Raw genomic sequence first — 134,853 nt, 5'->3', positions numbered from 1 at the left:
AAGGAGGGGAAGGAAAAGACCCAGGAGGCCTCTGTGTGTGTGTGTGACTGTTAAGAGAAACAGGATTCATGGTAATTTCCTGCCAGATGCTTGAGCTCCTCCAGCACGCAGACGTTTCACATGCGAAATATCAAAGCGTTCCCAGTAACAAATGTACTTCCTGCAGCTCCTCAGATCTGCCTCCGTGCCAGCCGGGGAGCGCGGGGAGGCTGGGAAGAGCCGCGCTGTGGGGCTGCAGGGGGCACGCGGGCATCGCCCCCCGCTCAGGCTGGCACGCAGGCGCTTCCCAGCTCGCTGCACGGTGTTGGCAAAGTGTTCAGCTCCGCTTTTGGGAAGCGCTGCCTGTGCCTCCCTGAGCACTTGTACGTGGATTGGCCCTGACAGCTTGAATTAATACGTTAGGGTGTATGATCCGCGCTGGCGATGGGCCCTTGACCCTATCAGCACGGTGTTTCTCTGGCCGCGCGTCTCCCGGCTTCAAATTGATTCGGAGTTTTATAAACAACCTGACGGCAGGGCTGGCAAGGGGGAAAAAAAAAGCCCTCACCACCAAGAAGTGGCTGGGCTGCACTCTGAGTGGTAATGGGATGGTGATGGGCTCTTGAAGACTCCCTCAGCCCCTCCGCATCCCAGCAAAGCCACCCTGGGCGCTTCTCACTGGTCCCCAGGAGCCCAGCCTCAAATCATCATCTCTGTCCCTACTCTTTGGGGTTTCCTTCCAGAAAACGCAGTGCCTCTCATCTGATTTTGGTATTTTCTTTGCAGTTCTTATAATGCCATACAAAGTTGGTTCAAAAAGTTGGTTTTAAGCTGGAAGAGTGGAGATTGAGATGATATCTTGAGAAGAAATGTTCTCCTGTAAGGGCCAGAGCAGGGGTGGCTGCCCCATCCCTGGAGGGGTTCAAGGCCAGGCTGAATGGGGCTTGGAGCCCCTGATCCAGTGGGAGGTGTCCCTGCCCATAGCAGGAGATGGAACTGGATGGGCTTTGAGGTCCCTTCCAACCCCAAACATTCCATGATTCTATGAAATCCCAGTGCCTATAAAATCTGCTGCCCCCAAACTTGATTCAGTGCTGGATTTCCAGCTCTTTCTAAATGCTGTATTTGTAAGAAAGAGGTGAATTTAATTTAATTTCACTTTTTTAGCATGTTTTCAGAGCTACAAGCTGATCCCAGCACTCTCCAAGTGGTTGGAGGGCCCTGCCAGGTACCACTGTAACATGCTCCTCACCTTCCTCACCTTTTCCAAGGCATTTTGAACCTTGCAGCAAATCTCTCATTCCTGCTTGTGTCTCTTGGTGCTAACGAACGCCTGAGCCTTGTGGGAGCAGAGCTGCTTTGCCTCTGAGAAACTCATGCAAAAGAGCCAAATAATCACAAATCAATATTACCTGTGCATTGCTTATTATTTTCTGTTTATTGTCTGTTAGCCTGAGAAGTTAATATTGACTCAGTCAGAACAAAATGTCAATACCTGCAGGCCTTGAAGGTCAGGGAAGGTTGATACTGATCCAAACTCCGGCTGCCGGCGGGTGGGCTGGGGCAGAGCGATGCTGCCGGCGGCTCCCGATGGGAGAGGGTGCTGGCAGGGAGATGCAGGGCAGCCAGAGCCTGGGGATGCTCCTTGGCTGTAGGAAAATACTGCGCTTGCCCCTCTTTGCCTGTATTGGAGGAAGCAGAAGACCTTCCCCAAGTGATACAGGAGCTGTTTCAGCCCCATCCCTCCTCCAGCCCTGAGTGGAGCCAGGTGGGATAGGACCATTGCCCATCGCTCCCTACCCTGGAAGGGTGTCCCCAAGCTGTCTGGTGGAGACTTTGGCACACAATGGACCATCAAACTGATGGGATTGAGGCTGAAAACTTCACTTCTCCCCTCCAGCCTGTGGGTCTGCTCCCTGCCCGCTCCCTCCTCCTCCTCGCTCTGCTTTGGGGGGGGTGTGTGTCCTCGCTGCCCCAGCACCGATTCTCCCCCTGCCACGTTTCCACCAGCTCTCGCGGGGATGGGATCACAACAAAGCAACGTGACTTCAAACACGTCCCAGCCTGTTTCCTATTCAGCCCGTCAAGTACAACTCAATACGGGAGCTGGCAGGGCGGCATCACCACGCTCCCCATCATACCCTGCTTGCTGCAGTGGTTCAGGGGCAAAGCAATCCAGGGACGAGCAAACCCCTGGGTCTTTACAGACCCCAGGGAAGGTGTTTGAGCCAAGTCTGGCTGCTTGGTGCTGTCCGCTCACTGTGCTTTTATTTTAGCCCTTCACAGGGCTCAGTGGCACAGAGGAAGGCTGGGTTTTCTCAGCTGTTCTCACCCATTTTGTGTCCCTTTGAGGTCCCTTTGCCATGCTGGGAAGTCTTGGCTCAGCCACAGGTGGGTTTTCTTCTTTCAGCCCCTGTTTGAAGCCCTGACAAGAAAAGCAGGCAGCTCCCTATGGGTCCGTTGCCCCCAGCTGTGGCTGTGGAACCCCAGTCCCAGGGCTGGTCCCATCACCTCAGCACAGAGCAGAGGCTGAGAAGTGGCCTCAGCCAGCACTGAGCTGCCCTGGGAAGGGAGAGACCCGTCCTTGGGGACCGCGGTGCTGCTCCTGGAGCCTCCCCGCTCCCCGTCACGTCTGTCACTTCTCATTAGTGCCCGTCAGCCGGGTAACGCGACTTGACTGATGTAATCGGGGCCGACACACCGGCAGAGAGGATCTCTGGAAACTTTACACCATGCGGTTTCCCAGCTCCGGCGCTTTCCTGGAAGCGCGTCTGGAGGTGATGCTCTGCCTGGCACACGGGAAAGCGGGGGTCAAGGTGCTGCGATGCTGGGTGCTGCTCAGCAAGCCCTGGCCTCCTCTCCAAAAATGGGGGTCTTAGACCAAACTAGATCTTAGACCTAGACTGGGCTCGGCTCAACTGAATCTCCTGCTGACTTGGAGGGGAAGCAAGGTGCAGGCAGAGCCCTGAGGATGCCCGTCTGGCAGTGCCAACCCCGTTGGCACGGGGGTACTGGCAAAGCCCCTGGCTGCCAGGTACCCGTCTCCTGTGGCTCATTCCACGCTCGCGGCTCTTTGGCCCCGACGGTGCCTGACGCAGCGTCTGCACCGCCCCAGCCCCGCAGCGGGTTCACGGGGCTGCCAGAGCCTCTTGGGTGTTCCCAGCTGGGTGGTGAAACCTCCAACCCATACACCCCTTCTGCGACCCCGCGCTGTGCCGCGGCGCAGGGTGGGATCCTCGCCACTCTGGGATGCCTGCAGCAGGAGTTTGCTGGAATGAGGAATAAAGGGGCTGGGGGCTGGGCTGGGTTTCGTGTGTATGGAAAAAAAGAGGTGGGAGAAACCCTCCTCTAGCTGTGCTGGACACCACGGCCATCCCAGTGCCAGCAGGGAGCTCCCAGCCAGCCGTGCACAGGAGTGGAGAGAGACGGACTGGGGGGCAGAAGGAGATAAAAAAAAAAAGGGGGGGGTTGAGCCACCTGAGAATTTCTGCAGTGCAGGGAGTGCAGTGCTGAGGTGTCTCCTCCCTGCTATGGGGTCTGGCAGTGGGTGTAAAGGTCCAAAACCCCAACAGTGGCGAGGACGGGGCGGTGATGACGGTGCTGTTGCTGATCCCAGCTTTCCTGCATCAATTTATGTGGCAGCTTTCAGTGGTTTTATTCACCGAAAATGCTCTCTCAGTGCAGGTGTCACAGGGAACGGGCGAGTACATCCGGCACTTTGGGAAGATCAATATCTCTGCGGCTGTAAATATCCCAGGAAATCGATGGGGGGTGTGAAATGTATTTCATACATTTTCACTTCTAACATCTCTTTGTAGTAAAAATGCTATTTTCATAAATGAAAATGGGGAGATTCACTGCCGGTCCATGGGTTGTTTCTGCAGAGCTGAGTTCTTGTCCCACGCTGCCGCCTCCGGGGCAGTTCCCAACGCGGAGCTGTGGGCGCAAAGCCTCTGCGTTACCAAACTGCCTCCTAATCCCTTGGAACAGGTATTTAGCGCCGTGCACAGACGTGTAGGTGTTGGGCCCGTGGTGCAGGGTGGGGTTCATTCTCTGTATGTGCCGCCGGCTTTTCCCTTCCTTTCCATGTGGGACTTGACCCTTGTGGACAAGGCGCACGAAGCAGGATGGTCCTAAGGAAAATCTCACTGACCAGAGCCCCTCGCTGTCCCTTGGGCAGCTCTGGAGACCGAATCTCAACCTATCTGTAATTACTGTGCAATAGCCTCGTGTTAATTATGATATAAGACCTCTCACCATAGGAGAGAGGTATTTATGGATGAAATTCCCTGATCAACATTCACGGCTGCACCAGGAAGAATGTGGGGTAGCAGGGAATATGGTTTATTATTATTATTATGTCTCCCTGATTCAATCTTGGCTGACCTTGGATTATGCTAAGGAAGACTTAACACTTGTTTGCAGAGGCGTTTTCCCCAGGGCACTGGCTGCTGGAACCTGTCAGCTGGGACACCAGTTGCCCACACGGGAGCAAGCCACTGAAATTCCCTTGCAGCAGTAAAATCTCCTCATATTTCCCCAGAAATAAGAGGTGGGAGAGCAGCTGGTGCGGGCAGCTCCTGGCTTCAGCCAGCATTGCCTGTTCCTTCTGCTGCAGAAGTGAGGCCAGGTTAGGAGAAGAGATTGGGAAGAAACAATCCCTGCGGGGCTGCCAGCCTGCTGGCCTTTGCCACAATGGATTTTGAGTCTTGCCTTGAAAACACCCTGGCATTTTGCTCCAGGGCTTGGGAGCAGATGCCAGTCTGAGCAATTCCTGCAGTGCGGCTGCTGTTTGCCCAGATAATAGTTGTTGGGTGGTTTCTAATGTTTAACCTCTTCTAAAACGTTTGCTGACCAGATTTATCCCGGTAGCTCAGTGTTAGCAGAGACTGTTTGGATGGGAGGAAAGGAGGGAGCGAGGCTGGAGCTTCCCTGCTTTGCCTGGGAACACGGCGCTGCCGTCCTGCGTGGTGCCCACAGAGCCTCACCCTCTCCGGGCGAGGGCACGGATGTGTCCAGGCAGGGGCCCAGACATTCCTGGGAGACTTGCGCCTGAGTTCTGGGAGTTCCCAAGGCAATTAGCATCTCCTCTGTCTAGGCAACTCCTTCATCAAGGTGTGGATCTGCTTCTGTCTCGGTGCTAGCACTGCATCCCGGGGAGTTTTAATTAGAAGCTTGGCTTGGTGTGCACAGTTACAACAGAAACGCTTTGTACAGGCAATCACCACCAGCTTGGTCAGTAACCCTGTCTTGCCCCAGGCGCTTCCTCCCCTGGAGAGAAAGATCGTGCTCTTGGGGTACCTTCAGCATGTGGATTTTCCCCTGCTTTTCATGGAATCATGGGATGGTTTGGGTTGAAAGGGACCTCAAAGCCCATCCAGTCCCACCCCTGCCCTGGGCAGGGACACCTCCCACTGGATCAGGGGCTCCAAGCCCCATCCAGCCTGGCCTTGAACCCCTCCAGGGATGGGGCAGCCACCCCTGCTCTGGGCAACCTGGGCCAGGGTCTCCTCACCTTCGTAGGAAAACATTTCCTTCTAAGATCTCATCTCAATCTCCCCTCTTGCAGCTGAAAAAAGCATTTGTGCTGGCACCAGAGCCACATTCAGGGCACTCGGTGCCAGCACACACCTCCCAGCGCCGTCCCAGCCGCTCTCCAGCACTGGCCGAGTGGAGCAGCCACAAGTCCCCGTGCGCTGGCAGAACCGCCTCTCGTGTCTCTCTCCGAGCTCCGTGGAAGCCAGCGGGCTGGTAATTACAAGGCAGCGCATCTCCATGCCCTGTGACTAAGGCGGAATGTGGAGCAAAGGTAGGAACAAACCACCAGAAAAGCAAATAAATAAAGAAGGCAGCTTTAATAATGGGGTAATTACCCAGCTTAAGTACACAATCATCTAGCATTTTGCTAAACTTTATGACACATGATGACAAGTTAATAAATGAGATGTCTTACCAGCAGTAAAACAGCTGTTACCAGCCACCTCGTACGTCTGGGTAGCCCAGAGCAAAGAAACCCACCAAGCCAAATGAAAAGAAACTGGTTATTTCTGTTTGTCGAAATAGCCCGGGTAATAAATCACCATTAATGATGCTGTCATTTATCAAAGGGAAAGCTCTTGTTGCAAAAGCCTTTGAAGTCATGGCACCTATAATTTCCTACCTATAAAAAGGTACCTTTGTTGGATGTGTCATACCTGGAACTGGCGGCAGCCAGGAGTACCGGGAGTTCATCGCTGCCCCACGCCCCGTCTGACGAGCGCGGCGCTAACGAAGGGGAGGCTGCCCCGGGGTGCAGGCTGCGCCGGACGGGCCATCGCGGGGCCTGATGGGATCAATTTGTGAGGGTTTAAAGGTGGTTTTTCTCTCCTCTCTGTACCTCATAGCTTGTTTACCCAGGAATATTTAGGTGGTTAATTCATGTTAATTAACAGGGATCTAATGCGGTTAAAGTAATCAACGTGACATTTGCAGTGGTAGGAGCAGCCAGGAGCAGGACTCTGGATTATCAGCATAGCGAAACCCGTTTCCAGGCTCTGTCTGAGCAGGCAAGCGTGTGCATCTCCCACATAACAAGTGATGAGATGAAACGGCTTCAAGTTGCACCAGGAGAGGTTTAGATTGGATATTAGGAAAAATTTCTTTGCTGAAAGAGTGGTGAAGCCCTGGACCAGGCTGCCCAGGGCAGGGGGGGAGTCTCCATCCCTGGAGGGGTTCAAAGAACATGTGACCGTGGCACTTGGAGACATGATTTAGCAGGCACGGTGGGGTTGGACTGATGGTTGGACTGGATGAGCTTGGAGATCTTTTCTAATCTTAATGTTTCCATGACTATTAATGCGTTATTTGAGGTGCTAAGGGGCATGGGTTAGTGTTTGATAGGAATGGTTGGACTTGATGATCTGGTGGGTCTCTTCCAACCTGGTTATTCTATGATTCTATGAATCCCCATCTACCGTCGCATCCTGAAGAAACAGGCAGCAGCACCTGCCAGGCTTTTTCCTGCCCTGCTCCCTTGCTACGCAATCGTGGCGCAACGGGAATGCGTCAGCACGGTGGTTACAAATGCTGGCCCTGAAGATGAGCAGTCTGGCTGTCGTCAGGGATTAAGTCCTCTGTCACCAGGGAGCAGGAGGTACCGGGCGTTTGAGCTAAAGGAACATCTCCCTTTAGCTGTGAGAAAGCAGCCAGCTCATGTAGCCACTGGGGAAGGGATAACAGGAGACATGATCCTGTGCGTTAAACACATGTGGGTGCTTGGAACCCGACGGATCTGATGCCCTTGCAGAAGGGGGTGTACATTTCATGGAAGAGATCTAACCCATCCTCAAAGCATGCATAAGCGGGCCTGGAGACTGGGAAGGGCAACTCTCCATGGGGACAACTGTCCATGAGGAGCCGTTCAGGTTAGGGTTAGTGGTGTTCCAGAGGCTTTTCTGGTTTTGGATGCTTTGGTGGTTTTTGGTGTTGCCGATGCCAGCCGAGGGCAGGGATCTGGCTCACAGCTCTGCCCTGGCCTAGATACCCCCACCGTGTCCCCAAAATGAAGGGCTCCACACACAAACGAGAGGCATCTGCTCCCCAGAGCATCCCTATGTTTAGAAGGAATGTGTTTCTTTTCTGGAGACCTAAGGAGGGTTGTTTTTTTTTTTACTCCTTGACTATTAAATGAGGCAGCTCCTATGTAGCTTTGTCATTTTTCTCCTGCTGAAGACACTTTCTCTTTTCTTCTCATCTGAGCGGCAGGCACCTCACCCGCCTCATAAGCATCTGCTATGAGAAGTCTTCACCTGTCACCTCTTCCCAACTGACTTGAGAAAACAGGATAGGAAAGCTATAAATAATTAAGAGCCATCCAACACAGGTGCAGTGACTAAATATCAAACCTGCCTGAGCATCACCGACGCTCCCCTGATAGCCAAGGGGAGCTAACCTAGTTTGGAAGGAGGAGGAGAAGAGAGACAGGGATAGGAACCACTAAAATTGTGGCCAAACTGGTTTCAGCTCCCATGGAGGACTCCGACCAGGGATAACCCACTCCTGCCAGTGTGCCACACTAGGCAAAAGGTTCACATCATCCCAAAAAACCTGGACAAGGCATCCAGAGAGAGCGGCTCTAGCGCCCAGGACACGCAGCTGGCACTTGGCCCCTTGTATTTCAGGGGAGAGAAGAACCTCTTGCATTTCTCTTGCTTCTCCCTATTAACATGCATGATTTGCTGATCAAATCCTACAGCCGTCTCGGAGCTTGTAAGAAGTTAACATCAAAGCTGTGGAAGGGAGGGAATGGCAAGTGCTGGAGAGAGATGTCACATTAGTGTCTGGCACTCTGAGAGCTGCTGCATTTTAAACCTTGTTCGTCAAGGCTTCAACTTCGTTGCTCTGCTTCAAGGGGAGGGAAAAGATGCCACATGCAAAGAACTTGCCTCCTTCCCACATGGGAGAGGCTGGGGCAGCAGGGATGGGTCTGCAGCCCAGGGCAAGTCTGCTCTGGCCGGGGCACCCGGCCGCGTCGAAGGACGTAAATCCTGCTGTCGTCAGGGCGTAGCGAGGCTGATGAGGGTGAGATAGAAACTTCCCCTTTGGGCACTTCTGTAATTGTTCGTAAGGGCATCAGTTCAGCAGAGCGTGATTGAATTCCCAAGTGAGCAACCAGGGAGATAATTAAACTTTTGGAACAACTTACCTGTGATATGGAGTATTCATCACTCAAGGTCTTTACGGAGCAAGCGATACCCCGCTGAAAGCTCCTGGAGGTGACCCTGCAGCCCAACTGGTGGGAAACATCCTCCTGGGAGTGGAAAACGCTGATTTACCTGAATCTAAATGATCTGCAGGAATACTTCTGGCTCCAGCTTGCAACAAAAGATAGGCAAGCTGCATAATGTGCTGTCAACCTGCCCAGGCCTGGGGACGGCAGGGTCACTCTGAGCCACGCAGGCTGCTGGGAAGTGACGCCGTTTAAACTTCCTCTAGTGTTTTCTCCATCCACGCACGTGCGATTCTGGTTTTAAAGATTGATTTTGCTCCATTTGGGGATGAAGTAATGAGCACTTTTGCAAGCCTGGTTGCTGGGACAGGGACTATTAGGACAAGCTGGGATGTCTCTCTGAATGCTGGGAGCTCAGAGGCAGGCAGGATCTGTCACACCAAGCAAAGAAACAAAAAAAAGCTTTGCTCTGGGATATACTGTGTGTGTTCATTGTGGCTGCCCCATCCCTGGAGGTGTCCCAGGCCAGGCTGGATGGGGCTTTGAGCAACCTGCTCCAGTGGGGGGTGTCCCTGCCCATGGCTTTGATGGGCTTTGAGGTCCCTTCTCACCCAAACCATTCTAGGATTCTATGATTTGTCAGTGTCTCGGTGCAGGAGGATGCAGAGCACTCGGAAAGCGTTTCCAGGGTTCACTGCAAACCTTGCACCAAGGGATGAGCTCAAGGCGCCTCCAGCACGGAGCAGAGCGAAAGCCTTTGCCCCCGTGCAGGTCTCAGCCCGACCTCCTGCCCTTCCCTCAGCGACTCGGACCCTCTCTGGACACCCATTAGCCCAGGGAGCTGCTTTTATTTGGGCTCCATGGCCCAGTCCTTGGGAGATTTATGGCCTGAGCCCCTTTGATGTGGGCCCCTGATAAGCATCAGGAATATTTTCGCTTCATGACAATGTCAGCCGGTGCCTCTGACTGAGGGGTTTATGGGCAGTGAGGTTTCCTGCAGCTATTGAGCCCGCTGCCACATTCCTAGGGAAGGCCAGCCATTAAAATACAATCGTAAAACCCCCTCTGGAAGGCTTTATAAACAGAGGGAAGCTTCTCCTTTAAGGGAGAGGGTAGGGGAGTATTTCCATTTCAATCAGGGACATCTCTGGAACAGGACCACAGCCAGGGCTGGGCAGAATTTGTCAGGGGATTAGCTCTGGAAAAAGAGGGAGTGCAGGATTTTTCCCCTTCACACTCACTGGGCTGTTATTCCAAATTAGGCTGTTCTGTTCAGCTTGGAGGAGGGGAGCGAGAAGCAGAAGGGAGGCACAGCGAGAGCCTGGCTGGGGTTGGGGTGCTGGGACACCCAGCTGCTCGAGCAGAGGCTGAGCAGAACCAGTGGTTTGGTTTGGCACACGAGAGGGACCAGCATGGTGCGTTGTGGTGCTTCATGGTGTTGTAGGGCATCGCACAGCTCTGCGTGGCATGTTGTGATGCTTCGTGATGCTGCATGGCACTGCGTCTCTCCTCCCTTCAGTGCTGCGCTGGGAGCATCCCAACAGCAGGAGAACCCCCACCTCAGCCCCCCACAACCCCTCCTGCACCACCCTGGGGCTGGGGGCCCTCACATCGCCCCAGCCGATCAGGGTCCCGGCTGCAGCCTCTGCTCACTGTCAACTGCCTCTCGTCTGATTTATTTGAGGTTTATGCTCCAATCTGTAGCACAAAACCACTGAGCGCGTTTCTTCCTCCCTGTAATTACAGCCCCCGCTGCTGCAGCCCACACCTGGTATAAACAACTATAAAAAAATGCACACGTGCAGCGCCAGCACCGGTTTTAGGGAACTGGACACAACCCAGCACCGGGTGCCTATCCAAAATTCATCCTCCAAGGCTGAGTTGCAATTTTCTCAGGTGTTTTGGGATGCAGTTTTGGTTAGGAGTAGGGATCCCTTTCTCATCACTCCTGGACATCCCAGGGAGCTTTTGCCCTTGAAGGGTGTAATTCTAGGGCTGAGTTCTGGGCTTTAAAAGCAAATGATTAATGCCCGACAGGTCTGAGCTGTCCGGTGGTTGGGAGATTTATACCACAATGGTTCTCCTGAACTTTGCTGAAATACCTGGGGATGAAGGCAGTGAGAATACTAAAGCTCAGCGTTGTTTGGGGGCAGCGGAGCCCTTTGGTGGGGTGGAGGGAACCCCCCAGGACTAGTGAAGGCCCTTTGGTCAGGCAGGCAGAGATGGAGCACAGCAGCTCGGGGGTGGATGTCACCCTCATTTCGTGTCCCAGCTGGGAAAGGAAAGGGGTTTCTGTGTATGGACCAAAGAGCATTTGTTGGTGCCAGTGAAGGCATAGGAAGCAAAACCAAAACTTCTGACTTTGAGCAATGCGCCCAGCTGAAAAGCAGAGCATCTAGTGAAGGCTCAGCACTGCTGGAAGAGCTGTGCCACCTCTCTTCAGGGGAGATATCTCCCCGAGGTGTGACCCAGGCGCAGCCCCACCAAGGGAGCAGCACCACCACATCCCATCCCGGGACGCGCCAGGCTCCATCCTGGAAGCACTGGTGGCTCCATCCCTCCATCCCCCTGCTCAGGAAGCTCTTCCAGAACCTCACTCCCCTGATGGTTTTAAGCTTTCTTCTCATTTCCAGCCTAAAACTTTTTCAAGGCTAATTTATTCCCTTTGTCCCGGTGCCAACATTGTCCTTTAGCTTAAACAGATCGTTCCCCTGGCTGGTGTTCGCCCCTGTGTGTTTATAAAGAGCGATCGTTTCCCTGTGCAGCCTCTGTGCTCACAGATAAACAAGTTGAACTCAGGAGGTGATGAGACCTCGTCCCTCTGGCTGTGGCAGCGAGGAGGGAGCGGTTTGGGGTGGGAAGGATGCCCGGGAGGGCTGGGTGCCGATTCCTATCGGTGCAAAAACTGAAACCAGGTGGGGATGGGATGCATGGAAAGTTTTCTGTCCCCACTGGCAGGGAAAACTGGTTCGGTGCGTGGTATGGACAGGAAAAAGGGCAGGTTGGCCCCAGGGACTGTGCATGTGGAAGTCCCAACCCTGCAGCTCCTGCAAAAAGCAGGCTCTGGGGAGATGGCCAACTGTCCCTTTGCTGTCTTCCCCAGTGATGTCCCAACCAACATCACTTTCTGTAGGAAGGTTTTGCAGGTTTTGCCCTGGCCGTGGGATTGGGATGAGCAGGAAGCAGAGCTCCCAGTCCCCCTCCCTCTGCCTTGGTCCGTATTTCACAGGAGAGCAGGTGCCCATTGGCCATGGCACGGCAGAAAACCAAGAACTCAAAGCAATTTGAAATGAACTTTCAAAATGATGAACAAAGAGCCCTTGTCCGTGTTATGCAGCAAATAAATCACACCAAAATGATAGTTGTAATTCCCAAAAGTACACAGAGAATTGATTTTCTGATGGCATTTATCATGATAAACCGGTGCAACAGCATACAGGCACATCTTAAGTTGCAGCTGGGTGAGTCCCTCCCATTTATCTGCCATCCCATCTCAGCTGGCCACATTTGAACAGTTGCACAAGTGATTATTGCTACTAAGGACAACAGTCCTGGAGCCGGTTTCAACTCACCCTGCACCAGAGCTCAGGCTGGGTTTGCCTCTCGCCCCGTGCTGACTCAAGGCTTGGCCGCGTGCAGGTGCAGGTACAGGTCGAAGAGGCATTTTAATGGCTCGCCAAGCACAGACAGGCTCCCAAGCTGTGGAAACTGTGTCTGGGTGGACACAAAGCGCCTCTGGATTGCACATAAAAAGACCGGTTGAATCTAGGTTGGTTTAAGCCGCCCTCCAGCCCCGGGCTCTGGGGAAACCTCCCAGGATGAAGCTGCCTGGAGCAGCTGAACTGGAACCAGGATGAGGGGAAAGGAGCAGGGATGTTCCAGGTCCTTTGCTGGGAGGAAGGAGCAGGGATGCCAGGCTGCTTGTGTTGCAGCAGGCAGCAGGCTGGCTGTGCTCTGCCCTCCAGAAATCCCTCCGTCCACAGCAGCTGGGCTGGTACCACCGTGAAACAGCCTTGGTTTGGCTTTGGCTCTCACCCAGGAACTCCCCCTAATTCCTGCACTGCTGGGGCAGGACAGACAGGGAGGATCCTTGGCTGTGCCAAGCCTTAAGCATCCAAGCTCCCAAAACAGAGCCCTAGGCTCTCTGTTAGGGAAAACCAACCCCCTTCCCAAAACCTAAGAGCTCCCAAAACGTACGTACAGCTCTGTTAGGATAACGTTGCCCTCCATCCCCAATCAGATTTGTAAACGATGGGTGGCTGTGCGGGTGCATACATCTCCCTTTGTCAGAGCCTCTCCCGCTCGCCTTTATTTGTATTGCTGCTGTTGCAGCGAAAATGTATTGGCTTTGCAGTTAGTGATTACACGTCATCACATACCCAATTTATAACACCATACCCCAAAGAACAGATGCAATAAAGCCAGGCCAGGAAACAGCGATGTTATAAACCAGAGCAGGCGGCTCAGAGGTCCTTGCATGTGTGCAGGAAAGAAAATAAAGGCACTGGTTTGGGGAGGGAGGGGACTCGTGCGCTGCTGTGCCTGCGTCTCAGAGGGATGCGGATGGAGGATTAGGGGTGTCCAGTCCTGAAGCCACAGCTCAGGCAGGAGGTTTGAGGTGGGTTTGGGGCCTGGGGCAGCTGCTTCTGGATGGGCAGAGCCAGGACACGGTTTTGCTTCCAGCCGTGCAGGATTTTCTCCGTCTTTGTCCTGTTGAGCCCTCAGCCCCTTTCTCCCCGAGGGGAGGAAAGGCAAGGGGAGCTGTTATCGCCAAAAATTTCAATTCCCCTCCCCACTTTCCCATGAAACCCCCAAAGCCCCAAGTTATTGCACCAGGAGATGCTCTCCAAGAAGACTTACGCAAAGCAAGAATTTATCTTCTATTATTCATGGGCCAGGCAGACACAAATCTCGCAGCAGGACGGGCTAATCACGGCAGAGATAGAGGCAGCCCCATCCCGATAGCAGCGAGGCAGCAAGGGGCTGATAAACCAGAGCAGGTCTCCGGTGCCCTGGCTCCCTCTTTGTGAGCAACAACGGAGATCCCGGTGCCTCATTATCAGAAAGTTTTTGTTTAATAACCCAGGGTAATAAAATGCACCTCTGGAGGGCTTTGCCCAGATAAAGGAATGTAAATTTGCGATAAAGAGTTTTGAATTTAGCTACCACAAAGCACGTGTTGAAGCCCTTTGTTCCCCAAGCCTCCGCCGGTGACCTTGGCTGCGTCCAAGCCTGGGGTCGCCTGGAAGGGGGGATCCGTTTCCAAGTTGGAAGGACCTTTGGTGTTGCTGCGTTTTTGGGGGGAGGCAAGGAATTGGGGTGGGCGTGCGTTGGTGGTGGCAGCAGGACTTCTCATGGACACCCTCCAGACCAATTGTCCAGCGACGGCAGAGCCAGAGCTTTGGGAAAGCCCTAAATTTGGGTGCCCCCAATCCCCGAAGTGCTGGAGATCTGTCCATCTGAGTGCAAAGGCTGGAGCAGGGCCTCATGGAGGGATGGAAATAGGGAGCCAGGAGCTCCCTGTAGGCTGTGGCTGGGAAAAAAAGGGAAAAAGGAGTGAAAAACAGCAAGTCTGGTTCTTGACTGTATAAGTAGTTCAGAAACTGATGTTATGCAAATCAGTTAGCTTCAAAAGCTAATCAGTCTGAAAGGTCAAAACTCACATTCATAATCGGACTAAACAAAAAGCTAATTAGAGGCCTTTTGTGTGCCTAAATGAGGCCAGAGAATTCCCCCTGCTCCCAGGGGTGGGTGATGCTCAGGAGGGCTCTTGGCAGGATTATTCCTGCCGCCAGGTATTTACCAGTAAAACCCTTGCTGAGTGAATGGAAATAATGATACAGAAATGGCTCCAGACCTGTATGAGAGCAGCGTTAAACTGCCAGTGCGGGATGAAGCATAAATCCGAGAGAGGCCAGGGCTGGATGCTCGGAGCCAGCCTGCCCTCGGGATGCAGGCACGTGGCAGGGGATGACGATGCTCCAGCCCCACTTCCCCAGGTCTCCGCATAGCTGGGGGAGCTGAGCTCTGCCAGCAGGACCCAGCGGTGAGCTGGACTCCACCAGCCTGCGCCCAGTGGTTCTTCTGGTCCCATTTCCCAGCGGGACCCCCAGCTGGAGCCCCCAGCCTGTGTTTTAATCCCCCCCGGGCTCGCCCCGGCTGTCAGCGGCACCGTCACTCCAGCTGGTCCGGAGCGCTGGGTTCCTGTTGCCAAGATATGGATTTGGTTTTAATAACAGTTAGTGCAAACATTGTAAATTTACTGCTGCTAGAGAGAGTTTTTGAAAACGTCCAACTCTGGCCATAATTTTTCAATCGCCCCAGCTGTTTGTGCTCTGCTCATACCTGACACGCTGCTTTGAAATAGCAATCACTGTATTTATAAGAAGGCAAGGACTCATAAATATGTCAGGAGTGGAATATACAACACCATATTTCAACATTTTCTATTTTAAAATTGTGAGTTATGGCTACAGAAATGTGGTCCCATTAAAGGTGATATGATGTATTTTGTGTCTTGTTCGGGAGCCCATCCATCATTGAGACAATAAAGAAAACCGCACTTACTTTTTTTCCCTGTCGTCTGTAATTTATGATGCCCAAAAAGCTGTAACCTTTTGGCAGGCTTTGCAGAAACTGCTGCACTGTTAGCAACTAAATAACCTTTTATAAGGTTTTAAATGTGTTGCTACGGCCTGAATGCACTTGCTGTATCGATCCAGAAGATCCTGCAAAAAAGGGGAAAGGAACATGATCTATAACAGGATCGATACCAGCGTATAGATTGTTGAAAGATGCTTCTAATGATTTTTGCCAGCCATCATCTTTCAATGTGCTGCTCCCCATCTTTTAGGCTTCAGTCTTGGCTCAAATTAATTAACCTTGCTCAGCCTCTTAGCTTGCCAAACAGAGAACAGGAGCACCGCAAGGTGTTCTCACCCTGCGGGTTAATCAGAAAGGGTGGTAATAATAGCACTGGATGGGGAGATGCTGGCAGGGAGCAGCACCCCAAAAGCAGCTTTAAGCCCTGGTCCAGTTTAACGTGAGCAGCCGGGAAGGATGGGATGTGCAGAAGAAGCTCTCTTCTCCCTGTTCTATGGCCTCGTCACCCTCATCGTGAAGACGATTCCATGATCCATCCTCCTTTGGGGACGGGAACCCATGCAGGGCACCCCAAAGCCACCCCAGACCCGGCTGCTGATGCTCTGGCTGGTGGGCGCGATGGGTCCACGCTGCGGGATTTAATCATTAACCCTCAGCCCAGGTTTTAAAAGTGCCGAGTGGAAAGCAATTACAAGGCAGAAGCCTCCGTGTTCCCAGGGCTATTTAATCAGGAATAAAAGAGAATGAAGCTGGAGCGGGGAGGTGTGTGGCTGGGCACTGACAGTGCACGGTGCCCATAAACTCAGCTCCACTTACCCTCCCCACCTGCCTTCCGCACTTTGTCATTTATGTTTTCTCCCCAAAGCAGCAACCAAATCATTATTAACGTTATAAATAAAATGAGAGGGCAAGTTATTAAATGTAAAATATGTGGAGTCTTCCTCGAACTCACTGCGTAGTTCATAAATATGATGGCTTAATTTCATCTGTAATCCAAACGGCTGATGAAGCATTAAACAGCTCTCTGTTAATTGAAGTTGTTAACAAAGCTGAAGAGAGAGATTATTATGTATAGACTTTTATCCTTCAGGGGTATCATCATAACAGATCATAAATGGAAATGAATTTGCCTCTCCCACACGCCGTCGCGGGATCTTGGCGCGCGGTTCTGTGCCAGGCGGGTGGCCAGCGCGGCCACGGGGAGGGGATGCGGGATGGATCCCACCTGCGAGGGACCCCGTCCCCTCCCCTTTGGGATGAGCTTCCCGGAGTTTGGCTGTCAGTTTGCAAAGCCCCTTGGATTCTTAGCTGTGATGTGCGATCGTTGCCATCATCTGGGGCACCCAGTATATCAGGGAAGATGGAAAATCCATTCCTTAGCTGAACTACCCTGGCCGAAGCGCTCACGTGCGGGAGGATCCTCAGAGTTCAGGCCATTTCATTTACTGTGGGGCACCCAGGGCTCCAGAGATTTCCCGGCTCGGTGGACGCAGACTGGAGCATCCGTGCTTCCAGCACGTTGCTTAAAGGAATATTCGTTTGGCTTCTAGTGAGTGATGGGTTGTGTGTTTTATGGAGAAGTGGCTCCCTGGTGTTAAAAGTTGTATGGGAGGAGGATCCCCCTTCCCTTGTGTTCCTGTGGTCGCTGCTTGCATCCCGCTGAGCCCGGGGAGATGCTCTGCGAGGCAGCAGGTGCCAGTGGCCCCCTCAGCCCCCCAGTTTGCCCTCCCCGCGGCGAGGCCAGCCCAGCCGAGCCCCGCAGCACTGCTGCCTGCGATTCTGGGCTGCGCTGCTTCCAGGTGGAGTTATGAAAACACACAATGCCGTTTCCTTCGCCTGGATCCCATCAGCTTTTTCCATCCAGCACATTATCCAGGAAATTCTCCTCTATACCTTTGAGGGGTTACTGTGATTATCTGGAACGCGTTACTTGCACACAGCAAATGCAAATTAATGTAGTCTTCACGTCGCGCTGTGGCAATAAAGGGGAATGTTGACATCAGCCTGAAAGTAGAATTAACTTTTGCATTATGTGGTGTGAGAGCGAGGTGTTGAAACCCGCGGCTGAGACTTTCCAAGTTACAGTAAAGAACTGTTCTGGCAGCGCTGCCAAAACACGGCAGTGTTTCCAGGAGGCAGAGGTGAGCTGAGTGGGTTCTCTGTTCCCGGCTGGATTATTCCTTCAGCTGAGCTTTCCAAGCCCTGCCATTTTGTCTCGTTACCTCTAACGCGCTCCTCGCTTTATTGCGAGCCCATCTCCTTAAGAAGAGAGAGTTGCAGCACTGTCAGGCTCTGCTACTCTCCGATAAAGAGCCCGCTCCATTCCCTGCCTCCCCTCCTCGCTGTAATCCCTCCAACAACCCTCCTTTCATCGCAGCCACCAGAACCCTTTGAACCGGAGCAGACAAGGGCTGGAGGGACGGATCCTGCTGGCCCTGCCAGCTCCTCTGCAGCCATAACTCCAGCAGCTCGGTGTTAACACCTTGTTCGCGGCGGCGACACGGACGTTACCGGAGCCCCTTAAATCACGCTCTGAGGCTCAATAGGAAGGGACAAGGCTAAGAGCTGTATTGATCCCTTCTGCAGCGCCCAGGCGTCCACTGGATTCCCAAATCCCACGTTGAGCACAAAACCTGGTGTGGAGCATCCGCCACCACCCCAGCAGGGGCATCCCTGGACTCTGCATCCCCCTGGTCCCCGTCTCCCTCGGGAGGCTTGGTCCCACCACGGATGCTTCAGGTCCTGGCATGGGTGGGGAGCCCAGGCACAGAGATTTTCTTGTAAAAATGGGTCAGTTCCAATTTTCTGCGAGGGCCAGCAAGTGGGCAAAGGGCTGCGTGAGGCTGGAATGGACGAGAGCAGGGGCTGCCGAGAGCAGTGCTGGGTGGGAGCGGAGGGCGAGAGCGAGATACACGTGGGGACAGGCTCATTGGGTCAAGTGGGCTTTGCTCCTCCAGCAATTATATCCCATCCTTCTCTCCTCATAGAGCCAAACAGAAGGGTGTGTGATCTGAATTAACTCTGGGTCTGCCTCCAGCCTTGGTACCTACGAGGCGTTAGGCTGCTTGCCCAGCAGCATCCCACCTCCATCCAGCCCCGTCCCACCCTGTCCCAGCAGTGGATGATCCAGCACATCCATCGCGTCTCCACGCTTTGCAGTGAGGCCTGGGTCTGTCCTGGTGCTGAGCTGCAGCAGCTGCAGGCAGGAGCTTTGCTCTCAGAGACCACCTGCCCGGAGCTTGGGGATGGAGCGGAGAGTTTGGAAGAGGATCCCTGGACGCACCTGCCTGCATGGGGCCAGACACGGGCTGCAGGCTGGGCTCGGAAACCCCTTTCTTAATAAAGTGCGAGTTTATTTCATAGCCGTGAAGGCGTCTGTGTTGTGGTTCAGCATGAGGCATATGAAACAGGTCGTTCCACCGCGAGGCTCTGCAAGAGCAAAGGGCAACAGCAGCTGGAGAGGCTCAGCCGCAGGACTTGGACCACCAGGACCAGGGCGAGCACCGAGAGAGCAGGGCGAGGGGCGCCCAGAGCATCCCATCGCCTTTGCACGGGATCAGGGAGATGGGGGAGCAGCTCCGGCTGCCCGGGGGGGGCTCAGAGGGGCCCTTTGGGTAGGCAGCGCTCCAGGGTGATTTGGGCTGGGAAGGCTGTAAGCGAGGAAGAAGGGAAAACAAATGATGCCAGCAGCAAGTGAAGGAAGTGTAGGAGCATTATGTAAAATATTAAATTTAATGCTATTCCATTTTCCATCTCAGTTATTAAATTAACTGAGAACTATGCTTGCACTTAAAAGATTCCTGTCATATTTTATGCACAGGATGATCTCAGAGTAATTCGTGTTAGAAATATGTCATGTTAAATTACAGATACCAATAAACCTTACTTAAACTCGGCATTGATCATGTGTGGGAGAAAAGCTCTGTGGGGCCAGATCCCCCGGGGTCGGTCACCCCGGCCCTTCTCCCTCGCGAAATGGGAGCAGGGGGGATTTTCTTTCCCACCTCCCACCAGCCACGGGGACGCAGGCGCGGTGCCACGTCTCTGGCGGGGCGAGCGGGTGTTGCTTGACGTGCGTGGGAGAGCGGAGGGAGCGCCGCAGGGTGAGGGGTGATGGCCGTCCGCCCGGCGGCGATACCGCTTATCGGCAAAAGATTTGGTGTCGCCGTATCAAACGTGGCACGGCAAGAGTCTGGCTCCTATTTGGTGTCACCTCTGCTTGCACCGGCCTCCTCTTTCCATCTTTCCGTGGATGGATGCGTGGATCTTTCTCCACGTGCTTTGCTGAGCCACGCAAAACCTGCTCCTTCTCCAGCGCTAAACGTGCCACTTGTTGGAGCGCAGAGGGTGCACGCACACCCTGGTCTCGGCACGGTGGGGCTGCAGCAGCCCCCAGGAGCTGGGGACAGTGAGAAGCACCGCGCCCCTGCTGCAAGCAGGGAAACTGAGGCAGGGAGGTGGCACCGCGTGTGTCTACCCGCCCAGGAGTGCCCCCCGAGCCCCAACCCATCGCCGCGGGGCGAGCGGCTGCCCAAGAGCTGCTGGGAAAGCGAGCAGCAGCGTGCGGGCAGGCTGCCCCGACTGCAGCGCCGTGCGCGGCGGCTCCCTGAGCCCTCGGAGCCAGCGTCCGGCCTTGGCACACGCAGGGCAGCCCCGGCTGGCAGCTCCACGCCGTGAGAGCGAGCCAGAGCTGCATTACGAGGCGCCAGGCTCGGCGGGAGAGAGAAGGTGCTAAGAATAGGCCTAGGCAGAAAGGGGAGCAAGATCCCTCCCGGCTCAGCATCCTGCTGCCAGCTCAGGATGTGACCTCTCGTTTCCAGCCGCCCGAGGGATGCTCTGTGCTCCAGCTCCCCATGCGTGGAGCAGACCCCTCCACCGGGGCACGAGGCTGAGCCAGCTGCCGCCTCGAGGATCGCCAGGCTCGCACGTGGCGGGGCGCAGGCCCTGGTTTGCAGACGACAGCGATGTGGACGTGCTCGGTCTGGAGATCTGTGGTTGTGCCGCTGTGGTGCGCGCAGCCAGACAGACGCCCTGGGGCTCTGCCCCCCAGCACACAGTGACCACAGAGCCCTCAGCAGGACAAGGGCACAGAGCCCCTTCCCAAAAACCCGACCTGCAGCCTCCCTGGGGCTCACCCGGCTCCGTGACGCCACCCTCATGTGGTCCAAGATTCATCTTTCCCTTTATTAAAACAGCCTCTGCCTCTGTGCGCAGGAATCACAAGCTCCGGCTGCCCCGGGGCTGCTCCCACCGCAGCACAGAAGCTTCTAAAGAAACTTTGGCTTCTGCCTTTCCTTGAATAGAGCCGCTTGTTCTCCGGAGCCGATGGCCCTGGCTGCCTTCCACCCGCTGCTGGGGACCAGCCCCCTTCTCCGAAGCCCCTGGGCTGGGGATGGACGAGGGTGGGAGCCCCGGGCACCTTCGCCTTGAGCCCAGCTGATTGCAGCCTAAAGAGCAGCAGAAAGCTCAACCCACTGGTTCCATCCACCGTGTCCCCAAGGTCGGTCCCTGCCAATGCTCACAGGCTTAAACCGAGCGCACGGCGAGGTCTGGAGGTTGCTGAGGCTCTGGAGTGAGTCCAGAGGAGAGCAACGAAGCTGGGGAAGGGGCTGGAGAACAAGAGGAGCGGCTGAGAGAGCTGGGGGTGTTCAGCCTGGAGAAGAGGAGGCTGAGGGGAGACCTCATTGCTCTCTGCAACTCCCTGAGAGGAGGTTGTGGAGAGGAGGGAGCTGGGCTCTTCTCCCAAGGGACAGGGGACAGGACGAGAGGGAATGGCCTCAAGCTCCACCAGGGGAGGTTCAGGCTGGATATTAGGAAAACTAATTTCACAGAAAGGGTCATTGGGCAGTGGCAGAGGCTGCCCAGGGAGGGGGTTGAGTCCCCTTCCCTGGAGGGGTTTAAGGGACGGGTGGACGAGGTGCTGAGGGACATGGGTTAGTGATTGATGGGGATGGTTGGACTCGATGATCCGGTGGGTCTCTTCCAACCTGGTGATTCTATGAATCCACCCACGAAGGCCTCCGCTGTCACCACCCTCAACGCGTGAACCCGGGGCCGCGGTGCAACCATCCCTGTCGACACCAACCCCCCAGAGCTGCCGCGAGCCGCCCGGGGAGCTGCTCCCCTCTTTCCTCGGCCGCCCCATCGCAGCGCCAGGCGCTGAGCTCCCCGCGCCACGCGGCCGAGCCACCCTGGCAACACCACGAAGCCGCGTTAGCCGCACGGCACCGCCAACCCGCCCGCTCCGGCAGCCGTGACCGGGCACAGCTCAGCTCCGGCAGGGCCCCAGCGCCACGCTGGCTGCGGGGGACGCGGGGACCCCTCGGCGCTGCTGCCGGGGAGTAATCGGGTGCAGCAGCGCATGCTGCAGGGCTGCTTTAATCCTGCTCCAGGTGGCTGCAATCCAGTGCAGGATTTACAGGGCCCTGACCCTGAGCTGTCAAGAAGGAACAGCCAGATTAATGGGGTGGGCGGGTTCGTGCAATAATCGTTTGTTTGATGTGACAAGCCTGATAGGCGTTGATTTACTTACAGACTGATAGGCTTTTAATTGAGCACCTCTGTCCCAGTCACATCAAAGGCAGAGGTTGACAAGGGGCCCCTTTTACCAAAAGCTCCCAGTGACTGACAGATCCTGGATGCTAATTCTCCTGGAGAGAGGGTTCCCTCTTTTTCTCTTCTTGTTTTGTTTTGTTTTTTCCCTCAGGATTGGCCGGGTCTGGCACGGAGAGAGCCCAGTTCTTGCAGGAGGGGTTGTCCCTCTGCCCTCTCCCCATCCTGGTTACCCAGAGCCCCCCCTGCACAATCCACCCAGGCTTTGTGGGGTGTTTTGGGGTCCCCCTGCCTCACGCCGTGATGCCCAGGGTGCTGCGGGCAGGAGGGTGCCCGCTTCCCATCGTGGGCACGGGCACAGCCCAGCTCATCCCTGGGGATGCCCTTCTCCGCACGGCAGTCCCCCCAAAACTCAGCTCGTGGGGCTTTGGGGTGTCTCTGCCTCTCCAAAGAAGAGGAAGAAGGTTACCCTGTGGGTTGCCACAGGCTCCGTGTTGGCTCAGCGCCGTGCTCCACGCTGGCACCGGCAGGTTTGGGGGTTAGGGTGACCCGCGGGTACCAGCATCGCGCCGTACACCCCTCCCCAGAGCCAGCGGGGTGGCCCAGCGCCCTTGTCCCCGTCTCAGCTCGCTGTGGATGCCACCGCCACGCGCTGGCAAGAGCATCCCAGGAGGGTCCTGGTGCCCAGTGAGTATCTGCCATCGCTCCCATCCTGCACCGGCCACTGCGGCTCGGGGTGTGCGGCACGTGCCCAGCAGCGAAGCCGCCTCCGTGCCAGGGAACGGAGAGAAGGTGAGGAAATGAGTGGAAAACAGGAGGCAGAAGCCAATCCGTGGTTGGTTTATCAGTGATGTTCTGTGTGTGTGCAGGTGGCTGTCCTGCCTCACCTGTACGAGAGCTCGTGGCTCCCTGTTTCCCACCAAGAGGGAGATTTTGTGGGTCAGCCAGAAAGCAGCTCTGGCTCACCCACCTGCCAGAGGGATCGTGGAACGGTTTGGGTTGGAAAGGGCGTCAGACCCCATCCAGTCCCACCCCTGCCATGGGCAGGGACACCTCCCACTGGACCAGGGGCTCCAAGCCCCATCCAACCTGGCCTTGAACCCCTCCAGGGATGGGGCAGCCACCCCTGCTCTGGGATCTGGGAAAGCAAAAGGAAAAACACCTCAAGTTGCTGCGACACTTTGTGAGAGACTTATGGGAGCTTATGCTCTTAATAGGAAATTTAAGGAAGCGGGGATAAATCACAGCTCTTTCCTCTAACCTGTGGTGCAGCACTCGCCTGAGCCTTTGGGCTGGATTAACGCTGTGTATTTATGTTTTAAAGCCTGAAGTGTTTTTCAGTATCTAAATATAAATTATTTTTACCGTATCAATGATTAAATATTTTTTCTTTGAGATCATAGAGTCCAAAAAAATAAATGTTTCTGAAAAGGCATTCAAAAAATTTAAAAGAAGGGGGAAAAAAAAATCCCTCTGAGAACCCCTTTTGTCATTTGCAACCAATAAAAATGCCTATTGTTATGAAGGGCTCATAAATAATCTGATTTTGGCATGCTTTCATACCATACAGAAAATGCATAAATTAAACTTGATTTACAGCCTTTTTCATTTTTATTAGAGCCGCTCCAAACACTTTATGTAATGTACGTGCCAGATGAGCTGCACCAAATGGTTTGAGGCTCCGGTCCTGATATTATAGAAATTAAGTTGTTTTAATTTGCATAGTTTAATTAACTAATACTGGCAAAGACAAAAAGAAAAACAGAAGTAAAAGTGATTTTTTTCTGGGTGTCTGAGCACTAAATGAGCCCCTGAGATGGATTCCCCAAAGGGCTTGGGTCGTCGCCAGCACAGGGAACACCCGCATCCCTGTGATCCTTCTGGGGGGCCGTGGGGCAGCCCGGGGACCCTTCCCTCTGCTCCCACGGGGCGGGGTGTCGGGGGTCACAGTCATGCACCCATTTCACAGATGGGGAAACTGAGGCACACAAGCCAGACCGCTTCATATGCCTCTCTGCAGCACAACCAGGGGCGAATAGAATCCTGGTTTGGGTTGGAAGGGACCTCCAAGCCCATCCAGTGCCACCCCTGCCATGGGCAGGGACACCTCCCACTGGACCAGGGGCTCCAAGCCCCATCCAACCTGGCCTTGAACCCCTCCAGGGATGGGGCAACCTGGGCCAGGGCCTCCCCACCCTCACAGGAGAATATTTCTTCCCAAGATCTCCTCTTTTCCAGCTGAAAACCCTTCCCCCTCGTCCTGTCCCTGCACTCCCTGACCGGGAGCCCCTCCCCAGCGTTCCTGGAGCCCCTTTCCACACTGGAAGCTCCAAGGTCTCCCTAGAGCTACGCCCCAAACTGTCCTTGCGCACAACCCTGCGCCCCCCAGCCCATCGCCCGCTCGAGCAGCAGAGAACTTGGAGATAAACAGGCCAAAAAATCATCTTGAAGGCAAGTGGCGTTGACCTGAGCCCAGCCCCGCTGGGGTCCCTGCCAGGAGGGCGCAGCTTTTGTCCCCTCCAGCCCTGGGATCAAGTGGGGGACGTTCTCCTCCCCATCCTGCCATTTATCCCAGCGAATTTCACACCAGGAAACAGCTTCATTACCTCAACAACAGGAAGACCCCACTGATTCGTCACACAGAAAACCAGCTGTTAGTCACACATCAAGGGAATAGAGGAGGGGGAGAAAAAACCCTCACCTCTTTTTTCCTTTAATGTTCACACCGTTCTTTAATGTTAATGGCTCTGCAGAGGCAGCGAGCCCGGCTATTCCATAAGTAACCATCACCCAGCGAGTATCGGGTAATATCCAAGTGTCTTCCTGCCTCTCCTGCTACATGATTGCTTTGGAAAGAAAGATTAATTCCAACTTTAAAAAAGAAAACACTATTTTTATCATTGCCAGGAGTCTATAAGGGTTTAAAAAAGAAAAAGCGCTTGCTTGTCGTTTTACATCTTGCAATTTTGTCAGTTGTTTTAAAACATGTCTCCTGTAATAAATAAGATCATTTTTATGCACTTGTTCTGCAGCTCACAGCGAGGCCTCGGCTCGCGCAGCACTCGGAGAGGTGGGACACGGAGATGGGAGTGGGGCAGGGAAACTGCTGACTCCCAAGGTTTTGCTTCCAGCTGGAGGGGCCGGGAATGCCGTGGCCCCTTTGCCAGGGTGGCTCAGGGAAGGGGACTTACCTATAAAATAGCAGGGACATGGCAAGCAGCCACATGCGGAGAAAAAGTCGGCTTTTAAGAAGCATCTTGGATCCAGCGATGGCTGGAGCCAGCTCTGGGGGCAGGACCCCCACGGGACCTGATCCCAGACCCACCGGAGCAGGGGCTGGAGTGGGAGACGGTTCCACCCTCTGCGGGGCTGGGGACGCTGCTCCCCGCACACCCGGGCAGATCCACTGCTGCCTATTCCCAGTTTCCCTTCAGCCACATCCAATGGCGATGAACTGGGAAAGGCTTTCGTTCCAGAGCAAGAGATGCTGGAAGGGTTACAGTGATTGAAATTAATATCTTATCTTATCCCACCCCGATTTTCCATGCGGGCTGCTGTGCATGGATGCCTGGACGTCGCTCCCTGCCCGCTCGGCACCTGCTGGGACTGGGGATGCCCGTGCCCGGAGCCAGCATCTGTCTGTAAAACACGACACCAAGAGCAACTCTCTGCAGATCGGCAGCACAAGAACACATTGCAAAACCAGAGAGGATTTCTCTGCCAAAGGGCAGAGCAAAACTAAGGAATAAAAGAGTGGAGGGCCAGACAACGTGTGTTCGCGGGTACGTCCTGTGGTGTCACTGGCACGTGAAGGAACAAGGGAGCTGGGGAAGGGTCTGGAGAGCAACTCTTAGGAGGAGGTCTTAAAGACAAACACGATTATCTCTGCCATGGCCACAATTCACAGGCAGCAAACCCAGCAGAGTCACCAACACTGCGAGAGGACACGTCCTTGGCAAGAGAAAACTGCTCTAATAGCAGCCCAGGTGGGGCAAGCCCTGATTAGGGAGCAAAAATATCATTAGTCATTCCTGACAGCGCTCACCGAGGCTTTTTGTCTTCTTTGGCTTTACTTTTATTCCAAATATTTTGCTTTGCATTTGGTGCCTGGGTCATTTGTATTTGGCAAGTGGCCTCGCGTATTTTATTTGAAGATTCTTTGTGGCGGGCAGGGTGACTTGTCCTGGGCCAGAACGGCACGTGAAACGGGGAGTTGTTGCTTTCTCCCCCTCTGGTCACTGCTCCTCTGAATGAAAACAGACCAACATGGATTTTAGAATGAATATAACCAGAGGCCATGAGGGCACCAACACCAGGCAGGATTCATCACTACCCTTGACAATCCTTTGATGAAGTCTTAGTCCAGATGAATCCAGAAGTGCCCTCTGGTGCTTCAGGGCAGCATCAGACCTTTGCAACAGCCCAAGCCCTGGAGGGATCACCTCTCTGTGCCCTCCAGCACCCGCTGTTGCATCCCCGCTCCTCCAACGCACTTGTCCCACCTTACTTTGTGTTATTTTAAGGCCGTGTTGTTGTTGGCTTACAGCTCGAGGGGCTTCGAGGAAAGATTTTTTCCTAATTCCTCCTTCCGTGAATGGCTCCTTTGAAAGGCAGCACCTCTCCGTTTACATCCCCGCTGCCCGGATTGAATCAAACCTGCGGTCAGCTTCGGGAGGGGCAATAAAAGGAGAAAAAAGCTTCACCGAGAGGGAAAATTGACAGGTCGGACTATTGACGTGATTGATAGCGGTTGGAGAAGGAGGACTCGACATCGGACTGTGCCGGGGTGATGCTGGTGCTCGCTGGGGAAATCCAGCAAAGCCTTTTTCCCAGAACCCAGAGCAGAGGGGCTTGGCGAGGGGCGGCCACATGAACTTAATAATAGCAACATTGCTGGAACATAAAGCATCTGTCAGGAGTTAATATGATTAATTTGAGGTGTCTGTGTCTCTCCCTTTTTCCCCTCTCCCTCTCAGAGTAGGCAGTAGGGACTGGAACCCAAACCCAGGGAGGGCAGGGGTGGTTCTGTGCTGTGGCATGGTGATGTCTGCACCCCAGCACACCAAATCCCTCAGCTTTTCAGTGCCCAAGCTGGCAGACGGGTTCAGCATGCGCAGAGCCTGGCATTCCGGCTGGACCCCATTCAGCTCCTCATCTTCCTCTCCTAAAGACACCCCATCGCCTTCCTCCGGGCCAGAGGCTGCCCCAGTCTGGCCCCACGGCTTGCTCCCATCACCCCAGGTCCCTAAGCCTTTGCACGGCCCTTGTGCTCCCACCAGCTCCCAGTTGAAGCCCAGGAGCACCAGAGATGCAGCCCAGGAGGAGCAAGCTGTGCCAGCCGTGCCATTCTCTGCCAGCAGAGATGAGCCCTGAGATGCCATGCCATGCCATGCTTTTGCCAGCTGATCCATCCCAAGCTGTGCCAGGCTTTCCCCCCTGAGATGATCCATCCCAACCCCTTCCCAATCTTTCCCACCGGAGCCGATCCATCCCAAGCCATGCCAGTTGATCCATCCCCACCCATGCCAGGCTTTCCCTCCGGAGCTGATCCATCCTCACCCATGCCATGCTGACCCATACTTATCCATCCCCACACTTTCCCCCTGAGCTGATCCACCCCACCCGTGCCATGCATTCCCCCCCAGCCAATCTATCTCCATCGGTGCCGTGCTCTCCCTCTTGAGCTGATCCATCCCAACCCCTTTCCAATGTTTCCCCCCGAACTGATCCATCCCAACCCCTTCCCACTCTCCCCTCCAGCCCAACCATCCCCTCCATTCCACTCTCTCTCCCCCCACCCCGTTCCATTCCTTCCTCCCCAGCTGATCCATCCCCCCCTTTCCTCCCCCTCTCCCCGTTCCCCCTCCCCCCGTTCCCCCTCCTCCCGTTCCCCTCTCCCCCGTTCACCCCCCTCCCGTTCCCCCCTCCCCCCGTTCCCCTCTCTCCCCCCGTTCCCCTCTCCCTCCGTCCCCCCTCCCCCCGTTCCCCTCTCCCCCCGTTCCTCTCTCTCCCGTTCCCCCTCCCCCCGCTCCCCTCTCTCCCTCGTTCCCCTCTCCCCCGTTCCCCCCCCGTTCCCCCCCCGTTCCCCTCTCCCCCCGTTCCCCCTTCTCCCCGTTCCCCTCTCCCCCATTACCCTCTCCCCCCCGTCCCCCTCTCCCCTCGCTCCCCTCTCTCCCCTGTTCCCCTCTCTCCCCCGTTCCCCCTTCTCCCCGTCCCCTCTCTCCCCCCGTTCCCCCCTCTCCCCCTCTCCCCCCCGTCCCCCTCTCCCCCCGCTCCCCGCTCTCCCCCCCGGTTCCTCCCGGCCCCTCCCCGGCCCCGCCCCGGTGCCGCCCCTCCCGCGGGGTATTAGACGCGCGGGGCCGGGGGCCGCGGGCTCGTCTCGCCGGGGCCGCCGCTGCCGCCGCTCCGCCGCCCGGCCCGGCCCGGCCGCCCCCCCCCCCCCACCCCGGCTCCCCCCGCCCCAAATGAGCGCGGCCCCCGGCGGGCCCCGGCCGAGGACCCCGCCGAGCCGCGGAGCGGCCCCCTCGCCCCGGCCGCCCCCCGCCGACCCGCAGCGACAGGCCGGCCGGCTGCCCATCCGCGTCCTGAAGATGCTCAGCGCGCACGGCGGGCACCTCCTGCACCCCGAGTACCTGCAGCCGCTCTCCTCCACGCCCGTCAGCCCCATCGAGGTCAGTCGCGGCTCTTCCCCGCTCCTCGCGGCTCCTCTCCCGGCTGAGCCCATCCCGCTTCTCCCCTACCCGGATCCTCCCGGCTTAGCCGTGTCGAGCGCTCCCGGTTTCCTCCGTGGCTCCCGAGTCTCCTCCCGGTTGAGCTCGTCCCGGTCTAGCGATCCCGGCTCTTCCCACCCCGGCTGCTCCCCGTCCTCCTCCCGGCCGGGCTGTTCCCAACCCGGGGCTGCAGGCTCCTCCCGAGCCCTGATCCCGGCTCTTCCCGAGGCTCCCGGCAGGGCTCAGCCCGGTCTGCGATCCTGGCTCTTCCCGGACGGGCTCATCCCCGCCTGGGGCTCCCCCAAAAACCCGTCCCGGTTCTCCTCCCTGCTTCCCCTCCAAACCCATCCCGGTTCTCCTCCCTGCTTCCCCTCCAAACCCATCCCGGTTCTCCTCCCTGCTTCCCCTCCAAACCCATCCCGGTTCTCCTCCCTGCTCCCCCTCATCCCGGCTCTCCTCCCTGGTTCAGCGCGTCCCCCATCCCCTCTCCCTGGCTCTTCTCCGAGCGCTGCCCCGCTGGCCCGGGGGGTCCTGGGGGTGGCATTGGGGGGCTGCGTGGGCGCTGTTGGGGTCCCCCCAGCCCTGACCGGCTCCGCTCCCCCCGCAGCTGGACGCCAAGAAGAGCCCGCTGGCCCTGCTGGCCCAGACCTGCTCGCAGATTGGCAAACCCGACCCGCCGCCCTCGTCCAAGCTGAACGCCGTGGCCTCCGCCGGGCTGCCCGCCGCTGACAAGGAGCCCACCGCCCGCCCCACCGCCCTGAAGCCCCCCGGCAGCGGGGACGCCCCGACCGAGGACAAGTCCAGCTTCAAACCCTACTCGAAAGGCGGCGGGGAGCCCCGCAAGGAGGGTGGCACGGACAAAGCCGGCTTTCGGGTGCCCAGCGCCGCGTGCCCGCCGTTCCCCCCGCATGCCGCCGCCTCGCCCGGCAGCTCTCGGGGGGCCTCGCCGCAGCACGCGGACCCCAAGGGTGCCGAGGAGAAGAAGGAGCCTGAGGGGAGCAAACCGAGCCCCGAGGGCACGGGCGTGGGGCTGGGGCGCGGGGCGGCGGAGCCTGGGGCGCACGGCGAGCCCCCCTCGGGGCGCAAATCGGAGCCCCCCGCCTTGCCACCGGCCGGCCATGTGGCCCCAGTGTCGCCCTACAAGCCCGGTCACTCCGTCTTTCCGCTGCCTCCCTCCAGCATCGGCTACCACGGCTCCATCGTGGGCGCCTACGCCGGCTACCCGTCGCAGTTCGTGCCCGGGCTGGATCCCACCAAGCCGGGGCTGGTGGGCAGCCAGCTGCCGGGGGCGCTGGGGCTGCCAGGGAAGCCGCCCAGCTCCAGCCCGCTGACCGGGGCCTCGCCGCCCTCCTTCATGCAGGGATTATGCCGAGACCCCTATTGCCTGAGCTACCACAGCGCCTCGCACCTGGGCTCCAGCAACTGCTCCAGCTGCGTGCACGACCCCGGCAGCCTGAAGAGCGGATACCCCCTGGTGTACCCCACGCACCCCCTGCACTCGGTGCACACCACGCTCTCCTCCAGCGGCACCCCCAGCCTGCCGGGCCACCCCCTCTACACCTACGGCTTCATGCTGCAGAACGACCCCCTGCCCCACATATGCAACTGGGTGTCTGCCAGCGGACCCTGCGACAAGAGGTTTGCCACCTCGGAGGAGCTGCTCACCCACCTACGGACCCACACGGCTTTACCGGGGGCCGAGAAACTCTTGGCGGGTTACCCTACCTCCTCCGGGCTGGGCTCCGCAGCCTCCTGCCACCTCCACCTCCCACCCGCCGCCCCCGGGAGCCCCAACACGTTACCGGCCTCCCTTTCCTTGAGGAGCCCACACACTTTGGGACTAAACAGGTACCATCCCTACGGGAAGAGCCATTTGCCCACGGCTGGCGCCCTGCCCGTGCCCTCCTTGCCGGCCGCCGGACCTTACTACTCTCCGTACGCGCTCTACGGCCAAAGACTAACGTCAGCTTCTGCACTGGGATATCAGTAACCACCGCAGCCCCTGCCCCTGCTCCGGCCTCTCCGCACCCCTCGCTCCCTCCTTGGACTCTGTATTTATTTACTGTATGTTAGCTTAAAGCTGGGAATATAAGTGCATTAATCCACCACTGAAGCGATGGTATGCAAAAAGTCTGTGTCCAAAAAAAAAAAAAAAAAAACCCAGAAAAAAACAGAAAAAAAAAAGGAAAAAAACCCCTCTTTCCTTTGCAGGTGCGGGGCTTTGATTTTTCCCTTCTGTTTCTTTTGCATTTTTTTTTCCCCCTCCTCCTTCTTAATTTACCCCGTGAGAAATTCTTGCATGACTCCTGACACACAAGGATTTAAAACAAAAAGGCGTTTTTCCTCCTCCCCCTCCGCCTTTATCGTTCTGGGATTCTGTTCTGCATTTGTAAACTTAACAGATGTATTTTTTTTAATTTTCGATTTTTTTTTTTAATTTTGTTTTTTTGATTTTTTTTTTTTTTGCCGCGTTTGGGGGCGGCCGGAGGGGGCGAAGCCTTGGCCGCTCCGTGCCTCCAGCGCAGCCCCATCCCCTGGGATGCAGGAGCGGGGGCTCCGGCGTGGTCCCCATCCCTTGGGGATGCAGGGGGGGACCCCGAAGAGCGGCGGGCGCACCCCGGACCCCCCCGGCCGGAGCAGCGGGAGGGCGGCGAGCGTGGCGGGTGGATGAACTCCGGCTTGGTAAGTCTTATTTTGTTAATAAATGACTCTTGGTTATATCCACCCTGTGGTGTCTTCTCTCATCCCTGGGTCCCCCCCTTTATGCTCTGGGCCCCCCCTTCTCTGCTTTGGGGGCTCCACGGGCTCCTGGCGCCACCTCGTGGTGGCCGCGGGCACCCCCGGAGCCTTTGGGGGGGCCCCCAGCCCTGCACCTCTCCCAGGGCATCACTGCCCCCCACACACACTGCTTTGGGGGTGTTAGGAGGAAAAGGGGGGTCCTGACTCTCTGCATCGCGGTGGGTCGCTGCGTGTGGCAGCCGAGGGAAGGTTCGAGAAGGCGGTTGAGCTGGGATGGACGCGGGGAGCCCCCGGTGTCCCCCACCCCGGGATGCTGTGGGGAGCAGCGGGAGATCCTGCTCCCGGCTGCAGCCAGGCAGGAATTGAGGTTTAGGGTGGAATTGCGATGTAAATGGGCGTCCAGACCCCCTCCTTTGTGGAGGTGTGGGCAGCAGAGAGTGGGTGCTGAGCTGGTATTCCTCTTCCCATTCGTTCTTTTCCAAGTCTGTCCTCCCATTCCATCTTTTCCGAATCTGCCCTTTCCCCCCCACATTCCATCTCTTTGCTCCCAGTTTTGTGTGTCTCCCCCAATTCCATCTCTTTGCTCCCAGTTTTGTGTGTCCCCCCATTCCATCTCTTTGCTCCCAGTTTTGTGTGTCCCCCCATTCCATCTCTTTGCTCCCAGTTTTGTGTGTCCCCCCCATTCCATCTCTTTGCTCCCAGCTCTGTGTCTCCCCCATTCCATCTCTTTGCTACCAGTTCTGTGTCTCCCCCGACTCCCTCTCTCTGGCTGTACAAGCAGCGTGCTGGGTGTTCATAACTGGCCCTGCCGTGGGTATCGCTCCCGTCCCTCCTGGCAGCCAGGGAAGGGCAGGCAGGGGGGTTCCATCCTGCTGCCCCTCTGCCCGCCTTGCTCCCCAAGGAATGGGCTTTTATCCCAGCAGCATCCCAGCAGAACCCCCAGCTGTGCCCCCGTGAAATCCCGCGGGCTCCTATTGCCCCACATCACTTTTATTTTCCCTGCTGTCGAGTGCTTTGCTCCTGTTGCGTTTTTGGGTGAGTCATGCAATTAATCCCAGTTAATTGCCTTCTCTATATTGCCTTATGCCCTGTGTTTAAATTCCTTTGTGTCCTTTGAGCTGAAAAATAATGTGCTTAAACCAAGGGCTTGTTTTGCCGATGGGATCTGGATTTTCCTGCCTGTCCCTGCCAGTGTGGCTGGCAGGGAGGGCCCTGCTCGAGGTCTCCTGCTGCAAACCCACATCTGATGTCTGGGAAATGGAGAGCCTGGGGGCTTGGATTCCCTTTGGCTGGTGGAGCACTGTCCCCGAGCCCCCCTGGGGCTGGGAACGGGAGAATCTGTGGGTCCGTGGCTGCCCCTCATCTTGCTGTGAAGGTGGCTCGTGTCCTGTGAAGGTGGCTCATGGCCGGCTTTGCCCATGGTGGTCCCACTCTTTTGGGATGAGGGCCTGGGATTTGAAGGACTGGGTTTGGAGAGGGCTTTGCTGTGGTTTTTTGCTCTGCTCAGTGGGCAGCGGCAGGACAGGGATGCCCAGCCCGGGCTGCACGGCCGTGCCCGTGTCTCCTGTCCCTGCACCCCAGCTGGATGCTGAGGGCTTTAGCTCTGGGTGGTGCAGCTGATCCTCCCCAGAGAACAGTGGTGGGCAGAGCATCAGCGAGGCGGCTCCTGGGCTGCCGTCCCCTCTGCCATGGAGTTGCATGGCGGCATATAAAGGCTCACCGGGTCGCCTGGCCCTCAGGAGCATCGCTGCTCCCTGGATGTGGCCCCCACCCCTGCTGCTCCATGTCGGCCTCGCTTGGCACCGTCGTTCCCTGGCGCAAATCGCAGCTCTGAAACGCTGCACCTATTGTGGGTCCCTGACTATTTGTTCTACCGTGCTTCTCCCTGGTGTTTTCCAGGCGGCTCTGCTGCCAGCGCCTCTTCTAGAGCCTCGTGCTGTGGGGCGAGAGGGCGATGCCGTGATGCCCACGAGGCACATCAGCCTGATGCAACTGATACCGGGTCTGGGGGCTGCCCAGAGTCCTCCTGCCGGAGAGAGCCAAGCTGCTGGCTGCATCCCTTACAGCAAAGGTCCATCTCCCCTCTCCCCAGCTCCAAATCTGAGCCCCTTCCTCTTCCACCCGTTGATGGTGGGAGCTGGATGCTGCTCGGATACATCCCGCTGTGCACAAGCTTCCCTGAGGAATACATTTTCCCCTCCCTAAAGACTGCAGCACCAGGGCCAGGCTGTGTAAACACTGCAAAGTATCATCTGATCGCAGCCGGCGCTTGGGGGCTTTATCTGCTGGGGAGTGATTGTGTTGCCAACATATTAAATAACTCCCTATCTAATGCATGCCCAGGTTACTGCGGAATTCATTTTATAATAAGAGTGCTGGGATGCACTTTATTAATCATTCTGTCTAACAACCTGCACTCCACAGTTTCGGTTTGATTTGATTCAATCCTGTCTTTCTACAAAATATATGGCTGAGTGGGTCGGATAATGTATGGCTTAATTTAGAGTTGTATGGGTTTGAATTACCATTTTCATAATGTGCTGTGCATTAATGTGTTGCATCATTTATACAGAAAAATGTGCGAGGTTTCAAACCTCTCTGGAAGGCAAAAGTCACCTAAAGGGAACGTGGAGTGACAGAAAAAAAAGGCTCTTTCATAGCCAGCCGGCAGGAGGTGGGTTTGGGCAGGGGCTGGGGTGACCCAGGTGGGTGTCGGATGCGGGGCTGTTGGATTTGGGGTTGAGTAGGTGGTTCCCTTCCCTATCGCACAACAAAAACTCCTCCAGCTCGCCCCGAGCTGCCGGGGACCTCCGGCGCTTGACTCGCGGGTGACCCCAGCGATGGCGCTGGCCACAATCGCGCCCGCCGTCACTCACCCCGCGCCGCGAGGAAAAAGCTCCGATTATCCAAATACAGTCATTAAAGGGGAAATGTGTTTTTAGGACTGTCAGGGTGATTAATGAGGGTTAGCAATCCTTGCAAATGCACTTGTTTAGTCTAACTGGCAGCCTCTATTTTCCCATTGATTTATGGCGGCAGTTGCCGGGGCCGCGGTGGGGATGGAGGGAGCGGGACTGTGCGCTATTGAAAGGGCGAGCGGGCAGGGCCGCGTGGTGCGCGGCGGAGGGGCCCAGCCAGGCAGCACGGAACGCTTCCCCGCGCTGGGCCGGCCCGTCGCAGGCAGCCGAACAAAGGCAACATTATCCCTTGTGCTGGGGAAGGAGCGACTTGGACGCACACGCAGAGCCGCTCTGCCGCGCTGCGGGCCTTATAAATATCCTCGTTTGTAAAGCCCCAAGCCCAGCCGACCACAGATGAGGTGTCCACCTAATAAATATGTGAACGAGCGAGCGAGGCCATATATTTCTTTTTTTTGTTGTTTTGTTTTCCTTCCTCTCCGGCACGCAAATCCCCAGTGTCTTTTAGGTGATGCAGAGGTGTCTGCCCGCAGACGTACAAGGCGTTTCAGAGCCCAGACCGGAGCACGGAGCCTTCGAGGGCTGCTGCGCGCCCGCCAAGAGAAGGTCAGGTCAGGCTGCAGAGGCAAGGGCCGGAGCAGAAGCCGTGGTGGGCGGATGAGAGGTTTCTCAGCCGCATAAAGCAGCTTTTCTTTCAAAACGAGCCCTGGTGGAAGCCCCGGAGAATACGGGCCCTGTGTTTGTCCTCTCAGCTGGAGCGGTGTGGACTTCTCCCATCTCCTCACCCGCGTCCAGCCCACAGGCCAGAGTTGGCTTTGGGGGACGCTGGGTGCTGCGTGTGCTGAGAGCAGACCCGGAGGGACAGACCCATGCTTGGAGACAGAGGTGCTGTTGCCCAGAGCTGCGTGTCACAGCCGGGAAGGGAGCAGCCAGCAGCGGCGACACGGAGCGCACGGGGCAGCCTGCGTGTACTGGGGTGCGAAGCTGCCCCCCTGGATTGCTGCCGCGAGCCCTGCGCTGCCCTGGCTGGGGCTTTGCCTCCAGCCTCTTCGAGCAGCAGGACAGCACAAACGATGGAAGAGGCGCTGGGAGAAGAGCAAAGAACTCGAGGTGACCAGGGAGACCCCCAGCGTGAAGAGCACTTGGGGTCATGCGGTGACCAGGAGCGCCGCAGGTGGGAGAGTGCTTTCATGTGGCTTTGAACAACATCTGAAGAGCTGCTGCTGTCATTTCCCTGGCCATAGATCGGTGTGCAGAGTGAATCCTTCCAGCGACATCGTTGTCAGCTTGTGGCAGCAGCGCATCAGCACCTTTCCTGTTGTACCAGGACACCCGGTTCTGGCTGGACACCAGTTACCCCTTGAAGTGCCCAGCATGACCCATGGCCATGGCTCCTCCGTTTTCTGCAGTGCCTGATCCTGGCTGCCAAGGCTGACCCACAAATCCTGGGCAACCCGGCACGGAGCTGCTGGCAGGCTGCAAAACCCCCAGGTCCTGCGGCTGAGCCCGTGCCAGTGCTGGGCTGCAGCCATTCCCTGCAGAACACGGGCTCTGCGCGCGCAGATTTACACCGGTGTGCGTGTAAGCGATACTGTTCATTACTGTGATGCATGGTTAATAGTTATCTCTGTTTATTATCATGGTGAATAACTGAAGAGTCATAATTCTGTATACACAAATGTCTCAGCTAAACGCTCACTGGAGAACGCTGGGGGAGACGCTCGGCTGACAGCTCGCTTTACAGAGTGTGTTCCTTTAGCTCAGTTCACAATAACAAAAAGATTTCCACAGGCCATAATGTTTTCTAATGCAGTGCTTATGGAAACCTCCTGGAGCAGCTTTACTGTGCCTTCATCCCACCTTCCAGCACGGTGCAGGAGATGGAACGGGGGGTGTGACCCCTGCAAGGATGGACCCACGCAGAAGCTGCCTTTGCAAGAAGAGGTCAGTGGGACGTGCAGCAGAGCTGACCCCGACGGGCTGAGCAGAGCTGGGTGGCATGCTCGATGCTGTGCGGGGTGCAACGCAACCTACACCAGTGCCTCAACACTGGGGATCATCCTTGCCAGCACCAAGAGCCGCAGCATTCCTGGCCTGGCAAAACCTGGAGGCAGCTGAAGGACATGCAGCATCCTGGGCATCTGTAGGGCTTTATCATCACCTGTAAACCCAGCCTGCAGGCATCCTGCCTGAGCAGAGAACTGGAAGGATCTTTTTCTTGTCTGCAAAAGGACAACTCCCTGGTGGCACAGGGGGTCACACTGGTGTCGGTGTCCACACCTGTGGCTGTGCCCATCACAGCAGCTTGTGCATCCCTGCCAGCCACCAGCGCTTTGCTGTGAGGGGGAGATGCATCTTGTCTGAAGAAAAAGGGCCTGGTGGCAGCCTGTGGGTACCAGTGCTGCATCTGCGAGCAGCTCCCACAGGAGGGGCAGTTGGGGGCCTGTGAGAGGAGAAGTGGGCCTGAAGTGTTTGAGGATGCACTGGATCTTACTGAGCCCCCACCGTTTTCTCCATGCTCCTCTCCAGCTGGGGAGGGGAGGCTGAAGCACCCAAAAGATTTGCTGCATTATTGTCTCCTGGCTTGTTTGCTCGCTACTACCCAGACCCAGGTGTTGCTGTGCTCCTCTCCCACTTTCTCTCGTGGGAACAGGGAGCAACTGGCCCTTTCACCATCAAGGCTCGAGGCCAGCACCTGCCCAAGGATGGGGCTGCTCCTTCCTCCCTCGGCGGAGACTGGGAGCGCCTGTAGAAGTGACAAATTGTTTCTGCTGGAGCAATGGTTACCTTCACAGGGTTTCATTCCTATTCCCTGCACAGGCTCGGTGACATCTGAGGAGCTGGAGCAGGACGGCGGCCAGGTCCTCCCTCCAGGATGGGAAGAGCCACATTCTGTGGGAAATGACACGAAGCAAAGGGGGAGCTGGGCGCAGAGGGAGTCACTAATTTGTCACAGGGAGCAAGCAACCCAAGCTCTGCAAGAAGATGATTTCTCAACCTGGCCCAGATAACATCTCCATGCAGGGCAAGGCTGGGAAAGGGAATTTGCCATCTGGGCTGCTGGGAAATGGAGCCAAAAAGACCTTTGTTCCTTCTGGGGTTCCTGCGTGTCTCCCAGGCTCTGGATGAATATTGTATTAGGAGCAACTGCTTGGGAAGAGCTCACTGGGTGCACATCTCGCCTGCTCCTCCAGCTGCAGAGATGTGCTCTGCCTTGACTGCAGCATTGATAATTCCCAGACTTTCGTGGCTTGTGTGCACTGGTGTGGCACCAGCCAGGGAATCCTGCAGCATGCACCAGCAGATCCTGCATCTGTGGCCCTCACACAGACTCTGCTCCACCGCTGGCTGATGAATCTGCCCGGCTTCTCCAGGGATGAAAACCAGGAGAGGTCCTGGCATAGGATCAGCAGGTTTTTTTCCCTAGGGAGCACCAGGCAGCTGGTTTCCTGGAATCCTGGCTTCCTGAGGAAGCTCTCAGGGCATTGGGGTCTGTCCTCTCATCTTGAAGATCTGGCTCATACTGCTGGGGTTTGCGTCCAGCACACTTGCAGATGACTTTGGAGGGAGATGGAGGCCAGCGCAGGGCTGGTGGCTCTGGGACCTTGGCAGGGGATGCTCCATGCAGCCCCTCTGCCTCCTGGGCTTTTGCTCCAGGGTGCACACCACGTTGTATGCTGACGCCCGCCTGCTCGCACTCCAGCACGGTGCAGGGATGAGGTTTTGGGGGGCTGGTTATCTCCCTGGGGCAGAGTGGGGTACCAGGGATGCTACTGGCATCCCGCATCCCACCACTGCCCCTGGGTACCCCCGTGCATCCCTCGCCTCCACCGCTGTGAAGGGCCATTTTATCTCTTGGGTAGGTACAAATGGAGCTGTCAGATGCGATCAGCCCCGCGATATGACAGGTTGCGGGAGCCGAGGCCCCTCGAACAGAGCAGCCTTGTCTGTCAGAGCCGCCTGACACTCCCTATAATGGCCAGATGGATGAGACTCTGAAAGTAGAGCCCGGCGCGTTTTCAACTCTATTTTGGGTGAAAACACTTCTTGAAAGATCTTGAAAGGAGCTGGCAGTTTAGTAGTTCAAATGATTAATGAGCACTGGCTCTGCCGGGTGGATTTCTCGCGCCGTGCCAGCAGCCGGGCTGCTCCAGCGGGCCAAGACACGCTGCACCCCCCTCCGGCTCCCCCCGATCCCCCCAAACCCCCCTGGTTTTCCCGGAAATGACACCAACGCGACAGGCTCCGCATATGGAAAAAGTTAAATATAAATTACTGCTGAAAGAGGCCTCGCTGAGCGGAGTTAGTTAAAGATGTTTATGGATTCAGAAACACGGGCCTGCATATGTATTTAGGGATGACAAATGTGATTCAATAAGTAAGGAATTTCTCCGTGGGCTGAGGCGGGACCTGCGCGGCGCGGGTGCTGCTCTGGGCTCTCTGGCTTGGCCGCGCCAGCGCCATAAATCCTGCAGACAGGCTCTTTTCTCTTTCCCAGGCAGCTCAGGGGTTATTTCCATTTTTTTTATTTTTCTTTTTTTCCCCCAGATCAGACCGTGTCGCTGCATCTCCTGCACCTGGGAATGTGACAGCACCGTGCCTGCACCCTCAGCCTGCGTTCCCCAGGGGAACTCGGGGAAAATCTGATGGATGCTCGGTGTGGGGCGCTGGGGACTGTGTCATCTTACATCAACACCAGTGCCAGGCATGTCCCCATCCCCCTCGAGACCCTGCAGGACTGTCAGTGGATGATTAATGACCGACAACCCTGAAACTGCCCCAGCTGTCAACAGAGTGATGTTTGACCCCGTGTTTTATGAGTTTAGACATAGTCCTGCCAGCCTCTTCCCATGGGCAGCTTCATGGAACCTGGTGGGATAGGGACACGTGTGTGTCCCCCATCCAAACCACCCTGTGCTGCTCTCAAGCATCTCGCTTGGGGTGGACAACATCAGGGGCCACAACAAACTTAATGCGAGAACCTCCTAAACTAAATTCCAGCTGCTGGGTTGTGGGGCAGGCAGGGATGTTGGATCCTTGTGTGGGATTCTGGGGCTGTGGCAGGGATGCTGGATCCATGGCAGGGATTCTGGGTCCCAGGAAGGGATGCTGGATCCATGGCAGGGATTCTGGGTCCCAGGAAGGGATGCTGGATCCATGGATTTGATCAAACCTGCAGCAATGGGCAGTGCAGGAGCTGGCCCCTTGGCTCCTTTGCATCCTGATGCCTCTGTGGGGCTCGCAGGGAAGCGCCTTTCGGGGGTCAGCGCCTGGCCGAGCCTTTGACTGACAGCCACATTCCTTTATCCTGCTTTTATTCATTAGCAGTGTTTGGCCAGGACACAGAGACAGCTAATGAGGGACTGAGTTTATTGCAGTTTGATTTTTCTGTTAAAACAATACAATAAAATAAATGCCCTTGGAAATCTGGTATGTGTTTGTACATAGGAGATTTATGGCTCGGGAGGCTTCCAGTGAGACGCAGCCTTTCATTCCCTTCCTTATTGGAACAGATCAGATTGCAGAGTTTAAAGGGCTCTGGAGTTGTGATTTATTTGAAGGGAGAAACTAGGGAAATCCAACTATCTGTTCCCTGGCTCAGTTCTTGCCGTAACTCTCGGCCAAGGGGATGAAGCTGCACCTCCTCCATGGATTTTTGGGTTTTTTTTCCCTCCTGTCACTTACATTATCCCACACTGAATAAATCACCGGGACAGGGCTGACTCCTGACCTGGGCTCAGCACCTTGCAGAGTCTTCCCCAGCCCTTCCCGCAATCCCACAAATCAATCACCTTTTTGGAGTCCTTTCAAAGCTCCTGGAGTCCTTTCGGAGCAACTCTGTGCTGCTCACAGGACAGGTCCTGCATGGGTCTGGGCGCTGCTGTGATCCAGGGCAGAGATCGTGCTTTTATCTCTGAAATCAGGTAATAAATCCATGCCACGGGTCCCTGGTTCGTTCCAAGGGAGACCCTTCCCCTCCCAGCCATCCTGGTAGTTCCCATTGGCAGGAACAGGGTGGGACTCATCCTCCAGCCCAAAGCTGGGATTTTTCTGAAGTATTCAGTATTTGCAGGTAGGAATTCTCTGTTTCCCATCCCTGGAGGGGTTCAATGCCAGGCTGGATGTGGCTTGGAGCCCCTGATCCAGTGGGAGGTGTCCCTGCCCAGGGCAGAGGTGGAAAGGGATGGACGTCGAGGTCCCTTCCAACCCAAACTATTCTATGATTCTGTGATTCTCCCTGGTCCCATGTACCTCTGGGACACTTGGAAAGGACCATTTTGGATCCCACAGCAACATTCTTCCTTCCCTGTGCTGCACTGGAAGGCCCATGGGAGGAGTTTTTCCTTCTCCTCCACTGTGACCATCCCGGCTTCAGGAGTGACAAAGAAAGGGAAGGAGCAACCAAGGTTTCCAGCCCTGGGGAGACCCAGGTCTGGTGACTGCTCCCCTCCTCTCACCCCTATTCCATCCCAGCTCCTCCAGCCCATGTTTTCTGAGGGTGTTTGCTCACAGACAGGCTCTGTTTGCCATTAGTTTCCCCTCCTCTGTTCTAGGACCTGTTCCGAGTGCTAATTCTCACGCATGTTTCGGGTAAATCTACTTTCTTTCCTGGGATGAATTGTGGTTTCCAAGCACCATTAATCATTTCCTTTTAGAAAACAGCGTCGGGGGGCTGGAAACATAGCTCCTTTATTTACTGGGAGGATGACCTGGCATGCTGGCTCCCGGCCACGGGGCTGGCGTCTGCGGGATGGCTTGGAGTGTGGAGCAAAACTTTGGGGTGAGCTCCTCTCCAGTGTGCTGGGACAACGGTGTTGGAGCCCACTGGGACCATCTCCTCCAAGGATGAACCCCCCGGCTCTCAGGGTAGAGGTGAGTGGATCCAGCATCCTTTGCCTGTGGACCAAGAGGATGGAGAAGAAAACGCTGCTAAGATTCCATGTGTTTTAACTCTTTCCCAAGAGTTTCTTGCTGGGAGCTTCTTTGCACCACAAAATATGTTGTGGCAATGGCAGGAACAACAACCCTGTGCTGTCCATGCCCCTCAAAAAACCTTGGGATATGGCATATGGGCCTTTATTGCCCGCCGGTGGTGTTCAGGTGAGCAGAGAGTCAAAGGAAACTTCTCCTGCCCCGACTGCAGGGGGGCAGGGGTGCAGCAAGCACACGTGAACACTTTTCTCCTCTCCTGCTTGGTTCTGTCAGCGGATGATTAATGGCCAACGCCACACAACTGCCTTGATTGCCAAGTGCTGTATTGTTAGCGCTGACATGTAACGAGCCCGGACATACTTTAACACAATTCTGCACCATAATCTGCAAATAACGTTCGATAGACTTAATTTGTTAAGTATTTCCCCCTCGCAGCCCCTCTCCCCACCTTCTTTCCCTTTCAAAGCCGTGTCAGAGCGCTCCGCAGCCCCCAGCCCCAGATTCCTCTTGCCAATCTCGGCTGCTCCTTTAGGTTTTGGCTTTGGAGCAGCTCTCCCTCCTCTCCCAGATGAGCTAAATAATCAACTTTTTATGTACATTCATCCCTGTCCATATTCAGCCCCTGCTGCTGTTGCGCTCCAGTGGGAGCTGCAATAGTTGCTGACCACTTTGGGGTCAGGATGGAGATGGAGATGGGGATGGGAGTGGGGATGGGATGGGATGGGATGGGATGGAAATGGGGATGGGAATGGAGACAGGAATGGGGATGGGATGGAAATGGGAATGGAGACCAGAGTGAGGATTGGGATGGAAATGGGGATTAAGATGGGATGAAAATGTGGATGGAGATGGGGTGGGACTGGTGAGCCAGAGCTTTCCACCCCACCGCGCCGGCGGCACACAGAGGTAACCTTAAACGCCGAAGCGGGAGCTGTGGGGACAGAGTTTTTCCACCCCTATTCACAACTGTCAGGCAGTGATTAATGGCCAACAGGCTCAAAATTGCCTTTATTGCCAGCCCGGCATTGTTCCTTGTGACAGCTAATGAGGTCAGACAGACTTTTACACAGCACTCCACGTCAGTCCCAGCGGAGCAGCCTGGGGGTCCGGGACCCTCCCTGCTCTCCGTGACCAATCCCGGGCACATCCCAGGGTTCTGTGCCCCCGCCAGCCCCGCTCCGAGCCCCGCAGGACGAGGGGAGGCAGCGGGCAGGCAAGACCGGCGGCGCTAACGAGCCCTTCCAACTTGTCTCAATTAATTTGGCAGTAAAACCCGCAAGATATTTTTTTACACGGGCTCCGCTGTGAGGAGGAACGGGGCCGGGATGAAAAAGTTTTCAAGTGCTGGAGAGAAGTGGGTGCAATAAACCATTTGTTCCTATAAAAACGCTCGTGCTGTTAAAAACCAGAGCACCTCGGCTCAGCCACCGCGCAACAGCCTGGCCTAGGGGCCAGAACTAATGATATTTTTGGCTTTTTTTTTTTTATCCCCCTCTTTTTTTTTGCGGGGGGGTGTGGGATTATTACAAATAATATTTACCTCTGCGCTTGTTCACATCTTGATGCTGTTAAACACGCGGCCACAGCTGGTTTCCCGCTCAGGGTAATGACACAGCGCCCAGGTTATGGAGCAAAACCTCGCCTGCGAGCCAGAACTCCCTGCATTTAAAAATCTATTACTTTTCAATATTACAGGGATGTATTTTGCTTCAGCTCAGAGCAATTTCCTAGTTTACCCTTATTAAACTGCGAGGGGGCCAAGCAGAGGTTCTTGATTTATGAAACACATACCAGATTCATTAAAACCTTTAAAGATTTAATACATTTTATCAAGGCTTTAAATCTGGGCAAGGGTTTTAAAAAAAAACCCTCGTGCCGGGTGCATTTCATCTCTGGCGCCTGTTTGCGAGTATTTAAGAGCTGTAAAATGCAGATTGACAAATATCATGGATATTTTGTTCCTTATTCCTAACCGGCACTGGCTCCTCCTGACAGGCTGGTTATATAGATCCCTCGGAGATCTATCAAGTGTAAGGATCAAATTATTCTCCGTTATTGATATTTTATCCATCTCACCCACAGGTTTTAAGTCCCCTTCAACAAGCAGAGAGGTGGAAGTTTAATATCTCTTCATCCAGCCTGTCACACCGCTCGTTATTGCCCGTCTGCCTGCCCAAACGGGGGCTCGACGGGGAGTCGGGGGTCTCTGTCGGGGCGTGGAGGGGGGTGCAGGATCAATTTGGACTTGACCTCATGGCATTTCAAGGGTGGATCTCCAACCTGGGTCCCAGCAGGTGGGTCTTGAGCTGGGGTCTCTGTGGGGTGAAGCTTGAACCAGGGTTCCACCGGGGCAGGTCTCAAACAGGGGTCCCAGCAAGGCGGGTCTTGAACCCAATACAAAAAGTAGATACTGTCACACAAAATGGCATATGTTGGTTTAAGCTAAAGTAGGGTTAAATTCACCTAAGTAGTTGTATTTTTGAAAGTTGGATAGACCTCATTGTTCTCTCCAACTCCCCGAAAGGAGGTTGTGGAGAGGAGGGAGCTGGGCTCTTCTCCCAAGGGACAGGGGACAGGACGAGAGGGAATGGCCTCAAGCTCCACCAGGGGAGGGTCAGGCTGGACATTAGGAAAAATAATTCCACAGAAAGGGTGATTGGTCCCTGTCAGAGGCTGCCCAGGGAGGGGGTTGATTCACCTTCCCTGGAGGGGTTTAAGGGCCGGGTGGACGAGGTGCTGAGGGTCATGGGTTAGTGATTGATGGGAATGGTTGGACTCGATGATCCGGTGGGTCTCTTCCAACCTGGTGATTCTGGGATTCTGTGATTCTCTGATCCTGTGACCATCCCTCTGCTACCATCCCTCTTTGCAGTCTTTCCCCGTGTCAAACACAAAGTCAGAGAGCTCCAAAGCTCCACATTAGCAAAAGATTTGGCCATCGTGAAGATCTTAATCACACTGAAATTAGTTCTTGGAAAGGAACAGATTATGCATAAGATTTGGGGAAAATTTATACACGTGTACGTAAGTGGGAAAAAGATTCTGCCCCAGCTCTTGCCTCACTGCACATGCACATCACTCCCTCGTGTTGTGCAGGCATGATCACAGGCTTAAAAGGCTGATTTAATTGCTTTCTAAACTCCAAAATGAGTCTTAGAAAGCGCGTTTACCGGCATTTTCAGTATCACCCCCCACCTTGCAGGGGCGGGTCTGGGCGCAGGCGGGTCTCGAACCCGCGTGTCCCCCGCGCCTCCCGCGCCCCCTGGCGGCCCGCGCGCGGGAGGGCGGGCGGTCGCGGGTTGATGACGTCACGCAGCGCCGGTGGAGCCGGCGGGAGCGGGCATGGCCCAGCTGGGCGCCATCGCGGCGCTCGCCTTCAGCTTCCTCGCCGCCGCCTTCCTCTCGGCCATCCACAAGATCGAGGAGGGGCACATTGGCGTCTACTACCGGTGAGGCGAGCGCCGCGGGCTCCCCTCCCTCCTCCCCCCCGCGCGGTAGCGGGCCCCGAGCGGGCCGGGCCCGGGCCGCCCCTGACGGCCGCGTTTCCTTCCCTCCGCAGCGGCGGGGCCTTGCTGACCTCCACCAGCGGGCCCGGCTTCCACCTCATGCTGCCCTTCATCACGTCCTACAAGTCAGTGCAGGTGCTGCTGGGCTCCCGCCGCCCCCGGAGCCGCGGGGAGGGGGCGGGTTGGGACCCGCGGCGGTGAGCGCCGCTGTGCTCGGGACCGGGGGTGGGTGCCGTGCTTAACGCCGCCGGCGGGGTGGGGGCTGCCCTGCCTGGTACCAGGGGAAGGAGCAGGGTGGGTGCTGTGCCCGGTGCTGGGGGAGCAGCGGGGCTGCCCTTCCACACCGGAGGGGCGGGATGTCATCCAGAGGGACCTGGCCAGGCTGGAGAAGTGGGGCTGGGAGAACCTCGTGAGGTTCAACAAGGGCAAGGTCCTACCCCTGGGTCGGGGCAGGTATTGGCAGGTGTGGAGGGGCAGGGGGCACCATGCGTAGTTCCAGGGGCACAGAGCAGTTTGGGCTCCTGCTCTCCGAGGCGTGGGCAGTGGTTTTGTGTCACTACTAGAGGGATTTGTGTCGGGAACTGCTTGTCACTAAAGCCTCTTTCCCTAATTCCCTCTCAGACCACGCTGCAGACAGATGAGGTGAAGAATGTTCCCTGTGGCACCAGGTGAGACTCTCGGTATTCCCTCAGCTTGGCTGGAAACCTTTTGATCTTTCCCCTCTCTCCTCTGCTCCTGTGTCCTTTAAACCACATGGATTTGTTCTCATGGACTGAATTGCCCACCCACTGCCCCCAAAATTGGGGAAAGGCTCCGTAAGGCCGTGCCAAGCCAGGGTGGTTGATGTGCAGCCACCCTCAGGGTCTGTACTCTCTTTTCCAAGCCTGGGTCCCCATTTGATGATCTGGTTTCTGCAGATGGGTATGATTGAAGCCAGGCACCTGGTCCAGTGGTGCTGGAGCAGATGCAGAGCTCAGCCCTCTAGAGGGGAGCATGCTCCACTTGAAGCCTCCAAAGTGGAGCTCTTGGTCTCCAGTGAACGTAATTTCTCTTTCCCTTTTCTTCCTTTTGCAGTGGTGGAGTGATGATTTATTTTGACAGAATTGAGGTGGTGAATTTCCTGATCCAGAGCGCAGGTGAGTTCTGCCCCTGGGATCCTGCAAAACTCCCGCTGGTGTGGGATGAGGTGTAGAAGTTCCATGCAGCTTTGGTTTGGAGCTGGGCTGCACCACAGGGGTTTTCCTGTGCTTCTCCTAAGGCCTCATGCTTCCCAGGTAGAGGCTTTAAACCAGCCCTGCTGGATTCCATGTGTCTCATTCCTTGTTTTGTGCTCAGTGGCTTTGCCGATACCTGAACACAGTCCTTTGCTGTTATTGTTTGTGTTATGGCTCTGATGGGCCTTCAGCTTCAGTGAAGAACTGATTAAACAGTGAGGTGCTGGAGGTAGAGCAGGCAGGGTGTCGGGGAGCAGGAGGCCCAAGGGAAATGATCCATGCAGCCTCTTTTTCAAAATATTCTGTGTTTTAATGTCCTGTTGGTTGCAAACGATAGTTCCCCTTCCTCTCCCTTCCTCCCAGCTACTAATGCTGGGTTCCTCTTTTGCAGTGTACGACATCGTGAAGAACTACACTGCTGACTATGACAAAGCTCTGATCTTCAACAAAATCCACCATGAGCTGAACCAGTTCTGCAGCGTTCACACACTGCAGGAGGTCTACATCGAGCTGTTTGGTGAGCTGCCCCTTCCCTGTCAGATCGAGTGCCATTTCCAGTGGCTGTTTGCATGGTCTGTGAGTGCAGAAGTAGCTTTCCCCAGCTGAGGGAGCCTTTTACTCATTAATCCAGTGCCTGCTTTGTTTGGAATTGGGGTGGTTAACCAGCTATCAACACCTAATCCTTATCTCTTGGTGCTTCAGTATGTTGTAACCAGAAATAATCCAAACCCAAGCCTGCTGGCAGTAATAGAGGTTTTAGGCAAGAAGGGAGGGGCGATTCCAAAGTGTTCCTTGTGTGTTTAGCAACTGACTTGTTAAATCAGTCGCAGTTTGCTAATCCAGATAGAAAAGCTGCTCTTCTACTCTTTGCTGTTACAAAAACTATGAGGAATCCCTCCCTGGCTCATGGGTGTGATTCCCTTTGCACCTCGGCACAGCGGAGCAGGAGTGCGAGGCATGGGCTTGCCGACCTTCCCACCCTCGCTCCAGGCCGCAGGGAAACCAGGCAGCACAGATGCTGGGAGAGCACAGTGCAGGAGAGTGAAGGGAAGTGGTGGTTTTTCTGGTAGAAACGGACTGGTTACTGGCAGGGCTGAGTGTTTTATTTATAGCTTTGGAGTGAAGAGAAATCCCTTCCGGTGCCTGGGTGGTACAGCAGTGCTGGCTGTGGGCAAAAAGCATTGGCATGAACAGTTTTGGGCCCCAGATATGTGCCCAAAAGAATGCAGGGTCTTTGCAGATTCCTGTTCTCTGTCCGTCCTGGGCTTTCCCAGAATCCTGGCTGTGGGCTTTCCAACAGGCCTCTGTGCAAGGCAGAACTGTGTGTGGGGCTGCTGGTGGGTTCTTTGCCAATCTCCATATGCTGGCAGCTGCTGCTGCTGACTGCTTGACATGGACTCAGAGGCACCAACTTGCACAGAAGGATCTTGTCTGAACTCTGCAGAACTCTGTGAGCAGATGTTCTCTGGCTCCAGAGTTCTGCAGTGGGGCACGGCCCTGGCCAGTGCCAGGGACTGATAATGGCTGCTTCCAAATTCCTGACTGAACTGCAGAGTGAGTGTGTGTTCCAGATAGCCAAACCAGGACTAAAGCAAATAGTCGGGGCGTGCGATGTGATGGCTTTCAAGGGCATTGCAGTTTTATTTTCCCTTCCCAGCAGCCCCTGACAGAAGCACTGACATCCTTGGAGGTTTTGGGTGAAGCAGGGGTTTGATTCGTGTCTCCTTTTGAAATTTCTCGACTGTGCCAGGGTTAACTGTTCTGACTTTTCATTGTCTTTGTCTCCTGCTGGTACGGATGATCTGTTTGGGAAGATATTACTGGGGAAGTGGGTTAGAGCATGGATTCTTTATCGTAAAAGTGCTGCCTCTGGCTCAGAAAGATCCCAAACTGCAGGTTATGGGAAATTGGGAAGAATTTCATTGTATGCCTGCCCTTTCCTATCATCAGTTCTAAGCATTTGCAACTGTCTTCGCGTGCTGAGGGAGATGGGAACCAGCCTTAGGCTTAGGGATGGATTTCCTCAGCCCAACACTTCTCCATCAAACTCAATTTGCACTTACTTTCAAGAAATAAGAAATTGGAGCTGTTCCAGCCAATTCTGCATGTGCTGACAGCGAGCTGCCTGGCAGGGTTCTTAGTTACCTTTCTTTCCCCCCTCAAATCAGATCAGATTGATGAAAACCTTAAACTGGCCTTGCAGCAAGACCTGACGACGATGGCCCCTGGGTTAATTATACAGGTAAGCAGGATTCCACTTGGAGATGTCCAAAGTGCAGATCGTAAGGCGGGGGGAGGGCTAAAAGGAAACAGGAAGGTGTGACACTTGGTTTTAGAGAATTGCCTCGCAACACAGACCTTGTCTAACTAGAGGGATGAAAGCAGTGTCCTTGCAGTCCTCTCTTTATCTTTGATGTGTTGGGTTTCTCTTCGAGTTATTCTGGAGACCAGTTTACCTGGGTGATCACCTCCTGTTGTACCAGGAGATGACTCGGCCCTGCATTTGCTGGTCACAAACTCTGCAGTGTGTGGACATTCTGTGCAGCAGAGCCAACCTGCAGTATCAGCTCCCCTGTCCTCTGCACCCTCAGGGCCTTTCGGCTTTTGATTGCTGGCTGCTTGCCTATATTTTCTTTGGTCTCTCTTTCCAGGCAGTTCGAGTTACAAAGCCAAACATCCCTGAAACAATCCGGAGGAATTATGAGCTCATGTAAGTGCCCGAGACCCGCACCTTTGTCTCACCGAAAGGAAGCAGTCACCCAGACTAATGTGCTTTCACAGCGTGTGGTGATCGGAGAGTCCTCTGCCAGGCTGCTCCCAGCCTCGTGCTGTCATTCAGGAAGGCTCTGGCACAGCTGTATGGGATGAGTGTTTGTCTGTCAGTGCACGTGACTGGAGGAAGGAATTTTTTTCTTAGTTCAAAGGAATTTCTCTGTTTTGAGCACCTGAGCACATAAATTATTTGCACAGGGGCTCCTTCCCCATAACACTGGTACTGTTTCAAAGAGGCCTCCCAGAGCAGGTGGGTAGATCCCACCACAAATCCTGTTGTTTGGGATGGAGAAACTGTTGATTCAACAGGCTGAAGCCTTGAAATAACTTTCTTTCATAGCACTTGACATCCTGATCCCTTTTCAGTGCTCTGAGCCAGCTGCCTTCCCCTGCACTTGATCATTCAGAAAAGCATGTGTGCTCTGAGTCCTCTGCCAGCAGAGACTGTGCAGGCTGGAACAAGATCCTCCTCCTCAGTTTTGCTTCTCTGGCATTTCTTGTGACTTTTGTTGTTGTGGTGAGCTGTGTGTCCTGAAGTCATGATAGGCAGGACCCCAATTCACCCTGTTAGCCCTTACCATAAATACAGCAGGGTATGTGTCAAGAGAGGCTTCTTCTTGACTCCAGTCTCTCTTCCATGATGAGGGTGGAGGAGCAGAGTATTTTATTTACGTACCCACTTCTAAAACTTATTGTGTATGTATGAACTAGTGAAATAGAAAAGGCTTTAGCGTGCAAAATGCACAGAGCCTCCAGGAAAGCTGGGGAGGGGCTTGTTATCACGGCGTGCAGGGTAGGATGAGATGGAACATTTTTCAGCTGGAAGAAGGGAGATTGAGATGAGATCTTAGGCAGAAATGTTTTGCTGTGAGGGTGGGGAGGCCCTGGCCCAGGTTGCCCAGAGCAGGGGTGGCTGCCCCATCCCTGGAGGGGTTCAAGGCCAGGCTGGATGGGGCTTGGAGCCCCTGATCCAGTGGGAAGTGTTGGAACTGGATGGGCTTTGAGGTCCGTTTTGGCCCAAACCATTGTATTATTTTATGATTTGATTGAATAAAGGGTGGTTGCAGAGCTGTTTACTTGAAAATGAAGAAGGAAAGCCATCTGTGAGGGCAAGTCATTTCAGGATTTTCATTTCTTGCCTTGTTTAAATGATTTCCTCATTAAGCATAGCCTCAAACCTTATGGATGTGCATGCTCTGTGCCCTGTCTCTGGTAGAAGGCACCGTGGCTGCCTGCAGGGAGCAGCAGGGAGCTTTTTAGCGCTGACTTGAGTGGAAAGTCTTTCTGCAGTGGAGGGGAGGAAAGGCTTTGGTTTGCAAAAAGCTCTGTGCAGGTGCACGTGTTCGCTTTCCTGGCTGCTGCCTGCCCTGAACGTGTTTTGAGCCAGCAGCTCATTCTGGAGAGGCAACAGGCTGTGCCACTTTGGAAAGCTCGTGCTTTGTAACTGGCTTCTTGTGATTCCCCAGGGAGAGCGAGAAGACAAAGCTGCTGATTGCAGCACAGAAGCAGAAGGTGGTGGAGAAGGAAGCAGAGACAGAGAGGAAGAAAGCCCTCATCGGTCTGTCTGTCTTTGCTTGGAGGCGGTAACTGTGGTGGGGTGTGGTGGGTCAGGCAGAAAAAGTAATACTGGGACTGGGGAGGGATGTGCCTGGCTCACAGTCGGGCATCTCTGCTGTATCTGCTGGCCTGAAACTCTCCCAGAGAAACTCAGGTGGGTTATTTGGTTTTGACAAACTCAGTTTGTCTGCTGGCTTCCAGCTTTGTCCACAAATGTAGGCTGGTGCCATCCAGGACAGATGGTGAAGGCTTCCATGGATGAAGTTGCTTCTGGCATTAGGAAGCCTGCGTAAGAACAATGCGGATGTGTCCTTTTTCATTTCAGAGGCAGAAAAAATTGCACAAGTTGCTGAAATAACTTACGGACAGAAAGTGATGGAAAAGGAAACAGAGAAGCGGATTTCAGAGATTGAAGGTGAGTGACAAGCTTCCCAATATGTACTTGTTCTGCAGTGAATTGTATCTAAAGTTGCTGAACTGATTCACCCTGGAGTTAAGAAGTTCTTGAAGTGCCTGCATTGACCATGTTCTACACAGGGTTGAGGCTACCAGGGTCTTTCATTTCAGCCTGTGTACGTGGCACTTTCTGTGATCCATCACCGTGCTGAATAAATGTCTGAACTCGGATTCCTCCGATGTTTTCACAGCCTATTTTGCAGTGGAGTTGGGGGCGGGGGGGGGGCATTTGGGATACTTGGGTAATAGTAAAGTTAGGGAAGTTAATTCTTCTAGGGTTTGTACTGTTAAGGTGATGTCCCCCTGACGTCTGATCCAGGGCTTTGTCAAGCAAATTCCAGGGTGTGAAAAGGAGTCTGCATTTCCAGTGCAGAGTGGCAGGGTCTTGTTTCCAGTTACATTCATTATAAGCCCTGTCAGGCTTTGCAGAAGGCCACTGAGGAGCCAATTAAGAGTTTTACAGATCAGCAGCTCCTCATTAAAAAGCTCTTCAGAGGAATACAATGGGTTTTATTTCTTATAAATGCATGTCACTGGCTGTCAGGCTTCCAGTTCAACTCTGTTGGCAGAGGATTCCTGTCTCCCTCATTCTTTCCTGTGGCTCTGGCTGGGACCACTCTCGTTAGCCCAAAGCAAGGAAGTCTCGGGCCAAACCATCGAACTGCTTACGTGATTAAGTGTAGCAGCTCCCAGGAACCCTGCCAGTGTAGGTAAACAAATGGTTTATCCAGCTGTGCAGCTCTCGGATCCAAACTGGCACGTATTCCAAGTGGGTCTCTCCATCACAGATGGAAAGTCAAGAGATCACATTGAACCAGCCAGATTAAACTTATCTTGGTCTTAATGTAATGGCCTGATAGCGTTACTGTTGGAGAGATAAAAAGTCAGAAGGACAAAAAGAGCACAGTACAGAAAGGGGAAGTGTTTCTTTCCTTAAATGTCTCTGTTTTGAGTCGGAGAATTTCAGTATCTGCAGGATCAGAGCATTTATGTGGTTGTTGATAATGCAGGGAAAGCAGCTCTCCAACATTTGTCAAGGGGGCAGGGCCTCAAAGGGTTAAAATCGCCTGCCTCTGCATGCCAGAATTTTAACTTCAGTATCCCAGACAAGATCCCATCTGGGAATTGAGTTCACAGTCATGGGACTCATCTGCAGCACAGTCTGCTCTGCTGTCCTTGGAGCCCAGTGCAAACATCGTGTGTGAATACTGCTTTGCAGTGGAGCAGTTGCTGTGTCTTCAGCGCAAGAGTCAGTGCCTGGCTAGAGAAGAAAGAACATTCTCGTCCCGCGTGACAGGGCCAGGAATGAAAACCGTATGTTCATTAAATGCTTTGAGGTCTTCAGCTGCAGATGCAATTTACTTACTTAATGCTATCGTCTTGCAGGGTTTTAGATGTAAATTGAGATCCCGTTTCTGGGTTTCACGTTCTCTTCCCTCTTCACCTCGTTGCAACCTGTACAGCTTCAGTGTGCTACCTGGCCACTTTAAAATGTTTCCAGCTGCAAATGGTGCTAATGTAGCTGGAAGTAAAAACCTGAGTGTGTGTTTTCTTCCAGATGCTGCGTTTCTTGCAAGAGAGAAGGCGAGAGCTGACGCTGAATGTTACACTGCTATGAAAGTAGCCGAGGCTAACAAGGTATCCGTATTTCCCTAAGCTGTGCTGTGAAACAGGGTTCCTTCCTCTGGGCTGTGTAGAAATAATCATCAAAAGAGCGGTCTGTGTTTGTTTACTACTTGTCTCATCACTTCGGTCAAAAGGCAAAACAAAACCATCTCTCAGGGAAGTTTTCATTGAGACTCAAACAATTAGATCCTTGTTTGCAAATTCATTTTCTTCTCAGGATAGATAAGTTTATGTCAGGACATGTGACACCTGGAGACAGCACTGCTGGGTACTAGCGGGGCCGTGACTCCCTCTGGAGATGGAATATCCATTCGGTTGCCCTTTGATGCTGTTATAATCAGAAATGATGATTCATTCCCATCTGCAAGCAGGGAGGTCTCCAGAGTGAGAGGCAGACTTAGAGTAAGTGAGCGTTTAGGTAGGGAACAAATGGAGCTGATCTTTTACACCAAGCTAACAGGCCTGGCAAAGCCTGGGTCCTGCAAAAGGAGAACCACCACAAACCTGAAAATGGAGAAATTATTCAGATAGGGCTGCCAGACTTGTCACTGCCTGCAAGTTCCCAGAGCATCCCAGCAGGAAGACTTTGTTTTGTAAGGGTCAGTGAGAATGGGCAGAGGTCTGTGGTGTTTGTGCACAAGTTTTGTCCGAGTTATTCTATCCTCTCCGTTATAATGTTGTTATCCTGAACGAATGAGCTCTGCTCTCCCAAACGGACTCATCAGTCTCCTCTCTGGGAAAAAGCCAGCTGTATTTTTCTTTCCAGTAGCTTGCATGGCAAGGGCTTTCAGTGAGTTATGCACTTTCGAGCATCTCTGTCTCTGGTATGTTTGGATTGAACGTTTCCCCAGCTGCTTCCATCACTTTCTCACGTTGCCATTTAGTCACTGGGATTTAGAGCTTCACTTAGACACGCTGAAACAGAGCCTTCTTCCGGGCACTCCATCTCCTCAGCGGAAGGGAGGGTGAGCGTGCCTGCTAGAGCTGTGGAAAAGTAGATACTTTGTATGGTCATGACAGGAATTTGCTTTTGGCTGAAACCAAGCTGTTGGTGACCTGTGTTCTCTTTGTGCAGCTGAAGCTGACTCCTGAGTACTTGCAGCTGATGAAATATAAGGCCATTGCTGCAAACAGCAAGATATATTTTGGCAAAGATATTCCCAACATGTTCATGGACTATGCGGGAAGCCAGACCAAATTTTCAGAGGGACTGGCAGAAGGAATCCTGGAAGAGGATGGGGCAGGAACCAGTGAGGACACAAAACTACTTCATAATGTCAACTGAAAAGAACAATTTCTATTCGTTTTATATCAAAACATGAACTGGGAAATTCCTTTTTGTTTTCCCCCTTTCCACTACTGAGAGAGACAAATCAGACTTAATCCTTTTGATCTTTTGTATGACCAATAGGTACAAAGACTTTGGTATTTATGGAGTGTTTTTCCTGATAACTTCCAAGCAGCCAGCTCCAGGTATGTCCTCCAGGTGCACCTCTCCCTCTTGGACATGCAGGCCAAATGACTCTGGAGAGGCTTGCTCGCCTGTCTGTCCTGCAGCCAGCTTAGGTGGGGACTTGATTTTTGGGCTGGGGTGGTTTGTAGCGGTTGGAAATAAGTGACATTTAGGCATTTGGGTGGGAGGGGAATTGCTGCTACAACTCCTTTTAGTTTTTGTTGGAGCTTTTGAGTACTTTATTCCAAACCCCCTTTTAAAAGAGGTGCTAGACTTCTGTACACTACGCGTGTCTGTGTGAGGGCACAGACCTTGTCCGAGTGGCAGGGTAGTGCTGGTGTGGGGGATGCCAGCATGATCCAACAGCCCGTATCCGGGCTCCAGGTCCTTCCTGAGCGCAGGGTGTTGCAAATGCACAAAACCCCCTTTCACTGAGCTCCGAGCTGCTGTGTTTTGCCTTGGTAGGGCAGCTGAGACAGAGTTCCAGAAGTTTGGCTGCAATCCTGAAGATTACCTGGTTTCCGTGGGGGGGAATCGAAGCCTTAGACCATGTGTCGCACAGGTAGTGGCTCATTTTCCTGCATCTTAATGCTGATTTGTGTTGCAGACAAAAGCAGAGTCTGTTGGCAGGCTTTTGCCAGCAGTTTTGCTGCTGGGTGAGGCACGAGGGAGGCAGCGTCCTGCCAGTGGGTAACTGGACTATGTTTTCAGTGATCCAGACTGCAGTAAAAAATGAGGGAGAAAGGAATTTTTGTCTCAGGGACCCTGACTTTGCAAAAAGCCTTGCTGGCAAGGAAGAGCTTGTGTGACTGGTCCACTGGTCACTACAGCACATTCTCTGCCTCTGCAAGAGCAGCTGGCCTTCAATTTTGGTGTTTACATCATCGTCTCAGAAAAAGGACATTGAGGCAAACAGGAGTGGAACAGAGTTTATGTTGCGTTTGGGTCTTTTTCTGGACAGGCCTTGTGAAAGTAAAATTTCCTGGTAGCAAAGGACAGAAAGGATCATCCTGAAAAGCCACAGGGCAAGGAAAAGCATCTCTGGGCTGTCCAAAGGTGAATTTTCCTTCCTTTTTGCTCAGATTGATGCTATAGAATGTACCTTCCACTTCAGGGACCCGATTAATCCTTCACCAGAGAGGTGATAGGGCTTTGTTTTACACAGATGTAAAACCTGAGGGGTGTTAAAGACAAAAGTTCAGGCCTAGAGAGAACACTTGTTTCCTCTCCCTAATCCATCTGCTGCTTGGCAGCAGAGCCTGTTTATTAATTGCTGTTATAATTTGCAGCCAGCATACTAATAAGAGGTGGTGCGAGTTGGTTGTTGGAGTGCAGCTCATTGCATTTATGACCCTGTGCCCCAAGTGCTGGCTACCTGCTACGTGTGGCTTCACTCTTCAGTGTTTTAAATAAGCATTAGCCTTTTTGGTGAGGCGGTCACACTAAGGTGGAAATGTGATGAGTTTCAGCTGCTGATTCCAGTATTTGTACTTCATTTTCCCTTTCCCTGTTAGAGTGACTTTTGAGACTTGAAAATGCAAAATGAAAGATAAAACATCGATGCCTGCTGGAGAAATCTCTTATGTGTCTTTGTTGGAAAATAGGAGCTGAGGGAATTGCTGTCTCCAGACCTGTGCGCTCTGTTAGGCAGCATGGCAGTCAAATAATCGCGTTGATTATAGCCTGTGATATTCCTGACTTATTTATAAATGAGTCTTCGCAGGAAAACTATGAACAGGGAAGAGTGGAAGCTTAGGAATGAGGTAATAGTACCTAAAGCTTTGGGGACGATCTCATTCGGGATTGTTCTGTGTCCGTATTAGGCATTTCCACTAGTCACTAAAACCTCCTTTTTATGTGAGTATTTTTCACTAATAAGAAAAAAACAAATAAGCCAAAGTGGTATTAGAGAATGTGGGTTTTGTATGGCTTCATGGTGAGACAATAGGTTGGAATGAGTAGGTCGTAATGCATTTTTTTTAATTGAAAACGTTACTGCTGAAGTATTCTTGTAATTAACTTAAATTATAAGAGTGAAAAATGCAAAAACAGAGTTGAAATCGTAGCAGGTTTTACAAGCCCAAATCCGTTGCATTTTCATTTAGGTTCCTTCATTGTGTGTATAACTTCTTTAATTTTCCTGAGTAGATCTGTCGCTATGTGTAAATCTTTATTCCATCTATCTCGTTAACTGATGTTTTGTCCTAATTTCCGTGATCTGAAGTCTCAAAATTAAAATCTGCATTTTAAAACCACTCTGTATAGCAAGGAAAATACAGGGTTGTGGCACTGTTGATACCTGGGAATCGCTGGCGGGAGCATGGGAATGCTTTACCAGTACAGTCTTTGACCTTCTTACGCGTTGAATTAAAAGCCTTTTTATTTTGGTATTTGCTACGACAATAAAATGGCCTTCGATTTTAATATGTCTTTTTTTCCATGGCTAACCTTTTAACACAGCGTGTAGATGGATTTGCAGGAGAAGGTTTGCCAGGGGTAACGTGCAGGCAGCTGCTGCCGCTCCAGCGGGAAGCACGGAGCTGCGGATTGGAGCCTGCCTGGTGCCAGCTCTCCCTTTCCAGGGATGGGGAGAGAGGAAAGTGGAGCTCCGGCAGCAGGAGAGAGGAAAGCGGAGGCGTCTGTGCCAGCCGAGGAGTGCCGCAAGCATCTGCCAGTCCCGCTGTGCCAAACCAGATGGGTGTCAAGCACAGTGACACGACTTCAGCGGCAAACACCGAGGATTTGGTGAAATTTGCTGCGAATCGTTGCTGTCTTGTAGCAGAAGAAGGGCAGGAACCTTCTGGGTGTTTCCAGACAGCTGCGTATCTGCTGTCACAGCTCAGAGTATGGGGAGAGCAGAGCAAGTTCTGTACACAAAGGCAAATATGTGAGTTAATGGGTTCCAGCTGGCCGTTGGGATTCTTTCCATGCTGCTGCCGCGATCAAGGCTGGTGTTGTCTGGAGACTCTATGCCCGCACTCCAGGTGCTCCCAGAACAAGGCGACTTGTGTAGTGGATGTGGGAAAGGCTGTGGATGGGGGGACATTGAGGGGCTGGAGCACAGCTGGAGATGGGAATGGAGCTGGGGAAGGGGCTGGAGCCCAGGGGTTCTGGGAGCAGCTGAGGGACCCAGGGCTGTTCAGCCTGGAGAAGGCTGAGAGGAGACTCATCACTCTCTGCGGCTCCTGGAAAGGAGGTGGTGGTGAGGTGGTTGCTGGGCTCTGCTCCCGAGTCACAAGGGATGGGATGAGAGGAAATGGCCTCAGGTTGTGCCATGAGATTGGATTTTGGGAGCAATCCTCACTGGAAGGGTTCTCGGCACATGGGAGGTGGTGGCATCCCCATCCCTGCAAGGGTTCAAAAGATGGGTAGGTATTTAAAAGATCTTTAAAAGAGGGCTAGATGAGGAGCTCGGGGGTGATTTAGCAGTGCACAGGGACTCTGGCCTCGATAATCTCAAAACTTTCTTTCCTACCAAAAACTCGGGGTCCTTCCCGGTAGAAATCAAGAGCTGACCTTACCAAGATGGTGGGAGAACGTGCGACGCTGACCTCACCAAGGTGGGCGCTGGCCTCACTATATGGAGGCGGATTGACCTCAGCACGATGGTGGCGGGAGAAGGGCGGCACCTTACCTCACCAAGATGGCGCCCGCCTCGGCCATTGGCCGCCGGGCGGTGTGGGGGGCGGGGATACCCGTGCGTGGGGCGGAAGCGGGGCGTGCGTGAGGCGGAAGCCCCGCCCCGGGCGGGGATGTGGAGAGCGGGCATGGCCGCCGGGGAAGGGCTGGGCCCGGCGCTGCGGGCCGTCACCGAGCAGCTGCAGCAGGCGGCGGCGAGGAGGCCGCAGGTGAGTCCCGGGGAGGGGGCAGGGACCCCGGGCAGCGCCCTGCGACGCCGAGACCCCGGGGCGGGAGCGTCTGCCGCACGAGGACACGCTGGGAGAGCTGGGGTTGTTCAGCCTGGAGAAGAGAAGGCTGCGGAGAGACCTTAGAGCAGCTTCCAGTGCTGAAAGGGGCTCCAGGAGAGCTGAGGAGGGCGGGGAGAGTATGCCGAAGGAATGATTTAAAGGGGTCTTTTTGCATTTTTATATAGAATCATAGAATAGTTTGGGTTGGAAGGGTCCCCAAAGCCCACCTAGTCCCACCCCTGCCATGGGCAGGGACACCTCCCACTGGATCAGAGGCTCCAAGCCCCATCCAGCCTGGCCTTGAACCCCTCCAGGGATGGGGCAGCCACAGCTTCCCTGGGCAACCTGTTCCAGGGCCTCCCCACTCTCATAGTGAAGAAATTAATTCTTATGTCTAGTCTAACTCTGCTCCTCTCCCGTTTATACCCATTCTCCCTCATCCTGTAACCACAAGCCTTTGTGAGCAGTTCATCTCCAGCTCTCTTGTAGCCCCTTCACTGGAAGGTTGCTATAAGGTCTCCCTGGAGTCCTTTCCCACCCAAACCATTCCGTGGCTCCTATGATTTTGCAGGGACTCCCGGCCGTGCAGCCGCGCCTGGTGGCTGTCAGCAAGACAAAGCCGGCAGAGATGGTGATTGACGCCTACAGCCACGGGCAGCGCAGCTTCGGGGAGAACTACGTGAGTTGGAGGGCAGGGCAGCCCTGGGAGTGGGCTCAGCATTGGCCCCTGGCACTGGGCATCCAGCCCCGAGAGGCCATTCTTGCTGCGCAGCCGTGTCTGGAGCGGTTTTAACAAGAGATTGTCTTGGGTTCTCCTAGGTTCAGGAGCTGTTAGAAAAGGCATCGGACTCCAGAGTAAGTACGCAGTTCCTTACACGTTCTCTGCTTTGTGTAGCTGTGTTCTGAGAGCTGTTCACTAAATGCCCTGGTTTTTGTTAGGGAATTGGCATGGAGGCTGTGTGAGCCCTGTCTTTTCAGATAACTGGTGGGATTATTCTTATCTCTTTGCCTCTGTGCCGCTCCTCCTCCTCGCCTGGCTGCTCCGGAGGATCCAGTGAATATGTGTGCATTAGTCATAAAGGATTTGTCTGAATTGTGCTTTTCCTTTTGTGCTTTCTGCTGTAGGAAAACACGTAGGAGACATGTGCAGTCCTTATTTAAACAAGTAGTAACACTCAGCTTGGGGAAAACATGTCATTTTATGGCTGCTCAGTTACAAAAGAGCTTGGCCTTCCCTGCTCACTGTGTAACTTTGCAGCCACGGCCTGGATCCTCTTCAGACTGTGGAGCAACCTCGGTGTGCAGACACCACCAGCACTGCTTAGGCTGGTTAAACAAAAACAGGAGATTGGTTATCTGGTATTTTGTTTGTGAGCAAACTAAGAGTCAGGTACTGTGTGGGGAAGAGAGAATTGTCATTTAAGCCTGCCTGTTCCCTTCTGCTTTCAGATTTTGTCATCTTGTCCAGAGATCAAGTGGCATTTTATTGGCCACCTGCAGAAAAATAACGTCAGCAAGTTAATTGGTAAGCTGCATTTAACTTTACAGTCTTCTGATGTTCAAATAATAACAGCCTGGTATACATTAGCTCGCTGATGCCCGGCCCTGTGAGCGAGCCAAGGGGTAGCTACAAACATTTCTGTGCCAGCAGCATTGCCCTCAGCCTGCGTTTCCTCCCCAGCCGTCCCTAACCTGTTCATGTTGGAAACGCTGGATTCTGTGAAGCTGGCAGACAGAGTCAACAGCTCCTGGCAGAAGAAGGGATCATCTCAGAAGCTGAAGGTCATGGTTCAAGTTAATACGAGTGGAGAAGACAGTAAGTGGCTTTTTCTGGTGATGCCCAGGTTTGTTGTGGTGACAGGATAGGGAAGAACTAAACGGGATGGGTTGGTTTGTGTTTTTAATGAGTTTCTGTAAGCCAGGATGGAATGTGCTCATCTGTCGGCCTCTGCCTGACCGTGGGGAGTGCGGGAATGTTGTGTCTCTGGCAGAGCTGGGCACAAGTCTCCCTGTTTCTGGCCAGGCAAGCACGGCCTTCCTCCCGGAGACACCGCAGCTGCTGTGGAGCACATCATCAACAAGTGTCCCAGCCTGGAGTTTGTGGGGCTGATGACAATCGGCAGCATCGGGCATGACCTTAGCAAGGGGCCCAATCCTGACTTCCAGGTAGGATTTTCTGAAAGAAAACATGAGCATTTGCCTGGCTTCTCATAACAGTCCCATGTCTGTCCCAGCTGAACCAGTACGCAGCCCAGCTGTAACTCTGACTGTAGATTCAGTAGAAACACCTCGTTCAGACCAGTGCAAACTTCTGACGTCTCAGTATTAATGCAGGCGTCAGGTGCCTGTGTATTCAGTCCTGTTCCCTCTCCAAAGCTGTAGCCAGGGTGTTGTCAGGGGCACCTGGCGCAGCAATTCCTGTCCTGGATCCACTGGTCCTGCTCACAGGTGAGGTTTCAGTCAGCACTGAATGGTCCCTGTTCGTCTGTGACCCTGGTGTGGTAATTGGGTGTCTTCAAGATGATGCATAGACCTGTAAGTGCTTGTGTTGTCCATAATGAGCCTGTGACGGGAAACCTCCAAGCACCGTTATGGTGCTGCAGAGCAATCTTTAGTGGGAAATGAGGGAATCACACATCCTGTGCGGAGGAGACTTGAAAGAAAGGCAGGAATCGTGATCTGTGATGCCCTGAACCTGAGCTGATGTGGCTGTCAAACGTGTGCTCCTCTCTTTTTCCCTCCTCCCTCCTAGATGCTCCTCTCTTTGCGGCAGGAAGTGTGTGAGAAGCTGAATCTCCCCGTTGAGAAGGTGGAGCTGAGCATGGGAATGTCTACAGACTTCCAGCACGCAGTAAGTCTGGTTTCCTTCTGCTACCCCTTCTCTGGGAAACCGAACACCCCAGCAGCAGCCGCCCTGAAGTCCAGCTCAGGTGTCTTCCTCTTGGGTCTCCCCTTGGATGGAGGTGCCGTGGTTGCTGTTCCATGAAAAGCAGCTCTCGCAGTCCTCCTTTCCAGGGATCGAGTCCTGGGGATCAAAGCAGACCCTGGCTGTAGGGCGAGCCGATGGGGAACCATTCTGTGCGACGGCAAGCATCGTGAGGTGGCAGCCCTGAACTTCTCTTTCTCTCTCTCTGTAGATAGAGGTTGGATCCACAAACGTCAGGATTGGAAGCACTATTTTTGGAGAGCGAGACTATTCCAACAAAGCAGCCGGTGGCAAGGCGGCTGCCGAAACTAAAGGTGAAATGGAGACCTTGACAGCGCAGGGTCATTAGGTGGAAGAGAAACCCAGTGGCCTCGACAGAGGACGGATGATGGGAGACCTCACTATGCATTCTCACCTCCCTCCGTGTCGGCAGCCGGTCGTGACGGTGAGAGGGAATTCCTCCTAACAGAACAGAGGCCAGAAATGCCTCCTAATTTATTGTGATTATAGAACATCCGTAGAAACTGGAAAATTTTATGACTGACAAATGATAAGAGAATTTATAGTTGAAAGCAACTGTAGTGTCTCGGTTCCCTTGGAGTCATTGTAACAGTCGGATAACTGGGTTGAATGAGGTAAATGTTTGTCAGATGGATCCGCTAATAAGCGGGATGTATCTGCAACGGTGTCAGTGATCGTGTGTTCACGAGGGACAAAATTCTTCACTAAATGAATTCTAATCTCACCAGAGCCCGGTCAGTGTTCCCCCAATAGAAGCTTTGCATGTGGTTGCTGTTGAGGGTGCTCACACAGGAGCTGTGACAGGCATGCTGTGACACTGGAGAGACTCTATCCCTTTAAACAGAGGACAGGAGGATGGATGAGGAGCACAGCTGCCTACAAGAGCTCATGGTGTGGTGTTTTGGATGCAGATCCCAACTGTGGGAGTGTCTTTTCACCTGCAGTTTGTTCTTTTCAGGCTGACGCTGCTAACTTTTCCCATCAATTCCTTGCCTGCTCAGATCTTCTGGGATGCTTTCAACCTTCCTCTCCTGTGAAGTGGTTTTGCCAGTTTGTGTTCATTCTGCATAGTAGTTGTTGACGCTGCAAGTTCTTTTGGGGCAGAACAGGCCTTTTCTGCAAGGTCCTTGGTGTCCCCTCAGCTCGCCGTGCTTCCTGGGGCAAATCCTTTAACCGTTGGGTGCCTCCACCATCCCCTCTACATCTGTGTGAGGATAGTGATGCTTGCTTGTCTCTCAGAGCAGCAGGGAGGGTTGCTAGAGGGCCTTCAGAATGTAAAGTACTATTGTTCTGCTGTGTTCTAGTCCCTGACAGAGCTTCTGGGCAGTGTCTTAATTCCTTAAGCGCTGGTCAGGCTTTCACTGCTCCTGGGAGAGGGAAATGGGGCTCCCTCGCTGCAGTAACTTTCATTCAGGTGTGAGCAGAAGCTTCCACATTGTCACCTGCTGTTTGGCCAATGCGTCTTGCTCTTAACCTGTGTCACAGCTTTATTTTGGGGCTTCAGCGTCCTGCTAGGAGGAGGAGATATGGGTTGCCAGCAGAAACCTCCTTCCCAGGCTTTTCTTTGTGTGTGTATGGTTTGGTCTTGCTGTGGGTTTTACTCTGACTGTAAATGCTGAATGTAAATGAAAAGAGTCTGCTCCAACGCCAACCTGTCGTAGCTACGTGGTGCAGAAGCAGCGCACGCGCAGGCTGAGCCGCCCTCCTCGGCACCGCACCGTCTGTTGTTTCCTAGTCTGTTAATAAAGAGTGGTGAATTTTAATACCATCTGTGCCAACTATAAAACTAATTATTAAAGATGTTATTTTTATGTTCCAGTGTTGTGGTTAAATGCTCTAAACAGTTGCTGAAGCACTTTCCCTAGCCTGGAGCTGCTGTTGAGTGAGACTCGCCTGTCTGAGGATGGATGGAGGAGTGAGGTTTGGTTTGAAGGATGTCTGAAACAGCGAGGGCACAGAGAATGAAGGTTTCTTTTTGATCTAGAGGGAAATAAACCTAGTTGCGAGCTGAGTGCTATGTCTGGAGGCAGGAGGTGTTATGGAAGTGCCCTCTGGGTGGCACCGCTCCCCTCTTCTGGAGGGACACAGCTCCTGGGCTCAAAGATAACTCCACATGATGGTTAGTGTGAGTCCTTCCTCTTCCACCTCTCTCTTCCCAGAGTCTCAGCACCACGCTCCGGCCGCAGGTCCTTGTGTTTGCAAGTCCCACAGCATCTAAAGCATTTCGTTTATTCTATGGAACAAAGCCAGGACAGCCGGTCTCTGATCTGAGTTTGATTACAACACACAAAGACTGCTGGTGTCCCTGTGGTGTCTGTTTGCCATCTGTAAAACGTCTGCTAGAGCTCTCCAGAGCAAGCGAGGAACGGAAGGGATCCACTCCCAGCGCTTATAGAGCTGCCCCAGCCCCAGAGCTGCTGGTTCTGGGTCCCAGGAGTGATTGGGGACCCCCTACTCTGCTCACCCCTCGATAACAGGAGCGTCTGAGACAGACTTGGCTGCTCCTGAGAGGAATACACTGGGTTGTGCCGGATGGGGTGATGTCCTGCTCCCTTCCTGGCTCTCGTGGAGATGAGCAGCCCCTCCTGCTCGAGACACTGAGCTCTGCTGGCTCTGGTTACCAATTAGGTGGGACTCCAGGCACCCTTCACTCCCCTTCCTCTGCAAAGCCAGCCATGATTCATTATTTATCAGATACTGTCTGTTGGGTTGCAGTGGAGCCGAGCTTGGCCTCCCTGCCAAACCTCAGCACAGGCTGGGTGTGCGATGGATGCAGATGATGTGCAGGGAGGCAGCGGGGCCCGACCCGGCTCTAAAAGGGCTGGGAGGGACAGGAACGTGTGACCAGCACGATCAGAGAGGGGACTGTCTTGCTCTACTTTGCTCTGGTGAGACCTCAACCAGAGCCCTGTGTTCGTCTCTGGAGTCTTCAGCCCAGAGCAGGGGTGGCTGCCCCATCCCTGGAGGAGTTCAAGGCCAGGTTGGACGGGGCTTGGAGCCCCTGATCCAGTGGGAGTTGTCCTTGCCCATGGCAGGGGGAGTGGAATTAGATGATCTTTAACGTCTCTTCCAACCCAAACCGTTCCATGATTCTTGGAAGCGCCTGCTCCCCGGTGTGTGGCACGTGGTGCCGTAGCCGGGCTTGGTCGGGCGCTGGGTGCTCAGCTTCCATCAGAAGATCCAGAGATCTGGGTCTGTTCCCTGCGGCCGGGAATTCTGTGAGAGACCAGGGGTGGCTGGGAGCCGCTCGGCCCCACGGCTGAGCCCTCTGCCCGCAGCGTTTCAAAGTGGAGCGTGTGTTTATTTCTGGGATATCGGGTTTCCGGCAGGAAGGGCAGCAACTGCCAAGGTTTTTATTGGATCCCAGTGAAAGGAATTTAGAGAGTCCCGTGCTTGTTGTCTTTCCCCATGCCTGCAGTGGTTAGGGAGCGTTTCTACCTTTGAATTGGGAGTGAGGGGTGTGGGGATTTGGCATCCGGCACTGGAACAACCCTGGTGATGGAGTTTCAAGCAGGTTACCTTGTTGTCCCACAGGCAGGAGGCATCAGGAGGGGTCAAGGCTGGGGGAGCACAGAGAGGGGCTTGGAAGTAGTTGAAAGAACATAAACTCCGTTGGGCTCAAAGCATGTGGGAAGTGTTGCTTGAGCTCTCCTCCTCGTAGCGGGGCCGGGTATTTCACATTTGTTACAGTTTGGACAAGAGTTTGACTGTTCTTGGAGGTGATTTCATAGGAGACTGGAATTCTGAAGACCACGTCCAGTGGCTGATTGCTTCAATATGTGGTGGAGGCAGCTCCAGAGCTCTGATTGCCCTTGGATGCTGCCAGCATGGACCAACATCCTCGAGGTCCGCAGATCCCTGCCAAGTCCCGTTCCTGTCCTCGGACACTTGGCTCAATGCTGGGGTTTCCTTCCAGCCCCGCTGCAGAGCTGCTGCCCCCGGGCAGGGCAAGGAGAGGGGCAGCAGCTGCGGTTTGGACCAGGGTCAGAGCTGCACTTGGTAGGAACGGGAGAGCGAGCAGATCCCGGGCTCTCTGTGCACTGGAGAAACAGAACATGGAATAACGCAGGGGTGGGAGCGCTCTGGAGGAGCAGGGCTGCCCATGGGCTCGTTGGGATGAGCTGCTGAAATCCGGTGTCTCCTAGGGCCCTTGGGAGAGCTGGAGTTCCTGGAGGTTTGGATTTCTTCACTTAGGACTCAATCCAGCGAAGGATGGTGGCTGAACTCTGTGCATTGTGGCGTTTCGGGATTGCACCCGTGTTTGTTTGTAGCCGGTGCTGGGTTTGCTGGGCTGTGAGTGCCTGCTGAATGAACCGGCTTTGGACAAGCAGCCTGGAAGAAGCAAGGGGCTCCAGTCTGTGGGCTCACCCTCTCTGGAACAAGGAGGGAAAACCACTCTTTCTGCAGTGTTTATAGTGGCAGGCACAGCTCGGCACGATGGGTTTTGGGAGGGGTTTCATGCTGTGCATACGCTTGCAGGATCTCCGAGCGGATGCTGGACACGAATGGTTTCCTGTTGCTCTTTCAGCTTCAGCTGCAGGATCTGGGACCAGCATCCTGCTGAGCACCGGAGAGGAATTCCTGTACTGGAAATTCTGCTCAGTGGAAAAAAAAGGGGGCAAAAGAAAACAAGGGTAGATGTGGGGACCCTGTTGTTTGTGGGTGTTTTACTCACAAGACAATGCCAGTCTGCGGGGCACTGGGGACCATCCCCACTCTCCATCCCCATCCCTCTCCCTCCCCACCCTGGTCTCCCCACCCCGGTCTCCTCCTCACTCCTGGTCCCATCCTGGTCTCTCCATCCCCATCCCTGGTCTCCCTACTGTGGTCCCCGCTCCCTCCCGGTCCCATCCTGGTCTTTCCATCCCCATCCTTCCTCCCTCCCAGTTCCATCCTGGTTTCTCCCTCCAGATCCCATCCCTGCTCCCTCCCGGTCCCATCTCAGTCCCATCCCGGTCTCTCCATCCCTATTCCCAGTCTCTCTCCATCCCCATCTCCTCTCTCTCCTTTCCCATCCCAGTCTCTCTCCATCTCATCCTGGTATCTCCATCCGCATCTCCCTCCCCAGCCCGGTCCCTCCATCCTCATCCCGGTCCTTCTCCCGGTCCCTCCGGGCCGGTCCCTTCCCGGTCTCTCCCCATCCCTTCCCGGTCCCCTCCCGGTCCCTCCATCCCCTCCCGGTCCCGGTCCCCCCGTCCCCATCCCGGTCCCCCCATCCGCTCCCCCCCATCCCTATCCCGGTCCCCCCATCCCGCTCCCCCCGTTCCCATCCCGTTCCCCCCGTCCCCATCCCCTCCCGGTCCCCCCATCCCCGTCCCCCCATCCCGCTCTCTCCCCCTCCCGTTCCCCCCGTCCCCATCCCCTCCCGGTCCGGGCGGCTCGGGGCGGTCCGCGGCGGGCGGGGGGCGGTCCCATCCCGGCGGGGCCGCAGCGCTGGGGGAGGCGGCGCCGCGGGGCTCGGGGCGGGGGTCGTGCCGGCGGTGCCGGAGCCCCCCGGAGCCCCCCGGAGCCCCCCGGGCGGCGGCGATGCGGCGGGCGGCGCTGCTGCTGCTGCTGTCGGCGGCGCTGAGCGGCGGGCGGGCGGCGCGGGGCTGCCCCGGGCTCGGCCCCGGCTGCCACTGCGGCTCCGAGCGGCCCAGGGCGCCCCCCGCGCCCCGCAGGAGGGTGCTGTGCGCCGGAGCGGGGCTCCCCGCGCCCCCCGAGCCGCGCCTGCTGCCCCCCGGCACCGCCACGCTGTGAGTACCGACCGCGCGGGAGCGGGGAGCGTCCTCCGGGAACGGGGAGCGCCTCTCGGAGACGGGCATCCGACCTCCGATAACCGGGACCGTCCCTCCGGCCACGGGCATCGTCCTCCGGGAACGGGGAGCATCCCTCCGGCCACGGGCATCCATCCTCTGGAAACAGGGAGCATCCCTCCAGCCTCGGGCATCACCTCTCGGTTATGGGTACCATCCCTCCAGTCATGGGCATCCGTTTTCCGGGAACGGGGAGCATCCCTCTGGGCATGGGCATCACCTCTTGGTGATGGGCATCCGACCTCCGATAAAGGGGACCATCCCTCCAGCCATGGGCATCCGTCCTCTGGGAACGGGGAGCGTCCCTCTGGCCACGGGCATCACCTCTCGGTTATGGGTACCATCCTTCCACCCACGGGCATCCATCCTCTGGGAATGGGGACTGTCCCTCCGGCCACGGGCATCACCTCTCGGTGACAGGCATCCATCCTCTGGTAACGGGGACCATCCCTCTCATCATGGGTGTTGTCCCTCAGTTATGGGCATCATCCTCTGGGAAAGGGAACTATCCCTCCAGTCACGGGCATCGTCCTCCAGGAATGGGCACCATCCCTCTGGTCATGGGTGTCGTCCCTCGGTTATAGGCATCACCCTCTGGGAAGAGGGACCACCCCTGCGATCACGGGCATCACCTCTCGGTTATGGGTACCATCCCTCCAGTCACGGGCGTCATCCTCTGGGAATGGGGACTGTCCCTCTGGTCACGGGCATCACCTCTCAGCGACAGGCATCATCCTCCAGTAACGGGTACCATCCCTCTGGTCACGGGCGTTATTCTTGGTTAAGGTCATCATCTGTCTGGTAAGAGGCATCGTCCTCCAGTAACGAGTACCATTCCTTGGTAACGGGCATCATCCTCTGGTAATGGGTATCAGCCATCCGGTAACGGGCATCAACCCTCGGTAACTGGCATCGTCCTCCGGTAACGGGCAATGACCCCCAGTAACAGGTACTGTCCCTCCAGTTATGGGCGTCATCCTCTGGTTATGGACATCACCCCCCAGTGATGGGTATCGTCCCTCCCAGCCCTTGGTATCACCCTCTTCTGCCTGGAGCGTCACCTCTGGTATCGGGGATCATCCCCCGGCATCGCCCCCTGATAACGGGCATCGGCCCCGGCTGCTCTGTCCGTGTGTCGCCTGCACTGGGGTGTCCAGAGCGGGATGGGGCCCCACGCGTCGGGGGCACTGAGGCTGCTCGGAGCTGCTCGACAGCCCTGGGGGGCTGAAGCCGTGGGGAGAGCCCCACATCACCCCACACCGGTGGGCACCCCGGGGGCTCGGCCGCTGCCTGGGGCTGCCATCCCGTGGGGGGCAGGTGCTGGTGGGGACCCGAGGAAGAGGGGTGAAGCCCTGCGGCGTTGGGGAGCGCAGCGCCACCAGTTGCTTTTTTTCCCTTTTTCACTTAAGAAGTGAATCCAGAGCAACAAAGGCATCGCCTGTTTCTGCGAGACTTTGTTTAAATCGCCTTATGGCGCATGGCGCGTTGCGGCTGGAAAATAACGGAAAGGACCCCGTTCTGTGCACGGCGGCAGCGCGGGATTAGAGTGTGGACATGAGCTGGAAATCCAGGAAACAGGCTCCTTTTCCACGCTTCCCTCCGCTGCCCGAGCGCTGGGGGAGGATGTTTGTGTTTGAAAGTGGCTGTTCTTACTGGAAATATTTGCTGGAAGGGGATCAGGAGCAGGCAATGGGTTTCAGGTTTATGCAAAGGGGCTAAAGCTGCCACTCGCTTCCTTCAAGCTTCCTCGTGCCCTGGGTGCCAGGGAGGGCTGGGGTTTCAGCCGGCGTGCCTGCTCGCTGCAGCAGCCCATCGCAGGGTTTATTTATATCTCCAGAGGAGACGTTCCTATTAAAATGTGGTTTGGAGGGCAGGGCTGGCAGTGTTGCCGCTGGAGGGAACGTTGCGTCGTCCCGCGAGGGTGGCCGTGCCCACACGAGCTGCCCGCGGCCTCGGGGCCGTGTGGGGCTGGGCTGGGGGCTGCTGTGCCCCTGGTTCCATCTCCTCTTGTGTGCTTGAACCTGCTTGGCTGTGTTGCTGCTCACGTGCCGGATTCGCTGCTGTTTCTCCCACATCTCTTGGTTGCCACGCGCCACGCTCTCGTTTTCGGGTGGTGACGGCCACTTGGTCATTGTGGGGTGGCCGCGAAGGGGACCCAGATGTTGCTGATGTCCCACACATGGAGAGCGGCTGCTGTGAGCAGGGGCTGGAGCGTGATGGTCATAATAGAAGTGTAAATCACCCCTGAGCTCGTCTGGAGCTTCCCCTTGGTGGGGACGCTGTGGGGCTGCAGGGCAGGTGGAGACTGGGCTCTCTGGTTGCTCAGGGTAGGCTTTGCTCTCCATTTCTTTCCTCCTGGGGCCCCATCTGATGTGTCAGCCCCTTGCAAATACCCACAGGGACCCCAGAGTCCTTTGTCAATTTGTATTTGGGGAAAACCATCCCACGAGTTGCCTGCTCCGGTGCTTTCTCCAGCATGAGGGAGTGTGACCCCAATGTTGAGCTCGAGTCAAGCCCCGCCGGGGCCAGGCTGGGCTGTGCCGGGTGGGACAAGGGGGTTTGAAGCCATCCTTGTCGGGGTCGGCTCCCTCGGAGGGGCCGGGATGGCCGTGCAGGAGCATTTAGGGCATTACACGATCCCACTAAAACGTGACATGAAACCTACAGGCGTAGGCAGGAACCTACAAATATGCGGTGACCCTGGGCTCTGCTCTCGTGCAGTAAACATGATTTATTCTAAACCCTTTCCAGATGGAACAATCAAAACCAGAGGCTTCGGCTTTGGGAGTGTCTCCCGGAGCTGCTGGGGTGCGGGCAGGGAGCGGAGGCGGCAGCGGGGCCTGGGCACGTGGCGAGGGCTGCACGTGCCGCGGGGACACCCGCTGGGGACGGCCAAAGCCGGAGCCCCGTGGGTTCAACGAGGGCTCTGGGGCGCCAGGGATGCTCGGGTACCGCCTGTGCCCCCGCGGTGCTCAGCATCGGGGTTGCCCCAGGGAACATGGGGTGTGTTTTGTGCGGAATGACACTTAAAAGCAGAGCCCTTTTCCAGTCTTTGTCCGGTCTGGAAGCAGGCATGGATTAGCGCTAACGAGCGGCGCTGATGCTGCGCACGCAGGGAGGCTCTTCGGCTGTCCCGGGCGAGGGCTGGGGACACGCGGGCGGCCAGAGGAGGTCGGCAGCTGGAGGTCTGTTACCCCGTGGGTCCCTCACCCTGGTTCTCATTTGGCTTTTTCCCACACTCTCAGTTTACTTCTTTATTTATCTTTAATTATTAGGCCCGCGCAGAGGAATCTGAGGCTGCCTCCACGGCAGCTGCTGCTTATTTACCCCCCGCGCCTGAGAAACGCTCGCTGGCACCGCAGACCGTGGATGGCAGAGGAGGGGTGAGGGATGCCCCCGGCCTTGGGGATCTGCCCCGCAGCCAGTGCCGGGCTCGGACGTGGTATCCCGGCATCCTGGGGGACATGCTGGGTTCTCATGGGGAGCCGCTCGCCAAGCGGAGCTGCGGCTCCTTTGTTCTTGGCCCCTCATGGGGTTCCCTGCTCCGGGAGCCGAGCCGCGCCCGTGGGTGTTGAGCTGCAGGACTGGGGGCCGTGTGGGGAAGCTGTGGGGGCAGGGAACAGACCCGGTGCAACCAGGGAGTGGGGAACCCGTGTCCTGCTCCGTCCTGGCAGTGGGTGCGACCCCCAGGGTCACAGTGCTGGAGCCCTTGAGCTGCGGGATGCGCCCCAGGACAGCCCAGTCCCATGGCACAGGGAGATGGGGCGCTTCGATCCATTGATGTCTTGGTCTCTAGTCCTGCCCAAGCAGCTTGTGGTGTGGGAATCCCTGTGCCCCATGGGAGCAGAGCAGCCCCCTGCCATCGGTGCCGGCAGAACCGCTGCCTCCATCGCGGAGCAGGCGTGGGGTCCCGCGTGGGGTCTCAGGGGTGCAATATCCCCACAGATCCCCAGCAGGTGTTACGAGGCGCGTGGTTGCTGAAACCCACCCTGTTTTATACCTGCTGGCCTGTTTCTGCCCCCAGCTCACCGCGGGGAGGTTGTGGGGATGCCCCCCTTATGGCTCGGGGTGTCTTTTTGGCTCCTAGCTCGGCCGCGGCTGTGGCCACGGAGCTTGCACGGATACAGCCAGGGGCACAGTCCTTGCCCAGCTCCTCCCAGGGCTGCGATGTCCCATGGTTCGGGGGCTCTGACATCCCTCTGGCGTGGCTGCGAGGTGCCAGGGCTCTGCAGCCGTCTGTTAACGAGGCTTTAACGCCCTCCCCCTCCAGCTGACCCCGGCGCTAATCGCCTAATGGAAAAAGTCCCATATCCCTAACGAGACCCAGAGAGCCGCGCCGGCTGCGGCCAGCCCCGCTGTCACACGGGCGGGAGCCCAAACCTCTTCCAGATGTGGAATCCCAGCTCAGGCCTCATTTCTGTGCACAGCTTGATTGCACTGAAATTACAGATTGTCTGCAGGGAATCGAGGGCTTTGACTTATGACCAATTTCCAGTTCTACTTGAACTCCCCTCTCCGAGGCCGGTTTATCCTGGGCCCTGCAGATGGTTTCTTTCCCAACCCTTTATTTGTTATTGATTGGGCTGCAGACCCGGCAGGTTTGGGTTTCCCGGGGGCTGTGGGTCGCGGTGTTCCCTGGCGCATCCCAGCCCTGCTGCCCCACGCCGGCTCGGGAGGCTTCGCCCTCTTGCCGGGGATGATTTTTCCTGTGCTAACAAAAGCCGAGGGTTGGAACAATAATTTTCACCATCCGAAATAGCCCGGCGTGACGCGAGGCTGGAGGCAACGCCCCGGAATGGCACGGGGAGGGGAAGAGCCCCCAGCGAGGGGAGCCTGGGGGTCTCCAACCCCTTTGGGTGGTGGGGTCTCCCCTGGATTCCACAAGCTCCAGAGCTCTCCGGGTGCTGGAGCCCCTCGTGCTGCTGGAGCCCCTCAACACCTCTCGCCAGCCCCAGGGCCCCCTCTCTTCCCAAATCCCTCTGCGAGGGAGCGAGCTCTGCTCGGGGCGCAGCCTGCGCCGTATCTGCTGCGAGCATATGCTTTGAATTAATGCACTTGGAGAGCAAAGCGGAGCCGGCCTCGCCGCCCCCAGCACGGCCCCCCCCTTATTAACCTCCGTGCCGCTGCCTCCGCCGTCCCCGCGCTGGGGAGCTACCAGCTCCCCGTGTCCTTTTTTGGTTGGGTCCAGAGGAAGTTTATTGTTTCAGCAGCCCAGTTTCTGGAGCCGTTATTTATCCAAGTGGATTCCAGCATGCTTGAAAAAACAATCTTGGTTTGGGGTTGGTTTTTTGTTTTTTTTTCCCTACTTTTGGATTCTCTTTCTGAGGTGAAAAAAAGAAGAAGAAGGGATCTCTGTATCTCCCTGCCTCGTGGGGTCCCAGCCCTGAGAGGCCCAGTGTGGTTGGGTTGGAGCGAGGATGCTGAAGCCCATCCCAGGCTCAATCCCACGGGATAGGAGGATGTGAGACGGGAGGGTGCTCCTCGGGGGGTCCCTCCCGCTGCCCGGCTGCTGCGCATCCCCCCGTCGTTTCCATTTGACTCGACGCTCTGCTCCTTAATCCCAGCATTGTCCGGAGAGACTTTTCCAGCCATCGCTCAATTAGCTGATTATCGCGCCGGTGACAGGGTGACGAGGGCCGCTCGCCCATGCGCCGTGGTGCTGGAGGGTCTTGGGTTGGTTGGATGGGATGAAGGCCTCGTTCCACCCTCGTGGGATGATGCTGGAGTGGCGTAAGGATGGTTGCGCATCGAGGGCTTGGGGGATGCAGGGGGTCCCCAGCCCTTTGTGCCGGGCGCATCGCTCTGAGCCCAGCCTGGGGGGTATTTCTTGCCACGGTGTTTGCCGGTGCTGCCGAGGTGAGGAGTCCCAGCCGGGGCTGGAGCCAAGGCAGAGCTGCTCGGCGGCTCTGAGGAGCACAGCTGTGCTTTCATGGCCTGCCAAGCTCTGCTGGTGGCTGGGACGTGGAGGGACCACAGCCCCTCTGCACCCCTGGCCCCACGAGCATCCGTGGAGCTGCCACAACCCCTGCCTGAGGTGCTCCCAGGCTGCTCCCTCCTCCTAGCTGCCGCAAGAGCAGCTCTTGGGGGTTGAAATCCAGCTGAGGGGTTCAGGTCCAGCTGCTGTGGGCGGTCCTGCTGCCCCAGCAGGGCTCGGGCTGCTGGTCCCTGATCCCCCCGTGCTGGGTGGCCTCGCGGACGCGCTTATTCCATTGTGTTTTGGGGTTTCTCGGTTAATGACCTGCAAGGGGACGGTGTTGGGGACCCGCTCTGCCGCCTGCAGGCGCACGGGGCCAGAAAGTCCTGTGGAGCCTGATGGGAACGTCCTGAAAAAAAAGAAAAAGGTAAACATTGGGAGCTTAATATGCAGCAAAACCAAAATCAAACCATGGTGTAGGATGCGAGATGTAATGGGGGAGCACGACCGTCTGGCTTCGACAGACAGGGCAAAGACGAGCCAGGATCTCTGCTTGGGAAAACTCCCATGGGGATGAAAATTTCCAGTTGAATCGTTACTGTCAGTGCTATTTTGGGTGCCAAACCCTCGTTTTGGTCGAGGGCTTCATTTCCTAAGGGAAGGGCAGAGCAGGCGCTGAGCAGCGGGGCGTTGGGTGGGCAGTGCCCGTGGCTCGGGGTGCGCCCAGCGGGGTCCCAGCCGTTCCCACGCGCTGTCGGCCACTCCCAGGGTGGCTTCACCCGCGTTCGATGCTCGGGAGGGCGTCCCGGGGCTGCTTTCCCGGCCGTCGGCGGGTGGGATGCTGGCCCGGCCGCCTGGCTGCAGATCACAGCGGACGCGGAGCCCGTCGGGGCTGTGGGAGCGTTGCCTTTTAAGGCGGGGAGCTCTGGTTTTATGGCAGAGGCGCGGATGGTCCCAGGGGTCCACGAACAAAGCGAGCAGCCCTGGCACCGGGGCTCAGTCCTGGGGGGAGCGGGGGCTGCGTTCCCAGCTGGGTGCAGCTCTCGGATGCGCTGGCGTGTCCGTGTCGGAGCCCTCTGGCACAGCTGGGTCCAGCTTGCCTGGGATGCCCAGCTCCCCCTGCCCAGCAGCTCCTTGGCCGTGCCAGGAACCCCCGTGCTGCCTTGGGCTGGGATGTGGGAGGTCTGAGCCTGGAGTCTCCTGCACTCGTCTGATTTCTGCTTTTGCAGCTCATGTGGCCCCAGAGCTGTTTGAGGAGGGTCCAGCGTGCACCCAGCTCAGCCCCTGAGATGGGGGGTTTCTGCTCCCCACTGCTTTAGCGAGGAATCCCCGAGATCCCCCCATGTGTGCGCAGCCCACGGAGACTCTGCTGGGTTGTGAAATCCGCTGCTGCTGGAATTAAAACCTTCTGGAGCCATTGGGGCTGGCACAGCCTTGAGCAACAGCTCCTGCTGACGCCAGGATGGGGAATCAAAGTGTGCCACGGTGCTGCCGTGTCCCCGAACCGGGCTGCTCGGGGAGCGATGCTGCTCCTGGAGTGATGCTGCTCCTGGAGCTTCCCTGCTGCCCTCGGCTCTGGGTGGGGGCTGAGCTCTGGTCATCGCCGCTGCGGGGCTGGGTTGAGCCGAGCTGCTTGCCAGCATGGTTCCCACAGGGAGCAAAGGTTGAGGTGTCGCCATGGCCAGAGCATGGAAGCAATTTGCAGGCTGGCCGGGCTGCAGGCCGCTTCCGCTCGCGCCGCCGGCCAGGTCGCGGGGCTTGAACATGGCAGAGCCTGGTGGGGGCTCCTCGTTAGCGCAGGATGTGGCCCAGGACGAGGGGCTGCCTCCCAACCCTCCTCTCCCCATCACTCCCCGTGAACCCCCAGCGTGGGATCGTGGCCAGGGAGAGCCGAGCGTGGCCGCCGAGTGGGTGTCGGGGCGGATGAAGCTCTGGAGCACACAGCCACCATTCAGCTCCTCTGCAGAGCCCGCCCGTGTGTAAACAGCCCCGGCTCCAGCCCTCAATGAACCCTTTTTTCCCTGTGCTTCTGCCCTGGCCGGGGCTCCAGGCTGCCCTCCCAGCCCCCGCTCCACTTTGGATCCCATTGCCTGGTGGGAGCATCCTTGGTGCCTGTGCAGGCGCGTAGAGAAGCACCTCTGGTCCCCCAGAGCCAGGTCTAGCTCTGCTAATTGCCACTGACGTGCTTTAATGAGCTCCTGGCTGGGTTGTCGGGTGCTTTGCCCTCCCTCCCTCTCCCATCACCCCGCAAGGGCCCCTCTGGCCAGCGAAGCTATTTACTTTGGGATAAAACCTCAGCCCTGGGAGGTTCCCGGGGCGGGAGGGTGGTGAGGCTGGTGGGGGTGCTGCGGGTCCTCGGGGTGCCCCTCCAGGGCAGGTGCTGCGGTGGGGACCTCGCCACCCACAGGCACAGCTGCTTGCACCCTGACCCAGGTCCAGATGCGACGCCCCAGGAGCCAGCACAGCCCTGGGCACCTCTAGCGCGGTGCTGCCATGGATGCAGAGCGTGGCACGGCACCCCGATGGGGCTGTAGCACCCCATGTCCCCACCTGGCCATGCCAGCCGGTCCCCAAGCCTTCACCACCAACCCCCCAGTGGAACAGCTGGATCTGCTGCTTCTCACGGTGGATCTGGCCATCCCCACTCCCCTTCCCACCCCACAGGTCACCAGGGCATGGACGAGGCTGCCTTGCAGGTCAAGTAACGTGGGTGCCCCTCTCCCTCTTATCTTCCCACAGGCTGCTGAGTAACAACAAGATCACGGTGCTGGAGAATGGCTCTTTCTTCGGGCTGTGGGCTCTGGAGAAGCTGTGAGTGCCCAGCGGGCAGCTGGAGGGTTGGGGCAGGAGGGAGCAGGCAGGGCTTCCATGGTGGGGAGAAGGAGCCGGCAGCGCCGCACGCGTCCTGCTCCCGACATCACTCCCGGGTGCTGCGGTGGGGCTGGCAGCAGGGTGCAGGGTTTTCTGCGGGCATCCCGGGGACCCCGGGAGCTGTGCCGGGGTGGGAGGCGCAGGGAGGGGGCACGATCCGTGGGGGCCGGTATGAAAAGCGACATTGTCCCCCTGAACAAAGTCAACTTTCTTATCTCTCCATGAAAGGCATCTCTATGGAGGGAGCTGTAATAAGGGGAGATTTATGGCCCCCATATGGGTTTGATCTGTAGGTATGCAGCAGCGGGGACCCGCGCACTGAGGGCGTTTTGTTCCCCGCGAGGGTCTCGAGAATTCCTGCGCCGAGCGGGGCCAGCAGGCTCCTGCCGCGGGACGCTCACCCCGTGGGACGGTGGCGCAGCTGCTGGTGCCCGTGGGGCGCTGGGACAGCTCTGGGCTGTGGGATTCCCTTTCACTGGGCAGCAGGAACCTGTCCTGGAGTACTATTCCTGGTGTTATCCCACCTGGGATGGGTGATGGGGGCAGGCAGGCAGCGCAGCCGAGGCTTGGGCACCCAGGAGGGCAGCACTGCTGGTGCCGCTCTGCTCCCCGAGGGGTTACAGCCCTGCAGGAGGTTTGGCACAGCCCTAGCATATTGACATTGCCAGCTGGGGGGCTCGCAGGGTGAGTTGGGGCTCCCCAAGGGCAGCATCACCCACACCACCTGCGTGGCTTTAGCCTGAAGAGGAAAGGGTTTATTAACGCGGATTTTGTTGGAGTTACAGGTTGGGCACCTGCCCCAGCCCGACGCACAGCCTGGCAGCTCCAGCTGGCGTGGAGGCTGCAGGGCTCGGGGTGCACGGTGCCTGCTCATGGCATGGTGCCGGGGTGCCGCGTGGGATGGGGAGCAGGCAGGACAGAGCCCCCTGCACGTCAGAGCTGGTTTGGGGTCTTAATGCCGTGGAAGTCCCTGCAGGACTGTTTTAGGGGTGACTGGGAAGCAGTTCCCTCGAGAACCCTGTGATCCTGCACTCACGTGTGGCCAAGTCCTCGCAGGAGCAGGTGTGGGGTCACCTCCTCCTGGCACCGGGCTCTCATTAACGGGATGGATTAATGAGCACAGGCAGGGAGCAGCCGGGGCCCCCGCGGGTGCTGGGCTCACCGGGAAGAACCGGGGAGCAGCATCCTGGGAGGACCATGGCTCTGCAGCCCCTGAATTGTCTGGGGTCCCTCTGAAAGTCTCTGAGTTCTGGAAGAGCAGCCACCTCTCATCACCTCCCGCTCCCCTCTGCCGCGCTCAAGCCTCGTGTGGGTCGGAGGGCGAGTGCCGGCGCGTCCGGGGGGCCCTGGGCAGCTCCCCCCATCCCGCGCCAGCCGGCATCGTGCCGCACCACGCCTGATTGCCCTCGACAGGACCTGTAATTGTTTTCATCGGGTCGGTCCAGGGCTGCGGCACAGATGTGCCCCGTGGAGGGACCGCGCTGGCACCACAGCGACGTGGTGAGGGGGCTCGAGAACCCCTCATCTCTCATCCTGAGGCTCACAAGGGCCCTGCCCACCCTGTCCACCCACCGTGGGTGCTTCGGTGTCCCAAGACGATGACGGGAGCCCCTTCCTGGGGTCTCGGTGGTTCGCAGGGTGCCCCCCGGACCGCTGTCCCTCCGCACTTGCAGCTTGGCATCTCCAGTGATTTGTAGCGGCGTAATGAGATTAATGAGTGTGAGCGGGGCCGATATGCAGCTCATTAGCGCAGCCCTGCTTGGGAATGTCCTGCCCTCCGCCGGGGCCAGCGCTCCCCTCCCTGGGGCTGCGAGGGGGCTCAGCCGGCCAGTCTGTCCATCTGTCCGTCTGCGCAGGGCTGCAGCGGGCGGGCGCGGGAGCTGCTGGGGTGGCTGCAGGCTCAGCCCTGGGGTGCTGGGCTCCTTGCAGCTGCACGAGGCTGGATCAGGCCCTCTGTGCTGGGGTTTGCTGCGTGCATCGAGGCACAGGGTTAGGGTTAGGGTTAGGGTTCAGGAGGAGGTTCCTTTGCAGGGTCCCCACTCACTCGTGGTGGCAGGAGTGTTAACTCACTGCTGGGAGCATCACTGGGAGCATCAGCGTGTGGCCGGGAAGCGAGGGCTGCGGTTCCCGGAGCGTCCCCGCGGCCGCACACGGAGCAGCGGGCGGCCCAGCGGATGAGCACTGTGGAGGCACCTATAAATAAACACCGCGTCGCCATATGGATCCCATTTCCTCTCCCGGCCAGCGCCAGCGCTCGGCAGGAGCCACCTCGCAGCCCCTGGGGCGGGATGGAGCAGCCGAAGCCACCGGTGCTCGCTGTCGTGACGGCCTCACGCCTTCCCCGTGCCCTCAAGTTGCGCCAGAGGGTTTAGATTGGATATTTGGAAAAATCTCTTTCCTGACAGAGTGGTGAAGCCCCTGGACCAGGCTGCCCAGGGCAGTGGTGGAGTCTCCATCCCTGAAGGGGCTCAAAGAACGTGTAGACGTGGCGCTTTGGGACGTGATTTAGCAGCGACAGTGGGGCTGGGCTGATGGTTGGACTGGATGAGCTTAGAGGGCTTTCCAAATCTTAATGATTCTGTGATTCTATTCTACGATAACAAGAGGGAAATGGGATGGAAAGCTGCTAATGAGGCTCCCGTGCAGGGTTTTGCCATGCTTGGGGCTGCCAAGGAGCTCACTCACGCATGGGAAATGGGGCTGGGGATTCAGGGTGTGCTCGTACCCTCAGCGTTGCGTCTCCTGCAGACAGGGCTCCTGCCTACACGCCCTGAGCTCTTTTCTCTCTCCCCACAGGGACCTGAAGAACAACCTGATCAGCACGGTTCAGCCCGGTGCCTTCCTCGGCCTCCCGGAGCTGAAGCGCCTGTAAGTGCCAGCACAGCCCTCTGGAGGAGCAGGGACAGCGGGGTGAGCCCAGCCCTCACGCCCCTCTGCTTGCCTTGCAGGGACCTCTCCAACAACCGCATCGGCTGCCTGAGCGCCAGCGTCTTCCAGGGGCTCTCCAACCTCCTCAGGCTGTGAGTAGCTACCTGGGGAGCCCCCGGCCAGCCCCTGGTTTCTGGGGGGACCCCACACCTCATGCCACCAGCACGGTGGGTTTGCACCTCAGGGACAGCCCCATGCCGCATCCTAAGCCGGGGTCTGGTTCTAATTCTTTGCCTCTGGCTGGAACTGGCGCTTGTTTGGCTTTGGCTGCCCCGTGCCCACCCTCGCCCGGTGCCTCTGGGAGAAGTTCCCTGGCCCAGCAACTTTCTGGTCCCCTCCACACCACCTTTCCCTCTTGTCCTGCAGGAACATGTCTGGGAACATCTTCTCCAGCCTCCCACCCGGAGTCTTCGACGAGCTTCCCTCCTTGAAAGTCGTGTGAGTTTGTGCCCGGGGGTTTGGCACCAGCGGGGTTCCCTGCTGGAGGCTCTGGGGGCTCCGGGCGCTCCCCGCGGGCGCCCCGTGACGCCGACGCTTGCAGGGACTTTGCCACCGAGTACCTGACATGCGACTGCAACCTGCGCTGGGTGCTGCCCTGGGCTCGCAACCGCTCGGCGCAGATCTCGGAGCGGACGGCGTGCGTCTACCCCCGGCACCTCCACGCCTTGGCCTTGCGCAGCGCGCGGGACGGCCAGCTGGGCTGCGGTGAGCCGGGGCCGGGGCGGGGGCGGCGGGGGCAGTGGGGACACACGCTCACCCGGGCGGCTGTGTCCCCCGCAGCGGGCGCCCCGGAGCTGCACACCCACCACCTCATCCCGTCGCTGCGCCAGGTGGTTTTCCAGGGCGATCGGCTGCCCTTCCAGTGCACGGCCACCTACCTGGACAACAGCACCCAGATCCGGTGGTACCACAACCGCGAGCCCGTGGAGGAGGACGAGCGGACGGGCGTCATCGTGGAGGAGAGCCTCATCCATGACTGCACCTTCATCACCAGGTCGGGGGGGAGATGGGGACTGGGATGGGGAGGGAATGGAGATGGACTTGGGAATGGGGACGGAGGTAGAGGTGACATAGGGACGGCGATGGAGATGGGGATGAAGATTGGATGAGGATGGGGATAAAGATGGGATGGTGACTGGGAAGGAGACGAGATGGGGATAGGGACAGGCATGAAGATGAAAATGGGGACAGTGATAGAGATGACATGAGGACCGAGATGAGATGGGGACAGGAGTGGAAATGAGATGGGATGGAGACAGGGATGGAGATGGATATAGGGACAGTGATAGAGAAGAGATGGGCATGGGGTTGGGGATGGAGATGAGGTGGAGACAAGGATGGATATAGAGACAGTGATAGAGATGGGATGGTGATGGAGATGGAGACGGGAATTGACACAGGCTTGAGGATGGGAATGGACACTCATGGCTGTGGGCCTTGCAGGTACCAAGTGTCGTGGGTGGGATGCCAGGTGTGGGCACCTCCTGTGCTTCATGGCGTGTGTCCCCACGTCCCCAGGCATGGGGGGCTGGTGTAGCAGGTTTGCTGTGGGGCAGACCCACCATGCCAGCCCTTCCCCTCTGCCCGCAGCGAGCTCATCCTCTCCAACATCCACGTCTCCGCCAACGGCGAGTGGGAGTGCGCCGTCTCCACCTCGCAGGGCAACGTCAGCAAGAAGGTGGAGATCGTGGTGCTGGAGACCTCCGCATCCTACTGCCCTGCCGAGCGGGTCACCAACAACCGTGGGGACTTCAGGTATGGTCCAGGGGTGGGATAAAGGTGTGTATGGTGTGTGCCACGTACAGCGCACGTGGTGTGTGCCGGGGCGGGGGCCTTGCCGCAGGTGACCGGGCATCTGGTAGCGATTAGCGGCCACGGGGAGCGCGAGCGCTTTTGAAGGGCTTCCCGTGCCGATGGCGCAGCCCGGCTCCAGCAGCAGAGGTGTTGGAATTTCTCTGGCACGAGACGAAAGGCTCGGGGCGCCTGCCGTAACCCCGGCGGGGCCACTGCGGAATAGAAATTCCTGGTGCAGTCAATGTGGCTTAAATTAGCAGTGCCCCCCCTCAACCCACTGCTTCCCTCTGCTCTGCACTGAGTGGGGTACGGCATTGGGGAGGGGGCGGCAGCTTTCTGGGGAGCCTCACTCTCAGGCCCCCAACACTGAGTGCAGGCAGGGGCTTCTGAGGGGGCTTTGGGGTGTGCGGTGCCCACGGGCCATGGTGCCGGGCAGGGTCTGTGCAGCGGCAGCAGGCTGGGGGTGGGTGTCCATCGGCGGGTGCCCCCAGTCACCGTGTGCCTGCACCCGCAGGTGGCCCCGCACGCTGGCTGGCATCACCGCCTTCCAGCCCTGCCTGCAGAACCCCTTCGCCCTGGGGCCCGCGGCCGGCGGCACCGCGCTGGGCGAGAAGCAGGCGTGGAGGCGTTGCGACCGCGCCGGGCGCTGGGAGGACGGCAACTACTCCCACTGCCTCTACACCAACGACATCACCCGCGTCCTCTACACCTTCGTGCTGGTGAGACGGGGAGCGGGGAGGGGCGCCGGGGGTGCCGGGCGCAGCCAGTGACCGTGCTGCTCTGCAGATGCCCATCAACGCCTCCAACGCCCTGACCCTGGCGCACCAGCTCCGCGTCTACACGGCCGAGGCAGCCAACTTCTCCGACATGGTTGATGTCCTCTACGTGGCCCAGATGATAGAGAAGTTTATCGGCTACGTCGACCAGATCAAGCAGGTAACGAGCGTTGCTCCCGTCTCCTGCTTGCCCCAGCTTTGATGGGTGGTTTTGGGGTGGAAAAGCACGAATCGGGGTGTTTGCCACCAGGGATGGCAGTAGCTCATTGCAGAGATGTTTGTTTTACTTGTAGCTGACGGACGTGATCGTGGAGATGGCCAGCAACATCATGCTGGTGGACGACCACATCCTGTGGATGTCGCAGAAGGAGGAGAGGGCTTGCACCAGCATCGTCCGCTCCCTGGAGAAGCTCGCCGCCTACACGCTAGGCAGCAACTCCCAGCACATGGCGGTGGTGAGCAGGGGGCCGGGGGCTGGAGGTGGGGAGCAGGCACTTGGGCTGCTGCTGGGGGGTCTCTGCCTGTCCTGAGGGGTCTCTGCCTTCGCTGGAGGGGTCTCTGCCCATGCTGAGAGTCTCTGCCTGTGCCAAAGGGTTTCTCTGCTCATGCCTGGGGTCTCTGCCTGTGCCAAAGGGTCTCTATTTCTCCTGGAGAGGTTCTGTCCTTGCTGTGGCAGGGGGCCTGTGCCCGTGCTGGGGGGGTCTCTGCCCCTGCTGGAGGTCCCTCTACCCATGCCAGGGGGTCTCTGCCTGTGCCAAGGTATCTCTGCCCATGCTAAGGAATCCCTCTGCCCATGCTGGATGTCTCTGCCCATGCCAGCGGGTCTCTGATTGTGCCAAGGGTCTCTACCCATGGATCTCTGCCTGTGCCAGGGGGCTCTGCCCGTGCCAAGGGGTCCCTCTGCCCGTGCCAAGGGGTCCCTCTACCCGTGCTGGGGGGTCCCTCCTCGTGCCGGGGCTGACGGCCGCCCTGCCGTGCTGTTCCTGGCAGAACTCCCGCAATATCGCCTTCGAGGCGTACGTGGTGAAGCCCGAGAGCTACGTGGGGCTGAGCTGCGTGGCTTTCCAGCGGCGGGACGGGGGTCCGGCCGGGCGTCCCCCCACAGCCGAGCGGGGTGCCGAGCCCACGCCCGACCAGCAGCTGAGGCTGCGCTGCACCACGGGGCGCCCCAACATCTCCCTGACCAGCTTCCACATCAAGGTACGGAGAAGCTGGGGGACAAGGAGGGGGTTCGGGGTGTCGGCACCTCCTCACCAGCCACCGTGTGCCCGCAGAACAGCATCGCCCTGGCCTCCATCCAGCTGCCACCCAGCCTTTTCGCCAGCTCCGTCCTGTCCCCGCCGCTGGCCGACTGCAAGCTCCAGCTGCTGGTTTTCCGCAATGGGAAGCTCTTCTGCAGCACGGGCAACTCCTCCCGCCTGGCTGACGATGGCAAACGCCGCAGCGTGGCCACACCGGTCATCTACGCGGGGACCTGTAAGGGCTGCTGGCTGGTGGCGGGTGCTCGAAGTGGGGACTGGAGTTCTAAGTTTCCTTGGGGACTGGAGCTCCATGGGGCTCCTTGCGGCGCATCCTGGGGGTCCTCATGGGGAGGTGGCACCATGCCTGTGCCCAGCCTCCTCTGGGGTGTCTCTCGCCCCGCTCACCGCGTTCCCCTCTCGCTGCAGATGGCTGTCGAGTGGGAAACCTGTCAGAGCCGGTGACCGTGTCGCTGCGACACCCGGGGGAGGGCGCAGACCCGGTGGCCGCGTACTGGAACTTTGAGGTGCTGGGGGGCATGGGGGGCTGGAGCGCCGAGGGCTGCCAGCTGGCTGCCCAGGAGCCCAACGTCACCTCCCTGCAGTGCCGGCACCTCAGCAACGTGGCTGTGCTCATGGTACGTGCGGAGCCCGGGGGCCGTGGGATGGGCCGGGAGGATGGGGACGGGTGCAGCGGGGGCTGACGGGCAGGGCTGTGCCGTGCAGGAGCTGAGCGGCTTCCCCAGCGAGGCGCGGGGCGCCGTGGAGGTGCTGCACCCGGCCATGTACACCTGCACGGCCGTGCTGCTGCTCTGCCTCTTCACCACCATCATCACCTACATCGTCAACCACGGGTGAGTTGGCGTCTTGGCCGTGGTGGCGGTGGGTGGAGGGGTTGTGCTTGGGGGGACGTCTCTGTGGGCAGCTGGAGGAGCTCCCCAGGCACTCCCGATGGCCACAAAGGCGTGTGGGGATGGCCATCACCAACCAGAGGATGACGATGCAGGGGATGGTCCTCCAGGAGATGGTTCTCCAGGAGGTGGTTCTCTGGGAAATGGCTCTCTAGGACAAGGACTTTCAGGAGAGAGCCCTCCAGGAAAGCGTTGCCATGCAAGCACTGCTGCCGGAGGAGCCACAGAGGGCAATGGCTCAGGGCTGCACAGGAGCTCACGGGTGCCTGTTGTGCCTCTCTTCCAGCACCATTCTCATCCCGCGGAAGGGCTGGCACATGCTGCTTAATCTCTGCTTCCACATCGCAATGACGGCTGCTGTCTTTGCAGGAGGCATTACCCTCACTGGTTACTTGATCGTCTGTCAAGCGGTAGGCACTGGGGAAGAGGAGGTTGAGGGAAAGATTTCTTCACTGAGAGAGCGGTGAAGCCCTGGCAGAGGCAGCGCAAGGCTGTGGTGGAGTCTCCATCCCTGGAGGGGTTCAAAGAACGTGCAGGCGTGGCTCTTGGGGAGATGGTTTTGTGGGCACAGTGGGGTTGGGCTGATGGTTGGACTGGATGAGCTTGGAGGTCTTTTCCAACCTTAATGATTCAGTGATTCTCCAATGGCCTCTGTGTGCTGCCAGCGCTGTTTGCAGAGCTCGGCACAGGAGGTTTTGCCCTGCCCAGACCCGCAGGATGGTGACCGGTGGGGACACAGCGGTGCCTGCAGCCTCCCTCCTTCCTGACCACCGCCTCTGTCCCGCAGGTCGGCATCATCTTGCACTACTCCTCCCTCTCCACCCTGCTGTGGATGGCGGTGAAAGCCAGAGTGCTCTACAAGGAGGCGACCTGGAAAGCGCCGCGGCAGCCGGATGGGGACACGTCCCAGCCGGCCCCCCGCCCCATGCTACGGTACCAGCACCCCGTCCCCTCGCCCTGGGGGGAGCAGAGAACCATGGGGGCTCCCCCGGCCCCACATCCAGAGGCTGGGGCAGGACTCGCTGTGCCATACGAGCCTGTCGTGCCCACGGCCGTGCCCTCCCTGGGTGTGCGGTGACACTGTCCCCCCTGTGCAGGTTCTACCTGATTGCTGGTGGGATCCCCCTCATCATCTGTGGGGTCACGGCAGCCGTCAACATCCACAACTACCACGACAACAACCCCTAGTAAGTGTCCCTGCTCAACCGTGCCCTCTTTCCCAGCCGGGCAGCCCCCCTGCCTCCCCCCGGGTCGTGCCAGGAATCCAGGCAAGCTTGGGGAAAGGCAGTGAAATTTTTCCCAAGAGCTATTGAGATATTGGGAAAAACAAGGCAGGCAGCCACGGAGCTCGGGCCATGGTGCTAAGCATCGCAGGGCCATGACCCACAGCCCCTTGTTCAACCTGGAGAAGAGGAGGCTGAGGGGAGACCTCATCGCTCTCTGCAGCTCCTGGAAAGGAGGTTGTGGTGTGGTGGGTGCTGGGCTCCTTTACCAGGTAACAAGTGATGGGATGAGAGGAAACAGCCTCAAGTTGCGCCAGGGGAGGTTTGGATTGGATAGTAGGAAAAAATTCCTTCCTAACAGAGTGGTGAAGCCCTGGACCAGGCTGCCCAGGGCAGGGGTGGTGTCTCCAACCCTGGGGATCTGGCACTTGTGGACATGGTTTAGCAGGCACGGTGGGTTTGGATTGATGAGCTTAGAGGGCTTTTCCAGCCTCAATGATTCTGTGATTCTCTGACCCGCGGCTGCCAGCTGGGTGGCACCCAGGTCTGCTCAGCAGAGCCCCTCTCCTCCCTACAGCTGCTGGCTGGTGTGGCGGCCCAGCCTGGGCGCCTTCTACATCCCCGTGGCTTTCATCTTGCTCGTCACCTGGATTTACTTCCTCTGTGCCGGGCTCAGCCTCCAGTGCCGACCATCGCTCCAGAAAGACATCCCGAAGCCTCTGGAGCCGCCGCCGCGGCTGGGAGGAGCCGGTGACCTCCTGACAGACTCCGGGTCCATCTCGGTGACGCTGAACTCGGGGCAGCCCTGCCCGGAGGTGGATGGGGTCTATTCCCTGCAGGTGCAGTTCTGGGCGTTGGTGACCACCCACGCCTTGTACGTCGCCCTGTGGACGTTCGGCGCCATGGCCGTGTCCCAGCGCTGGTACCTCAACATCGTCTTCAGCTGCCTCTACGGCATCACCGCCGTGGCGCTGGGACTCTTCATCTTCGTCCATCACTGCGTCCGGCGCCGGGACGTCCTCAACTCCTGGTTCTCCTGCTGCCCCTCCTACAGGAACGCGCTGCCCATGCAGGCGTACGTCCACCCGGGGCTGGTGCCGGAGGACGGCTCGCAGGTCTTCATCGGCTGCGACGCGGAGGCCGCTCACTCCGCTGCCTCCTCCTCCTCCTCGCCCGGCAGCGCCGGCTCGGCCAGGGGCCGCTGCAAGCTCACCAACCTGCAGGTAGCCCAGAGCCAGGCGGACGCTCGCCCGGAGCTGGACCTCGCCGAGGGCAAGAGCGCCGGCAGGCACGCCAGCAACCTCCACGGCCGCAGGAGCCACCGGGGCAGAGCCAAGCCGTGCCGGGACGGGAAGCACCACCGCTTGAAAATGCTGCGTGGCCCCTCGTCCGAGCATCCCTCCAGCGAGAGCGGCAGCCTCCACAACAGCCACTCCGAGAGCTACCCCAGCGGCAGGAACAGCCCCGTGGGCAGCGGCCGCGCGGCGCTGCGGGCTCCCCAGGACGTGGAGGCGGCGCCCAGCCACTCGGAGGGCAGCGACGGCGGGCGGCGGGTGCCCGACTTCGCCGAGGCGCGCCGGAGGAGCGCCAGCAGGGACAACCTGCGGCAAGCCAGCGCGGCCGAGAAGGAGGCCAAGCGCCGCTCCTACCCGCTCAACGTGGCCAGCCACAACGGCGGCCTCAAGGACAGCAAGTACGACATCAACCTGGCCAGTGCCGACAGCGTGGCCGGCATGAAGACAGGCCTCTGGAAGAGCGAAACCACCGTGTAGAGACGGCGGAGGATTGGGCGGCCGCAGCGCTTTCCCGCGGGAGCCTGCGAGGAGGCGACGCTGCGGGCATCGCCGCGTGCACTAGTGGGGACGGACGGCACGGCCAGGGGCTCCGGTGAGGGCGATGCCGAGCCCGACCCGTCCCCTACAGAGGCTCAAAGCTTCCCGTGGCGACGCTGGGGTCTCGAGGGAAAGGCAGTCCCTGCTCTTCAGCAGCCTGAATTGCAAGTGTGCTTCCATCGCTCCTGCATGTCACTTCAGACTGAGCCTAAATGCTATTTTAAACTATACAGAGGAAACAAAGGTCTATTTTTCAAAGCTCTATTATTGAATGTATATATGTACAGGCAGATCAGTAAGTGATGCGAGTGCCTCGTTACCGACCAGTGTTCTCCAGGAGCGGGCAAGCCCCCGGCACTGGGGCAATAGCCTCGTGTGCTGCAACTGCAATATTCCCACCGAGGGAACCACTCCGATGCCACCCCGGCCGGAGGAAGCTGCTGCTGAGCAAGCCAGAAAGCAGCTCCTGCACCTGAAATGGTTTTACATGCTAAAGTTTGGCTCATGTGGGTAAAGACGCCAGCGTTTCACCCCGTGGGTTACGCAGCTGCCAAAGTACAAGAGCCATATCACAAAGCCAGCACAAGGTAAGCAGAGCCTCAGCTCCAAGGCGATTGTCTGCACTGTTTTAATACCAGACACTAAAATCCCAGCCAGAAAAGGCTCCCCAGCCCTCGGAGATGTAAGCTATGCAATGGGGTAGGCTGCGGAGCCGTGCTGCTCCCGGAGCCAAAGCCAACCCTCTCCACCAAAGCACCAAAGAGCCAAGCTGGGGGCAGAGCCAGAGCAGGTCCTCACCCTCAAACCAGCTCAGAAACTCCTGAGTTTGCTCCTGGGAAGGCAAAGAAAGCCCTGAACTCGTGCCAGACAGTCCTGGGGAAGTGGGAGAATGATGCCAGGTATTTAGGGACCTTCCGTGGGCAGCTCACACCACGCATTCAAAGGGCTGGAACTTGGATAAGCACTTATTTTCCCCCATGTATAAACAAGTCCCCCCGTTTTTTTTCCCCCTCTTCTGCAAATGAAAAAAACACCCGGTGGGCAGCAGCAGGCGCTGGGAGCCTTCTCCTGCTGGGTCTTGAAGGATTCCTAAGACAAGAGAGCTCCCATCCCGCCCTGGTCCAGCACTACCTGCCCTGCCCATCCCTCGTGGGGCAGCTCATGCCAACCCCAGCCCCAAGAATGATGCAGAGGAGGCAGGATGGGAGCCTGCAGCCTCCTCTGCCCTTTCCAGCTTCCCCCACCTCCATTTTCTCCTGTGTGCCAATGAGTTTAATTACCTACCTCCCGAGGGGTCGCAAGGACCAGGCAAGGGCTGGCGGGGAAGGGGAGTTAAAAAGCACTTGGATTTGTCTTGCCCTCCAAAACCCTCGGGAGCCCCCTTCTCACCTGATGGCTTCACCCTCATTTTCCTGCGCCTCCTCTTTATTATGATTCTGATCCTCGTTGTCGCTCCCGCAGCCTGCACAGTCTTGCTGACGCTGAGTTGTTATATACGCTTGCTGCACTGTGACAGTATTATATCAAAAGCTTTGTATTATTATTATTAATTACACTTTTCTTTGTCTGTTTACAAGCAAATGACATATCAAAAGAGAGCTTCTTGCAATATAAGGGGGAGGGAGGGGAAAGTATGCCAAAGAAATGTCTTTAAAGGGGGTCTTTTTGCATTTTTATATGAATAGAAGGTTTCTAGCAGATATGTTTTGTTTAATATATTAAAGATATGCCAATCTGCCAAGATCAACTGTTGTTTATTGCAGGCTTGGTGTTGAAATACAAGAGCTCACCAAGCACGGAGCGGGCACTGGTTTATTGAGCGAGGGGCACTCTGCCCCAGCCAGCAGCGTTACACGAGCACATCCAAAGCTGCGCCTCTGCCACGATTCCCACCACCTCACATCCCTTATTTAGCCAATACCAGGCTACTTTTTCACTCCCTGGCCCTCACAAACCATTCTGTCAAAGGACGGAGCCTACAGGAAAGCTGGGGAGGGGCTCTTTATCAGGGAGTGCAAGGATAGGATTGGGGGGGACGGTTTTCAGCTGGAAGAGGGGAGATTGAGATGAGATCTTAGGGAGAAATGTTTTGCTGTGAGGGTGGGGAGGCCCTGGCCCAGGTTGCCCAGAGCAGTGGTGGCTGCCCCATCCCTGGAGGGGTTCAAGGCCAGGTTGGATGGGGCTTGGAGCCCCTGATCCAGTGGGAGGTGTCCCTGCCCATAGCAGAGGGTGGAACTGGGTGGGTTTTGAGGTCTCTTCCAACCCAAACCATTCCACGTTTCTGTGATGAGACCATCCCTAGATAAACCAGAGCAGTGCTGCAGCAAGCCAACACCAGTGAAGACACTGGAGCCCCTCCCCATGGGATCACTCCCAGTGCCAGTCCCAGGGCTCTCCAGACTCACTCAGGATGCTGCGCCACAAGGCTGGGACACACCAACACAACCAGAGGCTGCAAAGAGAGAGAATCCAGAATGCAGCCCTGGCGCCTGGACTTCTATTTATTCCTAACAGAAACACAACAGAACCCAACACAGTTTTTCCATAAAAAGCCCCATTTGGGCCCAGAAAATGAAGCAGAATATATCCTGTTCCTTCCCCACCACCCCATTCCTTTGGGATGCTGTCCCTGCAGTGTGTGATGGCCCCATCACTGCTAGATTTCACACTTTTGGTCCCCCATGCCAGGGACAACCACCTTCACGGCCACATCTTGGCCTTCCTGAAGGCCCGGATCTCCTCTGGGCCCCTCAGGTACTGCTCGATTTCACTGTCAGAGATGGGCTCGTCACCAGTGGTGGCACAGTCCGAAGCACTCAGGGCTGCCGTCCGCAGTCTCTTCCTCGGATTGATGAGGCAGGGTGGCAGCAAGGGCCTCGAGCTGCCCTCACGCTGGCGTTGCTCTTCAGAGGGACAGCTTTCCTTCTGCGCTGCCCCTCCTGCCGCAGGAGGTGAGCCCGGAGACCTCTCTCCCTCCCCGGGTGCTGTGGCACACTGCTGCGCCTCGTCCTCCAGGCAAAAGGCATTTTTCAGCAGGAAAATCCGGTGTTGCAGCAGGTCCCCGATGTGTTTGACCACAGTTTTCTTGTCCACGTGAAGCACCCTCAGCCAGGCGAGCTGGGATGCCATGCGCAAGAGGATCTCCAGAAGTTCCTTCAGCCTCAGCCGCGCCGGTGGAGCCAGATCCACCCCTGCCAGCTTGCAGAACCGTGCCAGAGTGCAGGTGAGGCGGGCAGCGGGCTGCAGCGACTGCCACGACAGGAAAGCCGCGGCCGTGACGATGGGAATGGGGTGCCGGCCCGTGACCAGCCACGTCTCACTGGCCAGCTCCACGATCTGCATCGTTCGGGCAACCAACTTCTCCTTGTCCTCCACAAAGGGGGCAGGGACTTCAGCCGAGTGCTGGAACAGCTGGAAACTGCAAGACCCAAGAGCCCATCATTAGGAGCAGGGCACAGGGAAGCCTCACCAAGCGATGTATCAACAATTCCAGTATGGAAAGGGGTTTGTATGGAAAGCTGGGGAGGGGCTCTTCATCAGAAGGGCAGGGATAGGATGAGGGGGGAGGGTTTTCAGCTGAAAGAGGGGAGATTGAGATGAAATCTTAGGGAGAAATGTTTTGCTGTGAGGGTGGGGAGGCCCTGGCCCAGGTTTGGCCCCTCCTCAGCACACAGGGATGTGACCAGGCTGAGGGAATTCTTTTCCAGATGATCTGGTTTGGCCTCAGAGCTGTCAGCAGCCACAGGGCTGCGTAACAGCACAGGTCACCCTGTGCTCGTGGGCTTCTGCCCTGCCCACAGCTGCATTTTAGAAGCTTTTCCATCCACTGGTGTCAAACAGAGGCCACTGAAACAGCTTGAAGGGGCCCCGTTACCTGCTCAGGTGCGTCTTCACGAGATCCGCCAGGCTCAGGGCCGGCACCGAGAGCTCCAGCTCCTTCTGGAGGCTCAGGAAGACGCTGGCAAACAGCTCCTGCTTGGCATAAAGGAGGGAGCAGATCGTCCCCATCGTCAGGGGCCAGTTGTGCTGGCGACAAGTCACAAAGACACAGCAGCCGCCCAGGAGCTCCTTCTTCTCCAGACTGACCAGGTGGAAGGATGGGTGCTGCAGGGCCCGCTGGAAGTACGACACCGCCGTTTCCTCAAACACTGCTGGGAGCTGGAGGACTTTGCAGAGATCCTGGACCCGTCTGATCCCTGTGAGAAGACACCGCCCCCCCAAGATCAGCTCAAGCAACTTCTGATACGGAGCTCTCCTGACTCTCACACTGATTCATGGAATGGTTTGGTTTGGAAGGGACCTCCAAAAGCCCATCCAGTTCCAATCCCTAGCATTAGAGAGAACCCATGTGGGAAAGAAACCAAACAGCATGCTCTTACCTCGCTGCAGGCAGCGGCTCAGCTGCTCCTTCTGGCCGGTGCTCCGGGAGTATGACACCTCTGGAAAAGAGGCAGCGTTAGGCTGGATAACCTCGAGGTGACACTGGGGGTGGTGTCATTCAGGTTCTGGGAAACCAGATGCCCAAGGTACTGGATTTCAATAGTCACAATGGACAGGATTTTGAGGCTAAATAAGAGCTGGCACAGGTTCAGTAACCACGAGAGGTTACAGGAGAGTTAAATGCTAAAACCTTCCACATACAATCATAGAATTATTGAGGCTGGAAGAGCCCTCCAAGCAAATGCAGTCCAACTGTCAGCCCAACCCCACCATGCTGGCTAAACTATGTCCCCAAGTGCCACAGCCACACGTTTTTTGACCCCCCTCCAGGGATGGACATGCTAGCAAACACTCTGCAGCTGAATGCAAGCGCTTATAGAATCACCAGTTTGGAAAAGACCCACTGGATCATTGAGTCCAACCACTCCCATCAATCACTAACCCATGTCCCTCAGCACCTCATCCACCCGCCCCTTAAACCCCTCCAGGGAAGGTGACTCAACCCCCTCCCTGGGCAGCCTCTGCCACTGCCCAATGATCCTTACAGTGAAAAGTTTTTTCCTAATGTTCAGCCTGACCCTCCCCTGGCAGAGCTTGAGGCCATTCCCTCTCGTCCTGTCCCCTGTCACTTGGGAGAAGAGCCCAGCTCCCTCCTCTCCACAACCTCCTTTCAGGGAGTTGTAGAGAGCAATGAGGTCTCCCCTCAGCCTCCTCTTCTCCAGGCTAAACACCCCCAGCTCTCTCAGACGCTCCTCTTGTTCTCCAGCCCCCTCACCAGCTTTGTTGCTCTTCTCTGGACTCGCTCCAGAGCCTCAACATCCTTCTTGTGGTGAGGGGCCCAGAACTGACCCCAGGATTCGAGGAGCGGTCTCCCCGGGGCCGAGTCCAGAGGGAGAAGAACCTCCCTGGCCCTGCTGGCCCCGCCGTGTCTGACCCAAGCCAAGATGCCCCTGGCACCCCAAGTGCAAACGCTCCCGAAAGGAGCCGCTCCAGGGGCCGAACGGGAACGCTCCCGAGTGAAAACGCGCTGGGACCGAACGCCAACGCTCGCGAACGCTGCCGGCCGCACCTCGCAGGTTCTCCTCGTCGGTGTAGGTGGTGGTGAGCAGCCCCTCGGCCACGACGCAGCCGCAGGCCGCGCACACGAGCTGCTGCTGCGCATAATGCGCGTCCTCGACCAGCTCCGCCGAGCCGCACTCCGTGCAGCGCCCGCCGCCCGCCGCCATGGCGGCCCCGGCCCCGCCCGCCGCCCGCGCCCGCCCATCCCCGCCCGCCGCGGGAGCCGCGTGCGCCAATCACAGCGCAGCTCGGGGCGATAGCCCCGCCCACCTCCGTATCCACCAATCACCGCGGGTCTCTGTGGCGATGGCCCCGCCTACCGCGCCTAGCAATACTAGCATCACAGTGTTATTGTCCCGCCCACTTCCCCAATCCACCAATCACCGCACGGCTCGGGGCTCCGGCCACGCCCACCGCTCCCCCGCCTCTCCAAGCGCTGGTCCCGCCCCCCGCCCCCACCCACCTCCATGGGTGCCGCTCTCGGAGCGCTCCCGCCCCGGACGGCGGCACCGCGCGCCGCGTTCCGCGGCTCCAGCGTTCCGCCTCTGGTTGGGGGCGGGGGGGGGGGCGGGAAACCACGGGCTGATGGGGCCGTGGAATTGAATCCTAGAACTAAAGGATGATCTGGGGTGGAAGGGACCTCAAAGCCATCCAGCTCCACCTCTGTCATGGACAGGGACACCTCCCACTGGATCAGGGGCTCCCAGCCCCATCCAGCCTGGCCTTGAACCCCTCCAGGGATGGGGCAGGCACCCCTGCTCTGGGCAACCTGGGCCAGGGCCTCCCCACCTCACAGCAAAACATTTTTTCCCCAGTATCTCATCTCAATCTCCCCTCTTTCAGCTCAAACCATCCCCCCTCATCCTATACCTGCTCTCCCTGAATCTCCTCTCCAGAGCTTCACCAGCCCCACGGCACCATCCTCGCTTCTCCTCGGGGTTCAGCCCCAAGGTTTCTGTGGGCTCTGGGTACCCCCCGTTCCACCTTTCATCACCAGCAGAGGACAAGGGCGATGAGAGGCACGCAGGAGGCTGATTTCCTCTCTTTTAATCCCTGCCCACAATCTGAGGGCCATTACAATTAGAGGTTGGGGCAATCGAGGTGCTTTCCGGCCACAAACCTTTCAAAGGTCAAGGATAGATTTTCCTTCTTTACAGAAACTCTCGATTCTCAGGATGTGGATGAGCTCGTCCATCAGGTTCCCCCACCCTGTGAGGTGTTTACCATGAACATCCTGCACGGAGCGCTTGCAGAGTGGAACGAGCCCAAAAATACCTTGAGGATGAGCTCAAAAATACCTTGAGGATGAGGAGTTTGGGGCAGCAGAGCTGGTCCTGAGGAGGCCCTTTCCAAGCTGCTCTTCCAGACAAAAAAAATCGATCAGAACTCTGTATTTAAGATAAATTTATTTTAGTGTTCCATGAAACCAAAAAGCATTTAAAAACAAACAGAGCCCCAGGCTAAAAGCAGACAGGGTGAAATACAGATCCTTCAACAGTAAAACAAGACATTTGATTCCTAAGGGCTTTAAAAAGTCAAGGTGAAGCACCTTACAGAACATGAAATGCCAAAGAAAGGCTTTAACAAGTATTGCAAGTAAAAGATTGAGGTACAGGGATTGTGCGATGCTTTCACAGCCAGGGATGTGTAAGCACAGCCAGTGCAGGACCACAATCCTGCAGCAGCACCCGCAGGAGGCTCAGAGCCTGCGACCAAGGAGAACCACCCCAGTGGGAACAGCCAGGCACAGCCCGGGCTCTTCCTCACCAGACGCAGCCAAAGAGGCTGCCAGGAGAGGAGAGGACAAGTTTTAATGCTCCATCACCAAGGAGACTACTAAGAACATACATTACCACTTTTTTTTCTGTACCGACAGGAACGCACATTATCCAAATGCCATAAAATCCACACTCCCAAAGCATCGCACACAGCACTGCAGTGCCTTCAGGAGTCAGGGACTTCAAGAGTACCCATATTGCTTTAAAACGAGCAAAAAGCAGGAGTCCAGCCTTGCTTCCCACGTGTCCAGTTACTGTTAAGCCACCGTTCCAAGGCACAACTGGTTTTTCTGACTCTCTGACCCTGAATATCAGAGAGCTGTGGAATAAAGTCTAGAAGAGAAGTCTCTTTGTGAGGTACAGCCAAGCGTTCCTTTCCAGAGACGCACTGAGGCACAGGAGGAAAAAAAAAAAATCATCCTTCATCTTCCCCACTATTGCAAGGCAAGAGGAGCAGCAGCAGATTTCAGTAGGGCCAACCAGTACCACTCAGAATTCAAAGCAGCCAAGAGCTGAAGGTGCCGCTAAGACCTTCTGTGTTTCAGACCCTTCATTCGCAGAAGGCACAGCAGAAAATGAACAAATAACCCCTTCACCCAAGGCATCTGCTCAAGTAAAAATCAATTCAGAAAGAAGCACCTGAAGTCTCAGAGAACACTTAGGGCTTGTGTTTCCTCGAGCCCCCGGGAAGGGCAGGTCTGTCAGGAAAGCTCCAGACTTTGGTGGTGAAGTCAGCGTACAGCAATAAAAATGTCATTAACAGCAGGTTTTGGATTCTCCAATGAACATGTACATCTCTAGGCAATATATTAAACTCCTCTTCACTACAAAAGTACCATGTTTAAGAAATGTCCAGCAGTTTTCAGTGGCTTAGGAAATAGCAAGCAGTCTGCTCACAGGGCAAGGGTCGATCCAGGTGGTTTAGGGCCTTAATAAAGTGCTTTGCTGTAGAAAATCTGAGTTTAAAGCTCCCTCCTTCCAAGCTGAGCCAGGAGTGACCGAGTAGACTCAGCTGAGAAGGCAGGAATGTTCACTTTGGTCCCAAATCTTCTGGCATTTCAGCTTTCTTCTGAGCCTTTTATGGACTCTTGCAACCCTGAGCTGCAAGGAGGCAGCTGATTTTTGTGATCTTTGATAAAAGCTTGCCAGAAAAAGCGCCACGTTTAGCTTCTCGGTGGAAGCAGACTGGCATGGTGGCTGCTCGGCAGCGCTACGCTGTTGTGTGCTGCCTGATGGGATGGAGAGAGGAACAGACCCTGCTCTGTCGAGCTGCCCAACAGCCACACGGTCAGGGAGCAGACCAGGAGGCACTGATCGTCCAGCAAAACTGAAACATCTTCATTCCATTCCGAGCATCAGGCACAAAGAAACCTGAATCAGACTGGAGCACTTGCTGAAATCCCCAGGGAAGGGCGATTTGGTTCCTCCCTTGGCTACACAAGGAATGCACGAAGGCAGGCATTGGAAGATTGATCACCTTGCTAGGCTGCTCCACGGCAAGCTGCAGCTCCAAAATCTGAGGTACTTACATTTAATAAACAATAGTGTAGAAGGAAAATTGTCCAGGAGCTCCCACAAAGCAAAAGAGAGGCCAGGAGCAGATCCTGAGCATCTTCCTTTCCAATCTAAGGTTTACCTCGCCTTCAGCCTTCAGGGCATCAATTACTTTTCAAACACAGCGCTGGTCTGACATACACATCTCAAACTCCTCCAGTGTAGTTATTAATAATTTGGTTTATAAAAACAATCAAATTCCCAAGCTCTACTGGACAAGATTTTCTATTGCACTACAACTTCGGGAATGGAAAGCAGAGTAAGTGATCTATCAGAGCTGCTACAAAACAAAACCATGAACAAAAATTCTTCATAAAGAATCGTCAGTGCCTTGCTGGCAAGCAAAGCACCTCAAAACCCCTTTGTTCTTCCTATTGCAATCAGCTTTTGTATTACACAACTGGACAAATCTTCCCAAATAATGGAAAGAAACCAAAAAATAAATATGATTCCACTCCTGGACCCTAAATACAGGACCTGACGTAACTACTAACCACACTGGGATTGCTCAAGGCAGAAAGGGGAAAGAGGTCATTTTCTGCGGGCAGCACAACCGGTACCACCTACTCCACATCGTCTCCTTATTAATCAGACTCCATTGGCAGGAATTCAGCCCTTTGTTCCCCAGCATCCCCAGAGCTTTCACATCTCCCCAGCTTTTTTGTTTCCAGACATTGAAACGCGAAGAATGTTTGGGGTTTCTTCCATGACTCTGACAAGCAAGTTATCGATGTAGTCTTCCAGCTCACGCACCTGGAGATCCTTCTTGGTAATCGTATCCTTCTGTTTCAAGACCAGCTGGATCAGCTCATCCCGCGTCAGCTGAGCGTACGCGTAGGCAGGGTCTGTGGGATCATATTTCTGCGAGAGAGAAGAGAGGGATACGAGCGTTTCAAAACAGCAAACAAGTGAGAGCTGGCAGCTGGCTTGTGGAATTTAAAGCACCAAGCGGAATTTAAACCATCAAGGAACAACTTTACAGACAGCGTTTGCAGAACCACAGCCACTCTTTAAACTATTATTGTACTTTTAATCTTTTAAAGCTAAGTTCCAACCTCAGAGTCAAGAAGATGAGGCTGCCCAGGGCACCGACAGAGGGAGAGGCTGCCAGGCCAGGACGGCTTTCGGCTACAAAGCACCTTCTGGGCCATTACCCTGGAACAATTCATACAGAACACTACTTGCTCATCCACTTCCAGAAAGTAGAAGAGCTTTTTAAAGTGTAAGTGTGTGCTGCTTACAGCACAGTGACCCAGCTTGCAGAGCCGGGGCAGGCTCCTCCAGAACAGAAGGCAGCCTGGGCTTTTCCATCACAGGGAGTACGGATACACACGCTTGCAGGACTACACCAAGCATAATTTCTTACGAGGAATCATAGCACCACACCACAATACTAATTACAAGTTTTCAACTCGTTCAAATTATCATCGCCCTGGTTTGAATCATTTAACTCACTTTTCCCTCTTTTTCCACTCACACCAGAAGGCGGCACTGCCGTTACTTTGGTTCTAACTTTTCACTCTTCCCAAAAAGTCCTGGGAAAAATTACAGCACTCATAGTTCTCCCTGCTCACCTGCAGACACCTCTTGCTATTCCGATCCCTGTGACTCTTAAGTTACACCTCAAGCCTAGAGGTCGCTTTTGAGGCCAAGATTATGCAAAAAACTGCTTTAAATCCGAGTGATCATGCAGGCTGCATGCCTGTGCTTTTAGGAAGCAGCCATGCTCTCATGGCAGGCACAGATAATATGTGACAATGCAACAGCCACCCTGAGGGTGCTTTTCCCCACCTTCTCAGCTTTAAGAGCCACCTACTTATTAATGATCAACCCTAGAATCCAGGCCCAGGCAGACAGAACATCAGCATCTCAGCAGGACAGGCTGAGAGTTCAGCCTAGAGAAGAGAAGGCTCCGGGGAGACCTCAGAGCAGCTCCCAGGGCTGAAAGAGGCTCCAGGAAAGCTGGGGAGGGGCTCTTGATCAGGGAGGGCAGGGACAGCATGAGATACAAGATACAGAGATATGAGCCAAGGCAAACGATCTCAAATACATGAACTCTGCCTGATTTACTGCTTCAGCTCTGGTTTAAAGTGCTGCTTTCCTCCATACCTTTGCATTCATCTCGAGCAGCTTCTCGTTCATCGTGCTGAGGACATTCAGGTTCGTGCTTGGAGGCTTTGTTGCTGTGGCATTCATTGGCTTCACAGGATGGAGTCTGGAACATGAAAAACAAGTCATGCTATTTAGGCACTACACACAGACACAGATCTTGAGAATAAAAATATATACTGCAAGAAACTGGGGAAGAATCCTCTCCTCCTCTCTCTCGGTAAGAGATTCAGCTTCAAGCAGACACCTCTGTCTAAGCTGTAGGCTTCTTCTAAGTGTACTCCAGTTCTCTCCCTACCAACTTTACTGACTGAAGGCATTGGAGACAGAGCAGCAATGACAAGGGAAATCCAGCCAGCACAGCACGGCACAAAGGAGCCCCAGGTCAGTCTCCCTGAGGCGGCAGCACGCAGCAGCCGTCGTGCTGATCTCTCACACACCAGCTAAGCCTGACTTTCTCAAGGAGAACACAATTTACCAGGCTTCCTGTGACCGCTCTCCCGTTTCTGAAAATGGATCTATTCCAGTCCACTTCCCAAATCTGATGAAATGATCCTATTTTTTTAACTGCCGCCAGGTTTCCCTAGCAGCTTTCCCAAGAGGGAGGCTCTGATGGATGGCAGGTTGCCTCGAGCACGCTGGATGTCCCCAACAGAACAGATCGATCCAGTGCCAGCACGGATCCTGCGCTGGCGTGACAGGACCCAGCCCCGACAAATCCAGGGGTCGGAGGAAGTTAACACTGTACGATGCCACATCGCTGCAAAGTGCAGTAAATCCTTGCAGCTGGAGAGACAGATCTGGGCTCACGAGGAGAAAAAGCGAGGCCGGCATCGGCACTGAGACACTTTCAGTGCATCCCCCGTGTTCTCTCACCTGTGCTTAGCAGACAGGGCTTCACTGCCCTGCTCAGCCTGGCTAGGGTGCATTTCAGAGGGTGAAACCCAGGCCCGAAGCAGCTTCTTCTTGCCAGAATTTCCTGCTTTATCTGCGAAGCCCTCGGCTGTTGTTTTTTTCGGAGACTCTGCTCTATGACTTTGGGTGTCAGAGAGAAGGGAATGAGCAGAAAAGCAGGGCTGGGAAGGACTTGAGAGGGAGGAAGAGGAAACGGAAGGCTCAAAGAAGTCACAATCTGCATGCTCCTCAACACCTGCACTTATTTTCAGTTCTTCTTTCTCAAAACGACTGTTCTGCTCCCCAGAATGACACGTCACACCTAAGCCCAGGTCAGCTACCTCGTCACTGACACGGTGAGCATCCACGGCTGCTCTGCTCAGCTTAGAAGCTCCAGGAGCGCTTCCTTCTCCCAGAGTGGCCAGGGTGACACGGTCTGCAGCACAGCTATCCGTGTGCCCTCTCAGTTCCTCATGCAAAGCCACTAAACCTAGGGACTGCTTCCCAGCCTCTGAAACGTTATCATCACCTACAACGACAACACGGTTCTCCTGACAGTCACCCAGCAGCTCGTCATCAGAGCCTCCCTCTGGAATAACTGGAAGACTGGCCAGTTTCAAACCACGATCTCCACTAGTGGGAATGAAAGACTTTTGACTGGTAAGGCTGTCAAATAAATCATCATCACCTTCATTTTTCAGACATCTGACACGGCCGCTCTCTCTGACTGTTGCTGGTGGAGCAGCAGTCTCTAATGAGCTGCTCTGGGGGAGGAACCCATGAGCATCTGAGGCTTTGTCAGCATCAGGCATAGCTTTTAGACTATTGCCTGAAGAAAGCACATCACCACTTAACCCCTCAGCCCGAGAAACTGGTGGGCACTTCTTCAGCCGAGGTGCTGGCTTTGGAGTGACCGACACCTCAGTGCCAGCTCTGCCTCCACCAGCGTCGTGGGGGGACAGTGTGCTAGGTCCCAAGGCTGGTTTGGCAGATCCTGCTTTGGAAAAGGAGTCATTCCTATCAAGGGGAGATGCCTGGGGCTCTAACATGGGCATACATCCTTCCCATCTCTTTCTACCCAAGATCTCCTGCTCCTCTTTCAGCTCCCTCTCAGGGGCAGACGGCTGTTCAGCACTGGTCTCTGGCAAGGGGTTATCACTGTGCTTTGAGAGGGATGCAAAGCCCTTGTCACCCTTTGCGTAAGGCTCAGTATTCACCCTGCCTGCATCCACACCACCCCAAGCAGCAGCCCCGCTGGTTCGGGTGGGACCTGTGCTGTCACTGGAGAGCTCTGACAGTGGGCAGCACTCTGCTTCCAGCTTGCCAGCAAACCTCGCTCGCTGCCCTGCTGCATCAGAACCTGTAAGTGACATCTCCCTGTAACCAGAGCCCTGCTCCTCACCTTCCTGCCCACCCAGATCCTCATCCTCCAGTCCGCCAAGGAGAAAGGACACGGATTTTCCCTTGCCTAGCTTGCTGCTTTGCAAAGAAGTCTTAGCCTGGAGCTGGGGAGAATCGTGCTGCTTCTTTGGAGCCAGACCGGGGGTGTCAGAAAGGGTGCTGGGAGCGCTGGACACAGCTTTGACATTATTAGTTACAGCCACAGCAGAAGAGTCCCCTGCAGCATCATGATCAGAGCGCTCCAGCTCCGCTGCAGAACCGTCTGCATCAGAGGGAAGGCAGGATGGGGAGGAACCAGCAGCAGGTTTGAAGCCTGGTGCATCCGCCTCCTGCCCAAGCTTGGATGCAAAGGGATTATTGTCATTAAAGTGACAGACAGAGGGGAGAGAAGGTGCAGGTGGGTGAGAGAGACCCCGGGAAGCCCGCGTGTCGGAGCGGTCAGGACCCTGTGAGCTCTGCCCCCAGTCAGAAGCGAAAGGATTGTTGGCACTACCAGAGCCCTGCCCAGGAAGAGGCGCTTTGGGAGCAAGGTGATGGGATGAAGGGAAACGGGCAACGCCTTTGGGATCCAGGGCTGTGGGTGTCCTGCCCTGCTCAGGAATAAAGGGGTTCTTGCTGTTCACAACCTCTGCAGCAGAAGGAGGAGGAAAAGTAAGGGAGGCAGGAGAAGTGGCAATGATTTCAGAGTCTGGCATTTGGACTTTTTCTCCTGGTTTGGAAACAAAAGGATTATTGTCACTCCTGACATGTTGTACGGAAAGAAAAGCAGGAAGGGACTCAGGTGCAAGAGTAGGAAGCACGGCTTTGGTTTCCTCCTCTGAAGACGCGCCCAGTCTGCAAAAAGGGACAAAAAACTCGCATGTCACTTGCGGATGCAGCACGAGGCAGGAACAGACAAGCTTTAGCACCAGACTCTTAACACTAGAGATGATTTATGCTTGCAAGAGACTTTGGAGCCTTTCTGACAGCCTTTACATATGTAAATGCACCTTCACAAGCACTAAATTATGCCAGAACCCTTCTGCTGCAGAGTTTGCACAGGTTACTGCTTTTAAGCATGCTCTCATCTTTGGCACCCCAAGCAGTTATTAGTAGGTGAGACACTTTGTATGCAAGATGCTTAAACATGAGAAGCACTGAAAGCAAGGAGTCAGACACAAACCACAGCCTTATTAGCCTGACACACCTATATACATATATAAAAACACAGACATACACAGCTTTTATATATATATATATATATATATGAAGGATAAAGGAAGAGAATTTCAAAAAAAACCCTGCATACCAACTCACACAAATGTCCCTCATGTCGCTGTGAACGATGCCAAAAGCAGGAGGGCCCCAGGATTAACTCTTTTGAAGACCATAGCCAATACAGAAGAGAAAAGCAGAGCTTTTAGAACTGTTCTTTCAGACCCTGGCCCTGTCCAAGCCACACAGCTCAGACAGAAGAACATTAGTTTCTGCAAAAGATCCAGCAGGAAAACCCACCCCTACGGTACCTACAGAGACACTTGCACTCAAGAGAACCACTATTCCAGCTGCACTTATAAGGAAACACCCTTACATCAACCTCTTCACACCGAGAGAGAACTCAGAGTTACTATTTGTTATTAAAGCATGCGATGGCCAGGTTAGACCCACCAGGTACCTGCACAGCAACAGGTTTCTGCCACGCACAGGATGCCAAGCTGAGAGGCGCTGCTGTGGCCTCTTTAAAGCCTCAACATTGCTGTTTACATCAACCTCTGAAGAAAACACAACTGACCTGGGCTTGACGGCTTTGGTCTTCGCTGGCGCAGCAGCTTTTTCAGGTTTTGGTTCTTCCTCAAAAGGGTTGAGGGGCTGCTTATTCGCAAAGACATCTTCTGTGCAGCAGCTGTCTCCTGCAGGACCCCTTCTGCTTAAATCTCCTGGAAGCTCAAACCCTTTGGCCTCCTGTTCCCTCTTCTCTTCTGGAATTTTGTTTTCCTCATCCTGCAGGGAATTCCTGTCAGGAATACTCTCAGCATCAATGGTCTTTACTGCTTCCTTCTTCCCTGTGACCAGAGAGAGCAAGGTGGACTTCTTGGGGTCTGTTTTTTCAGTCTCTCTAGTAACCTCAACAGTCGGAGGAACACTGGGTTCTGGGTATTCTTCGCTGCTCAGCAACTTGTATGAGGGCAAAGTCATAGATTTAAAAGTCTCCAAGGATGCAGACCCAGAAAAAGCGTGACTAGGAGACGTTCTTCCCATCTCTTCAGGTCCTTTAGTAGGTCTGGAAGACAGGTTCTCCTCTGAAGCAAAGAGCTGCTTCCTTTTGAAGAGGTGAGGAGAAGGGGAAGAGACTGGACTGTTGTCCTTCCCCGTGCTCTCTTCCATATAAATGTGACTGCCATTGATACACAGACTGGACTTGGAAACAGGATCGCTTTTGGATTTAAGGCCACTGAATAAAGAGAGCCCTTCTTTCTTGGTGTGGCTAGTGGTTCCTGGGTTTATTTGCCTGATGTCCAAAGTGGCTGTTTTACGAGATTTAAATACAGAAGAAGGAGAGGACTTCTCTCCCTGGGCATTTCCGAAGGTTTCTGGAACAAATAAATGGGGAGAATTTCAAGGTGTTAGAACATCCTTTCTCCTGACACTCGTGGCTGACAACCTCAGCGTTTCACTGTCATTAGTAGAACCACAGAAACAATGAAAGTGCAGCTGCATCAGCCGCTTCCAAACCTTCCAGGCGCCCCACACTGCCAGCCCCCAGCAGACAGATCACAGGGGCTGTTCAGTGACCCAAACCCACCGCAGATCCCTCACGGGGAAGCTGCTTATGCAGCTACAGCTCGTGCAGCCCCACAGTTTCTACACCATCACAAGAGAAGCTTAGCCAGAGCGTCCCAACATCCTACACGCATACAAGTTACTTTCTATAGAGTCAGTCAGTAAGAAAAATTTAATTCCTACTCCAAAATGGGTGAAAAGCACCAGCAAACCTTTGGAGAAAGGCTCGGTGCTCCCACAACACAGTGGAGCACCCCATACTCACTTTCTGAGGTTGGAGAGTCGTCAGTCTCCTCGTCATCCCACTGCGGCTGGAAGTCACTGGGGTGAAGCCGAACCCTCTTGGTGACGGGCGGCTGCGTCGGCAGGACCGACATGGACTGGGAGAGGGAGGTCTTCTGCAGGCCGGGCTTGGAAAACAGGGCTTTGAACTTGGATTTCTTCTTTTCCTTCTCCACTGCCTCATCTTCGCTGTCAGCTAGGGAGTGAGTCGTGCTGGGAATGATCTCCGAGGTCGTGTCGGAGAGGCCGCTGCTCTTCTTCCCCTTGAGCTTGTCTTTGAGTTTGCCAAAGGGAGAGCGGGACTTGTCCTTGGCAGACAGGTCAAACATACTGGCTGTCAGGTTGCTCCTCATGAACTGGATATCCACTTCGATCTCCCCTCTCTCCTTTTCCTTCTTCCCTGGTTTGGAGCGAAGTTTGTACCACCTGCAGAAACAAGATTTCTTTTACAAACAATTTCTTGGGAGGCACAAGGAATTTGGAATAAAAGAGGGTGTTTATGTTGTAAAAAACAAATAAGCCTATAGTGTAGGGGAAAAAAAAAGAAAAGCCTTTAATCTTTTACCTACGTCATAATCACGTGGCTCAGGTGACAAGGAAAACATTTCTTATTGTTAACAAATTTCTTAGTAAAATGTGTTTTAAAACCCAGACCAAGAAGGGTTAAAAGAAGAAGTGGGGGTGGGGGAAAGGAACACAGGGTGGAATTCCTGTATTTCAGCTCAGAGGCAGTTGAAGTGGGTGCAAAAGGAGCAGCCTCAGAGAGCTGAAACTGGTACAGAAAGCACGGCCCCACGCCCTCATACCTTTCATTCCAGCCTTCTCAGTTGCTATCGGAATGCTAAGGAACCCCTCATCAACACGGGAGCCAAACCCAGCCTTGCAGAGCAAAGCCAGCCAAGCCCTACAGCCTGCCTGGGAAATTCCAGCCACCTCCAGGAGCGTGACCCGAGCACCAGGAAGGACATTCCTTACAGACAGAGCCCCATCCCTTTCCCAAAACACAGCTCTGTGTGATCAACCGGGTGCTCAGGGTGCCCTATGCTGCACCCCAACCATCTACGCGCAGCTAACGACCACTCGATACCATTCCACCCGCGCTAGGGACAACAGAGAACACAACCGGCGCTGGACATCGGGAATTTTCTCTCGACTGTTAGAGCCACAGACATCTCGACTCCACAGAACCGATAGGGAAGGACTCCTGGAAAATGCCAGTTTCTTCCTCCTTGCCAGACAGGGCATGAAAACAAAGCAAACAGAGCATGCAAATTCGCCTCTGCATCAAATCCACACTTCACTTCTTTGAAGGCGCGTGGAAGCGATGAAAAGCGATGAAAGAGAATGGGAAAAGGCTCCAGAGAAAATTCAAAGCTAATGAGCGTGAAGCAAAGGAGCTGAATTCAGAAACCTGCTCCGGAGAAACCCATCAGAGGGAAGCGGATGCTCCGTTCCGCTACAGTTGGACGTTCAGCCCTGAATTCCAGACACCAGCAGCAGGAGAGGGACTTTATGAGGTGATGTCGGGCTTTGTCAGGTCCCCACAGCCACCGTCCCGTGGTGGCAACAGCAAGGGAAGCACAAATCCTTTGCCTTTAATGCAAGCCAGCACTTCTGTCCTACATCGCGTGATTTCCAGGAGCATTCGGACAGCGCCACACAATCCGTCCTGCCCCGGGGACAGAGCGGGCACTGCTGCAACGACACCCGAGACACAAAGTGTGTGCTCAGCGAAAGCCGCCTGGCACCCACACAGCCCTGGATTTTGCTGCTACGGCCGCCTCGGACACTGCAAAGAGTAAAATCTCATTAATGTCACTGATGATGTTAGGGAGCGCCTGTTAATCAACACGCACTCGTTTTCCAAACGAAACCAGCCCTGCGCAGGTTTAGGTCACCCACGCGATGACAAAGGAAACGGGCTCCAAACAGAAAATCGAGGGCTGAGGGACAACAGGAACAACTGGAAACAGCAGAAGTTTTCCCCGAAGCGTCAGCTTTGGGGACTTTAGTCTCTTTTCCCTGTTTTCCTCTGGCCCAGACACAAAGGGCCGAGGCTGCGTTGACTCGTGAACTCTGCTGACCGAGGCCCCGTCACGCCGCGCAGGTAAACACATCAGCGCTTGACACGACCTTAATGAGAGCCACAGGATAATTAAGGCTTCACAAGCTTTGATGGCTTTGTCCAGAAACACAACACAGGTCTCAGCTGTCCCTGGATCCACTTAGGTGAGGAAGAAGAGGAAGGTGACTCACCGCCACCTCAAGCCACATTACAAGGCTGCTGACTCCCAGTAAAACCCTCCCAGTAACCGCCCGCACGTCCCAGTGTTTACACTGAAAGGAGCAAGGATGACACAGAGCTGGGGCTGGGTATTAAAGGAGAAGATTCCCAACACGGTGTCCTGCTGGCAGCAGTGAAGCCAGCCCACATAACACTGAATTACCTACTCTTACACACGCTTAAGCTCTAATTAATCTACTTATTAAGGAAAATACACAAGCAGCTAGGTGCAGCTTGTCCGTTCCCTGTCGGAAGGCGAAGGCATTTTGAATAAATGAGGTTTCTCGGGTCAACCCGGCTGCTCCCAGCGCGCACACAAATATTTGAACACTGAAGCCCCCGGGTTCCTACAAGGGACCCTCACCCCACAGCTCGGGGGGCGCTGACCCTCAGCAGGAGGGACCCTGCCCCGAAGGGGCTCCCCCAAAGGGGCTTGAAGGGTCCCCGTGGGGCATGGGGGGGTCCCTGTGAGATCCTCACCTCCCTGTAGGGTACAGGGGACCCCCACCAGATTGCCCCCACCCCTATAGGGCACAGGGAGTTGGGCCCCCCAGCAGAACCCCTGGGGCCTCGAGCCTCTCCCTGCCCCCCTACCCCTCTCCCCAGGCCCTTTGAGGCCCAGAGACACCCCCCCTCTCTCTCCCTGAGCCCCTCATCCCCCTGTTGTACCTCCAGACCCCTTCTCCCCTCACTCCTCTCCCTGCTCCCCGGTTTGCCCCCCCCAAGCCCCACAACCTGTGATTCTGGACTCCCCCAGCCCCCCTTGCAGTGCCTGCTCCCCCCAGTCCTGGATCCCCTAGACCCCCCACGTACCCTGCCCTCCTCGGTACCTGCACCCCCCGGTGCCCCGCGTCCCCTCTGGTACCTGCCCCCCACGGTGTCCCCGGTGCCCCCTGTCCCCTCTGTACCTGCACCCCCCAGTGCCCCCAGTCCCTCCCGCACCCCCCCGTCCCCCCAGTACCTGCATCCCCCAGCATCCCGGTTCCCCCGGTACCTGCATCCCCCGTCCCTCGCCCGGTGCCCTGGTACCCGCATCCCACGTCCCTTCCCCGGCGCCCCGGGCCCTGCATCCCCCGCCCCTTACCCAGTTCCCCCGATACCTGCACCTCCCGGTACCCGCATCCCCCGTCCCTTCCCCGGTTCCCCCGGTGCCTGCATCCCCCGATACCTGCATCCCCCGGCACCTGCATCCTCCGTCCCTTACCCAGTTCCCCCGATACCTGCATCCCTCGGTACCTGCATCCCCCGTTCCTTCCCGGTCCCCCCAGTACCTGCATCCCCCAGCGCCCCCGTGCCCCGGTACCTGCATCCCCCGTCCCTTCCCTGGTGCTCCCGGTACCTGCATCCCCCGTCCCTCCCCGGTCCCCCGGTACCTGCATCCCCCAGTGTCCCGGTACCCGCATCCCCCGTCCCTCCCCGGTCCCCCCGGTACCTGAATCCCCCAGTGTCCCGGTCCCTGCATCCCCCGTCCCTCCCCGGTCCCCCCGGCTCCTGCATCCCCCGTCCCTTCCCGGTCCCCCCGGTCCCTGCATCCCCCGTCCCTTCCCGGTCCCCCCGGTCCCTGCATCCCCCGTCCCTCCCCGGTCCCCCCGGTACCTGCATCCCCCAGCTGTCCCGTCCCGCGGCGGCAGCTCCACCTCGGCCCTGCCCAGGAACTTGTCGGTGCCGGCGAGCGCCCGGTGCAGCACCGTGAGGCGCAGCGCGGCGGGGCCCGGCGGCAGCTCGAACGTGGCCTCCTCGCGCCACACCGGCTGCCCCCCGCTCCGCTCCGACACCGCCGTGCGGAACCGCCGCGGCCCCAGCGACATCACCGCGTACGCGTCGCTGCCCCCCGGCGCCTTGGGCCGCAGCCCCCGCGCCCGCAGCACCAGCACCCGCGCGTGGGTCGGCCGCCACCCCGCAGACATCGCGGGGCCAGCGGGGAGCGAGCCGGGAGGGAGCGGGGAGGGAGCGGAGGGAGCGGGGACTGAGCGGAGGGAGCGGCGGCGCCTCTCGCGAGAGAACGGGGCGGGGGGAGGGGGGCGGGGCCGGGGCCGGCAGGTGCGGGCAGGTGTGAGCGGAGGGGGGCGCCAGAGCAGGGGTGCAGGGGGGTGCAGGTACAGGGGGTGCAGGTACGGGGGGTGCAGGTACAGGGGTGCGTGTGCAGGGGTGCATGTACAGGGGTGCAGGTACAGGGGTACAGGTACAGGTGTGCGTGTGCAGGGGTGCAGGGGTGCAGGTACAGGGTGTACAGGTACAGGGTGTGCAGGTACAGGGGTGCGTGTGCAGGGGTGCAGGTGCAGGGGGTGCAGGTGCAGGGGTGCAGGTACAGGGTGTACAGGTACAGGGTGTGCAGGTACAGGGGTGCGTGTACAGGGGTGCAGGTACAGGGGTACAGGTACAGGTGTGCGTGTGCAGGGGTGCAGGTGCAAGGGGTGCAGGTACAGGGGTACAGGTACAGGTGTGTGTGTGCAGGGGCGTGCGTGTGCAGGGGTGCAGGTACAGGTGTGTGCAGGTATGGAGTGCAGGTACAGGGTGTGCAGGTACAGGTGTGCAGGTACCAGGGTGCATGTACAGGGGTGCAGGTACAGGGGTACAGGTACAGGTGTGCGTGTGCAGGGGTGCAGGTACAGGGTGTGCAGGTACCGGGTGTGCAGGTATAGGGGTGCATGTGCAGGTGTGTGCAGGTACCGGGTGTGCAGGTACCGGGTGTACAGGTACAGGGGTGCATGTGCAGGTGTGTGCAGGTACAGGGATGCATGTGCAGGGGTGCAGGTACAGGGTGTGCAGGTACAGGGGTGCATGTGCAGGGGGGTGCGTGTGCAGGTACCAGGGTGCAGGTACAGGGTGTGCAGGTACAGGGGTGCGTGTGCAGGGGTGCAGGTACAGGGTGTGCAGGTACAGGGGTGCGTGTGCAGGTGTGTGCAGGTGCAGGTGTGTGCAGGTGCAGGGGTGTGCAGGTGCAGGGGTGTAGGCACAGGGGTGTGCAGGTATGGAGTGCAGGTACCGGGGTGCAGGTACAGGGGTGCATGTGCAGGTGTGTGCAGGTGCAGGTGTGCAGGTACTGGGGTGCAGGTACAAGTGTGTGCAGATACAAGGGTGCGTGTGCAGGGGTGCGTGTGCAGGTGTGTGCAGGTACAGGTGTGTGCAGGTGCAGGTACGGGGGTGTGCAGGTACACGGTGTGCAGGTACTGGGGTGCATGTGCAGAGGTGCAGGTACAGGAATGCAGGTACGGGTGTGTGCAGGTACCAGGGTGCACAGGTACAGAGAAGCAGGTACATGGGTGCATGTGCAGGGGCGTGCAGGTACGAGTGTGTGCGGGTACCAGGGTGCAGGTGCAGGGTGGTGCATGTACACAGTGTGCAGGTACAGGGGTGTGCAGATACAGGGGTGTGCAGGTACAGGTGTTTCCAACACCCGACGCGAGAGCCTTGTCATCCATTTATTGGAACAGGCAGCCACATACAGCCAGCGCCCCAGAGAAATGATTTGCACCTCCTCACGCTCCCCTGGGCCTGTTTCCTTCATTAGTTTAGAATCACGGCATCAAGAGGTCCCAAAGTGAAGCACACAGCCCCTGTCCTTCAGCAGATCTGCTCCCCGGCCCATCCCCCCTGCATCCCTCGGTGTTGATGATGCTCTGGTCCCTCGTCGCCCCCTCCGAAGCCCGGCAGCCCCGCACGCAGCTACACCTGCCCCTCAGACCGCAGCATCTCAGGGGGACCCGTCAAGTTGTGGAATCCTCAACATGAGAAGGAGATGGAGCTGTTGGAATGTGTCCAGAGGAGGCTACAAGGATGATCCGAGGGCTGGAGAACCTCCCATATGAGGACAGGCTGGGAGAGTTGGGCTTGTTCAGCCTGGAGAAGAGAAGGGTCTGAGGAGACCTTCTAGTGACCTTCCAGTACTTGGAGGGGCTACAAGAAAGCTGGGGAGGGACTGTTCACAAAGGCTTGTGGTGATAGGATGAGGGGCAGTGGGGATAAACTGGAGAGGGGCAGATCGAGACTGGACAGAAGGAGGAATTTCTTCGCAATGAGAGTGAGGAGGCACTGGAACAGGTTGCCCAGAGCAGTGGTGGCTGCCCCATCCCTGGAGGGGTTCAAGGCCAGGTTGGATGGGGCTTGGAGCCCCTGATCCAGTGGGAGGTGTCCCTGCCCATCGTAGGGGGCTGGAAGTGGATGGGCTTTGGGGTCCCTTCCAACCCAAACTATTCTATGATTCAGTGAGGCAGGAGGACTCCCATCGCCTCTGGTCCCGCGGGCAGGATGGGCCTCCCTGACCCTGACAGCTCTGCCACGGGTGGGATGAAGGGCATGGCCTCCTCAGAGCATGCTGCCCGCAGCCCCGCAGCTCTTGGCAGGGAGGACCCTCCTCTTGCAGGAGATCATCTTCCGGAGCTCCGCGCGGAAGCGGTCGTGCAGCCAGGCGTAGAGGAAGGGGTTGCAGCAGGAGGAGCTCATGGCGAACCAGTGGCAGAGCAGCTGGATGAGGAGGAAATAGTGCTTGTTGATGAGGTTGATGTCGATGTCCCGGATGATGTTGAAGACGTGGATGGGGAGCCAGCAGATCCCGAAGGCCGCCACCACCAGCACAATGAGGCGGAAGATCTTCCTCTTCCTCAGGCGGTCGAGCTCGGCTTGGCTCTGCGTGGAGTGGCCGGGCACCACGCGGTTCCGCAGCTTCACCGAGATGCAGAGGTAGGAGAGGGAAACGGCCGAGAGGGGCAGGATGTAGGTGACGATCAGGGTGCCGTAGGCGTAGGCCAGGCGCTGCGTCTCCTTCTCCATCCAGAACTCCTCGCAGATGGCGAAGCCCTCCTGGTGGAACTCCACGTGGTAGGTGTGGGCGATCGCAGGGGCCACCAGCCCGCAGGAGAGCAGCCAGATGCTCCCCACCACAGAGACACAGCTGGTGAGCGAGATGTGCCTCTTCAGGGGGTGCACGGTGGCGTAGTACCTGCGGGGAGAGGAACGGGGAAACCCACGGCCACGCTGGCCACCGCCGCAGCTCCTCCTGGCCAGGCAAGGAAGGCAGAACCACCAGCACAAGGGGCCGTGGGAGCCCTGGAAAAGGGCTGGCTGGGAACAGGAGGGACAACCACATCCCTTTACCCTGCTGTGGGGCCCATGGAAGCCACAGGTCGCTGTGGGAAGTGGGATTCCTCCCGCAGCCCATCTTTGAGCCCACCTTGAGGACCACAGCCAGCACTCGGTGAACAGCGTAAAAGCCAGCAATTCATAGACTGGTAGAATCATGGAATGGTTTGGGTGAGAAGGGACCTCAAAGCCCATCCAGTCCCACCTCTGCCATGGGCAGGGACACCTCCCACGGGATCAGGGGCTCCAAGCCCCATCCAACCTGGCCTTGAACCCCTCCAGGGATGGGGCAGCCACCCCTGCTCTGGACAACCTGGGCCAGGGCCTCCCCACCCTCACAGCAAAATGTTTCAATCTCATCTCCATCTTCCCTCTTGCAGATGAAAACCATTCCCTCCTTGTCCTACCCCTGCACTCCCTGATCCAGAGCCCCTCCCCAGCTCTCCTGGAGCCCCTTTCCGTACTGGAAGCTGCACCAGCGCTTACCTGTCAACTGCGATGGCCGTGAGTGTGAAAACAGAGACATAGACCGTCAGGGGCTGCATCAGGAAGACAAAGTAGCACAAAAACTTCCCAAAAACCCAGCCATGGGGGTTGAAGGCGTAGGCCAGGGTGAAAGGCACGCACGTGGCACACATCAGCATGTCGGAGAAGGCCAGGTTCCCGATGAAGAAGTTGGTGACGTTGTGCATCTTCTTGCTCCTGCAGATGACGTAGAGGAGCAGGTAGTTGCCGAAGATGCCGACGAGGACGACCAGGGCGTAGCAGGGGATGATGAGGGGTTTGAAGGACTGGATGAGCTGCACCCCGGTGAACTGCACACTGGCGTTGGAGCGATTCTGCAGGGCGAGCTCGTAGATGGTGACATTGGCCCTGTCCCTGTCCCCATCTGGCTCCATGGCTGTGGCTGAGACCCAAGAAACTCCTCGTTTCAGCCAGCCTGAGCACCCCAAAATCCGTCGGTTGCAGGTTTCAGGTGTCCTTGGGGCTCACCCTGCTCCTTGTCAGAGCTTTGCTGTCGCTGCCCACTCTGAAGCTGCACAGGACCCCCACCCCAGAGAGGCTCCTTAGGGCTTCATCCTGAGGATCCTGGGGAGGGAAAAGGAAAACCAGGCTCAAAACAGGGATGATGCCGGCGAGGAGCCCTGAACTTGGAGGGAGAGGCAGCCCTGGGCTCAGGAGCAGTTACAGCTTGCGGGAAGAAGAGAGGGAGACGAGCAGAGAGGTCAGGGAAGCACCTACCGAAATGTGGCCTCACCAACACCGCTCTGAAGGAAGCGTTTGCAGCATCTCTGCCCCAGCCCAGCCCGCGGAGGGGCAGCTGCTGGCACAGGGAGAAAGGAAGCAGCAGCTGAGCCAGAAAATAGCTCCTAATGTTTCTGGAAATAACACAGGACATGAATGGGTAAATGAATAAAGATGCTCTGTTACTCTTGTACTGCCTCTCCGTCTCATGCGCCTGCACCCGGCTCATCCCTCCTCTTAACAAGGTTAACCAGGATCTCCTCAAACGCAAAGGCAGCCAGCGCGGGGCTCGTGGCTGCGGGGTTTGTGGCTGCTCTGGTTCAGAGAGCTCATCTGAGGTGTTTGCACAGACCACAGCAACGCCACCTTTTCATGTAATTGGCTGCGAAGGGAATGGGATGGGTGGCAAGGAGGAAATTCAGGGGGCAAAAATCAGATCAGACCTGGCAGAGAGGTTCAAAGCCAAGCTGGATGGGGCTTGGAGCCCCTGATCCAGAGGGAGGTGTCCCTGCCCATGGCAGGGGTGGAACTGGGTGGGCTTTGAGGTCCCTTCCCACCCAAACCATCCCGTGATTCTATGATTAACAGGTTGCTCCTGCCTGTGCTCTCTGGGTGCTCAGGGTTGCACTATTTAACACCTCGTGCAACTCGTTGGGTACTCATGACTGAACTGATGGGGCACTCAGGCATCAAGTAATTGGCCACTTATGCACAAAATGAGTGGACATTCCTGCATTTATTAACCAAGTGTTCACGGAAAAAGGCAGGAGAGACCCTGACTCGTGCCTGGCGGAGGTGTGGGAGCTCCCTGAGCAGGGGAAGGCACAAACCTTTCTGCACAGGCAGAGCCCGGCTCGCTGCAGAGGGGGGTCTCACGCAGATCCCCTGGAGCTTTTGGGTGTGACTGTGAACATCTGGAGAACTGTGAATATCTGGAGAACAGAGCTGGGGCTGCAATGTACCACACAGAGCAAAGCCACACCAGAAGGGCTCCCAGCCCTGCCGGGCTGTGCTGGTGCCGCTGCTCAGGGCTGCGACTGTGCCCATCACCCTGTACAGACCCCCCAGACTCCTGGGGAGTCAGTCAGCCTGAAAGAAGCCTCTGAAACAGCTTCTAGCCTCAATGAAGCATCTTCCACCTTAAAACACCATTCTCCCAGCCTGCTTCTCTGCCCAAACTCTTCTCAGCTCCATGCTAAGAACAGCTTTGAGCCACTTGTAACCCACAATCCTGCTTCTGAGCCACGAGCTAGCATCCATCCTGCCAACGAACGCTACTGAGGAGCTCGTGGCTGCCTCTTCGTGCCCATCACGCAGAGCCCTGTCCTGCCTGGCTGCTGGCTGCCACCCTCACAGCAGGGTGATGAGGTGACATCCCTGCCGTAGGGGATACGGAGCCCGTGGAGGTGGCAGCTGTCTGGGCAGCCTCCTGGGGCCGCATCCTGCGCTGGGTCCTGGTTTGGCAGGTGTGCAGCTCCATGCCCGGTGCTCTCTGTTTGTGCCTGTTGTGTTTCCATGACATTGAGACTCTTCCATGAACTACCTGGCCGTTGCTATGGTTATGCCGAAGCAGGAGATGCTGCCGCGCAGGGTGCAGGATGGGGTGCGGGAAGGGAACAGCATCTCCCCAAGCACCCACCCCATTCCCTCTGCCAGGGCTGCGCCGGCTCCAGCCGAGGACTCTGACTCTCCCGCATCCCACGATGCAATCGCAGCCAGGGCTCTGCTTGCCCTTCTGGGCTCACAGAGGTGACAGCTCTGTCCCTGTGCACCCACCGGGCAGTCAGTGCTCACACCCAGGGCTCCCACCACTCTTGGAAAGGCACCAGCAAGCCTGCTGGCATTGCAGCAGCTGTCCCTGCGTTTGGCTGCCCGGCGATCCCTGGCACTGGGAGTTGGCGGGGCCACTGTGCGAATTCACCAGTGCTGACCTTAACGTGCTAAGTGTTTCTTTTCTTCCTGCATTTCTTTCTAGAGCTCCATCCGCACTCAGCAAGGTGTCTGATCAAAGCTGCTGGATCACACTCAGTGACCAGCGCTCAGCAAGCTTCCCCGTTAACAGAGCATTTCATTCTCACCTGAGGGATCAGGAGCAAAAAAACCCCAACCCCTTATCGCCACCTGGGTCCAGAACAGCTCTGGGACAGGCGGTGGAGGCAATGCCTCATCCCCAGGCTCACAGAGGACTCTCTGCCCCCACCCTGGGCTCTCCCAGCCCAAGCAGCCCCGGCATCGGGGTGCAAAGCAGAGTCCTTGCCCCTTGCGCAACGCCCAGCTCCAAGCAGTGATGGGTCCCGGAGCTGACCCCCTCGTTTCATAGAATCATAGAATAGTTTGGGTCAGAAGGGACCTTAAAGATCATCTAGTTCCAACCCCCCTGCAATGAGGGGGAGAGCAAAACAAGAAATGCAATTGTTGTGGCGCAAAGAAGCGGCGCACAGAGTTTTGTGCACTGGGAGGGTGGCAAGGGCAGGGAAAAGCTGGATGCATTAATTGCTCATTACAGTTTTGCACAGTGTCCGCTTTCCACCCCCCAGCCCCACGAGCAGGGAAGGGACTCGGGGCGCACACTTGCCTTGGAGGAGAAGATGCCCAAGAAACCCTTTCCAGAGGCGAAGGTGTCAATGACCTGTGCTGCAAACCGCAGATGAACTGTTCCTCCTGCGTGCGGTCACCCTGCCATCCCATCCCCTCGCGCCCTGAGCCTGGGCTCAGCCCACGCCGGCGGCTGACGCGCTGCCAGGCTGCAGCCCATCAGGGCTGGCGGCCAGTCCCACCCGGGTCCATCTCTGGCCTCTCCAGGCCATTACGGCGTGATGACAGCAGTCTTCCCTCGCACCCATCAGCTCAGCACGCTGCCTTTAGCTATTGTGAGTGGGGAAAACATAAAAAGACCCTTGTGCTCCTTTCCCAGCCTGCTCTGCCTGCAGATTGTGGGCTCCCCTTTAAAGTCAGCCTCTCTGCTGGCTAGCGCCACGCATACGATGGATACGGGCAATTTTCTCAATTAGGAGTTTTAATTGTATTATTTCAGCTGCTGGTTGTTCTGGGCAGTTTGGCTGCATTTCCCGGGGCTGCCGTGAAGACAGCGACACGACTTTGTCCTGTGGATCCGAGCAGGCGATGGTCAGAGAGATTCCTGCCAGGACAAAAGGACCATTAGAAGGGAGCGGTCAGGAAAATCGGTGCCAGGGCTGTGCAGCCTCAGCGCCAGAGCACCGTGTCCTCCCCTCGAAGCTGATGTGGACACGCGAGCCCTGAGGTAGAGCACGGTGCAGCCTTCCTCCTTCGGACACGCTGGGGTTGGGAGAGCCTGAGCCTCCCAGAGGCTGAGCCTGGAACCCTGGTCCCCAGACCCATGGGGTGACAGAGCGACCCAGAGCATCACTGCACGACCCACAGCATCGCGGCGATTGCCCACGTGGAGCGTTTTCCTGAGAGGAAAATGCAGGGAGCATCTGGAGGTGGGAGGCAGGAGAGCCAGGACAGCAAGCAGGAGCAGGCTGGCACAGCAGCACCAGAGCAGCCCAGACCGACTCCAGGCTATCTGCACTTTCACATTGTTATTGCAATGAAAGAAGAAAAACATTCCTGGAAGATTCCTGCAGAGGGACAGCTCGGGGCACTCGGGGTGTGTGGGGTGCCCTGGTGCTCGGGGCATCATCCTGGCACAGGGCTCTCTGCTGCTCCCAAACAAGTGTTCACACTGGTAAAAACCTCCTCAATGATGGCAGGAGGGTGATGCCAATTTTCTGGTGCATTCCCAGGCTGGAAAACCCGTGGGGGGCACGAAGCTCCCCCCTGGGCCACAGGGCTGGCGGGCACTGCCTGCCTTTTCGGGGTGCAGGGGGCTGGAAGCAGCATCCCTCTGCCTGGCACGGATTGGAAGGCACCGCAGGGTTTTGAACCTTTATTTCTCCTTTATTTGAAGGGAGACAAAACAGACACACACTTTACGGTCACCGTGACGTGTTTACAACTGACTCCATCCCCCAAAGTGGCTGCGCGGCGTGGGCACGCGGTGCCCACCCGGACACACACACCCCAGCTCTGCTCGCACCGCAGTGTGCGCAGAGGAGCCCCCGCGGTGTCCTGGGGCTGCACTGGCCTAGCTGCCTCCGCCCCGGCAGCACAAAGGGGTTTAAAGCAAGAGCTTCGCCTTCTTGCCCTCACCCCACTGCCCCAAGCCCCAGACCAGCAAGCAGGGGGCTCAGAGTGGAAACCACTCTCCTACAACGCTCTCCCTGCTGCTGCTCCTCCAGCTTCATCCATGCGCCCCGTGACCCCAAAACAGCATGGAAACACAGACACCTGCCCCAGATGGAGAGGGAGAAACAGGAGGAGGTCTGGTAAGAGTATAATTCACATTTTTGGCCAAGTTCCCCCTGCATCCCTTGCTCTCCTGTGCTTTTCCTTTGCTAAAGGTATCGTCGTGTGTCCCGGGATCGCAGCCAGCCCTGGGCGCGTAGCGGCTGGGCAGGGATGAAGATCCTGGAGAGGACTCACGCCTGCAGGAGGCTCTTCTGCCTCCCTTATGGGCTGTCCAAAACCTGGCTGAGTGCAGGGTGACGGGGTCTGTTGGGAGAGCAGAGCTGCTGGCCCCCACATCCCGATGCCAGGAAGCGCTTGGGTCGGGAGCTCGTCCCGGTCTGCACGGGGGGCATGGGCACGACCCCGAGGCTGTGATTCCTCTTGGCCAGAGGCTCAGGAGCTCCTTCCCAGCTGACCCCAGCACCAACAGCGCAGAGGAGCCAGCTCCTTGGGGCCTGTTGTGACCCTCAGGGAGAGCCCCCGAGGGTCCTTCCAGCGCCGTCACCCCCAGCACCGCTTCTCTGTCCCCTTCGCAACGCCAGCTCTGCAAGAAGAGGGTGGGAGGTGATGCAGCATCACCCGCCGGGCTCAGCCCGCGGCTGCACAGCGCGGGGACAGGGACCCAAAGGCACCGGACCAGGAGAAACGGGAGCAGCCCACAGGGAGGGGGATCAGGGCTGGAGAAGGTCAACAAGCACCATGCATAAGGTCTGGGGCGCGTGAGCCAACGCGACAACTCCAATGGGGGTTGAAGCGTCCCGGGGCAGGCAGGGAAGCGTCAGCAGCACCAGGCTGACACCAGGCTCACGTGCCTGGCAGCGGCCAAGGGCCACGCTCCCCCAGGGAGGGCAGCGGCCAACGCGGCCAGAGGAGAGGCGGCCAGGGATGGACAATGGCCCCGACCCCGCTGGCCAAGGGGAAGCGCACTCACTCTCTTCCCAGCTCTCGGCTGCTCCCAGTCAGACCGAAGGACCTGTGGGCGTCTGGCTGCCAGCAAACCTTAAACGGGAGAGCACAGTGTGTGGAGAGCCCAGACCTTCCCCACAATTTACTGACCCATGTTTCCAGGATGGATGAATCCTTCCTCAGATCCTGCAACTCCAGAAAACGCTTTCTGGCCCCTCTCTCTGCACGCTGGTGGGAGCCTCTCCTGCCTTCAGGCATCAGGATGGGGGTCGGACCAGAGAAATCTGGCTAAAATCCACAGTAACTAGAATAATTCAATTTTTTTTCACACTAATAAAAACTCGGGAAAGGGGGAAACCCACCCTGTGATTCACAGAAGGAGTTGCAAACCCAGAAAAGGGCACTGGCCATCGCATCCCTGCCAGCCCTCTGCCCTCGCCTGGGGCTGCCACCCCAGGAAACCCACCTCCATCCACAGGGCTGACAGCAGCGAGGGACGGAGGGCGATGAAATAAATTCCCTTTCCATAATTCCACTCTGTCAGAGGGCAAACAGACCCACAGGGACTGGGGTGGTGACAGCAACCCCACCCCCCCCGCATCACTGCAGAGAGGCTCCCCGTGCTTTCCTTCTTTAACAGCAGAAAGGGGGAGAAGGGGGAAAGGGGCAGGGAGGGATTCTCAGGGTTTGGAATAAATCCTACCCCTGTGCACCAGCAGGAACAGCAGAGCCCGTCCTGCCTGGCTGTGGATTCCCCAGGCAAGGACATGGTGGGACTGGGCTGGGACCCCAGCTTTGCAGCCCAGTGGAGGGGCTGCAGTTTTAGGGGAACCTAAAGGCAGAGAGCAGTATTCCTAGCTCTGCATCCCAGTGCCTCTCCAACACACCCTCGGAGGCTCCCTGCCCCCTGGTTCCAGGGTCTCCCTCCTCTCCAGCTCTGAGGTCTCCCACCCTGCGCCATGAGACCCCAGCCCTAAATCCTCCCGAGCTGCACCCCAAAGGACTGACCCTCTGCAGCCCCCCAGCAAGCGCCTGTGGGTACCTACTCATCGAGCTGAGAGCACAGCGTGGTCTGGGTTCCCTGTGGCCGGGGCTCACCCAGGGGCCGCTGCCAGTGGCCACTGCCTTGGGACTGGCTGCTCTCCTCCGTCCGGCTGCCCCGAGCATCTCCATCCTCCCAGGGATGCGCGGGGGCTGCCGCCTTGTCCTGCGAGGGGTCCCCGTGGGGGCTGAAGGCACAGGGGCAGCGCTGCAGGTCCTGCGAGACGGCGTGGAGCCGCCGGTCAGCGCGGCGCGGGCAGCACAGCAGCTTGCGGAAGGCGCTCCTGAAGTCGGGGCTGCGGCAGTAGATGATGGGGTTGAAGGCTGAGTTGATGTAGCCCAGCCAGTTGAGGAAAAGGAAGACCCGATCTGGCACCAGCGGCCGGCAGAAGACCTTGATGATGTTGGCCACGAAGAAGGGCAGCCAGCAAAGCGTGAAGGTGCCCATGATGATGCCCAAGGTCTTGAGCGCCTTGTGCTCCTTGATGGCCAGCAGACGGGACGGCCGCCTCCGCCGGCTGCTCCTGGAGCTGGGGGGCTCCTGCAGGAACCTCACCTTGTCCTTGCCGATGAGCTGGACGTGCCGCGTGGCCACGGCAAAGACGCGGATGTAGACAAAGATCATGACAAGCAGGGGCACGTAGAAGGAGATGGTGGAGGAGATGATGGCGTAGGTCATGTTGGTGACAAAGTCGCAGCAGCGCGGGTCGTCGTAGCAGCGCAGCGCCTGCTCGTCTGCCCCGTCCCGCCACCAGTGGTTCATGATGGGCAGGAAGGAGATGAAGGCAGAGACGCCCCACACCAGGCACACCGCGGCCCGCGCCCTGCTCTTGGTCACCAGCGCCTCGTACTGCAGCGGCGCCGTGATGGCGAGGTAGCGATCCACGGCGATGGCGCACAGCGTCTCGATGCTGGCCGTGACGCACAGCACGTCCAGCGAGGTCCACAGCTCGCACACCACGGTGCCGTAGGGCCAGTGGCCGCTCAGCAGGATGGTGGCCCCCGGCGGCACCACCAGCAAGCCCATGATGAGGTCGGCGCAGGCCAGCGAGGTGACGAAGACGTTGGTCATCGTCTGCAGACGCGGCGTCTTGGCGATGGCCACGATGACCAGCGAGTTGCCGGCCACGATGACCAGCACGGTGAGGCTGAGGGCGGCCCCCACCGCCCACTGCCGGCCCAGGCTGGGGGTCCCGCTGCAGTTCCCCAGCCCCGCAGCCCCCCAGGCGCTGCCGTCGCCCGTGGGCACCGGACTCATCGCCGCCCGGGGCCGCCAGGCTGCCCTCCAGCATCCGAGGGGAGGAGGAGCCTTTAAAGCACGGGGGCGGCCCCGCTCCGGCCAGCGGGGAGAGAGGAGGGGGCTGCAGCACCGCCTCCGCCCGCCCGGGACCCCCGGCGCCTGCGGCAGCGACCCCGCCGTGCGCCCTGCCCTGCCCTGTGCCCCTCGCCGTGCGCCCCAGCCCCTCTCCGTGACCCCCTGCCCTGCCCTGCGCCCGTCACCGTGCGCCCCAGCCCCTCTCCGTGACCCCCTGCCCTGCCCTGCGCCCCTCACCGTGAGCCCCAGCCCCTCTCCGTGACCCCCTGCCCTGCCCTGCGCCCCTCACCGTGCGCCCCAGCCCCTCTCCGTGACCCCCTGCCCTGCCCTGCGCCCCTCGCCGTGCTCCCCAGCCCCTCGCCGTGCTCCCCAGCCCCTCGCCGTGCTCTCCAGTCCCTTGTCCTGCGCCCCAGCCCCTCACCGGCTGCCCCAGCCCCTCGCCCTGCGCCCCTCACCGTGCGCTCCAGCCCCTCGCCCTGCGCCCCTCACCGTGCGCCCCAGCCCCTGATCCTGCGCCACAGCCCCTCACCGTGCGCTCCAGCCCCTGCTGTGCACCCCTCACCGTTCTCCCTAGCTCCTCACCGTGCACCCCAGCCCCTTGTCCTGCACTCCAACCCCTCACCGTGACCTCCTGCCCCTTCCACGCACCCCTTGCCTTGCACCCCAGCCCCTCACTGTGACCCTCAGCCTCTCACCATGTGCTCCAGCCCCTCACCATGCACCCCAGCCCCTTGTCCTATGCCCCTCACCGTGCACTCCAGCCCCTCACGGCTCCCCCCTCTCCATGCACTTCAGCCCCTCATCCTGCACCCCTCACCATGCCTCAGAGCCCCTCACCGAGCACTCCAGCCCCTCGCTCTGGTCCCTCTCTGTGCACCCCTCACTGCATGCTCTGGTCCTTCTCCCCACAACTCAGCGTCTCACCCTGCACTCCTTACCCTAAACTCCTCCCCATGCACCCCAGGACTTTGCTGGATGCCCCTCTTCACATGCCTCCCGGGCTCTCCCTGGGCAGGACAGGCTGTCCCTGGTGGGGACACCAACACCCCTGTCCCCCCAACACTGGGGGAGGGCTGGGCACTGACAGCCCCACTCCAGAAGACGACACCCGGGACACCTGAGGTCACTACTTCACTCCCACATTTACTGTCCAAACCCCCTTCCCAGATGGTGGAGGAGGATGAGGAGGAGGATGCTCTCCTCCTGCACCAGGGTGGGTGCTGGTGTTCTGGAGACCCCACTGCCTTCTCCTCACATGGGAATGGGGAGCAACCTCAGACTGGGAGGCACTGGGGTGCTCCAGAGCTCCGCTCCTCCTGCGCAGGCTCCAGCGTGAGTCATTTTTGTCACTATCAGCTATTCATACAAATACTGGAACTTCTAAGGCAGCCACTCTCCAAAAATGGCATTTTGAAGTTTCAGCCAAACGGGGGAATGTTGACAAAGATGGAAAAAATATGTGTAAAAAATTATCCAGTTGGCATTTCTTCCCATTCATGAGCTACAAACCAGAGCCCGTTTTACAAGCTTGATCTTTACAAGACTGTTTTGGTTTTTTTAAAGCAGTCAGATGAGGCTTTGATGCAACCCTTTCAGCTCCCAGTTCTGGCATTCATTGCAGGCTTGGATCGAACCCTGGGTTCACTCTTTTCAGGGTTATTTGTCCCTCCCCAGGAACAGCACATGGCACAAGCGAGGTGTGTGCTGGAAAATCATCATCCTCTCAACGTAGCTGCACAGGTAACTCCAGCATCATGTCTGAAAAGGAAGAGCATCTGGGAAGCCTCCGTGGGTATCGAGGGTGTTGGGCTTGGCTCCATGGAGCTGGCAGAGGCCAGGTATGGGAGGAGGATGCCCAGCTCTGTTTGGGGCTTTGCCACCACCCTGCTGAGTGACCAGGGGCTGGGAGTTTCTTCTCCATCCTCACCCCCTCTTCCCATCCTCACCCCACTAACCCGGCGTGCGCCCACCCAGCCGAGCAGGGCTGCACCCTGGCTCCTGGGCACGGAAAGGGCTGCAGGGCTCACCCCGGGGGTTTCGCCCTGCCTTCTCCCACAGATGGTCCCTCACAGCTTGCTCAAACCTCCTCCGCACTCCAGGCCCTGGAGGGCAGCGCAACCACCCAGTTCAGAGCGAGTAACGGACACGCGGTGGGACAAACAGCCTTGCTCCCTCGAGGTGCTGGAGCAGGCACACAAACCCCTGCTCCTGCTGGCCTCCCTAGCCCTTAAATGAGACTTTTTCTCCCCCTCCCAGACAGGAGAGCCCAGTGCCCTCCTCCCTTCCCAAGGAGCCGGCCCGACTGGGGAGAGGAAGGGAGAGTCCCAAGCATTTCATCAAGGCAGGGGAAGTAACGTGGCTCGGCATCTTTGTCCCAGTTTAACAGCTGGAAAAGCTGCAGGATGGAGATGCTGGGTCTCGCCCAGCCCTGACCCCCATCCCCTCTGCTCTACAACCTCGACCTGAGTCCCCGCAGTGCTGGAGGCTGGGGCTGTCTGTCCATCCCGAGGCGTTCCCGGGAGCGCCCGTGCAGGGAGCGGGGCACGAGAGGCACTGCTGCAGCCGGAGAGGTGCAGTGCAGCTTTGCACCAGTGAAAGGCCATGCCAGGGCCCCTCTTGAGCCAGGTTTGCATTGCAAAGCATTGCCCATCCATGGAATTGGGAGCCAGAGCTGTGCTGGCGCAAGTCCCCAGCCCAGAGCAAAGGGCAAGGGCAGCTGGAGAAGTTCCCCAGTCCAGCCTGGTAGAGCCGTGAGCACCAGCACCCCCACAGCCTCATCAGCATTTGTTCCCCAACCAGCTTTTCAAAGAAGGTTTTCCCAATAAGTAGCACTCTCTGGGATGTGACAGCACCCCCCGCTCCTGGCTCACACACCCCAGCCCCACCAGAGCAGCCTGAGCAACCACTGAAGCCCTCAAGACCTTCGAGATATGATTTACTTATTCAAACATCACAAGGAAGCACCGAGGCAGGCACAGGGCAGCAGGCTCAGACCCTGCAGGTGGGACAATCCCTGCTGACAGCTGCAATCCACAGCTTCCCACAGCCCCGTCCGCACGAGGGCTCTGAACGAGATCCCCCAGACCCAAAACACCCCACAACGCTCTGTGGGGCTGATGAGATCCCCCCTCTGCAGCAAACCCACCACCCAAAGCCATACCCAGTGTCACCAGAGCCAGCCCCTGCCAGGCTGCCTGTCACAGCCAGGGTCCCACCGCCTCCCCAGCATCTTTTATCCCTCCTTCCCTAATCCTTAAATGTCTCCCAGGTGGAGAGGGCTGCATCCTGGCTCAGCATTAACCCCTCTTGCTTAGCTGAGGCATGAGATGGGGCTGTCTTGGCTGCAGGGAAGACCCATGGGGGACACTTGGGGACAGTGCTGGAGGCCGCTGAGGACCGTGTGATGCTCATCGGGTGATGCTCTACCCTCTGCCTGAGTGAGAGCGGCTCAAGGAGCATCATTTCACCCCAAATCCCTGGGCTTCTCCGGGGGTCGGTGGTGTGGGCAGGGGCCCCGGCAAGGCTTTTGGCAGCGGGTCCTGCTCAGCGTTTCACATCCGCAGCCATAGTTAGCGTGGGGCTCTCCTCACCGAGGCTTCAGGAATAGTTTCCATATCGGCTTCACGGATCTCGCTTTGAAGTTGTTTGGGGTTATCCGTCATCGCGTTTCCGTGTCAGCACATAAACACGCTGGGAAGAAGCTCCGGCCGCTGGGTACTGCCTGTCCCGGGAAGCCTGGAGGAAGCTGGACATAAACTCTCAGCTCTCCATAAACCCTCCTGCCCCGGTAATCACAACCGCAGCGCTGGGAGCCACGGCACCACGGCAGCCAGGGCTCAGGCACAGGCAGGGGAGAATCCCCTGTGTCAGAGCAATAAAAAACTATAAAAATGTGCTGTTTCCCCAACTCCCATGCAAACCACTGGCTTTAGAGAGGGGGTCAGTCAAGACACGCTCGGTACCCCTTCGTACAGGTTTCCCTTTGCAGGGTTGCACGTATCTCACATTTACAGGGGTTTAAGCGGGGTTTGTGCTTTGCACCTGCGGCAGCTTATGAACAGTGATGAGTCCTGTGGATTTGTTGAGTCGGCTCCTGCCCCAGCGCAGCCTCCCCAGAGCACGGCGGAGCACGGGGGTGATCCTGATCCCTGGCAGCTCATGATGCACCACAGGGTCGATCCTGATCCCTGGCAGCTCATGATGCACCACATGGTCAATCCCAGTCCCTGGCAGCTCATGGCAGAGCGCAGGGGTGATGCTGGCCCCCCAGCCGGCTCGGGGCAGCGATGGGCTGGGATCCCAGCGCACCCCAAGCTCCCACATGCTCCGGAGGGCGAGCGGCTGCCGGACGCGCTCACATCCTGTTTTCCAGCCGAAGCTCCTGGGAGCAAAGGCATCGATAATGATGAAAGAGGCAGAGTGTACCCTGGGTACCCAGAAGGTCAAAGCCCGCTGCTGGCTGCCTGCGCCGCCAGGGCTGAGGTCACTCCGCGCGCTGTTTATTAGCTTGTTCCCACAGTGTTTTTCCCTGTGGCTGCAGCGCGTTGGTGCCTTCCAAGGCGAAGGATGGGACCAGGCAGGGCTGGTGGGAGCCGTTCTCCTTGCCTGGGGCTCGCCAGGGTGGCTCTGGGGGCAGACGGGGCTGGAGGGGAGGGAAACCTGGCACGGTGAGTGTGGTTTGTTACCCCTCATGGTGCTGAGCTCCATCCTCCCCACTGGAGAGGAGACCGAGGCAGGGATCTCGCTGCCAGGGCTGATCCTGCCCCTGCGGCTCTGGCCGCGTTGTGAGAATTGGGGAAAGGAGCATCGAGATCCTGAAACCCAGCCAGGGTCAAAGGCTACGCTAAAGCAATCTCAGGTCCTTCTCCTGCCCCCCCAAATCCCTGTGCAATTCCATTTTCAGATTAAAAACATAAAAAACCATAACAACACGCTTCTCTTTCCCATGTCGCTGCGGGGAAAGGCTGTGGGGGGAGCCGGAGCAAAGTCTGCGGGAGGTTATTCCCAATTCCTTCCATTTTTAACACGCCTCACAGCAGGATTTCATTCCTGAGGCTTCCCATCTCCATCCAGCCGCAGGGACCCAGAGAACCGAGGGTCCTCGTGCTGCCGCCGGGGTCTGCCAAGGTTTTAAAGCCGTTGTCACTACTCCTTCTCTACCATTTCTGGTTTTCCTGCAGCTATTGCTAAAGGAAAAAAAAAAAAAAGGACGTGGGAGGGGGGGAAGGAGGAAGAAATTTGCCATGACTTTGGTCTGGATTTCACAGAAAGTGTGGAAAGCGTCGTGGAAAATATGTCAGCTGCAAAAATACCATCAATAGCCGCGCTTCCCGGCTTCCAAGGAGAAGAGCCGTGTCCCAGCAGTGGGTTTCCCCAGCTTCGTTCCCCACTGCAGGGCAGCAGGGTGTGGGCTGGCCCCGCTTTGGGGAGAAAAGGCTGTTTTGGGTGAATTGGGCCAGGGCTGTGGGCACAGGGCTGCATCCTAGAGCTCCATCCACCGGGATGCCCCACAGGGACAGAGACCCCAGGGTTGCGAGGGGCTCCGGGTCCCTCTGCTCCACCAGCTGAAGCTCCAAATTTCTCTTACAAGAGTGTGAACCAAGTGAAACATCCCAGAGATGCATTTTGGGGGGCTGAGCACCCCAGCAAGCCCCAGCCGCGATCCGTGCCCGGGGGCCCCGGGTCCCGCTGAGCGCTGGGGAGGATTTTCCTGCGGGCAGGGCGGGGAGCGCTTCCCACGGGCAGGATGAGTTTGTTTACCAGGGGCAACTTTTATCTGCACAAACAGCCCTTGGGCGGGCAACGTGGATGTGGGTTCGTCGCTATCTCCGCCGGGGATCGCAGGGGAATGTAAACACGGATGGGGTGGAAATGCCAGGACACGGGGACATCCTCGCTGGGGGTCGCGGCGATGGCTGGGGGTCCCGCTGGGGGTCCCGCGTGGGGCTGAGGCGGCTTTCCCAGCCTTGGACGAGCCGGGATGTGGAGCTGGGATGGAGACGAGCTCTCCTGTACGGGGGCCCTACATCCCACTTCATCTCTTCCTGGTGGTTGTTGGTGCTGTTGGTCTCCTGGTCACCCCGAGTGCCACCTTGGAGCCCCAGCGATGGGGACGTGCCTGAGGGTCTCGTGGCATGGAGAAACCGACCCTGCTGGACAGAAGGTGCCTTAAGGAGACGTCTCCAAAAGGGGAATTTGATGGGATTTTGGACACTCTACAGGGTTTCCCCACACGTTTATGGTTGCAGCCCACACCCTGAGCCGGGGTCCTCCGGATGCCAAGGGCAGACACCCTATTGTGGGCTCATGGCCAGGACGTGCCCTTAAACCCCGACAGCCCTGGCTCCTTGACCCCATAATGGTCCATTCTCTCTGGGAGGAGGAGGAAATGCCCTGGGCTTTGGTATTCCTTGGCGGGATGCGGCGCTGGGTTGGGGGTCACGGCTGATGTCACTCGCCACCGCAGGATATGTTATTTTCCTGCACCAGCGCCCGGTAATCGATTCAGCAGCTGGTGCAGAGCACGGGCTGCCTGCCTGGCACCACAGCCTGGCCGGGGTCCTGGGGTTCCTTGGGGAGCATCACAGCCTGCAGGGGGTCCTGGAGTTCCTTGGGGAGCATCACAGCCTGCTGGGGGTTCTGGGATTCCTTGGGGAGCATCACAGCCTGACCAGGGTCCTGAGGTTCCTTGGGGAGCATCACAGCCTGCTGGGGGTTTGACCATGAGCCAGGGTCTGGTGAGCCGTGAGGTGGCTGAGCTCCATCTGTTGGAGCTGGGATGATGTCTGGGAATGGGCAGGGGTCCCACCATGGCCTGGGCCAGCAGAGCCCAAGCTCCTTTCCAGGGACCCCATTGCTGCAGCCTGGCCACCTCCAACATGGGCTTCCAGCACTGCCGAAAAGCTGCTGGCATCCATCTTCGGATTTAATAAAGATTTCACACAAAAAAAAACCCCAAACCCCTACTATTCTCGCTATTCTGAGGCCCAGGTGGCCCCCCTGGAGCATCCCAGCATCCCACCTGGAGCATCCCAGTATCCCAGCTGGAACATCCCTCCCGGAGCATCCCAGCACCCAATCCTGAGCATCCCAGCACCCAACCCGGAGCATCCCAGCACCCCAGATGGAGCATCCCAGCACCCCAACTGGAGCATCCCAGCACCCAACCGAGAGCATCCCAGCACCCCAACTGGAGCACCCCTCCCTGGGCATCCCAGCACCTGGGGCACGGCGGCGGGGGTCCCGGCCACCCCTGCAGGTGCTCTGTGTGCTGTGTCCCTTCCCTCCCGTTTGGTCCCTGCCTCCCCAGAGGTGGCAAAGCCATTTGGGACCGGGGTGGCCACCCAGGTGGGCTGACAGCTGTCCCCGCAGGCATCACACAGGGACCACCAGGACCCCCCCAGCTCCCCCAGTCATCTGGGGGGGGGTGTGAAAGCGGGCAGGGGGGCTGGGACCCCCGGAGGACGGAAGCGGGGGGTGGCGGAGACGTGGGGGTCACTGGGGAGGGGGGGTAGTGAAGGGGAGAGGACCGGCGGGCACAGGGACCCTGCGTGCGCCCGGGACCCGGCCCAGGATAAGCCACGCCCCCCATTAAACCACGCCCACCACAAGCCACGCCCATGTGGCTAAGCCACGCCCCTTTCGGCCAGCATAAACTCCGCCCCTTAGCAACGCCCTGTCCCCTCTAAACCACGCCCCCATCGCCCGCCCCCCTGCCCCGCCTGCTTCCCGTGGTGCCCCGCGGCGGAAGGGGCGTGTTCCGGGCCGGAAGCGGCGGGCAGGCGGGAGGGCGGCCGCGGCCGCGCTCGGTTCCCGCCCCGCTGCCATGTCGGGCCGGTGCTGCCAGGAACAGACCCCCAGCCGCGATATCCCGGGCCCGGGAAAGCGGCTCACGCTGCCCGACGGCGCCCCGTTGCCGCCCGGGGACTACAGCACCACGCCCGGGGGCACGGTGTTCGGGACCACGCCGGGCGGTGAGCGGCGGGGCAGGCCTCGCCGGGGGGAGCCTGGACACGGGGCAGGAGGCTCTTACCTCGGCCCTGGGGAGTTGGGGGCTGCTGGGGAGGCTCCTCTTTGACCAAGGGGAGACATACATGGGGAGCAGTGAGGGGCGGCTTCCTTTTTGCGTGGGGAGCGGCGAAGGGGACAGTCCTTGCTTTGCCCCTGGGCTGTCTGGGGACCTCAGGTGGTAATAGTGGGGTGGAGGTGGCTCCTAATTTAGCTGCAGGGGGCTCGTGCTTGGACTAGGGGTAGAGGGGGCATTGGGAAGCTCCTGCCCCGCCTGTCTGGGCAGCTGCAACTGCCTGGGCAATCTCCCTTTGAGGCTGCCTCACGCTGGTGGCATGAGACCCCAGGAGCCTTGTGTGTTGGTAGGGCCGGGATCCCCCCGGCCAGGTTTTTCTCTGAGTGCTTGGCCCTTGCTGTGAGGGAATATGAGGGAGCTGGGGGCTTCCACCTTCCCAGGTGTGTGCAGGGGCATCTGTGCTGGAAAACAGGGACGGTTTGTGCTCCTGGGTCGCCTTGCAGGGAGCCAGCTCACCTTCCTGTTGGGTTACTGATTAATTCCAATCTCTGATATTTGTTGTTTCCTTTGTCAGCAAGGAAACCTTGGGGCCTTTTCCTTGTGTAAATGCTCTGTTCAAAAAGGTGGGGTAGTCGGTCCCTCTGTGCTGCTGGGGATATGCCCTTTAGGGGTTTCAGAGGCTGCTAAGTGCTCAGTGTTCATCTTTGCTGCCCCTTGTCTGTCTTTTGTCCCCTTGCAGCAGGGACATAACGTGTGGCTCCCTCATCCGCAGCACTTGCTGGCGGGTGTGTTTATTTGGAGCAGTTTGGCTCTGGAGACAAGCAGCAGCTGTTCCAGGTGATGGCACTGGCTCACCCGTGTCTGTTCCCACCACAGCTGCTGCCTGTGTGTTTCCCAGGTGGCTCTTTCCATACCTTTATTAGTTTTTCCCCTGTGCTGCTACATAAAAACTTGATGTGAGCAGCGGGAATGATGAAACTACTTGAATCTTAGCCAAAAGAACAAACTGAGTGGGAGGTGGTGGCTGGTTTGTTGTTCCCTTTGCAGCAAGTTTCATGGCTTGGGATTCAGAGCGAAGGGGAAGTTGGTGCTGCTGACTTGCTGGGTTTTTGTGTTTGTGCAGAAAAACTGTATTGGGAATGGGAATTATTTGGAGTTATTTTTACCACACGTTCTCTTGTCTCAGCAAAGAACTGAAGGACTTGAGCAGCGCTGGGGTGATTGCACTGTGGAAGGTGGGAGAATGAGGATGACTTTCTCAGCTGTATTCCTGCGCGCTGCATAACAGCATGGGAATGAGCAATTAATGGCACTGTGCAGCACAACGAGCCTTCCAGGATTGTCACCTTGGTGGGAGGGTTAACGAGTGCCCATAACATAGAGCAGGGGCACAAAAGGTGTTTGTTGTTCAGGTGTGTGACCTGGCAGCTCCCCAGCACTCTGTGCCCATAGCCTGTGCTGCCCAGCCCAGCGGTGGGTGCTGGCCCTGCGCCCTCGGGCTGGATCTGGGTGCAGGATAGCGTAAAATCCATGAAGGACACCAGAAGGTGCTGGCTCTGGGGTGGCTGGCTGCCTCTGTGGTGATTATGGCAAAGAATTTCTTGTCCTGCACGGCCTGGAGTAGCTCTCCTGAAAGCATTAATGACATGGAGCAAACTCCCTTGATTGATGCACTCAAGTGTCACTTATGGATTGCAGGGCCGGGTCCCCTTGCAATAGGAGAGTCCCACTGCATTCCCTGCTGACCCACTGATCCAGCAAGACATTCCAGAGAAGAGTTAAAGGCCGCAGCCTCGGAAGCCATCCCTGTGGCTGCAGGCAGTGCTGGGACTGGGAGCACTGAACAGGGCTGGATGATGGGGCTGGAAGCCTGCAGCAGCAGTGCTGGGCGGCTGAGGGATGTTTGGAAAGGTGGTACAGCACAGCTGTGGGATTCCGAGGTGTGTGCATCTGACAGCCAAGCTCATTTACTTGGAATGAGCAGGGGAACACTTGCTTTTTGCAGCCATTGGGCACTTGCAGATCAGCTTTGTTATTGACACCTTCACTCTGGTCTGTGTGTGGTCGGAAACAGAAGTTTCCACGTGTTCCACTGAGCACGGCTCTGGGACAGCTCTTGGGTGGGCTGTTTCCAAGTGTCTCGAGGTGTCGAAGTGACATCTAGTTTGAACAAAAGGGTCCCTTCTGAGGAGGGAAGGCAACCACGTCTCCGCTGCCCTAATGCATCCAGTAGCATCCTAATCTCATCCCAGTAGCAAGGAAGCAGCAGAGCTTCACTGTGGCCGCTGGGCTTTCATTTGGTGCCAGCAGTCAGAGGCAGCTGCCTTCGCAGATCTCTCTGAGCTCAGATCTCATCTCAAAGAGGTGACAGGGTGAACAAACTCCCTGTCCTTGCCAGCACAGGCTGTAGCTGGTTCTTTTATGGCAGTGGTTAAAAAAAAAACCAGTGTGAAGGAGCAAGGAGAAGCAGAGAGGTGGTGTGTGACCTTTAAGCATGGTCTGTTCTCCTATTCCGTTTGTGCCTGCCCTGGCTCCTTGCCTGCTCACTGAGGGCACACAAGGTCCTGAGGCACACAGCGCGCTGCGGAGCTCGTGGTGTTTGCTGTGCAATGTGGAGCAGGTGGCGAGCGGCTGGTGCCCAAGGTGCCTCTTGCAGAAGGAGCTGCTGGCTTTCCAGTGGGGGTGGCTGTTGGAACAGTGCAGCTCCTGTGCCTCCGTTCCATCAGCAAGCAGGAAGGGAGCCAGGTGTTGTACTGAACACTTCAAACCTAGTGCTTCATCTTGATGAAAATACCAGGAAAATCCAGACTTTCCTGGTTGCAGTGAGGCACTCCGATGTTGATGTCTTGGTGTGAACAGGGCTTTCCAGGAAGAGCAGTTCCCATGGGATGTAGTCGTTGTACCAAACACACTCCCTTACCCCGGGAGAGCTGCTGTTGACTCTGCTTTGTGTTGAAAGGAGCCCATTTATGGTGACTGGCTGCAGGTGGGGTGTCTGCTTTCCGAAGTGACCGTTAGAGGAACGTGAACTGGGCATAGAAGCTCGTATCCACCCAGCGTGTGCGCCGAGTACTCAGTATGTGAGCTGCAGTTCCAGGAAGCCCCGTCCTTGCCCCTCAGAGCCTCCCAGGAATTTAGTGCTCCCCTCACAGACTGTTGCTCACCACCTCAAATCCAGCTGCCTGCTCCAGCACGGTTCTGAACTGGATCTAGTGAAGCAACTCAAATCCAAAATCTTACGGTAAAAAGGTTTCCAGCATGTTGCGAACCCCTTAGAACTGTCTGGAAATGTGATATCCAGTTATGTTATTTTATAGCCATGCTTCAAAATAAAGTGAGTTTAACATTCCTGGACAGATGTTAATGGGAGCCTCTTTCCCTGCGTATGTTTAAAATCTCTTGAGGAGAAGCTGCCTTTCCCTCTTGCTGAAACAGGAGCAGCAGTGAGGAGGGGCCCAGCGAGGTTTGCAGGGCACCTCTTGAGGATGGAAAACATTTTTTCAGTACTTCTTGGGTTAAGGCTGCGGTCTGTTTGGAGAGATCCCTGGCTGCCTGTGGTTTTTGAGCTTTTTCCAACACAGTCCCTTTACAAGGGACAAGCTGTTCAGTCCAGCAGTGTTCCTAGAAATCCATGCCTGGAGCCGAGCCCTGCTGCTCCTGTGGAGGCTTGTGCTTTGCTGGAGCCAGTTTGTTCCGTGCAACGCAGGCAGAGCTGGCTGGGGACTGGTTAACCATTAAAACAGCGGCATGGACACTGCCTGTGTCCCAGCCTTTTGGAAGCTGGATATAGCTGTGCTGGAGAGCCAGCGCCTGCTATGTGAGAGCAGATGCCTGTGGAGGAGTTGCTGCTGGGTGGTGTTCGAAGGCAGTGCTGTGTCCTCTTACCTGGTCTGTGCACGTGCGCCTGCCTGCAGTTCCCAGCCCTGGACACCTCGGGAAAGCCAGTTACAGTTGTAAGCTGAAACAAAATTCAGTTTAATGTTTCCTTCGGGTTTGCTGTGACCTTAGGTTGGATCCAGCTCCTTCTCCCTGTCCCGTGCAGCATCGGAGTGGCTTGTTTAACTGGTGCTCCAGGCTTGTGCAATGATTCCTGGTCCACACCCAGCTGTATTCCCTGTGTTAAAATGCTGTAGGCTGACAACGCTGTTCTCTGTCTCTAGGTACCAGGATTATTTATGATCGTAAGTTTTTGATGGAGTGCCGCAATTCTCCGGTTGCCAAAACACCACCTTCTGACCTTCCGGACATTCCAGGGGTTACGAGCCCCAATTTGGAGGAACTGAAGATTGAGAACAACCATGTTCAAAACTGTGATGAGAAAGTGAGCCCAGGTGAGTGCACGTGAAAACAAGGGCAGTGCTGGTTCCTAGAAACAGTGAAGCTTCCACGGGGACTGGAGCCAGGAGATCCCTGTGCACCGTGGTCGATACCCTGATAAGCACGTTTTGATTAGCAAGAAGTTGATGTTATGGGGTAATGAGGTTCTCATGGTCATTAGGTTCTGCTGGTCCCCAGGAATGTTCTCTTTCAATTAGCTTAATGTAATTTGTCATAATTGCTGTGGTCTCACTAACTGAGTGTCTGGGGACTGCTGTTGGGCTAACAGTCCTGTGGTGAGAGCATGGGTGCAACTGTGGCTGCCGCTCCATCCCAGGCGGCTCTGCAGCTGCTCTGCATTTGTGAACAAGATCCGATGGGAATTCAGAGCAGAATTAGTTTGGGGGTTTAATATTGGCCTAAGTTGTAAATGACCTCTGGCTTTTTCTGACACCGAGGTAGAAGCGAGCTCTGTTTCTGCAGCTTGGATACGATACCACGTTGGTGTGTGTCAGTTATCAGTGCCTGTGGGTCTCTTAGATGGGTGTGGGTGTGCAGGGTGGAGTTTATCTACAGTGGATCGGGGGCCACACTGCACGTGAGCGCTTTGCTAAAGGCACAGTGGCAGCAAAACCTGCAAGTTCTGCCCCTGAGCAGTGTTTTAGTTGGCCAAAATCACTTCTTGAAGCAACCTGAAACTGCCAAGTACGATTATGTACCTTCTCTCTAAAAATAAAGGCCCAGATACTCATCAGCTGGCTCTGTGCTCACTCTGAGCAAAACCTTTCCAGAGGCAACATTTCTGAATGCATTTTATTCTGCACTCTTGTGACCTTTAGTGGCTCGTTGGATTCTCCAGCAGAATGCAATGCAGCTGCAGGCTGAGTGCCAGCTTGGTTGTGACTTTTCCAAGGGAGCTCTGTCCTCAGGAGCGGCTCATCCTGTCAGGCTGTGGGAGCTGTGGTGATAGCCGTGCAGATCAGGAGTCGTGAAATGTGCATATGGGTCTCTGGTGGCAGAAGTTTATACCAGTCATTGTTAGCAATGCTACTCTTTACATTACTTTTTACAAGGAAATAAGGGGTTGATTAATAATTTATAATTTAAAGGACATCTCTGCTCCTGCTCTTGTCCATCTGTGTATAGGATCCTCTCTGTGGATGGAGCTTACATTCCACTTGTGCAAGATTGATAGTTGTTTCTCAGATGGGGTATTTGGTGTTTGATGTGATGCTCTGGGGGCTCATTGTGGGTGTTTTTTCCCCCCAGCAGGTGAGGAGGAGCAGTTTGATATGGACATCTAAAGCATCTGCCCCGAGAGTGCTTATCCATCCAAGAACCAGGACCTTGTCATGAGGATTCCGACCAGCCAGGCTTAAAAGTAGCCCATGCCTTGAGTGCCTTCCTGCTTCCTGGGAAAGGTGGTCTCTTCCCTTCTGAGAACAGAGCGCGTCCTGTTACGCGGGCTGAGCCTCAGCCTCTCTGTGGGTGCCAGTGCCAAGCGCAGCCCCTGATGATGATGGGCCTTGGAGTGCCGGAGCAGACACTCTCACTGATTGGTTTTGTTTCCAGTTTTATGCTTTTGTTAATCATTTTAATACTGAAAAAGTTACAGGAAATGCAATATAAGGGAGAAATAAAAATGATTTTGAGTCTCCTGATACGGAGATGAATGCAATAAACACAGTGTCTGTCTTGTATTAGTTCTGGCAGGGAATTACTGACTTGTAGCAAACCCATTGGCTGGAGATAAACTGTGCTTTGAGTCTTCCTTAAAGACAGGGGCTGAGGGGCCTTGAGCCCTCTTGTCAAAACAGTGAAGTGGGTGGTGGTCTCTGCTCCCAAGTAACGAGTGATGTGATGAGAGGAAACACCCTCAAGTTGCACCGGGGGGGGTTTAGATTGGATATTGGGAAAAATTGTTTTACTGATGGAGTGGTGAAGCACTGGACCAGGCTGCCCAGCAGGGCAATGGGGGAGTCTCCATCTCGGGGGATTCAAATACGTGTAGAGGTGGCACTTTGGGATGTGGTTTAGCAGTCATGGTGGGGTTGGACTGGATGAACTCAGAGCTCAGTGATTCTATGATTCTGTTTAAAAAATATTGAAGGACAGATAGCCTAACAAATAACTGTGCCCTCTGCTACTGCGTATCTCTTACCACTCTAGAGATGCTGCTGGTAGTGGTATCACAAGGTATTGAGGCATCTCAAAGGAGGAGGACGCGTATTAGGACATGACCTGGACCTCAGACTTCCTCAAAGACAATGTGTGCCTCTTCAAATCAGCTGTGGGAGATAGTATTTAAATATCTGCTAATTAAAGGGGGATTGTGACATTATGATAGGCAAGCCTTTACTAATGAGTAACAGAAGAAAGGGAGACAAAGCAATTGCTGCAGATAAACCTGCATTTTTTTAAGATAAGATGAAGTGTTTCTCTGAATCCTTAATGGGAGCAGATCCCAATTTATTGCCCTCGAGTGTCGCTTTATCGGCGTTGCAGCTGCTGGGTTGGTTCTGAGCTGTGTTTGGAGAGAAGCTGTTGTGCTGTGACCTGCAATGGCCACTGGCTTCTCTCTTCTGCTGAATTAATATTTCCAGGTACAAACAGAACTGCTGATTGTGCTGCATGCCCAGCCCAGGACCACAGGCTGAATCCCAGGGTCTGTTTGCAAGCAGCCGTGAGATCCAGCCCTTGCTCTGCCACTTTTGCCAGGGGACATGGTGCCAGTGGCCCTGGGTGACCTGACTGGCAGAGCTGCCCTGAGCCCTTCTCGGAGGGGTCCCCACCGTGGGGCTGCACACCCAGGCAGCAACCTGGGGAGAAACAAGAACATTTCAGCCTGGCTGCTGGTTTTGCTCTGAGTTTTTGCCCGGGTGTGAATGGGAGCCTCATCCTGTTGGGTTTTTATGGCGTTACGAAAGTGGCTGTGTGGTATTTTTGGAGCGGGTGTCAGCTATCGCAAACAAGGCTTTCAAATCCCATTCCCTCCCACACCCTGCTAGAGGGTAACAAGTGTTTAAGTGTTAAGTATTTTGTCCGTGCCCGTGACAGCTTTGCATCTGTATCTGCGTGCTTATGCAGATCTGGGGCGAGCATCAAAGCGCCAGGTGCCTCTGCCAGCGATTCATAGCCGATAATCCCGAGCAAGGGCGAGCACCCTGCCAAGCACCTGGCCAGGTGCGAGAGGGCTCTGTCAGGGTCAGAGCTCCTGCTGGCTTCCCGGTGCGGGGCCCTGGGGCCATGGGCACGTCAGCGCGGTGGCTGCGGCAGAGCGAGAAGATGCAGTGACATGGTGCAATTTGGCCTATGCTTTGACCACCTCCATCCCTGGCGTGGGACCACACGCCCAGCATCCCCTGCTCCTTTGCTTTGCCGTTCACCTCCACCACTTACACCCCCAGACAATGCTGCATCCTTCACGGATGCTTTTGGATTTGTCTCCTGCACGCGTTCATGCTCCAAGCTTGCTTAATCCATGCAAGGAGCAGCTCAGCATTTCCAGGGCAGATCCTACTCCACAGGGTTTGTTCCTCATCTGGCACTCACACCAACAGGCTGGGAGCCACTTTTGGTGCGGGAGGGGAGCAGCCGTGGGTGGCTGCCTCGCACAGCTGGGATGCTCCAGGGAGGTCTGAGGGACAAGTGTTAGCCTTGTCTTGCATTTTCTGTCCCTGCCCCTTTTCATCTCAAGCAGGGCAGAGCAGCGTGCCTGCATCCTGGTCCGTGTCCTGGTCACGGGACGCACAGCGCTCGCCTGACCCAGCGTGTATCTCAATCCACCACTTGTACAAATATCACCTTGGGCCTCGATAAATCCTGCGGTCTCTTTGCTCTCACTCTCTCTTTCCTCACATGTCCAAAGTAAACGGTGTCTGTTGTCCCTCCTGGCACCCAGGCAGGTGGTGGCTGCGACTCGTGGCTGGTGCTGGCAGCCCCTGCGTGTGCAGCGGGTGCTGCTCTGGCTCAGGTGGGGAGAGAGCGACTGGGCTGCAGGTTCTGCCCTGCGCACGGTGAGGGGAGCTGGGAGGAAGGCAGGGTGGCAGCTCCTCATCCCAGCTGGGCGGTGTGATAGGACTGTAGGAAATGGCCTCGAGTTGCGCCTGGGGAGGGTTAGATTGGAAATGAGGGCAAATTTCCTTACTGAGAGAGCAGTGAAGCACTGGACCAGGCTGCCCAGGGCAGTGGTG

General features: G+C 56.7%; 9 protein-coding genes across 12 annotated transcripts; 5 read left to right on the top strand and 4 right to left on the bottom strand.

The window, feature by feature from the left end:
- The first annotated feature begins 28,292 nt into the window (after positions 1-28,292).
- On the top strand, positions 28,293-31,275 carry ZNF703 (zinc finger protein 703). Its single transcript, XM_069877551.1, has 2 exons — positions 28,293-28,512; positions 29,159-31,275. The coding sequence occupies exons 1-2, from the start codon at positions 28,306-28,308 to the stop codon at positions 30,539-30,541; spliced, it is 1,590 nt and encodes a 529-aa protein (XP_069733652.1). The 5' UTR covers positions 28,293-28,305; the 3' UTR covers positions 30,542-31,275.
- Positions 31,276-44,443: 13,168 nt separating this feature from the next.
- ERLIN2 (ER lipid raft associated 2) lies at positions 44,444-56,149 on the top strand. 2 transcript variants are annotated; one of them, XM_069877682.1, is made up of 11 exons: positions 44,444-44,590; positions 44,701-44,772; positions 45,269-45,315; positions 45,722-45,783; positions 46,253-46,378; positions 48,030-48,103; positions 48,513-48,571; positions 50,100-50,191; positions 50,516-50,605; positions 52,205-52,284; positions 53,348-56,149. In XM_069877682.1, exons 1-11 carry the CDS (start codon positions 44,444-44,446, stop codon positions 53,555-53,557), a joined length of 1,059 nt encoding a protein of 352 aa, XP_069733783.1. In that variant the 3' UTR covers positions 53,558-56,149. The 2 variants fall into 2 exon arrangements, with proteins under 2 accessions (XP_069733783.1, XP_069733784.1); XM_069877683.1 differs by having other exon boundaries at positions 44,701-44,782.
- A 1,293-nt stretch (positions 56,150-57,442) lies between these two features.
- Positions 57,443-62,391, top strand: PLPBP (pyridoxal phosphate binding protein). Its single transcript, XM_069877503.1, has 8 exons — positions 57,443-57,573; positions 58,205-58,312; positions 58,453-58,488; positions 59,083-59,158; positions 59,315-59,449; positions 59,657-59,799; positions 60,386-60,484; positions 60,771-62,391. Exons 1-8 carry the CDS (start codon positions 57,478-57,480, stop codon positions 60,906-60,908), a joined length of 831 nt encoding a protein of 276 aa, XP_069733604.1. The 5' UTR covers positions 57,443-57,477; the 3' UTR covers positions 60,909-62,391.
- A 3,704-nt stretch (positions 62,392-66,095) lies between these two features.
- Positions 66,096-87,605, top strand: ADGRA2 (adhesion G protein-coupled receptor A2). The gene is made up of 19 exons (XM_069877678.1): positions 66,096-66,315; positions 75,029-75,100; positions 77,957-78,028; positions 78,109-78,180; positions 78,455-78,526; positions 78,630-78,793; positions 78,869-79,082; positions 79,679-79,843; positions 80,397-80,601; positions 80,669-80,818; positions 80,952-81,113; positions 81,649-81,858; positions 81,933-82,134; positions 82,326-82,534; positions 82,623-82,750; positions 83,094-83,217; positions 83,595-83,740; positions 83,905-83,994; positions 84,608-87,605. Exons 1-19 carry the CDS (start codon positions 66,107-66,109, stop codon positions 85,800-85,802), a joined length of 3,861 nt encoding a protein of 1,286 aa, XP_069733779.1. The 5' UTR covers positions 66,096-66,106; the 3' UTR covers positions 85,803-87,605.
- A 740-nt stretch (positions 87,606-88,345) lies between these two features.
- Positions 88,346-91,532, bottom strand: BRF2 (BRF2 general transcription factor IIIB subunit). Of its 2 annotated transcripts, XM_069877681.1 has the most exons (5): positions 91,372-91,532; positions 90,242-90,301; positions 89,949-90,058; positions 89,737-89,834; positions 88,346-89,280 (listed from the first exon to the last, which is right to left on the bottom strand). In XM_069877681.1, the coding sequence occupies exons 1-5, from the start codon at positions 91,526-91,528 to the stop codon at positions 88,563-88,565; spliced, it is 1,143 nt and encodes a 380-aa protein (XP_069733782.1). In that variant the 5' UTR covers positions 91,529-91,532; the 3' UTR covers positions 88,346-88,562. The 2 variants fall into 2 exon arrangements, with proteins under 2 accessions (XP_069733782.1, XP_069733780.1); XM_069877679.1 differs by having other exon boundaries at positions 89,737-90,058.
- A 1,241-nt stretch (positions 91,533-92,773) lies between these two features.
- On the bottom strand, positions 92,774-106,322 carry RAB11FIP1 (RAB11 family interacting protein 1). The gene is made up of 6 exons (XM_069877493.1): positions 106,020-106,322; positions 102,123-102,565; positions 100,869-101,667; positions 97,679-99,931; positions 96,803-96,908; positions 92,774-95,554 (listed from the first exon to the last, which is right to left on the bottom strand). The coding sequence occupies exons 1-6, from the start codon at positions 106,229-106,231 to the stop codon at positions 95,336-95,338; spliced, it is 4,032 nt and encodes a 1,343-aa protein (XP_069733594.1). The 5' UTR covers positions 106,232-106,322; the 3' UTR covers positions 92,774-95,335.
- Positions 106,323-108,718: 2,396 nt separating this feature from the next.
- LOC138731629 (prolactin-releasing peptide receptor-like) lies at positions 108,719-110,695 on the bottom strand. The gene is made up of 2 exons (XM_069877687.1): positions 109,989-110,695; positions 108,719-109,362 (listed from the first exon to the last, which is right to left on the bottom strand). Exons 1-2 carry the CDS (start codon positions 110,399-110,401, stop codon positions 108,729-108,731), a joined length of 1,047 nt encoding a protein of 348 aa, XP_069733788.1. The 5' UTR covers positions 110,402-110,695; the 3' UTR covers positions 108,719-108,728.
- Positions 110,696-115,988: 5,293 nt separating this feature from the next.
- ADRB3 (adrenoceptor beta 3) lies at positions 115,989-118,273 on the bottom strand. The gene is made up of 2 exons (XM_069877496.1): positions 117,011-118,273; positions 115,989-116,057 (listed from the first exon to the last, which is right to left on the bottom strand). Exons 1-2 carry the CDS (start codon positions 118,261-118,263, stop codon positions 116,018-116,020), a joined length of 1,293 nt encoding a protein of 430 aa, XP_069733597.1. The 5' UTR covers positions 118,264-118,273; the 3' UTR covers positions 115,989-116,017.
- Positions 118,274-126,057: 7,784 nt separating this feature from the next.
- On the top strand, positions 126,058-132,342 carry EIF4EBP1 (eukaryotic translation initiation factor 4E binding protein 1). 2 transcript variants are annotated; one of them, XM_069877689.1, is made up of 3 exons: positions 126,058-126,293; positions 130,504-130,674; positions 131,930-132,342. In XM_069877689.1, the coding sequence occupies exons 1-3, from the start codon at positions 126,146-126,148 to the stop codon at positions 131,962-131,964; spliced, it is 354 nt and encodes a 117-aa protein (XP_069733790.1). In that variant the 5' UTR covers positions 126,058-126,145; the 3' UTR covers positions 131,965-132,342. The 2 variants fall into 2 exon arrangements, with proteins under 2 accessions (XP_069733790.1, XP_069733791.1); XM_069877690.1 differs by having other exon boundaries at positions 126,060-126,293; positions 131,933-132,342.
- Positions 132,343-134,853: the final 2,511 nt, after the last annotated feature.

The sequence above is a fragment of the Phaenicophaeus curvirostris genome, chromosome 27, assembly GCF_032191515.1.
Source record: "Phaenicophaeus curvirostris isolate KB17595 chromosome 27, BPBGC_Pcur_1.0, whole genome shotgun sequence".
Taxonomy (NCBI): Eukaryota; Metazoa; Chordata; class Aves; order Cuculiformes; family Cuculidae; genus Phaenicophaeus; species Phaenicophaeus curvirostris.
This window is presented reverse-complemented; position numbering and strand designations above follow the sequence as displayed.

What these genes read in the sequence shown, in the direction of transcription:
- ADGRA2 (XM_069877678.1), top strand. Translation starts at nt 66,107, where the DNA reads ATGCGGCGGGCGGCGCTGCTGCTGCTGCTGTCGGCGGCGCTGAGCGGC. An exon ending in CTCCCGGAGCTGAAGCGCCT is followed by an intron (nt 78,029 to 78,108) that starts GTAAGTGCCAGC and finishes CTTGCCTTGCAG; the next exon opens with GGACCTCTCCAACAACCGCA. An exon ending in CTCTCCAACCTCCTCAGGCT is followed by an intron (nt 78,181 to 78,454) that starts GTGAGTAGCTAC and finishes CTTGTCCTGCAG; the next exon opens with GAACATGTCTGGGAACATCT.
- LOC138731629 (XM_069877687.1), bottom strand. Translation starts at nt 110,401, where the DNA reads ATGGAGCCAGATGGGGACAGGGACAGGGCCAATGTCACCATCTACGAG. An exon ending in ACGGCCATCGCAGTTGACAG is followed by an intron (nt 109,363 to 109,988) that starts GTAAGCGCTGGT and finishes CTCTCCCCGCAG; the next exon opens with GTACTACGCCACCGTGCACC.
- ADRB3 (XM_069877496.1), bottom strand. Translation starts at nt 118,263, where the DNA reads ATGAGTCCGGTGCCCACGGGCGACGGCAGCGCCTGGGGGGCTGCGGGG. An exon ending in CTGTGCTCTCAGCTCGATGA is followed by an intron (nt 116,058 to 117,010) that starts GTAGGTACCCAC and finishes CTCCCGTTTAAG; the next exon opens with GTTTGCTGGCAGCCAGACGC.
- BRF2 (XM_069877679.1), bottom strand. Translation starts at nt 91,528, where the DNA reads ATGGCGGCGGGCGGCGGGCGCTGCACGGAGTGCGGCTCGGCGGAGCTG. An exon ending in GAGCCGCTGCCTGCAGCGAG is followed by an intron (nt 90,059 to 90,241) that starts GTAAGAGCATGC and finishes GTCTTCTCACAG; the next exon opens with GGATCAGACGGGTCCAGGAT. An exon ending in GTGAAGACGCACCTGAGCAG is followed by an intron (nt 89,281 to 89,736) that starts GTAACGGGGCCC and finishes TGGGTCTTGCAG; the next exon opens with TTTCCAGCTGTTCCAGCACT.
- RAB11FIP1 (XM_069877493.1), bottom strand. Translation starts at nt 106,231, where the DNA reads ATGTCGCTGGGGCCGCGGCGGTTCCGCACGGCGGTGTCGGAGCGGAGC. An exon ending in ACCAAAGCCGTCAAGCCCAG is followed by an intron (nt 99,932 to 100,868) that starts GTCAGTTGTGTT and finishes CCCTTTTTGCAG; the next exon opens with ACTGGGCGCGTCTTCAGAGG. An exon ending in TGCTCGAGATGAATGCAAAG is followed by an intron (nt 95,555 to 96,802) that starts GTATGGAGGAAA and finishes TCTCTCTCGCAG; the next exon opens with AAATATGATCCCACAGACCC.
- PLPBP (XM_069877503.1), top strand. Translation starts at nt 57,478, where the DNA reads ATGTGGAGAGCGGGCATGGCCGCCGGGGAAGGGCTGGGCCCGGCGCTG. An exon ending in GCAGCTTCGGGGAGAACTAC is followed by an intron (nt 58,313 to 58,452) that starts GTGAGTTGGAGG and finishes GGGTTCTCCTAG; the next exon opens with GTTCAGGAGCTGTTAGAAAA. An exon ending in AAAAGGCATCGGACTCCAGA is followed by an intron (nt 58,489 to 59,082) that starts GTAAGTACGCAG and finishes TTCTGCTTTCAG; the next exon opens with ATTTTGTCATCTTGTCCAGA.
- ZNF703 (XM_069877551.1), top strand. Translation starts at nt 28,306, where the DNA reads ATGAGCGCGGCCCCCGGCGGGCCCCGGCCGAGGACCCCGCCGAGCCGC. An exon ending in CGCCCGTCAGCCCCATCGAG is followed by an intron (nt 28,513 to 29,158) that starts GTCAGTCGCGGC and finishes CTCCCCCCGCAG; the next exon opens with CTGGACGCCAAGAAGAGCCC.
- EIF4EBP1 (XM_069877689.1), top strand. Translation starts at nt 126,146, where the DNA reads ATGTCGGGCCGGTGCTGCCAGGAACAGACCCCCAGCCGCGATATCCCG. An exon ending in GTTCGGGACCACGCCGGGCG is followed by an intron (nt 126,294 to 130,503) that starts GTGAGCGGCGGG and finishes CTCTGTCTCTAG; the next exon opens with GTACCAGGATTATTTATGAT. An exon ending in TGATGAGAAAGTGAGCCCAG is followed by an intron (nt 130,675 to 131,929) that starts GTGAGTGCACGT and finishes TTTTCCCCCCAG; the next exon opens with CAGGTGAGGAGGAGCAGTTT.
- ERLIN2 (XM_069877682.1), top strand. Translation starts at nt 44,444, where the DNA reads ATGACGTCACGCAGCGCCGGTGGAGCCGGCGGGAGCGGGCATGGCCCA. An exon ending in CCCTTCATCACGTCCTACAA is followed by an intron (nt 44,773 to 45,268) that starts GTCAGTGCAGGT and finishes ATTCCCTCTCAG; the next exon opens with ACCACGCTGCAGACAGATGA. An exon ending in GGTCTACATCGAGCTGTTTG is followed by an intron (nt 46,379 to 48,029) that starts GTGAGCTGCCCC and finishes CCCTCAAATCAG; the next exon opens with ATCAGATTGATGAAAACCTT.